The sequence below is a fragment of the Aythya marila genome (assembly GCF_965140915.1).
Source record: "Aythya marila genome assembly, chromosome: 10".
Lineage (NCBI taxonomy): Eukaryota > Metazoa > Chordata > Aves > Anseriformes > Anatidae > Aythya > Aythya marila.
In genome coordinates, this window is record NC_139051.1 from 19,745,018 (window position 1) to 19,878,836 (window position 133,819).

At 43.1% G+C, this 133,819-nt stretch overlaps 1 protein-coding gene across 3 annotated transcripts; it reads right to left on the bottom strand.

Moving 5' to 3' along the window:
• Positions 1-7,040: 7,040 nt before the first annotated feature.
• FGD3 (FYVE, RhoGEF and PH domain containing 3) lies at positions 7,041-117,037 on the bottom strand. 3 transcript variants are annotated; one of them, XM_082768213.1, is made up of 19 exons: positions 116,633-117,011; positions 59,797-59,967; positions 55,001-55,169; positions 53,284-53,881; positions 44,178-44,267; positions 42,858-42,994; positions 40,870-41,026; positions 36,713-36,851; positions 35,808-35,866; positions 32,378-32,524; positions 31,731-31,823; positions 31,185-31,264; positions 30,771-30,801; positions 30,138-30,239; positions 25,574-25,636; positions 19,025-19,147; positions 16,984-17,136; positions 13,902-14,042; positions 7,041-8,458 (listed from the first exon to the last, which is right to left on the bottom strand). In XM_082768213.1, the coding sequence occupies exons 1-19, from the start codon at positions 116,766-116,768 to the stop codon at positions 8,234-8,236; spliced, it is 2,814 nt and encodes a 937-aa protein (XP_082624339.1). In that variant the 5' UTR covers positions 116,769-117,011; the 3' UTR covers positions 7,041-8,233. The 3 variants fall into 3 exon arrangements, with proteins under 3 accessions (XP_082624339.1, XP_082624341.1, XP_082624340.1); XM_082768215.1 differs by lacking the exons at positions 59,797-59,967; positions 116,633-117,011 and adding an exon at positions 55,436-55,755; XM_082768214.1 differs by lacking the exons at positions 7,041-8,458; positions 13,902-14,042 and adding an exon at positions 15,554-16,265 and having other exon boundaries at positions 116,633-117,037.
• Between the last annotated feature and the right edge of the window lie 16,782 nt (positions 117,038-133,819).

Consider the following 133,819-nt stretch of genomic DNA (forward strand, 5'->3'; position numbering starts at 1 on the left):
CTCAAGGTATGAAAGAAACAGATCCCAGGATCAGCTGCAAAGCACACTTGAGACACCAGCACTGGATGTAAGCATGTGATTAAACCTATGCTGAGCTCCCTGCTTCACCAGCAGGGAGGTTGCATCTCCCTGCTCTGCAGTCACAGTCTCGACACATTTTAATGTGGATTTGTGTACCCACTGCACTTCAAATGCCCGTCAAAACAGTGCTACTTAGTGAGAAAATTGTGTTTTAATGAGGTATGCTTCTAAAGATTTAAATTCAGCCCTAGTTCAAAAGAAACGTGTCCTCCTCCCATTTCCAGCTGGTATTTTTCCCCTCAACCATGCACACAAATAAGGCTACGATAGAATTTCAAGGTAGCAAAAGTGATCAACAAACCTAGGGAAAAGGATGAACTTGAAAAACACCAAAGCTGTTAGGTTTATCCAAAGCACAGGACAAGAAAGGAAGTGGCTGTGAAAGAGAAATTCTTCAGAAACTGCCATGTTTCTGACTGGTTCTGCACGTCTAATTAACCTTTAACGGCATTAATTGGTGTCTACTACCTCAGTACTCCCACATGAAAACGGCTCATAAAAGGCACTGCCTTCTAAGGATGCTGTGGGAGTTACAGCCTGCTCGCGGCTGACTGGTAAGAAGGCCCAAGGCTCAACCACCTTCCCCAGGACACTGCCGCTCAAGTGGCTCTTCTCCTCCTGACTTTGCAAAGCCTGGAACAAAGGGGAACAGCTTCTTCACAGCACAAATGCACATTTCTCACTAACCATTTGTCCTCAGGGTCTTGTTTTCATTTCACTTAACTCAGTTCTGCCCTAACAGATTCTCTCTGTGTGTACTGTTTATTTACCTTGCTCTCATAGCTCTTGGGGATTTGTACTTTAAAAATCATGCAAGCTGCTGGTAAACGTGGATGATCACCAGACTATAGGAAACAACAGCTATGTAAGGTTCCTTAGCTTACAATATATTCCTTAACACAATGCTGGAACATACACCTGGGGACTTGGGCCATGGGTTATCACCTCTGCCCCTGTCATGTTGGAGACTGACTTAAGTCCTGCCTGTGAAGACAAAGGCTCCCTGAGGGCTCTTTCCTTGTGGTTATCTATTTAAAGTGTGCCCATCTATTTGCTGCAATGGCTCTAGATGCAGTGTGACAACTGGAAAATGTAAACCCTGCTCCTGCTCGTGCCCCATCAAGTGTAGCTGAAGTCCTGCCCAGGCGTGAACTTCCTGCTCACCAAGCAGAAGCTGTCTCCAACAGGGCTGCATGCTGTGTGCAAGCATCAGTTCAGGCACCCAGACAATACAACGGCAAATAAATGGTGTGTTGTGTGCACTCCTCGTGCCACAGGACATATGTTAGATCACTACAAAAGGTTTGCTTCTGCACACACACTTCGTGTAACCTGAGGGCTCCATGGCTACTGTTCTGTAAGTGGCCCCTGCAGTGCGCACTCCTGCTGCCTTGGCCCGGGCAGCCCTGGGGGCTCAGCCCCCCCTCCCTGCCACAGAAAGTAATAGAAAATCCAGGCAGTGATACACCACCCAGCTGGCTTCACAGGGCTACTGGCTGCTGGGGCAGTAACACTGCAACCTCCTGTTTTGGCCTGGTGATTCAAAAGCCACAAACAACGCACACGAGACCGAGGCTAGAAACTTCCACTAACCGAGACAGTATAGGCTGATTCCTTTTGCCTAAAGCTGTCAGAAATCCCACTGCCTCAATCGCTTGTAGTCAAGGACCAACCACTCACCTGCAAGTTCTTGAGTCCTTCCCATTGATGTACAACAGCACACATGGACACAACACTGTCATACACTGCTGGCAAACCTGAACAGACACGTCTGTTATGGTTGATTAAATCAATCCAATTTCACCCTATCATTTAACATGACTTCAAGGAGACCTTTTGTCATCCAACTCCAAGAATTTGATGCTTCTTGACGCTGGCTAACAGAGGGATTCAGAGCTTCATTATGAAAAGGGATTTTCTCACTGAATTGATAAACGTGTGGTCCATACCCTCCCTCTGGACACTCAGGTTTGGGAAATGCACCGAACTCCTTCCAAGTGCAGTAGACGTTGACAGGACTAGTTGTTATTTGAGCTCTCCGTGTCTCTGGCACAGCCTAAGGAACAGGCTTCACATTTTCTTGCATTTTCTCTGAAGTTATGCAAGTTTTACTAACAGAACCTGTATGTTATGGCTCTCCCCAGCTGTTGGTGTACCACCCCTGAAGTCCTACCTAGTTCTAAGCTTTGTACAAGACAGCGAGTTTATTTCCATAACGTGTTATTTTCAGTGCAAAGGTTTTCCTGTTTTAATTCAGTTCCTGAGTTATTCCTGTTTTCCACAATGTGGCTTCAACAGCATTTATTGTAATAAAAATAATAATAAAAAAAAAAGCTTATCAAACCCCAATATGCAATTATTCTTGTTGAAAAATTAAATTGGCCAATTGACCTATAAATAGCACGAAGGCAGTGGAATTCCTAGGACACCTCCCTATCCATAGCTGCCTGTGGAAACATCCCAATGCTTTCAGATTTGCTCAAAGTACCCAGACCACTGTAACAACACCACAGGCAACTTCAAAGAGTTGAAAACTAAAATTTCTTGAGATCTCCTTACAGCTTCAGTATGATCTGAATCAATACTGGGCCTTTTATCAAAGCAAAAATGTGCTGCCCAATGCAAAGTGTGAAATTAATAATGCATGCACAAGGCCAATGCACAATGTTTAATTATTCTTACCTGATTCAGAAGTCTGCTGGTATTCGTTGTCACCAGTTGCACAGGACCACCATCTGCAGCTTGGAATCTGAAAGCTGCTTCTTCAGCACTGGAAGTGGGACGACATTTTATTTTCCAGTTTAATGTCTTCTAGCAAGTTACAGAGTACTCTGGCACAAGGTCTCACAAGAGCACATGGGTACTTGTAACACAGAGGAAGAGTCTTGACAGAGCCTTGCCTATTCCGAGATGCTGAGATAACTGATTATTCCTTTTCAGACTTGCGTACACTAGCTACAGACCTTATGAAATCCCTTTGACTTGAATAGGGAACTGAAAAACTCCCATGTCTGCAGAGCATATTGCTGAAATATAGGAAAATTGCTTGACGTTTTGCAAGGAAAACAGGTCCACCTGACAGAAACAATAGAGGGACTTGGAAATTGGAAATTAGAGCTTTCCAACACAGCTTTCCTGTGTGGTCTAGCCATGGGAACACTGAGTCTTTTTAAATTGTAAGGACTTTCATTCATTTCCTTATCAAGCTGAACATGACTCATCACTGATCAGTGTACACTAAGTGCACATGCTGTGTTGAAATTAGCTTTTAAATAAGATTTATGCAGGGCAGGACAGTGTAGACAGTGAAAGTGGAAAATACGGAGAAGATGGAAGGTTTTTTGAGTTAGTCAAAGGTTTTTTTGATCAGTCAAAACCAAATCAGTGTTGCTGACCAGATCCAAGGTTCATTTAAAAGCATTGTTTAAGTTAGCATCATTTCTTCCAGGTGAGGATTTGCTGCCTGAGTTTCGAGACACGTTGGTAAGACACATTTAGGTAACAGCCTTTTACATTGTGCATGCTAGCAGAAGGCCAAGTTTGTTGTGCTGTATTTGAGCTACATAAGCTGGTTTTATCTTCCTGAAACCCTATTTTAGAGATTCCAAACAGAATTCCTCCTCTAGCCTAATCTCTTGTGATCATAGATCACACTATATCTGTGAGGACAGCCAGCAACTGCTTTCTGAAAAGCCTTTTTTATCACTATTTCATTTTGCAACAAAATGTAATCACTCAGCTCCGTCAAGCTTCCCTGGGCCTGCAGAGCGCCCAGCCAAGTGAAAACACAAAGTGCAAGCCAAATGAAAAACCTTGCCGTGCTCCGCATGGATTGAAGAACAGAAAAAGAGAAATGGAAGGTGTATAAAAAGGGAAGGTGCTTGTTTACAGGATATGCAGGCGCTTATATTTAGCGGCTAATGTTCCATGCTACTAGTGAAAGACAATGAGGGAAGTAAAGCGGGTGTCAGATAGGTTAACCACAACCTTTAACCTACAGTTTCGGTATTTCTGGGCAGCTGTTTCTGGGAAAGTATGCTAGGATGCAAAATAGGCAAGAAAACCCCAAATTGTTTGTTACCTCATCATAAAGAATAGGAAACAAATATTTTGTCATTTTGCAGGCACAAGGTATACAAAAGGGTAATAATTCACTCTTCATGGCTTGGAGCTCACTTTGTGCACTGCCAGGCGCCTGTTAAATTGATGACTTGATTGTCTTTTTTTGTACAAAACAAATAAATGAAGAAAGATACTCTATTCATTTCAGAGCAGCATGGAAAACAAACAATCCTACTTCTCTCAGAATAAAATAATACTTTTAGCTTTATCATTTGACACGTTCTTTTCCACTAACAGTCACAATCCAGTTTTCTGGATGAAAAGTAACCTCCTTTCCCTTTCTTTAACTACAAATGTTGACAATTATACTGTTTTCCTCCAAGATATTCACTTGCATATGCCCATACCATTCATGTAATTGAGTTTCTGGAAGGACAACTGGAGCAACAAAGTGTCTTAGATCTAAGAAGCATTTCTTCCTATTTCATGTGGTTCTCAGAGACAAATAACGTCACACACAAGGCTGGTCTTCACTGAAGTGTTATTTTCAAAAACGATGTAATTTCAACATTAAAAAAAAAAAAAGCATGCAATGATCAGAGAAAGTGATGGGAAGTTTTGTACTATATCCATCTGTCCTTTATAGATACATATACCTAAACCAGAAAGCTTTCCCTCTTTTGCATACGCAATTAATTCTGGGAGATAGTACATGTTGCAGATCCACAAAATATTAGTTACAGACAGAAATGATAGTACAAAAATCAAAGGTTAAAACTAAGAAATAAGCTCTTTACAGCTGAATGCCTGTAAAGCTTGTTGGAATTGTTGCTTATAGTAGTCCCAGTAATACACCAGGTTTTACATGTGCTGCTCCTTGTTCTATAGAAAGCAAATGGAGACTATTTCATTAAGTTAAGCATATGCATCATTGTTCGCAGGATCTTTTGCCTTCTACCACTAAAGGCTGGTTGCCATCTCCCCATCCTCACTGACCAGCAGTACCATGAGTATTTCTCAGTTGCAACTCTTCATCCAACAGAACATGTAACAAAAATATTCTGGTCTCATTAAGAGGAAAGAAGAATGACCAAAATGAGTCAGACTACGGATTCATATAACTAACACCGTGAGACTCTGACAGTAGCCAAACCCAAGTACAGAGGAAAGAGTATTGGATCAGAGGAAACATTTACTGATGCTTTCCCAGAGCCCCCATCAATTTGCAAGCCAGGGGCCAACAGATTTAGAATTTAAGGGCACAATTATAAAACTAATTATGGGGAAAAACTGTTTTTGGAAGCTCGGGGACCCCTGGCTTGGTTTATCTGACTGTCATTTTGGCATGCCTGCTTATTTTCACATGAACTAAATTGCCATCTTCCCTTTTTTGTTTGTTTGTATTAATGTGTGTGGGGAAATAAAAACAAGACAGTCCATTTCCTTGATGTGGCAGGATGCATGAACTAACCAGGACTCAAGGAAGTCTGAAGTGATTGCTCCCTCCATTCCTACAACACATGCACTCATGCTTTGAAGGATTCATCTCCCAGTATCATGTTCTCAACCTTCATAGCACCAAATTCACTTGTGTAAATGACTCATAATTGTCCCAGGAAATGAAAGAATAACCCAAAGTCTGAACAATGCCTCAAAACGAATGAGGGTTAGCTCATCCAGATACAATAAAACTCCAACTTGGTCAAAGGAGACCATTCCAATGACTTCATTAGGAGCGCTCTGAAAAAAGATAACACTGTCTGTTGGAGAAGTTCCACAGGTTTGGACAAGGGTCACATTCTTTGACCATGACTGAGGGAATGAAATTCCAATCTGTAACACCACCGGCTGATGCATTTTGGTCTCCAGGCTGAGCATTATCATGCTGTATCAAACAGGAGCACAGCTCTGAGATCTTAAATGGACTCATACCACTTTTCCTGACATAGTTGAAGTTGCTGGCCTTATACCATAAAAGCTCTCACAGAGTCTGGGGTTTATTTAAAAACCAGAGATTCCCCAGGCAGGTTCCTTGCCATTTCCCCTGGAAATGGAACAATGTGCTGGAAGTGAAGTTACTGCATGAGAACCATGACTCAAGTGCCTACTGGGGTCCTCATGTAGTATCATTCCAGGCAGACTATAAACATGTAATTTTATTTCTATTTTTTAAGAAAGAATATCTTTGGCAGAAGGTAAACTGAGGAACAGGTAATGATTAGATGTGTATTTTGACATACTTAAAGTTATTTATTAAAAAAAGGACTGATCCAGGGTGGGGGGAAATGTGAGCTAAAGATCTTTTTTCCTTGGATAATAAAACTAGATTATACCATTCTTCCTTCTTACTTCTCTCTTGGTAACAAAGAGAAAGAACAAAGCAAGGGGAAGAATAAAGGAAAAACTGGAAAAAGAACAGTAATATTACAATATCAGTAAATTTTCACGGCAAGCATTTTCAATCATCACATCTTGAAGGAAACTCAGGGGAAGAAATAACAGGCTGGAACAAATTCCTTCTGATAACCTCTATCATAAAAATTACTTTGCAGGAAACTTTTTTCATGCTAACACTGATTGGAGTGGATAGAGGTTGGGAGTACAGGCAAGATGTAAACCATATGATATCTTACCAGTAGCTAATTAAATACATGGCTTCTAACTTTTTAGCATCAAGGACTTTACGTATGTAACTTATTATGTCTATGTCTTAAAATCAAAACAAACAAACAAAAAACCAAACAAATCCTTTTCTGTAGGTAAGAAACATACTCACTGATGCAGATCACTAATTTTCAACAATCCTAACAATTCTGGCTTTATGGAGCAGCTCTTTCTTTCTACCAATATCACAAAATGTAGAAAGCTGAAGAGGAAACAAAAGTTAAACCAAACCATTTAAAAATCATAGCACTGTGACAGATTTTATTTCATTTTTATCAGAACTACATGCTTGCTACCACTAGGAACAGACATTCCTTTTTTTTTTTTTTTTTTTTTCTTTTTCTATTTTTTTAAACCTGTATTAAATGTTGACCTAGAGCTTGCTGTGCCTTGGAGATCTGGCTCAGGAGTTAACTGCATGATTTTTTATTTAAATAGATAAGCACTTAAGTTTGAAAATTAGACAAATACAGGTGAACAGGAAAATTAAATTACAAATTCAGTTCATACAAATATCTCATTCTATGCACTAAATCCTGTTAATTAGCTCAGATCTTTTAAAAATTCTTAAAATACTTATGAAACATTATTTACAAATTATATAAATAAATCCTAGGTCTCTTTTAAATTAACCAGTACAACAACAAAAAAGTCACCTTTTTGTACTGTGTGTACTAAAAATGTTCTTGTTTATTGATCATTTCCCAGTTGGCAGTATAAAACATTTGTTCACTTACATTAAAATGGGTTCAAATAGAAGTAAGGAAGGTATTGGTTTCAAAAGAAAACAAAACAATATTATAAATGCTTAAAATCAATGAGGCTTCTTAATGTTCTTTCCTGCACAGTTTGCAGTCATTTTTAGAAGTCCCATCTACAGTATTTGTCTTGTGAACAGGTCATCTCAAAATAGCAGAGACAAAGTTTTAGCCAAAGAAAATATTCAGTACATTGCTCACACTTCACAAAGACCTTTTTACCAGGAGGAAAAGGACAGAGAACGGAATGTCAGTGGCCAGCACAAGCCTTTACAACATTTAACTTAAAAGGCAGCATTTATAGAACTAATCACAGACTATACACATCCTGCACTGAACAGCAATCAAAAAGACTGGAAAATATACATTTAGGAAAACAAGAGACCAATGGTTTTCCATTGCCTTTGATAAAATTAATGCTTTTCTCCTTGTCTTTTGTTTCAAAACCAGCATCAACATCACCAACAACTACAACTACCTTTTCCTTTAACATAATATATGCCAGATAACTACTGTACGTGAGAAATGTACAATAAAAGGAGAGAAACCACTGAATTTCCTATGCAGACACATGAAAATATAAAGCCATACAGATTCCAAAGTGCCATGAATACCAAATTCAAGTGATGGTTTATAGCATGTATGAAAGAAACTAAATGGAACTTGCTCTATGGGTTGCTGAGCCCTTCAGCTGTATCTTCAGTTTCCCCTTTGGCTGCTTTGGAGAGAATTTCCATCCATTTCAGCTGCAGTTCTTCATCTTCTGCACTGAAATATATAGTTTGCTGGGACTGGCAAAGCTTAAAGACGTGCTTCACTTCAAACTTCTCACCAGAACCTGGAAAACTGACTTCGTATCCAGGCAGAGGAATGGGACGTGGACCCCGTCCATCCTAAAAGAAGAAGAAAGAGCAAATGTAAACACCCAGCACCAAATCATATTAAAAATGGGAGGACCAGGGGCACACTGCCCTACCCCCACGGCGTGGTTACCAGGCACATGCTTGACATTATCAGCCTCAGGGCAGGCAGCTGCACCACAGCTCCCCGGGAAGCAGTGCCTCCCTGCGTGCCACTCACTGGTACCTACCCTGTGCTACACTCCAAGTCTGACATCCCTGCTCACGCAGCTACCCCCACCAGGTTTCAGCAGTTGGGGTACGACAGTTTACACGTCTCACCATGACTGATAACTGTGTACCTCTACCAATTCTGAGACAAGTGCTGTTACAAACTCCAGCACAGATCAGTCCTCTGGGGCCTTTGGGGCATGCACAAGTGCACACTTGTGCAGACACACTTAAGTGAGCACATGAACGCATGCACATTCTGTTTCTGGTTCAATTCTGCAGCTTAGAAAACAGATAAGAGGAGGTACTGACTGCTTAACCTAAAGCAATAAAAGGAAATGACTTAGCAGGTTTTTATTCTTATTTAATGGATTCTCTTCTGCAGCAAGAATACAGGTCCAGCAGTGACATGACTGGGGGTTTTCACAGAACTTTGTATTTTTTACATGTTTGCTTCTTCTAAAAACCTTTGTATTAGGGTACAGGCAATCAGGTCCAGGTGAGAACAGCTCAATGCAGCCCCTCTGGGCTTTTTGGTTAAATATCTTTTAACTGTCTTTTAACTGATAGGTTTGGTTAAAAGAATACAAATAAGCAGAGCTGGACACTGAGAGCCGCAAAGAAAACTACCAGGAAAGAGACTTGGAAATAAAAGAGAATTTCAGATCTTAAATCAATTGGTGAGACTTCTCAGAAGGTCTTGGGTTATTTATGATCCCTTTCAGTGCTGTCAAGGGAAGTCAAAGCTCAGATTTTCTGACATCCTTTAAAGGCCAGATTAACTCACAGATGTAGGGAGCGATACAGCTCTCTAACAGTCACATCCTGAGCATAAAAGCTCTCCTCTTCTAAGCTCCAAAGAGAGGTGTACTTTGACAGTCTGTGTCATGACCAAGGAGGTGGAGAGCAAGCAACTTGTTTCAAATGATGCCAGCATTTTTAAAGGTGGGTCCCCAAGCTGAAGTCCACACCAGACAGATAGCAAACATCTGTAATGAAAGCTTCGGAATGGCTCACATCAATGTGAACAGACTGTGCAACTAAAGGGGCAAAAAAGCAGACAGTCTAAAATGTATGTATGTGATCTATTAAATTAATATAGGTTTCCTGATTATTAATTGATTGATTGTTAATGTTGCACAAAAATGCTAGGCCCATCTGCTTGAAGACCAAGTGTTATTCGAGGAGATTTATGGCAGCTTTGCATCAAACACTGAAGAATTCAGTTTGTCTTAAGTGCAGTTTGTTGTGTAAAAACATCATAAAGTTTCTAGATCCTGACAGCACAGCCACATCCATACAAACAGGGAGGTCTTGCACATGCAGCAGTTAAGACCTGGCACATACAGAATAGCTCCAGGCCTGGATGCACGGCAGCACTAAAGCAAGACAGTATGGGACTGGTGGGCACAAAATGCAAAGAGCACATGCAAGCTCTGTCACGCCTGCTCTGCTGATCCCGTATTTAGGTTGTAGGATATAGACAATAAGACTTGTCGCATGGAAAATTAGAGACTGCCCATGACAGTGAAAAATGGTATCATTTGTAGCCAAGAAGTGCAGCATAAGAGCAAGCTGCTGTTTGAATGGTATATGTCACACCTACTCAGTATGTGCAGATGCACAAATTAAACAGACTGCCTTTGGTCTTGCTTCCTCCCTTTCCTTAACACGATGCGTTTGTGACTTTCTATATACCTGTCTGATCCAAAAGGAAGGGACTGAAATAATTTCTGGCAAGGTGCACTGTCAGATAAAGACGCACATAACGATGTGCAAGTTAGTCAGTGCTCTGGAGCCAGCTGGACATTTTACAGGGGCAGAATGAGAAGCTCCAGGAGGATTTGGGGAAAGACAGAGTGATTTCCATAAAACCAGCCAGTCCTAAGCTTGAGGTAGTCTTTGCTTATAAGCACACTCGTATAATCCTACTCAGATAAACATGACAAACTGCTGCACAAATGAGTTTCAGTCTCATTTTATCTGTCTGAGGATTGGTATGATTTCCATACCTAAATAAGCTGTGAATTTCATCCTCATGCATAAAGCCTTGTACACAACTTAAACTGTGAACACTCAGGAAATGAATTCATTCTCCTGGAACAAGCATCTAAAGCAAAAGAGCAGTTTTCTTGCTCTTGCTATTTTAAAGCCTGAGAGGCATACTGCTATTTGCACTGGAATCCCTTCCCCAGCCTACAGGATGACTGCTGTCAGGGCCATTACTGCATCAGGAGTTCCGGATTTGGCTCAGTTTATTCCTCCTTCCCAAAAGGTTGCTATTAAAGACAATCCCACAACCTTCAAAGGCAAAACTCCTGGGGTCATCCTTCACTTGATCTGTGTTTCAAGACCTTTAATGCCATTGTTGGCAGCATTACTCCCAAAAGAAACTTTTTTTTTTTTTTAAGGCAAGGAAATGCTCCCTCTTCCCCCCCCTTTTTTAAAACCTTTTCAGAAGGAAAACTTTTGCAGCAGATATTCTGTTTGTTCAGCAATGACAAGCCCTGTATTTAGATGCTCCATATGCTGGGAACAATTTGCTACCGCCAACTCCTAAGAAGGATAACAGTTTTGCTTTCCCAGGAAATGGCCTGTGCTTCTCTCGGGTGGGCTGTGTATGCTATTCAGCAACTAGAACTAACAAATCTGTGAAAAAATTAGTATTTCACATACCTCAAAAAACCCTTCAGAAGATAAGTTCTGTATCACAGTAATAAATTATCTCATGCTTTTCATTTCTGTTGTGCTCTCAGCCACCATGCCTCTTTGCAGGCTCAAGGTTTGCTAGATGCCACGAGGCTGCTGTATAAAACAGAACACCTGGGAAAATACGGCTCAAATATGCAGATGGTTCCCAACTGACGGCAGACACTCAGCCATGAGGAGGGAAGCTCTGGGAGAGCTTTTTCTAAGAAATCTAGTGTATTCCATGTAAATTGGAACTAACAGGAACATTAGGTTAATATAAAAGAACCGAGTTTGCTTCATACTTTTTTTCTTTCAGTTGGATGATAACTGAAGAAAGCATGGGAATGGCAGACCCCAAAGAAGGGACTCATTTTTGTTGTTTATGGTCTCAGCCTGCAACTGTTGATTCCTGGTAGTAAATCCAGGCTTGGTTATTGAATGTAAGACAGATTAACCTTGTCCTTTATGCTTTCTTGCTGCTTTATTGGGTGATTTATCTCACATCTGAAATAGCTGAAGACAGTAACCACTAAATTTAACTGTCATAAAATTGACAATTGGTGTCAAAGACACCCCTTCCCCTAAAATATGGCATCTTACTGATAATACCAAAAGAAGCTCAAGATCAAATTTGGCTGGACATGAAGCAAAGCACAGAGCAGCTGAAGCACAGAAGTTCCTCCAGCTTTCAACCCTGGCTTTGCATGACTGGCAGGAGGGGGCCTGGACGATTCAGCATAATTCTGCTTGCACTAAAAATAACCGTTTCATGTCCCATGGGTTATTACTTATGCTGTCTTGAGACAGTCATCTGAGCACTAGGAGAAATTCTCTTTCTAGGTCATACCATCATAAGAGATGTTGCTTTCCTGTGACTTCTAGTTCCAGCCATCTCTGCTCCTGAGGGAGGAAGGCCCAAGAATTTACACCTCTCTCCCTCTGTTCTTGCCCTCCTTCCCCAAGCTTGCCTGTGGATAGGATAACTGAATGTATTCAAGAAACACGTGAGAGGTCTGAGAACGGATTTACCTTAATACCTGCTGCAGCCAGGACGCCGTTCAATTCCGGCCCTGCCATTAGGCCTCACATCACTATATGATACTCTCCAAGATCCCACAAGACATTCTGGCTCGGTTTACATGGGACATGGGGCTTGCACTGGCGCTTTGCTGAGGCATAATTTTCACATCAATTGCAAAGTTTCGCAGTGAAGCCATTCTCTCTGCTTTACTTTTTAAAGCTTTTTTGTTTCCCTAGACTGACTCCACAGAGATCTGAAAATTGGTCTTGTTGCATTAGTTTTAGTGTTTTGTCTGAGGCAGCTTGCCTTTTCAACTTGTAATTTCAGTCATGCATCTCCTGGTGACTAGAAGGGAAGCCAGGCAGCTCACTGCCCATGGGATAAGTTGGAAGCTTACCCAGCGAGGGCTTTGAATACCAGATGAAGCCAAGTGGGCTGCGTCTGGAGCTCTAAATTCTAGCTTTCAGCTTCCTGAGTACTATGCTTAAAACATTACACATACTTGTTCAAAACCAGAGGTGTTCTTTCTGACAAGAAGCAAAACACAGTTCTGAGGACAACATGTACTTCTTGCAGAATAATTGCTATAGGGTAAATTTTAATTTTGAATAGCTTTATAAAATCATGGGAAGTATTTATTTCCCAGACTGTTCCCAGCTACAGCCATACAAAATGACATTAGTAAGAAGAAAACCTTTCATATCATTACAGTTACAGCAGGGGAGGCTGAATTTGGCCCTCATTATCTCTTCGACCCCATCCAGGGGATGAAACAAAGCTGCATATAAACATTTCAAAAGTCAAGTATAAAATTGGAGGTGGGGGATCTCATGTAAGTGTTGTCATTCTACATCTTCAGGACTAAGGAAGCACGATTTGAATCTCGGTCTTGGACTTTACTTAACTTTAATCACACGCAAATGCTAGTTAGCTGCAACTGTGCACTTAATTTTTTAACTAAAAAAATAAAAAAAACCTTTCTACAGTAATTGTTTCAAGTAAAGATGAAACCACAATGGTATGACAAGAAGCTTTAGCCAAACTCAACCCCCTTTTTCAGGATGAAAGAACATCTACATTTCCACAAATTCCTCTGCCCTCAACCCAGAACTAGAATAGTCTTAATTAAAAATAAATAAATAAATAAGCTTGAACCAGCAATTGTGACATTTAGGGTTACTTCACAGCTCTGTAGATTTTACAGGTAAGTGCTTTCCCTAAAGGAAAGGTAATAAAACCTTTTTGAACACACTTGTCTGAAACCTCTGGAAAACAAAACATTACCAAAATTAATGATCCTTGCTTTGTTCTTCATTGTTAATAAATAAAAAATAAAATAATTTAAAAAAAGCTGTGAGTTTGAACATTTGCTCAGAACTGTATCAGCAGCAACTATAGGTAAGAAGGAAATCTGAAATCTCTGAGGCTTTGTGCTAAACTCAGAATACCAAGTTGATTTTTTGTTGTTGAGACCAAGTGAAATCCTTTGACCTATTTCTCAGCTAAATTTACATGTTTTTTGCTGTCTGATAACCCCCGTGAACGTCACTGTACCTGGGTAATTCCTTGAAGATACAGAACAAGAGGTTCGGTCTTGGGGATGGTCACCCACATTTTGTACCAGGTCTTCCCTTTTTCAAGGAACTGGAGGTAGCTACTGAAGACGCTATTTTCAGCTGCTAATAAGCTTTGCTTCTGGATGAAGAAAAAAAAAAGGAGAGCTGTTCCCATTCATGTTTACATGGACAGAATACTTAGAATCAAATACAAAACAGAGCTCAGCTAAGTTGTCTAGAGTTAAAAGATACTGAAGGACAAATGCCGGATAGCTTATGACTGAACAAAAGTTTAATCATCACTATATACCATCAAGAAACAGCAGAATTCCACGTAACAGAGACAGATGCTGAATGACTGTTCCCAGTGGACAGAAAGTTAAATTCTACCTCCACAAAGTACATTGAGAATGGCAATTAAGATGACACTGCTAGTTTCTTGCTTAGCGAAGTAGGCTGGGAGATGATTTGAAATTAACGAAAAAGGTGCCTCAGAATGAGAGAGCCTCATGTATGTACGGGGATGCTACTGCTGCAAGTCTGGGTGGAACACAGCTCTACCAGCAGTGGGAAAGGAACATGAGCCTGGAAACAGAGAAACAGTTATTGCCCAGAACCCGCTCCACAGAGTGCCGGTCTTCCACAAGCCCACTTCTGGAACCCACTGCTCAGCCAGCAGCAGTCACTTGGCATGCCTGAAGCAAGAATTTGGGGAAAGGAGAGAGCAAACGGTGCCTCTCTACATTTTAGCCTTACTTTGTTGTCAATGTATTTAATTCATTCTTTCTGAAGCACTGTGCCAAGTGCTCTGTGCCTGCTTTAGTTTATTATTGCAGGATAGACAGGGGAAATATCTGGAATTTGGAATAAAAACTGAGCAGGCCAGACTGAAAAGTGAAGCAGTATGCAAATACTCGTGTTTCTGTCATTCACATCTTTGCAGTACTGGTATTAACAGACACTTGTGCATGGCTGCAGAGACATAAGCCAAATCAGAGAGCTCTATGGCAAAAAAAGATGGAATAAATTGTGGCTTTCGATAGAAAGCAAAGAAAAAGAAAATTCCTGTTCACATTAGACTTTACACAGAGGTCTCCTGGGGATTTCTGCTAATAACTTTTGAAAAGTGGCAGTCTCCTCAGCTGCTATTAAGCTTGTTATGAAAGTTTGATGTAAAGAGGAGGGAAAGAAGAAGACTGGCTCTGATCTTTTTCTTTTTTTTTTTTCTTTTTTTTTTTTATATACCTACTTTCTTGCATTTTACCTGATCCTCTGAAGATTTAGCACAAGGCTAGAAGCCTGAGAATACAAGGGAAAAAAATACTCTTTTTCCTTTGTTTTTTACAGCTTTCTGCTGTAATCTGCTTTCTGAAGTAGAGCCATAGGTCACGTTTCACTGGTTTGCTTTTTGGCTTTTCAGATTAACAGAGCTCTCTGCTGGGTAGGTGTAGGTTTTCACTTTACTGGCAAACAGCACCACTGAAACAATGCTAGAAAGTTTATAGTGAGATACCACAGACTATCCTGAAGCACATTAAAGTGCTCTTCACCTACAAGCATAGCTGTATTGTATACACAAAGTTTTTGATGGTACAAAGCTCTGGATCCAGAATCTTCTCCATGCTTTGTGGACACATTATTTTATGGAAGAGCAATGCACGCTTGTAGCTCTATTCCAGTTTGTATTTCTGAGATTCTTGATGTTTTGTGGGGTACAAAGCTGACAAAGCACTTGAGCAGCAGAATTCACTTTGGCACAGTGCTGGTGTAGTTTTTACCACTGTGGTAACTTCCAGGACATTTAGTAGCCCGGAAATAAATACGACATTCTGGGAAGCCCAAGGAGAAGGGCCAAGAAAGCTTTATTTGGGGAAACATTTATTGCAGGAGTTCTGGACATGCACTGGCAGGTTTGTATTTCTTGCACAGAGTCTCGCTCTTTCCCATGTAGTTTGTTTCTCTTGAGGAAGTCGAACAAGGCTGGAAGGCAGTCTGGAGGCTATGCGGGGTTGCTTCCAGAAAGAGGTTTTTCAGAGTTAGGTGTTTTTCAGTAAAGGTTGCAATAGTTCACTGATTTTCTATGCAGCGTTCAAAGCAGGACAGTACGTGTCGGCATATCAGGGAGAAGGATGGTTCACGATGATGTTAAGTTCTCTTAGCATTTCAGTGGCTCCTTCCAGAATCTGATACGGCTCAAGAAGATAAAACTCTGTGGGTCCACTTTCAACTGAAATCAATGGCCTCTTTTACGCATGCAGTGATTTCTGGCTGTATTTCACAGGTGAAATAAATAAAAGGCTTTTCCTCAAGATGGCCCACGAAAAGCATGTCATGTAATGGTACTCAGAGCTCTGCCTGTAGTCTAAAAAAAGCATTGGTAAGAGAAGGTTCAGTTGTTGTGGGTGAGGATAAAACGAATGAATTTGCCAATAAGTTCCTTGTTCTTGTAAAAAAAGGGTAAGTTATGTTGCTATCATGGTATAAAGCTTGGTGACATCTGCAGCACTTGTGAAGCAGTAGCTTACACAGCATAATTTATAGAAGTTGCATCTTGGAGAAAACAGTCTGCATTATAGCAGGGTTGAGGGTGTTTTGGTGAATCCTGATAGTCTTTCAGAAGGATCCCATGTTTTTGCACAACCAGGTAAGAAAGACTAGTTCCAATGATATTTTGGCAGGAATGTAAAACTATCTTCTATATGGAGTTAAAACCAAAATCTTATTTTGCCAACAGTTCATGTGAACAATTCAAGGTTGGAAATACACCATAATGAAAAGTATCCAGAAGTTCTTCCTATTTTTCATTACTTTGAAATTTGAAGCTTAGCTGCAAAGCCCACATGAATCTGTGCATAATAAACATCCTACGATGAACGCTCCCAGTCACAAACAGAATTCAGTTTACATGCACACTCAATACAAGTTACAAGCTAGAGGATCAGATATCATCATGGAAAAAAAAAAGATAACCAGACAGTTTATTGTAAAAACATTTAAATAATAATATTATTAATAGTAGTAATGGTAATAGACTTGCAAGGGCAGCTAGCACACCAAAAGTTTCTAAGTAAATACCATACCTCTGCAGCTTGTCTTTTCTTTTGTTCTCCTACTGTTTCCACTCCAGGGCTGCATGGGCTTGCTGGTAGCTGCAGAAAACACTCTTTACACACTCGATTATGACGGCTATTATCTGCAAGTGGTTTAAACTCTGAGCATTTTGCGCAGATCACCTGCATCAGAAAGATGATGCATTATTAAAACATAGTATTTCTTATTCATACTCCAAATAAAAGTGAGTTGCAGAATGGATGTTATTGAAATAAAATCCTGAAAACTATTGTAAACATAAGATAAAGTGACCAATCTAATATTTACTTTATTTACCTCCATTAAGAATTAACCTCGTAAGTGATCTTGTGCTGTGTACCAATTTCTTAATAAAGAAAGCAAATGCCTAATGGGAAGTACTTTATAATTAACTTTATGAGTCATAAAGGGTTTGGTTTACAAAGTAGTGTTTTTCAATGTCAGACTATAAGATGGTCTAGAAGGGACTGTTTTTTGGAGTAAAGGCGGCTTACACTTCTTCATTAGTCAGGTAGTTCAACCTGAAAGAACTGAGGCATCCAAAATCTACTATTTTAAGAATGTAGTCCAATATACTATCCATTAAAAATTGTCTGATGCTAAATTAACAGCTTTAGATTCCAACAGCATCCAAGGAAACATCAGTCCCATGACACCAGTGCCTGTGAAGAGTGATGGATCTGCAGCTCTGGAATCTGCTTCCACACTTAAAATCTGACTCCGGCACTTGCTGTTGCACAGCTGCTCCAAGGACAGAAACTGTCCCCTAGGGTGCAATACAGGGGCACTCGGATGGATTCAGCATCTATTCAGAATTTGCTGTATAATAACACACCACAAATGCCCTTTGGTTACAAGTATATGTTACTATATGCTTCACTGCAAGACATTAATTACTGTATGAAGGTAATTGCCTTAATTTGGCAAGTGTTAAGCAAAGTACTGCTCTGCCAAGTTATATAAACAAAAGCAAGCTGACATTTTAGAAACATAAATTGCCTCAAGAAAAGACTATCAACTTCTTTCATTTGTATGCTATTGCCATGTCAGAAAATATTGCATAACCAACAACTGTTTAAAAATAAATTATTAATAATGTAATTATTATCCCTCTGTCCATAGGGGAAAATAGTTATTTCATTTCTGTAATTATATTCAGCTTTACAGTGGAACATTTTTAAACATTCAGAAACATAGCATGATTTTAGCAATTATTTTTAAGAAAAAATTACTCCAGGGTAATTTTATTTCGATTGCTGAGACTGAGTTTTTTGAACATCTTAGCAGCACATTTAGATCTCCTTTCAGTGAGATTGGAAAATTTATCTCCACTTCCCAAATAAATGATGGCATTTAAATAACATTATTCTGTACTAGTTACATGGGAAACACCGAACCATGAAACTCAAGTCACAGAAGGAAGGTTTTAAGTTGTATTACAGAAATCAATCTCATCTTGGCTGTGGCTGCCATTTTCAGACAAATCTGAGAATTAAACTGTCAGTCAATGGCACCGAGAAAAGGTGGCTAAATGCCTTTTGTAAGCTGGCCCTGATTCTCCAGGACTAATTTTTTCAAGCACAAGGATACCTCTTTGGAAGAAACAACGCTTATTAGTTCTGCTTTAGGGAAAGAAGAGACCATCCATCTTTAATATTGTATGTTCAGCTATTCATCCTAGGAAGAACTCGTATGAAGCAGGGCCATTGGAAGGTCATTTTGTTTCTGTAAAGAGAATATGGTGGACAACCCCACTCCAAATACATGCACATCCCCAGGGAATGCACCACCTATCCTTTTAACCACTGATGCAGTATATGTCCATAAAACAGCACAGACTAGGCCACTTGAAAACAGCACCAGACATTTGCCTTTTTTTACTTGGTACCCCAGGGATAAAGTAACTGGAAAGATCTGCTCTGTCAACAGTCTGCCACAAACATGTTTTAAGTCCTGCACTGAAAAAATAAAAATTCTCTTCAATGCTCTCTGCAGAAGAAACTAAAATCCTCAATGCATTCTGAAACTTACCGCCCCGCACTGCTTGCAGTGGTGCCGTCGTTTAGTGATGGAGTTGAAGCTTTCACTGCAGCTCTTGCAAGCCTGCTTCTCCTTGTCTCGCTTGGATTTGGAAGATTTCCTACAGGAATCACTCTGAAATGAAAAGTACATACATGTGATTAAAAAGAAAAAATCTCAGAACAATTCCTAGAGCTCTCATTGACAAAGCAAAGACCACCTTTGGGTTTCACACCATTCCAATCATTTTAGAAAAGAATTTGTGTTAACTCTGCTAGTGTCCTACCTAAGGTTAGAATGGAAGTGCAGTTTCAGCCATCGGGTGTTTCTGGTGTGGCATTATGTGGTTTCTGATCGTTAGAATTAATTCTCCAGGTCCCTCTCTGCTCGTGTGTGTCCTTATAGCCACTGAGCTACTCCATCTCACACTCCACTGATCAGGAGCACCGGGACATGGCAACATGGGCTTTCCAAAAAGAGCTTTCCTTCTGGAACTCTCTTCCTCCCTGGTGCAATGTGATTTGGTTAAGGTAAATGCTGCTGACCTTGTGCACACACTGAAAGCTTCTGCTCCCATGTAGAAAGATTTGGGAAAAGCAGTTTGACTGCGGAAATGAACAGTGCTGGTAGAAGACCTTTTGCACCACCCCATTTCAAATGCTTACTTAATTTAGGAGTTTTCCAGCCCGCAAAGAAATAAATCTGTTAAGGAAAAAAGGGACACCTGCACCAGGGGCCTGCTATCAACTGCTCTCTGCAAGGACTCTCAGCTGCCTGGATAGCCAAGCAAGACTTGCCGCTTTAGCTCTGCACCTAAGCCAGTACATAAAGTCACTAGGTATGAGTAAATAAATCCAAATGTATAATTTTCTGATAAACTGAAGATTATCCACGTGCCAATGTACAGGTCATAAAAATACAGCTTCCTCTGTACCTTAAAGCGAACCCCTGTTGCTGTTTTGTTTAATAGATAAATGCCATTTCTCCTTCCTAGCCAGGACAGCTACACGGAAGGGCGCAGCAGTTCCCCGAAGCAAGCCTTTGGAACCCGCAGCCTGACAGCACCTGCAGGGAGATCCAAGCCCACCAGAGGTGCTGCACCATGCTCTGGTACAGCTCTTGCACGAGAACAAGTCTGAAAACTCCCTCCATTTTCATGTGCTTGACACAAGCTACTGGAATGGAAACATTTCCTCTAATTTGAAAAAAAATAAATCTGAAAGTCAGGTGAAGATTAAGCCCATTACATACCTCTATGGACTCGCTGACAACCATCCCTTCCCTTCGAGGCACGCACACTAAGTGACAAAGTCCACTTGAGAGAGAAAATTGGTTCAACAAATTTCCCTTCCTCCAAGTCTTTATTTAACACAAGGGTGCAGGCACATGGGGTGGGAGGAAAGGCAGCCGCAATTACAATTAGCAGAGGCTGCTCATGGATCTCCAGGCAAGTGCTACCAGAAATCCTGTCATTTTCCCTAAGATCTCACCTTAGGGGTTACAATTCACCTGCAGAAGTCACTAATACATATTTCAAGGACAATTCAAACGCCAGATTTTATAAGCTGTACCAGTCACTGCACAGTGCAGCGGTGTAGCTGGACCAAAGCCACCAGCACTGCAAGCCCAGAGAATTCAGTTCCACCAAAGCAGAAAGGTGAGGGCAGGAGCTTCATTTCGTGTCTCAGGGGCACTTCAGCAGGGAGAAAGTAGGCTGTGATCTTGAAAATAAGGGGTGGTTGAGAAAGTGCAGCCACATCCCAGAGAAAAGTCTTGCAAGCCAGAAGCGTGATGACAAAACCAAGTTGCAGGGGCCTACGAGCTGACTGCTGCACAGCCTTCCTTCAGTGCCCCATACTCCACCCGCAGGCTCTCAGTCACCTTCCCTCCTTTTCCCAGATGACTGCTGTAAAGCTTCCAGCCAGGAGAAAACTGAGTCGCCTTTCGCTTCCTTCAGACCAACCCCTCTCTTTCTTTCATTCTTCTTCACCTTTGCCTTTCCCTCATCCCCAAGTATCCCCCAAGCATCGCATTCTCCATTCTGCAAATCACCGATTTCCCTTCTCTTGAATTTAAATTATTATTTCTGAAGGATGGGGAGATGGAGACAGGTCTGGAGGCACCACTCCTACACCTTCCAGCCCCTTGGCCTCTCTGCCCTGACATTCCCCGGGTCCAGAGGACAGCACAGTATCTTTCTGCAGAGCGATTGAAACCACCCTGGCTTGTAATAGCATTACGCAATGAAACCACAACTAATCACTTCTAATTGCATTGGATGTTTTCATTTTTACTATCTTTTCTACAGCTGCAATAGCAACCTCTAGAACTTTTATGCAGCTATGTAGGATGTTTTGCATTCGGCTCGGTGAAGCACAGCCACACAGCACTGTTCATTCAGGACAATCACACGGCCCCCACATTCAGACATACATATTAATTCATAGAATCATAGAATCGTTCAGCAGAACAAAATGCCTGCAAATCCAAGTCCTCCCCCACACACAAGCAAAGGGAAGTATTTCACTTTTCTTGTAAAAGAACCAGATGCAACCAGTACAACATTGAATTACGACAACTGAACAATGCCTTGGATGAATCACTGGCAAAAACGTTCCCTTCAGACTTTATTCGATGTCTCCAAGTAAGGGAAACAATTAGGGCAACTTCATCTACTTTTACTGATCGGCAGCAACCTACAAAGTAACGCTTTCTGCTTGCATCACATCTGTTAATTACTAATCCATGTCTTATTCTGATTTTGATGATAAAACTATTAAATTTTTCAACCAAACTTTATTTCCTCCCACTGACCAGGGGTGGATTCCCCTTCAGTTGTCAGATGAGAGCACTGCATCACTGGCCAACCTTATTTTTTGCCTTTTCTTACAAGAGGAATTTGAATATAGAATAAGAAGTCTTTCAATTCGCATGTTAACAACAATTTCATTCCTGTTATTGGAACTGCAAGAGCATAGATGAAGGCACCATTTGAGCTTGTAAGCTGGTATTAGAAGATAATCATTAAGAACGATAAACAAAAATCTGTTTTTGGCTTTTGATGGATACCTTCACATGCCTGCAAAGTAAAAATGCTGAAGCTCCTCTAGTATGAACTGAAGGCTGCTTTACATGTAAATCGGTTCATTTTATTCAGCAGGAATACCCATCAGCACACCCACGCATGTGTCTCTAACACAGATAAGACTCAAGTTGAATACTTCCTCTCAGGGACCTTGTATTTGACTGCCCCATTACTGTGGAGCAGTCTGGACAGTGTTCACTTGCATGGGTTCATACGTGACCCATGTATCTGAAAAAGGAAAGAAAGCTGAGAAGCTATTATATTAGGCTTGATTTACGTTATGACAGTTACACAATGAGCTTTTATTTTAGACAGATATATTTTGACTCATGCTATGACACACAGCAATTTTTTAATATTAATTTCACTAATCAAAAAAAAATAAAAATGCCCCATATGAAGAGCTCTCTAAGCGTTTGATAAATACCACAATGTTTCCTAACATTTCTCAACATTATGACAATGCAGTAAGAATAAAAGAGTTTGAACCACTGCTATTGCAGCTGCAGGAAAGATAATAAAAATGAAAACATATTTTCTTTACAACTTGGCAAATTGTAATAAGCAATTCTAGAAGAAAGAAAGAAAAGTCGAATAACATATTATGTTATTCAACTGCTGACACTGGGAAAGAAGAAAGATTCCTGTGAAATGCATGGGCTTTGCTGAACAGGCAGTCCAGCCATCCCACCCAGTGATGGCTCAGGAAGTTTACACTGCCACGTCCTGTCACTATATTCCTTCTGAACAGAAAAGTTTTTGTAGAAAAGAAGGAAATGCATTGTAATTCACAAACCCTGTTCAACAATAGACAGTCACTTCGCAACCGTGTCTGTCCTTTATTACTCAAGCCACATTATCTACTGCTGATGTGTGTTGAGAGGGAAGCTCATACAAAACTGCCCTAGCCTCAAATGGCGTATCTTGATATTAATGTACTTGAGTAATTGTCACACTCCTCATCTTTCTTGTGTTACCCAGTCCTGGTTTGAAGTTAAAAAAATAAAAATAAAAAATAAAAAATACATGTATGAAATCTATTCGGAGCCAGAATCTAAAACAGCCTCTTTCAGACTGGGCTGTTCTGAGCACTAATTTGCTTTTACTCTACAGCTGCATCAAGCTCTAAATCTTAATAAATGTTTTCCTCAAACTTCAGAATTCTGGTGAGAACACAACATATACCCCAGTGCCATGAACAACTCATGCCTAGGGCTAAATGCTTGCAAGGTCAAGGCCTGTGGCTGGAGTGCTTAGGAAAACAGACAGCACTTCATGAGCGTGATGTGGGCAAGTAGGGAAGAAACACCAAAGAGCTCATACGAACAGCAAGAAACACAGCAGGCTCAGCAGACTCTGTTATTTATTCCTCGCTATGTATTCAAATTTGTTTGGGCCAACAGCTAGCCTCAAAGCTGTACACACAATATATACACAGGCAGATACACGAACACCAATGCTGTTTCAGACCTTATTATTTTTATATATGCTCATGCAGCTGAGTACTTTCTAGTTAAAAGTTACTTATTTTCAGACACCCACGGTGGGGCAGACCATAAACAGGTTCTTCTGGAAATGCTGAACATATCTATGAGAAATTCAGTTATATTACATACTGTATTTCAGACTTTGCAATGCAACAGAAGTGTTTAGTGTTTCCCTACATACCAACGTCACTACATGCAAGGCACCCTTCCAATGGGTTGTACTTTTCTCATTTAGTTCCATAGGAGCCATATGAGCCGTGCTAGCAGTGCACCACAGCAAACAGTTACCACAATATTGTGCAACAAGCAGATTATACTTCCTGCATTGTTTTTATTGTCTTGTTAATGTTAACGGGCCACACTAAGAGCAAATCCCAGCAGATTGTTCGGTACACTCAGCAGAACCACAGGAAGGAGACAGCAGTTTGCTGACCACCACTACCACCAAGTGGTTTGCAAGTGGAAGCTGTTAAGTACAGAGTGTACTTGCTCGTGCTTTCACCGAGATATTATTAAAAGGACACCATCATTAAAAATTAATATTTTTCTAAAGCTGCAACTAACATCCGAACTCATTGCTCATGCTGATGTTACCCGTTTGCTACAAGAAAATAGCAGAATTAGATCCCCAAACCAACACTACTCAATTCTATATATATATATATATATATATATATTATTTTTTTTTAACTTTGGAATTTTTGTTTAACTCAATTTTTATCTTTATTTCAGTAATTATTTTTTCTGTAAATGCACAACAAAAAAATACTTAATGATGTGCTATGCAAATCATTGACACAAATACCTATAATTAGCTAGAAGGATCTAAATATATGTTGTCTAGCTACAACTAAAACTTGTTTACTGTAAGAAACTTAAGAGCAACAGAAATTTTTATGTGCTTGTTTTTAAATACTTTTTAAACCATTTTTTCCCACTAAGTAGCTACCTCACTATAGCATCTGCAACTCAAGGAACAGGGCCACTAAGCATGAAACTGACTATAAATAAAAATAAATTGCTTAGGGAAAACAGAAGTGTGAACAAACAATAAATAGCAATGAATACACTAATTATAAACACTGATTTTTAATAAACTCTTGTTAGTACAGGTCAGGTTGCTGGCTTGTTTAACAGAGTTTCATTGATACTTTGTAAATTCTGCCAGTAGGTCACAGTCTTGGAGAGAGATTTGGTAGAGCTCCTAAGTGACTCCAAGCTAATACATAACATCCTGCAGTTCTCATATCTCATCAGTTGTTTTTTTAATTTGTTTGCTTTTTGTAAACTCAGCTGAACCTAAGACATTTCCTGAAAATCTGTTTTTCTCAGATGATATTTCACAAGGAAGAAATAAGAATATTAAAAAAAAAAAAAAAAAAGACCTTATTAAGGATGTAGATCCTTTTTTGAGGCAGTGCTGGTTTGACTCAGCAGCAATCACAGATGTTGTGAGAGCAAAATGAAATTTTTTTTTCACAGTATATTTTGCCTCTGCAGCAGCAAATCACTGGAAGGCCAGAGACATATGAAAGCACTAACTCCTTCTCTCTACTGGCAGAAACACAAAAAAATCACACTATAATTTGGTTCTGGAGTATAAATTCTGAGTTACATAATAGGACAATACTAACCAGTCAGGTTTTCTTGTCTCCCTTTGCTCTCCTCCACACAAGCCTTCAGTACAGCTCCTTATCAGAAATTGAAAAACACACCAGAACCCTGCAAAGGTAGCAATCAACTTCCCTTGATCTAGGTTCACCATTGGTGCTGCACATCCCTGGAGAAGGAGGATTTATGGACACTGGTGATGCAAACTCTGCAAGCAGCTGGGGCTCTAACCCAGACAAGAAGTTCAGGACAGCAGAGCTGCAGCAACAGACAGTGGAACATAAACTGAGGTAACTGAAGTACCTCTGATTCTTTCCTGCTACAAAAGGAACATAACCCTGCCTGCTCTACCACAAGTATTAGCTTCGAGTTACTTACCCCTCCAAATGCACCACTGCCATCTGCTCCTGGCATTGATTCCACCGAGCTAGTGCTTGCTATCTGAGGGAAACACAATGACAGAGCAAGTTCAACAGGGACATTCTTCCTAAAATATACAAAATGTCAAAAAAAAAAAAAAAAAGGAAAAGACATCATTTGCTTTTAGCCCCTCAGCTATTCACTCATGAACATCCATTAATTGCACATACACTCAGCCACTCTCAGATACTCAGCTGACCACGAAGTGGTGACTTCACAGTCAGCACGGAATTACCAAACCTGCCTCTCACTGAACTGTGTGCGGGTCCCACAGAAACACCACATAAAGCAAGCTGGCAGGTTTTGAACTTCACCACTTGTCTTCACCACAGCCAAGAGAGCAAGCACTAAGCGTAGTCAGTGGATTCTATGTAGGAAGAATATTTACTTCATTCAGATAGTACTCACGTAAGTTTTTCTTAACGTCTTACATGAAATATAAATGCTAATTGGCATCTCTATGTATTCAATACATAAACCCAAGGGCAAATAAACAAGCTTGTGTACACAAAAATGGCTACATCCTCAAACAAAACCCCTTTCATCTGCCACTAATTTACAGGGATCTTGTTAGTTTACAGGAGGTTCTCAAAATTACTCTTTACTCTCTCACTATACCCATAGATTGTTCTTCCTTTGCCAATCAAATATCTCTATTTTGAGCTTATCCAAATCTCCAGTACATTTTTGCACCCTATGGACAACAGCTTCCAGTTCCATGTCAGAGCAAAAAGATTTCTCCTCTGTTGCTAGAAATAACCTGAGCTGTAGCTTTGAGCAAGTAGCCAAGTTGAAGAGCTGTTCATTCTGTTATCTAGCTATATCTGTTTATAAACTAACACAATCAAGCGACTCTAGAGAATAAACAGGGAAAGCAAAAAGGCAGTGAGCACAAATGCAGCCTGGTCAAGGCAGGCAGCCCTGGGCAGGGCTGTAGCAGCCCATGAGCACTCCCGTGGGGAACACAGCACGCCCTCACTCCAGGTAATTGTACCTGCCTTGGTGAGAACCCAGAAACCCAAGGGTCTTGGGCATAATGCATTCACAAGTCCCATGGAAAGTGGTTTCTGTCAACTGGAATCCTGATCACCCCAGGTATTTAGATCACTGCCTAGTAGAAGTATGTGCTAACACATGGGGTTCAAGAAAGGTACTGAGCAGTGGGGAGAGCAAAGGGGGTCTGAAGGACCTGGAGAAAATCACTAGCAAGTTCAGAGAAAAGGGTGAATTTCTCTAGTTGCCTGTCCGGATCCCCATAGCCTCTTAGCCTTTATTTGGAAAGATATGCTAAAACAAAAGTACCCTCTGGTCTTAACCTGAAAAAGATTTCATAAGAGCTTCTCCAGCAGCACTGTACTAAGCTTCTGCATTCTCTCCCCAGGCACTCATCTGCTTTCAGTCTTACTCAGTTGGAATACTGCTGTTTGCTAACTACTGGGGTTTTCACCTCTATTTAAGTAAGCATTCTACTATATTTAACTAAGTATACTCATACATGAAAACTTATCTGACCGCAGCACACAAACACATTTTCTCAGAGCATTGACTGCTCTGGAAAGAAGCATATTCTCATAGAGGATGTGTTTTTATCTCCCTCCCTAGCAGAAAATGCAGACTTAGCCCTACCAATGAGAAACCCCCTTATATTCAACCCCCCCAACCACTCAACGTATTTAGGATTTGGTATGGAGGAAGATAGCTATTCTCATGTTTGTCAGAACTACCCCAAGGTGGTCAGAACTAGGGGTTACAGGGAGGAACAGGAAAAGGGCTGTGGACCTAACAGTGATTTAACAGCATTAAAAATCATGATTTAATCATGTTCATATCTCAGGGATGTCACTTCCACAGAGCTTGGCTCTCTGTAGAAAAGGTATTTTCCTAAATGCCAGCCTTCCCTATATCACAAGTCTCCACTCTTACGAGATCAAGCAGTGGTAAAACCAGTCCTGGAATATTTTTATATGGCTTTAAAAAAAAAAAAAAAAAGTTTAAAAAATCTTTCCCATAACCTTGAACTGCTGCAGTTGAAAATGGAGAGCAGAGAAATGAGTGTCCTCTTTCTGAAGGAATTAAGCCACAAAGGAACCCTGAAGCTTTCTGTAAAGGATTCCTTAAAAGATCACTGCTACAGTAACCCTGCAGGGGACTGACTGGCGCTGACACTGAATTATTCACCTCTTGACAGGTGGGAGTTTATTGCTATTCCTCTGACTTGCACTGTAGCAGTGTCCAAGCTGACAGTCTCACTGAGTTACACTTAGGCAAACCGAGGACGAGATGAACAGTAATCGTGAAATAAACAGAAAACGCACAGGGAAGAGAGAGAGCAAGGGGGTGACAGAGACATATTCCTTTCAGGGGCTTTAGGATTATTATTTTTAAGGGAAGTATTAATGAAAATAATATTAACAGAAACAACAATTGCTGTGTACTATTGTACAGAGATAATCTTAAGAATCAGGTCAAAATGTCAACCTCATTGTCAAATCCCTGCACCTACAAGAAACTGTAACTCTTCTGTTTGTGAATCACAAGTGAAGTATCAGCCCTTAATAACTGTATGAGATTATGTAAGTCAGCAGGGAAAACAAGAGCATGCTAAGAATCGCGTGCAAAGGCATGCAGCGAACGTACAACTGAAATTAATCATAAGCACTGAAACATACCAAATGTATGGCCAAGGACGGGAGAAAAGCAATTTGGCTATTTTTCTATAAGCTTATTAGAACCAGAGTCCCATTTCTAGTAGCTGTTACAGATCTAACTTGGAATCCATGAGAATAAATCCATTTCTTGACTCATGAGAGCAAAAAAAAAAAAAGGAAGATTGTCATTTTTTCCTCTGAAGCATACTGCCCAGATGATGAGATAAGTACAGTATATGCTGCTCACAGAAGCATATTGCTACTAAGTATGCTCTCAGTACTTGTCCAGTTTTCCTTACAGAATTACATTCATTTCTTTTTAACTGACAGTAATTTCTGGCACATTTAAGCCTTGACATCAGTTTTCAAAGCTGATTATCCAGATTATATTATGTCCTAAAAATACAGGTTAGCATTCTGACATAGAAGAAATTAACATACATACTGCATTCATATCACAGCCAGGAGATAAGCCAGACTTCTGTTCTGCCTCAGTTTTATGAACCAGTAGAGTATAACATGTGGCTACGCCACTGACACACAAGAAAAACAAAATGGAATTTATAAAGCAAGATAATAATCATGAAGTTGAACAGACACCATCTTAATTAGATAGAGAGAAGTACGCTTATTCATTCGCTTATTAGCAAAAGATTTTTTTTTCCTAATAGAGCACCCCAGTTCTGAAGGCAGCCATGAATCAGCTTAAGAATATAGAAACAACCTGATTGTTATCCCATTTTTTTTCAGAGTATTTTTAGCTGATGAATAGCTCATGATCAGTAAGAGATATAGCATGCTCTGAAAATGGATCATCCCTAGCCACTGTAAGTGACAGGATCATGGACTCTGGAGGTTGGTGAAGATCTCTGCTGTCAGTCTGTGACTAATGCTGGGATGAAAGGAATACCTAACAATATCTAACACCTCTCCTGAGCCCCCTGGGAAATCAGACAGATAAAAATCCAGCATTATATCACTGAGGCAGATGTGGGAAAGTAGAGGTTCCTATGGTTATTAGGTACAAAATAGAAGTTGGGGAGAGGAGTGGAAAGAACATAAAAAGATCTCCAAGTTTGATCTCTGCAGATAGACCCTCTCTCCCTGTGCCCCAAGATCTACAATGGTTGACCACAGATGACATCAACACAGGCAGCCCTGCAATGAATTCCCAACAATTTCCCTCTCCCAGGCCCTCTTCTCTTTAGCTTTTAAGCAAGTGACTGTGGCTTAGGTTATTACAACTTTCAAGTTGAATGAAGAGATATCATCATTATCCTCATGTGACAACTTCCAAAACAAAATTCGTAGCAGATACATGGAGTAATTCACTCCAGTATGACAGAAACAGAATAAACTTTCAAGAGTATTCTGCATATTTAGTTGAAGAGTGGAACCCTTCTGAAACAGGTTTATTATCCATAAGACAGTATTGTTATGATCCCTATAAAATGCATCAATTTCCTTTCAACTCCTTAGAACTTTTTCAATAATAATAAGAAAAAAAATTCAAAATCACATCTCTGAGGAGATGGGGAAAGGTAATGAAAAAGTCTCCCAGGCACACAAACATCATTCCAGACATCCAACCACTCATAACACTGAAGAACTACACCTGTTATGCTAAACGAGCCACTCATCTGGAAAACATGACTGATAGGTCTCTTGCACTGAACTACCCTGAGTAATTTATTCCATACCTGCATGGTTGAATAACTATGACTGATATGCATTTGAGAGCCAGAGAAATGGAGCTGGCTGTAATGTAAAAAATAAAATAAGGCTACTGTATTTTAAAGTCAGTTGTGTGAGTCTAGTTTAACTGTCGCTAAAACTGTTATAGCACAGAAAGGGAATGAAGCACTCAAACTTACTGATGAATCAGGAACATGGTCCTCATCTTGAGAAAAAGAGCTATTGAAAGCTCTAAATGTTTCACTGTTCTGTTTGTGCTTTTCAATTGTTGCTTGAATAACCTGAAACAAAAAATTCCAGCGAAGATGAGAAGTTTCACCAACGTCTTGGAAAAATTCATACTCAAAAACATTCAAAAATTCTCATAGGAAAATCCTTATGGTCATCATTTTAGTGAAAAACTTACATTTGTAGAGAAGAAATCAGAATTTTCAAACCTTAACTAAGAATGGTATTGTTATTTCAATACCATTAACTTAAAAACTAGGAATATTCTTAGTGTTTCTTACAAGTCAGACTTCAAGAATACACAAGGTAATCTCTAACTTTTCACTCTCTTCTTTCACTGCATTTGAGGACTGCAGGAAATGGGAAGCCATTCAAAGCCTCTTTTTGACCCACTCAAAGCGTGGTGGGTCAGTGGGACCCTGGCTGGAGCACTAGATTCTCCACAAACATCTTTTCCACATTGGACTACTCAGCTTCCTCACACAGCATCATCGATACAGAAACCCCTGAAAGATCATTTCAAAAACAGAAGGTGCTGACTGCATGGTGATTTCCACCCCCTATCATAATGTTTTTGTATTAACCTGAATCCATTCCCTCTTCTCCTCTTCTGTCCTGTTAAAACAAAAGAAAAATACAGAAAACATCAACATTACATTCTCAGTATTTTCATTAAATCCAATTGTTGACATCCTCATAGCTTAATATCCGTATAGATTTTAGCTTTGCTATCTATTTTATAATCACCATTAATTATTATTGACCTTAATTATTACCAAGTAACTGCCAAAAAAGTTTGAATTATTACTGCAGTGGAATCTGCAAGTACTATTGCAAACATCAACACACTGACATAGGACCAATGAACCGTCTTGCACATGTAAATGAACCATCTCAGTTTCTCAGCTTCTGTTTTAAAGCTACGTCATACTACCATAGCCATATATCCTAGATTTTAAATTTGTACATAATGTTCACCAACCTGAAAAGCACCATACCTGGCTTGCAATTCCAGTGATCTCTTTTTTCCTGTTATTGAAAATGTGTGAGCTACATTTTGCTTGGCAATTTCTTGGACCTGCAAAAAGATGTCAGCTTCTTACTAGTCTCCATCTTCTTTCAACCATTTTAATAACTTACAAATATAGTCATTCTTTGAAATGCTTAGTTGAAAGGATCACTCAGAATACAATACAAAGGTAGAAAAACCAAAGGAATTGTTTCCACAATTGCTCATCTCGCTACGAAAACCCTAAATCTGTATCTTTCCCCCTACAGCAGTATGGGAAAAAGGTGGCTCAGCTAGGTGACAAGGGAAGGTTTTCAATCAAAGAATGTACATCGTCACTAGTTTCTTACTCAACTTTGGATGATTATCTGATAATAATAAATCTAAAAAAAGACATCCAATGCTGTACTTTATAATTTTATTTTATTTCTATGTAAACATACAGTTCTATATTTTGGATTCAGAGGGGGTCTGACACTGTCTACTGTAGAAGCATATGTAAATATTAAGAATGGCAAAAAGAAGAGATACAAACCTGCAATCCTGCAATGTCCATCTTCTCTCGAACACTGAATTTCTGGCCTATCAGCCTCAGTTTTGGCACACAGTAAAGCACCATGCTGTTAAACTGTAACAAGGAAAGAATTTAAGTTTAGGGGTTACATATAGGACACAGCCTGTATTTTGACAGTTTAGGACTCTGGCGTGTCTCACTCTACGATGCAATTCTCAAAGAAATTTAATGAGTAGGTTGGACTTGCACATCATTGCTTGAAAGAAGTGGACAGATAGAAATATGTCAGCCTGCCACTTCCCCTTTCTCCACATCTCTCCCTTGGTACCAATTCAACTGCCTTCAGAGCAAGCGAGAGCTACTCTCTTGGTGCTGAAGAAACTGGCCATCTCATTCAGCAACGTGGGACTGCTGGAAATGCCCCTTTGGGGGCACTTCACAAAAATGCAGCCTCTGAAGAGGGAGATGGAAGGAGACCCCTTTAAGCCTGACAAGCCATTGGCAAAGGCACAAGCATGGAAGGAGGAAGTAAACCCTCAAGGGAAGAGCATCAAATGAAAACTGCTGCTCAGAGGAAGGAGTAGCATAGTTGGTGAAAGCTTTGGAAATGTATCACTTGTATGTATCACAGCACAACTCTGAAAATAAGAGAGCAACAAAAAACTCACCAGGAATAAATATCTATCCTGTGCTGTGCCGTTCTTCGCTGACAGTTTCTGAATGTGTCCTTCTTTAATGAGCTCATTAGCTGGGTTAACAATATCCTCTTCACCACCGAGTCGCTCATAGACTTCCAGAAGCTTGTGCATCTTTTCCTGCAAGTACAGAACCCCAGAAATTTAAATAAAAGATATTCCACTCGACCTATCACTCACAGTATCATTTTTTTGATGTGTAAATATCTAAAGAAAAAATAAGGAAAGAAAGCAGTCTTTCACTTCTGATACAGCTTTGCACTTTCAAAAAATAATGAGTACCTTTTCCATACTCTTCCCTCTCTTAGCCACTCATGATTCATATTTGGATTGTATCATTTTGATAGTATTTTGATATCAACATATTAGTATCAATCCATTTGATATTTTTAGATTTTCTTGTTCAATAACAACTACGTACCATTGGAAGAAATGTCATCAGGTCCACTACCAGGACTGGAAACCAGTATGTTAAACTCATTCCAAGGTTGCAGTTATTCATTCAGCTTCCAGTTAACACCTCAGACTAAGGTTTGTGCTACAGTAGGAACATTTCTCAGCTTCTGAGAAGTTTCACATTGTGCATTGTTGCTGACACAATGGCAGGTAGGTCTCATTCAGGAAGCACAGTCACATTCTGCATTTATAAGCAGAGTCTAGAACCTCAGCTCTTTGGGGAATGCTGCAGTCCTACCCAGGTGCCTCTGTGGCAAAAAGCAGCTAATGAAATAGGCTTAAATCAACTTAAAAACACAGTTCTAATATCATTCAAGTATCCTTATGTCTTTCTCAAAATTCTTTATAAAATGTTTACTCTTCCCCTTTCAGCAAAACAATGTTTACACTTAATATTAAGTCAACTAAATATTAAAGTCCCCCCTGTCCGTCCTGTGCAGCATTCAGATGGATAAAGGCAACCCACTTGCAGCTGCTATAATAAGTACTGCAGCAGCTTTAACAAGTCAAAATAAGAAAGGTGCATAAATCTTGCTACTGAGTTAGAGCATTTAGAAAGGTTTGGCTTTTAACCAATATGCTGGACTGATATGTTCCAAACAGCACTGCAAGCAAATAGTCAGAAAGTGAGGACAGAGATCTATGCAATTACATTTGGAAAATATGACCAAACACATCCGTAAATAACACCTCAATTCATCTTCAGATTAGGCTGCAATTTCAGGTCTTCATATACCTTACTTACCTTAAATTGATTTATTTCACCATAAACGTACATCATGCTAGCTTCTATGGTTGTCAATTAATCTGACCAAAACAAACAAAACCCTTAAAATAAACGAACTGCCAAACAAAATGGAAGTGGGGTGGAGGTAGACACAAAACAAACAAGGAAGTCATCTCAATCCCTAGAGCTAATACAATTTTTCCAACAAACTGGAAGATGATCCAAAGACTCCACTAATTCAAAGAAAATTTGAACTTATCAAACTACCTACTGGGGGGAGAAACTAGGATACTAGGGGCAGGTCCAAAACCTGAGGGATACCTGCACATCTAGGAAAAGCTATTTTGAAAAGTCACTTTTGGAAACGTGGCTTACTACTCACACTGACACAAAACGAGGAAGCAGCCAACATTAATTCAAACCTCTGCTAGCTTTCCGAGATTTTGCTACAGCGTTTGCTTTTCTTTCAGTTTGGCTCTGACCTCACGCAGCTGTTCCCACTGTCCCATGGGGCTCTGCAGAGGTGCGTGTGCAGGATGCACTCTGCAGCTGGGGCTGCTCTCACCCTGCATTGCTCCCAGCAGCCCACCGTCCTCCCCAGCCTCCCAGCACACCCGGGCACCTTCTACTGGGGATGGCAAACAAAGTGGGATGTGTGTGCTGGAGCTGGGAAACCATGAGGTCAAACCTGAAATTCTTACTTGAATAATTTTCTTTGGAGCTTCTGCTCAGGCAAAACCTACTAATTACTGGAGAATCAACACAACAAGACTCTAGGTTCTCATTGTCAGTAAGCAGGGCACAGAAAATTATTACAGCAGCTTTACCTAATAGTTGTTTGTTTGTTTGTTTGTTGCATATTACTAGAAGAGCATCCAACACAAAGCAACTGCCTGGTGACTTCGTCTACCTGCTGCCTGTGAAGCTGCTGCACAAAGGTCCCAGCAAAATAGCTGCTACTTGTGGAGCTGTCGTTCAAGGCCCCAAACCAGAAAAGTTTCCACTGACATTTATCTTCATCAAGAGAACATGCTAGACTCAAATAGAAATAGATGGTTTCGAAACTGGCTTTCACTGAGACGCAGCAAAAACAGACAGACGTCAGCTGGTTACTTCCCAGCAGCAGCCACAGGAAAGACGGGCTGCTGGTGGCTCAGGGAACGCCAGCCCCAGACGGGCACCCAGCAACTTCCTCTCGTCTGGGCAGAGCTGTGCCCTGTTGCCTCCACAGCCCTGACATCTAGCATGACTCAAAACACCAGGCAGAAAAAATAAGGCTTAAAGAGAAAAAATCAGCTGAATGGGAAGATGGGGGAAAGAAGCAGCAGTATATGCAAGCAAACTGAAGACAAAAATATAGGAAAGAACCGCTGTAAGAAAGAAAAAAAAAAAAAGAAACAGATTCTTGATAAAAAAACAATGTTTTCAAAGGACAGAACAAGAAAGGGTCTGATATGGAATGGGATGTAAAGCTTGTAATCCATGCGTGATCAGTGAGTGTTAAGCCTGAGAAGTGGTGTTTTAGAACTATCAGATACACAAGCTCCCGAGCCGTTTGTGTCTACAAAAGGGATAACATCCGTAACTATGGAGTCCTTTTACTTTGATGGTAGTGCACTTCCAGTCCTGTAAGTAAAACATCCCTAACATTCAGCATTAAAGGCCTCAATAAAACAGGGGAAACAGGGGAAAAAAAGTTCAGACCTTGTGTTTTAAAGTGAAGCATCAAGATCTCCGCTACCTTAGGCTGCCCAACTTTAGAAGTAAAGCTTACCAAGGCTACTGACACACACTAGTCTCTCTGTGCATTTAAAACAAGGCAAAATTCAACCAAAACAACCTCCACTCTGGAAAGGACTTGAATTAAAAATAGCATGAAAATCTGCAAGCTTGAAAATCTATCCTTATGAATAGATGGAATTGAAACATTTTTTATTGAAAAACAAGTCATGATTTTACGAAGGTCTCCTTTTTTAGTGGAGGATGGATGCTCCCTTATGAAGGAGGAAGGCGAAATTTGGGATGAACAAACCATGGTAGCCACAACAGGATCATTTACGATAAAGAGAACTCAGATATTCAACTATTGTTTAAACCCTGTCACATCGTATTTGAAAATTCTCTCCAGTCATAGTTTACTATGCCTGTGGCAATGCAGAATGATCAGTTCGAGTAAATATTTCCATCAGATTATGCTTCCATTACTCGATTTCTACTCACCATCTTTCTGATTGCTGCATTCGAATGGTTTGCTGCTGTAGATATGAGCTCCAGTGATTCTGGGAGTAAAAAAGAAAAGTAGCAAGTTATACCTTCTCTAGACTGCATCTGTTAATAGCACTTTTTTTTTTCCATCTTCCTGTTTATCATTTTTCCTGCAAAATTGCTGTTGCAAAAGGACTACATTTTGTCCTTCCATAAATTAAAAGGAAGGCTTATAAGTAGATATATACATAATCACTTTGGCATTTTAGCTGGTCCACGTGCATCTAATTATTTGAGCTTTCTTTCTGGAAGCACATGTGTAACAAAACATTTACCTTCTAGGAATCCGTCTAGCTCTTAAAGTTAATGGTAGTCACACTAAAGTCTTCTTAAGCATATTTTAAGAATGTTTTCCTAAAATGGGGCCTGGGTGCTTATGGTAACGTGAACTCTGCTTCAGACATTTCCTGACAGGATCAAGAACTCCTAGATGCCAAAAGAAATCCATTTCTCTTATTATTCTGGGTTAACAGAGCCTAACCTGCCTTCCTAGGAAGCACATACATTTAAAGACCATTCCTATTTTCCTCCTCCAGCTATTCCATGGACGTCCTCCTGTATTTGTCTTTGGGCATACAATGGATTAAATAAAAATTCCAGATGTTCTACCATTAGTAGCTTCAATGCCTTGTCAGTGTTTACTTGACAAAGCTGTCTTCATTCCCAGAGCTCACCTATCAGCTCTTTTCTTCTCTACTCCACGAGCATCCCGAACCCCTTTGTACTAAGCTGGTCAATCATTTGATTAATTCAATTCTCCATTACCACCATAGCCCTAGTTGAAAGTATCTGAACATGTTAAAGAAAAAATTCTCCAAGATTTTACTGTGTTCATTAGACAGAGAGGAGTTTACATGTACTTTCAGCATCTTTCCTGTCAGGAGATTCTTCTGGAAGTTTCTTTAAATAGTCCTTCAGGAGAAGTTCATAACGCGGAATCCTTTGCACAGGTTCAAGCATGTGATGCTGCAACGTAAGGTTTCCACACACCTCCTGTTTCTGTAACGGAGAGAAAACAACCATAGAAGGCCTTGGTTTTGGTCCCATCCTTGCTGTTAAACAGCAAGGAAAAATGGCTGTTTATGTATAGTTACAGGAGCACAAGAAAATTTCCCAAGCTATCAGAGCTGACAAGTGTGAACCTTTGCTCCTTATCTCTGACATTTTCTGCAGATATACAACAGTATCTTGCATTTTGTGTTTCTTCACATGATCAAAAAAGCTCTAGGTAGCACTCCCTCTGCCCCCCCCAGATTAAACAAAATCAGAAACCCCACAGGGATACACTGCTTGCTGAACTTACTGTACAAGCAGCAGATATACTGCTCACCTTTGAAGTAACTACCTCAAATTCTCTCATTTTACTTGACCAAGAAAGGGGGTTGGTTTGAGGCTGATTACTTTAAGTGTTACCCAATAATTACCCAATATTACTCTGCTTGAAATGGTACTGAGTATTGCAGTGTGCTTATTGTCACAGAAGCCCTAGGAAGTAAAGCAATGTTTCTATTTATAAGGATGGGGAGGAGAAATGAGAAACACAGCAAAAATAACTAACTTGTTTTAAAGCAGACAGGAAGTTTGTGAGTGATACAATCTCATTCCTGAATCCCTCATCAGCATCTTAACCCCAAATACATACACACGCAATCATCTCCATTGCATTATTTTAAGTCAGCTCACTGAAGCCACATCTTGGTCTGTTCCAGTGTAAGCAACCCCTCATCTACCACGCTAATCTCAGTATTCTTTTCTCGGAGGAAGGTGCTTGTTTCAGGTATTTGTAGTCTTCCACATAACTATCACAGCCCAAGACACGCTGCTGACTTGCCTGATTCTTGAAGCAAAGCCTGGAGATAACAAGATGACTGTCTGATAGAAAAATATTAACCATCCTTCCAGAAAGATGTAAACGGGTTTTAAAAACACATCTTGTCACTGTGTAGCAGAGTGAACAGCATTTCTGTTTAGAGGAGATCAAGTGAATTTATCTCTCAGAGTTTTACAGCACAATGTTTCCCAGAAAATACAACTGGGATGGAAAGAATCAGATATTCCAGGAAGCACTGAGACACGGAACTGCACTACTGCATATTAGCCCTTGGTTTATATTCCTAAATCCAGTTACGGTAATAATCTCCTTTGTCTTTTCATTAGTCTAATATGATGAACCCTAACACTGAACAATAATAGGGAAGAAAAGGAAGAAGTCCATCCCAGGCTCATGTCAGTTGGACTAATACATCAAGCGGATCTTCTGTAAAAAGTCAACAATCACAAAATAAACCAATCCAAACAGGAGAACTTTCACGTTACATGATTTCCAAAAACTTTACAGAGTTCACATTACAATTCGGATGACTTTACTAGAGGAAAGATAAATGTTTTTCTGTGTTTAATTAATTCATGTGAGAATCTGAAACATAAATATATATTAAAACAGCACTTTGATGGTGTAACTAGAGAACTTATAAAAGAAAACTCATAATAAACTTACCAGCTATCAAGTTTTTGCACTGGTAGGTGGATGAGAAGTAAACAGAAAGTAAGTTTATCTTCAAGGGCAGCTAAAGTAAACTTGACAAGTCACAGTCATTCACTTCCAAGTCCTATGGGATTTCTGGTTTTGTTTTCTCTAAGTTAGCATAATTAATAAGTTTTAATGCCTTAGCCTGTATAACTACTCCATTAACAGCTTGTGTAGACAGTGTATTCCTGCAGGATCACAACAGGCTGCCACTGGTATTTTGAAAAGTAAAGCTGAAGGTCAGGAGAGGAGCCACATGAATGTAATCCTGGATAACCTGCCAGCAGTCAGGGCTGTACGAACCCTGCAGTAGTGGTCCTGTGCCAGGGACAGACAGAAAAACCTATAGCAGCTCCACTGAAATCTAAATGCAATTGTTTAATTATTTGTGTATAAGAATAATACACGCGGAAAACCAGGATAAAGTTTAGTTTATGCCCACCCACACCTTCTGATAGACTGCAAACGTCTGCTCTGGTTCTACAAACACAGGCTACAGAAGTTCCCAGAGTAGTGGGGACAAAGGGGAGAAAAAGGACTTTTGCCTGTAAAAGTACCTGGAGTTTTTGATAGCACAGAGATAGGTTGGATGAGCAGACTGAGTGCTTTGGGTCAAGTCTTTGCTGGATGCAGCGTGGTCATGACAGAAGCAGAAGGTGCTGTGATGCTGCTGCTAGAATAATCTACAGTGAAGTCCTGTCATCAGTAGGCTTCAGAACTGCAGCCCCTACAAGCCCTGCCTGTGCTAACACTACCTGCCACAGCTCTGCTCGAGAAATACGCGTGGGCTTGGCCAGCCGCCGATGCGTTTCACAGCCTGACAGCTAACACGAATCAGTTGTGTTGGCAGTCTGGTGGCGAGCGGTGTAGAGACAGAAGAATTTTGGGGAGGGCAGATCTCTGTGCTGCAGGAAGAATGGTTTCAAACTGAATTACACTTCAGAAAGGCACGGCAGCAGTTTGATGGGGAACTGCGGACAGCGAAATGCCCATGTGCACAGGAAGCAGGAATTCCTACAGAGCTTGCTCCAAAAGAGGCCCAATTCCCTGTGGGGCCCAGCTGTGCCTGTGCCCCTTCTTGGCATGGGTCAGGGCACGCTGGGTGTGCTGGGAACCCAGCTGAGTCCTCACAGGCAGGCAACACAGCTGAGCAGGGGCAGCAGGGAGGCGAGCAGGGGCTGGGAGCCCCTTGCAGGAGCCCCCAGGGGCCCAGCGCTGCCGGGTCTTGAATTCCAGCCAGCAGACACACTTAGCCGCGCAGAGCCTCTGCGAGAGCAGGCTGGATTTAGACAGAAAAAGGTTAAGAAAAGGCCACGTACAGTGAGAGTCTGGTAGAAGAAGAACTTTCCCAGTTCCTGCTGCCTTCCCTCTGCTCCTCCAAGACAGAGCTTCTGTCTGAGCCAGCCGGCAGCTCTGACCCTCCGCACAGGGCCTCTCCTCTCCCAGCTTGCCGGGGGGATTACTTGATTCCTGACAGCTGGCCAGCCAACAAGCTCCCATTTAGGGCACAGCTGCGCTCCCGGCTCAGCTTAACCCTCTCCCTGCTGCCTTTGCCTCCCCCAGAGGCCAGTGTGCACTCTCCCAGCACCTGCGGAGGGATGCCTGCAGCCTGCTGCATCCTCCTGCAGCTGGCCCAGAGTCCAAAGGGGACGGAGGTTTTACAGACACACCGGCATAAGCAGAGCTCTTCCCCCTCCCCACAAAGCTTCTATATAATGAGAAAGAACATGTGAAAGTCCATGCTAAGCATCCCCCAGCAGAGCTGCGGTCCTCCAGCGCTGCAAGCCCCTTCACAAGCCCCAGAAACAGCAGAGCAAGAGCTGATGGAAACCCAAACAGCTTCCTCTGCCAGGTGCTGCTGGTGAGGTGCCCAAAGTCAAACAGCAGGCTCAGAAAGGAAATGAACTTGCTAAAAAGTGACACTTCAACTTAGTTAGAAGGAAACAAAATGAAGAGTTTAACAAATGGATACGTCGAGTATCAGAGCAAGAGGGTGCCCTACACAAAGGAGCACACAAGGTAAGGAGGCTCACTGGGGAAAGGCAGCAGTGCCCCAGAAGAACTGTGCCATAAGCATCGATATTTCTTCCTTCTGCTATATAAATATCAACAGAAAATACAACGTACAACAAAGCTATCCACATCTCTCCGCCAAGAAGAGAACTCATCCCATTCTCCTAATTCCAAAACATAAAAAGTGAACACATTAAGGATTTATAAGTAAGCTGAACGTAGTCAGGATTGCCATGCAAACAGCTCCGTTTCATCCTGTAGCTTCCAATTCTCCTCTCAAATACATGAATGGGAGCAAAGCTACCTACATGAAAAACCTGTGTTTCACAGCAAAAACAGAAAGGACTGCCAATAAAACTGTATTTCTTCCCTAATTCTAGAGCAATATTATCTTGTACCAAAACAAACATGTATGCTGGAAATAAAATACATTTAAATGAGGATCTCAAGGCCATATTAAGCCAATTAACAACATACCTGTATATTTTGAACAACATCTTTGAAAGGAGATGACCTCTGCATACAAGTGTTCACCATGTCCATTGCCCTGTCAAAGTTCTTTACATACTCTCCATACATCTTCAGAAAAGGAGCCAGCTTCTGTAGGATATCTCCTAGCCGTGGGTTCACATTCCTGATGGAAAGAGAAGGGTAAGTACAGAAATCTGTGGAGATCAATACTATTTTAAGAGAGTAAACACAATTATCACACTTTCACAGTTGTCTCCCACAATTACGCACACATGCAATTGAGATCCTTTAGGTTAAGTTTAAAACAGTCTGTTTGGTACCCTAGATGAAAACTTAAAACATTAATCTAGATGTGCTAAGGATGATGTTTCTGTTTCCACTGTCACTTTTATGTGAAGCTCAGATCCAAACTGACTACACATTATTGAAGAAACATCCAACTCTGTCCAGAAAAAAACGTTGTGAGATACACTCTACTTCTAGCAGAGGTAGCTGTACATCTTTGTCTCTTCCAAATTCAGAGGCAGGCACAGCCAGCTAGGCTGTGGGCAATGCCAGAGTTGCCCCATGGCTCTTCACCCAGCAGGGGCATCTCTCCCATGGCACCGGGCCCGAGAGGCTCTCCTGGGAGACCCCAGCTGGGTTTGTTCCCTCTGGGCCACTGAGCAGCAGCACTGCTACAGGAGCTAGATGTGTAAATGACAAGAGCTGCACGTCTAATTTTCTCATGTCTCAGTCCCCTTGACAGCGTCAGTCTAAGATTTCTTTCCATTTTCCCCAGGTTTTCTCTTACACTGAACTCCTGCCTTGCAGTCTGTTTACATGAGATCCCTTCAGCCATGCAAAAAGTTCATGCCCTCGTCTGACTTCCAGTCTCTCCAGTTTTCCTTCCCTTTTATTACAGCTGTTCCTGTAGACATATGTCAGGTGCAAAGGTGCTGGGTCGTTTTTTATTGCTTCTGGACATTGTTGACCTGTGTGAAGAAGATTGGACCCTCCCAAGGGAAATGTGAGCTCTGATCTCGCCTTCATCACTCAGGGCAGTTGGAAAGGTTAACTCTGTTGACGTTAACATGAAATAAGGTGCAGCATCAGCACCACCAGCACTTTACACTGCAGGACACTCTTTTCAGCCAGTGCATCCTCCCAAGTGGGTTCCTACATCTGCCCTACAATCAACCTTTCTGCCTAGTGCTGCATTTCAGCCTCATTTACAACTTAGCACAGTTTCCAAATTTTAATCGGTATATGACCATTAGTACTCATTGAAATAAAAATACAATTTTCTTGAAGAACTTCATAAATATTATTGGTTACACTGTACATATATCTCATAGAACAGAAGACCAACAAATGCTTGGGTAAAATCTTGTTCAGTGTTGTGGTGCAAAACAGCAACAGAAACGAGTGCACTACAGACAAAGTGATTTATAGACAGAAAGTCATCTATCTTATCTGTCTAGATTTTCCTTTGATTGGCTGCTATAATGCTAATTTTGTAACATTAAATTTTATAGAACCATAACAAAGTGAATTTAAATATGAAATTGATGTGTCTCGTGAAATCTCCAACACTGTAAAGTCTAGACTGTGACACGATGATGCATTTTCCTTCTTTGGAAAGAAAACTTTTTTTTTAAATACTTCATCCACGGGGCCAAAATAAGCAGCTTGTTTCTTTCCTAGTACTTCAGTTTCATAGTACTGTGAAACTAGAATAGTGGAAGTGCACTAAGAAAAACAGCTGCAGTCGTACTTTGGACAAAAAAAAAATCTCACAGAGTACTCTAGAAATGTTGAGTACTCAGGTCTACTCCTATACTCAGGAAGATTACAGGACAGAGAAAGGCTTAAGAGACTCCATGGCAACGTATTAAATGACATCTGAACTACTGCATTAAACCATTAAAAACTCTGGAATATGATTAGGCTTTAGGGTCACTATAGTTTCTTGAAAACATACTTTAAAAACAACTGGAATGACAGTTACCCACCATTCTTGTGTAATTCTTGTTTTGAGCTCAGGAAGAAGAAATTGTCCGTGGAAACAATAGATAGAAGAAATATTTGAAAAGATGCCTGTTATCACTTCAGATGAAATACCTGCTTCTGACAACTTAGTGCAAAAAACCTGTGTGAGACAAGAGAGTACCAACATTAGTTAAAAAAATCCTACACACCCCAGCATACAGTTGCAGCATTACAAAGCTGACTGCCTCAGAACAGACCTACAGTTTTTGACTCCTGGTACTCAGTCCTTGGGGATCACAGCACCGAGTATTTTCAGGAGGTTTACAAACATAAACCCATTGTCAAATGGGGTTAGAGCTATGGTTATGGGCTTACTCCTCCATTAGAAAAGTCTGAGGGATTTGTAAGTCAAAACAGATTAAAACTACCGAGAAGATGAGAGCTGGTGTACTTGGGAGCTAAGTGGCAAAGAACAACCAGTCCCCAAGGAGCTCTTACTGCTTTTTACATCAAGCAAAATAAAACATGTTTGTTTTGTTTCTCTGCAGGAAAAACTACACTGAACAAGAGTGAAAGACACTCCCTAGTTTTTTTAGGGTCTTGAAACAGCCTTTGCTCATCCGAAGCAAACATCGGAAAGTTTTCAGCAGAGGTCCTAGTGCTGGAGGGCAGAGGGCTCTTCGGACGTTACAACTTCTAACAAGATTTCTACCAAGGTGTCGATTTCCTTTCCTTCTTTCTTAACAATGTTAATCATCCTCATTTTTACTTCTTTCATGAATGTTTTTCTTTATACAATACATAACAGAGACATTATAGAGATAAACAGAGAAATGCCTGAACCGTGTAGACTCACCAAAACATTATACGTGGGAAGAAGTTTGGATTCATCATCCTAGTTTTACTTTATCCTCGTGTGTAAACATGACAGAAAACAATTACAAATCACAATGGGGAAAAACAAAAATCACTCTGAGCATGGGGCTGACCCTTGTTGCCTGATTTTAGTACAAATCCAGTCTATTGTCCTCTGCAGAGCAGTCATAGATTTCATCATTTTTGGTGCCTTGAGTGTCCCTATGTTTTCCTCTCCACATATGCTCAGAGAGGAACCAAATGCTTATAATGTCTGTACCATGGGCTGCTGCTTTCCCATTCCTCTTTTCCTAACCCTCGGGCTCCAGCTCAGAGAACCAGGGCCAAAAGCTCCCCTTTGGGCCCCACAGCATGCACCCTGGCAAGCCAGCTCCATCTCCCACCACCAAGTCATGTTTTCACACTATCCAGCTTTAGGTCAGAGGCTGAACTGAAGACAAGGCACAGTTCATTCAAAATCGAGTTACCTGGTCCAACAGATGGAGTCTTTTCACATATGCTTCTTCTGTATGGAGCAGTTCATTTGCAATGTTGAATAGCTTTTGGGGCTCTGTACACTGAAAAAAAAAAGTTACAAATAAGACAATCCATCTCCTCCTACAAACCTAACTTTCACCAACTGTTCCCCTTTCCATTTTCTCAGCGGGCTAAATTCCCTGCCAGTACAGAAGCCTGAAGTGAATGGGGTTAATACATTTCAGAATCCGCTCTGCATTTCTCACTGAAGGATCAGTTTGCTCTAGAGACATTTTTAAAACAGTTTTCTGAAAGTGCAATTAGTAATGTATTTAACAGCTGCTCAGGATATCATTTTAATTCTTTATGGTTTTCTACAAAGAACCAGAAGTACCATCCGGATTTGGAGATATAGCTTATCTATTTGATAACTAAGGCACTATATTGTAAATCAGCAGGTCTCCCTTTTTAATTCAGGTTCTGTGACTAAAAAAACATAGAAATTAGAAGAGACCTGTTTGGCCAGAGATTTCACTCCCCGGTCAGTGCAGCATTACTCTCTGTGGAATATCTCTAACAGCTTTGTGCAGCTTTAAACACCCACCAATTTCCTGGAAAGAATTCCAGCAACATAACCCAAATCACCTAGCGAAGTCTTTCATTATGCCCGTTATAAAAATAAAATAAGAAAGGACTAGTTCAAAAGCTTGGAGTTCTGAACCAGTAACGCAGCATCACCTTTATTCACAGGTTAGCCAAAAGCTACTCAGGCTCCATAGATTCTCAGCTTTCTGGGGGCTTAAAAGTACCTGAATTGGTATGACACAGACTGCAGCTTTCTGACAAACTCTAGATACCTTTAAGGGTCTAGACTTCAAACTCTGTGCTTATATTATAATCAAAGTGAAACTAGGTTTCAAAACTCAGGGCTGGTTGGTTTGTGTTCAGGAATGCAAGCATTGGAAAGTAGCAGCAAGGTCAAGCAAGTGTAGGGGAATTTTAATGGGCTGGAGCTGGAAAAAAAGAGAAAAAAAAAGAAAAAAAAAAAAAGACTGATGGAGGCTAGAGAGACATATAAACAGTTAATGCAACAGAGAGCATCAGCTTGCTGCCATTATTCACCACTTCTTCCACAGGAAAACTAATGTGCATCAAAGAGAATGACCGAGGTGTTGCTTCGGACCAAGAGCCGCCTCCCCGAGCAGCGCAGCAGGAGCCCGTCAGCACACGACACAGCAGCCGGTAAAGGTCCACCCAGGCTCGTGCAAGGACGGCAGGACACATCCAGGGAGTAAGAGCCCAGCTGAAGGCAATCAAGAACAAAGCACTGCTTCCGCCTCAGGAAGCACCTGGGCCCCCGGGCAGCGGCAGGGATTTCTATCCCAGACACCTATCTGCGGGTGCGCGCCAGCACGTTGCACACACGCCACTGGCCACCACCAAGCTGTTAGAAAACGTCAGTGAAATGCCCTCCTTAAGCTGCTTCGTTGCCAGCTTGTTTTAATTATAAACAAAGTTGAAAAGAAAAGAAAAAAACAAAAAAAAAAGGAAAAAACCCACACGCATTTAGGCAAACTGCAGTGCAAGGGGAAGGCCTTGAAGCCTTTTTCAAAGCTCGCCATAAATCCCAGCAAACCAGACCCTACCTAAAACAAGGCACCACTGAGCATTAAGCATCCTCCGTTGGTGCAAGTATTAAGTGAAGGAAAGCAAAGAGCTTCGCTGGATTTGAACCAGTGTCAGGCTCCTGCAAGGCACTCCTCCTCTTCCCACGCACAGACCTGGGGCCCTGCACGTGCCCCACAAAGGAGCCCGGACGCGTGCTCGGCCTGCCTGGCTACTCTAATTATTTCAAGCAAACTTAAATATTCTTCTAAGCTATTCTAACGTGCTACGCGACATCCTGCTCCACTCGCTCATGTGCTATATATTAATATTTGGGGAGGAAAAAAAATCACAGCACAACAATGCTTTGAAGCTGTTATGGGGAAACACGCCGTATGACGGTTTATAATGAAATACACTGCTGGCCATTGGGATTCCACTAACTACAAGGATCTCTCGCTGAGAAGGAATTTATCTGCCAGTTTTGCTGCGAGCAGAACGGGGCGCCTGAATGGAAGGCACTGATGTCAGCAGGCTGGCACGCCAGCCACCGAGAACATCCTCTGATTTGTTTGAATACAGAATTGGGAAAATAATTATTTTCAACCAAATACATTTGTTTTCAAAAGTAAATCTTTACATAGCACAGTACTTTTTAACCTCCTGACCTTCACCATCTGCAACTCGGTTTATACTTCCAAAAAACTTGCTGACCTCTGCTGAAATACCAAACAGCGGCTGAACACAACACGAGCTTGAGCTGAGCAGAACGTTTTAAAGAGAGACCATCTTCAGCTGCTGCTTCTGCCAGGCACAGAGACAGGCGTGTTTTTCAGACTAATCTGCACCTTATTCACCTTCCAGTGGACATAATGCTTTCCGCAAAATAGTTGATGCAGTGAATGATGCCAGACAGCCTGGTCCTCTGACCCTTCTGCGTTGTGTGCCGTGGAAGGGCAGCTCTAGCACAGCCTGAGCTGTATGTCAGGGTACCATGGACAAGATATTTCACAGTCCATGCTTCTAAATGAAAATTAAAACAAACGTGCCAATTCAAACACAGATTATATTCCTTAGGTAACAGCCTTATTTAAGTCTCCGTTCACAGCCACTCACACAGCTGCACAGTCTGAGGGAAGGCAAAGGAACCCTACTTGGGGGAAGGAAGCAGGCTTCAGCCGGGTGATGTTGGCAACAACGGTACACAGGAGAATAAAATCATCAGGAAGAAGACAGGTAACCAAAACTGGCAGAGCCACGGCAGAGCCCACCTCAAAGAAGCTTGGGACAGGGGAATTACCTAAGCAGGGAGCCCTACTAATGCTGAAGCAAACTGAGAGCAGTGAGACCTCACTGCATTTTTGATTTTGCATCAGTTCAAAACCTGTGAGTATCTGAGGCCATCACCATCTTTAGCCTGCTCAGAGCAGACCCCAGCAGTGAGAACACTGCCCAAGCAGATTTACATCAAAACTGAACACATTTAGCTTAAAGCACAAACTGCACAGGAACCAAATGGCTGCTGCTGGGGACCAGTGAGGCAGACGTAACTTTACTGAGAGAGTCCTGTAGAGAAAAAAAAAAAAAGTATATATCTGTATATATAGATATATCTATGTATTTGCCATGTGTAAGGCGGAAACAAAATATTCAGTCTCCCACCTTATATGGATTTTAAGCTGTTTTATTCTTTATAAATGTGTCTCACTCCTGCTTTGTCCACCATGACGGGTGGGCACAGCCACAGCCTGTTACAACTCTTCTCCACACCGCACCCGACAGCCGTGGAGGTACTGCAGAACCTTTTTAAAGCAGTTTAGCCAGCGGGGTGAAAAGCAAGATGAGAAAAGGGAAGCAGTCGGTGTTTATTTTGTGACACAGGAAGCTTACTCCAGTGCTTGAAGCAGCAGCTGCGTGATGCTCTTTCACTTCTGTATGAAGGTCCAGCAGCTCGTTTTCAGCTGTGTCTGTCCATAAAACATTGTAAGGAGAAAGGAAATGCCAGCCTGGGAACAACCAGCACCACGAAGGGCAGATTCTCACCTGGGTGGGAGTACATTTACACCTACAAATAGGCAAACGCCACGACCTCAGACACAAACTGGGTGACAGCAGACACCGAGCCGACTTGTGCAAGAGAGCGGCCAGGAGCACATCAAGCACAGCGCCACGTCCTGGCCCTGCCCAGCCCAGCAGGGCACTGCTGGCCCCCACACAGCTCGGCTGCCTGGGGCAGGAGCCGTGGCATTGGGCTCACCCGGCCATGCCAGCGGAGGCAGGAGGACACAGGAGGACGCAGGAGGACGCAGGACAACCCGCGATGGCTCGGCCACGTCGGTTCCTCCCTCGTGCTTCACGCACAGCAGGCAGGGCCTCGCCTGGGTGGGGACTTGGCACCCAGGCATGAAGGCTGACCTGGCTACCGTGACAAACAAATCTGAGGTGAAAATTTAAAGGAAAAATAAAACTGAAAAAGAAACCTCAGAGGCTTAATGAGAGAAAATTTGGGCAGTAGCCTGCAGCAACTGTTTCTCTCACTGTTGTACATAGCTGAACTGTGTTCAGTTCACATCTCTGCTGTAAGAGGCTTTCGGCAAATCGTGCAGGAAAGCTGGGATAAGGTAGGGTAAAATCAGAATATAGCTGAGCTTCAAAAACACCCCCCCTGCCAACAGCCACTGCTGCAAAGAACACAGGAGGTCCCCAAAGGTTACAAACAACTTCCTACTTGAAAGTGCTGAAAACAACCTGGAAAAGTTACCCTGTGCTAGGAGATCTTATTTTGCTTAGCGTATTCCAGAAAAAATGGTGATGAGAACAAACCTGATTCTTCTTAACCAGCATTATGACTAAACCACCGCCCCACACAGCTCTGCGTACCGCGTAACTCGTGTGGATTTATCTACGGGCTTCAGAAGTACCACTGAATTAGCAAACAAATATAAGCCCCCAAATACAAAGCCCCCTTTCACTAACTTGCTCTAAACCCACTGACAGAACAAGTCAGGAGGCAGACAATAATAAAACACCATTATTTTGGCCACGCTCCCCAGCGTCACATCAGGAAGTAGAGATAATAACTTCACATCCTCTTCAAGGCCAAGCAAAAATCTTTTTTTCAGAACGTACATGGAGATAATCTTACCCAAAGGCCTGACTTGCAGGACTGCAAGTCAAATTTTCCAACACAATCTGTACTATGAAATCAGAAGCGAAACTCCAGTGAAACACAGGCAGAAGGAGAACACGTCAGCGGCTGCACAAGGCCACGGGGGAGCTGATGATTACTATTATTCTACACAGCAGGTTCTCAGGAAGCAGGACAGATGGAGCAAGGCATTTGGGAGGGATTATTAATGAGCATTTATTACTCTTAGTGAAAAATATCTGAATAAGAAGATACGAAGGAGCATTCGCCATCTCAGAAGCACTGCTCCACTGCTCCCAGGCAGTCGACTGCTCAGCGGAAGCCTCGGGTAGCGGGCTGCAGAGCGTGACAGCCCCTAGGTCCCACTTCTGTCATTTCTTTTTTTGTAACCATCAAGGCTAACATGCCTCAGCTCTCGCAGCTCCTGACATTTTCTGAGATGCTATCAAAATTAATAAGCTCCCCTCGTTCATTTTCATTTTGATAACAGATCCCTAGCAATCCCAGTAAGGCACTCCTGCGACTTTAAACCACCCAATAATTGTGCGCTAATAAGTGAGATCTGTTAGACTCCGCGGCAGACTCCCAAAGGAAGCCACATCACACTCCAGAGCTAAAGCTAGACTAAATAAAACAGTACAAGTCATGCATCAGGCAGCGTTACTTCACCAGCAATGGGATGTGTGAAAGCCTGGGTGCTGGATGGAGAGAGATCTGAAGTAGAAAATTAGAGGAGAAAAAAGCAAAACATTTTTTTTTCTCTACTTATGTTTATTCATGAATTTCACTTAACTTGATATCCCAGGAATTACTGAGCCATCATTAAATCATTCTGCAGCTGTACTTCTTATGCATCCTCCTCCAACTATAACAAAGCTTTCTGGAAAACCTGAATGTTTAATTAGAGTGCTGGTTACCTCCGCGTGCAGCTGCAAAGCCTGCTACTAGAGGCAGAAAGGAGGAAGCAGGAACAAAGCTGCTGGCTCCTGACACACAGCTCTCCCCCAGGACAACCTCCTGGAAGATTAAGGGCTCTCTGCTGCTCTCACACCACAGTTGGTGCTGATTGAGCTCTCCTCTCTTTCTCTCCCAGGGCCAGGTACATTATTTTGTGGAAGATCACCAGGTTTCTCAAGGGTGAAGCAAACTTCCAGCCTCAGAGTAACCACAGAACACTTCAGCTTCAAATCATCAAGCTGGCTCTCCTCATGGGATGCCACTGCCCTTTACCTGTACTGACTCACCCCACAGTGCCCCCGTCTGCAACAGAAGACCGGGAGGGGAGGACGCTGTGAGCACGTAACACACGAGCTGGCTTTGTAGGACCTCAGCTGGTACACGCTGCATCCCCAGAAGAGGGCACAATCCTTACGTACACTACAGCAGAGGCAGCAAAGCTAGGCCTTCCCCTTCCCACGTGGCTGCAAAAACAAATTAACTTAGCGAAGCATGGTCATTCTCAAAACTGCCTTCTGAAACTGAAATCACGTCAAAGGGCAAGGAAGAACCTGAAGTGCATCACACTGATGTCACACCTGCCCTCCTGTACTAACTCACCAAGATTAAAACGCTTTGACTTGTCAGATTGAAAAGCATTTCCTCCTCTAGAGATCTCTCCCCTTTATAAATTCACCAAGCCCACTACAGAAAGGTATGACTTCCTCAGTGTTTTATCAGCGTTACTTCATTCTCTATGGACATTTAGCCTAAGGAACAAAATTTTAAAACAGCCACCAAAACGCTGCTCCTACAAAAGTGTTTCTGGTGCTTGTCAGTAAAGCACTTCTTAATGATATGGTACAGTCTTCCACTTGGGTTTGCTACAGCTGGTTTGATACTGCGTGCCTAGCCCAAACTTAAACGTAAATTTAACGACTAGATTAAAGATTTTCTAACGTAATGCATTATTTTCTTGCTGGCATGTTGCAACTAATAATTTAAAAAAATATTTCAGTTGCATGCCCATACATATCTATTGAGAATATGAAGTAAGTGAAGTATTTCACAGAATGCTTATTTATGTGTACGCATGTACAGAAGGGAAAGTGAAGAGCAGCAGACAGAAGCCCTGGCCTGTGGTGGTGATGCCCAGCGGAGAGGCAAACAAGCTTCCACCCGCAGGCTGCTGCAGAGGCACCAAACAGTGAACAGAACGGACGCGAAGTCTTAACAGAAGCGAGTGGGAATCTCTCATTAAGCACTTTCTGGAGGACCCCACAGTAACCTCTCACACACAAGGTAAAACACACGTCTTCGGCAGCTTAGACCCTGCAGTCCTGCTGGATCCTGTCTCACACTGTCACAATTCACTCCTGCACAAGCCCAAGGCCCTGTGCACCGCAGCCTGCCAAGCCCAGCTGACGGCGGTCAGGGCTGAATTAGGGGAGCTCTCGCCTGCTCCCGGGGAGGGGAGATGGCCTGATGGGCTCCTCCTCCGGAGTCTGCCCCAGCTGCCAGGTGAGACTACAGACCTGCGGACAGGCGGAGGAGATCACATCCTGTCCATCTACAGAAAGCAGTCAGGTCTGGCCAAGCAGAGCTAGTTCGTGCAGCCCTTACTGCCTGCTAGATGTTTCATCGCCCATTCCAGTCCATGCCCGTCACCAAACTGCAGCACTGCGGGGTGATGGGCACAGCATTCAGGCTCCCTTCTGGCCAGGATAATGGTGGGAGTCAAGGGATTTTGGAGACTGTGAAACCCAAGTCAAGGCTCTGGTGTGCTTTGGTCCCTCTAGGATAAAAACCACTAGCTACATCAATCGAAGATACTGCAATTATGCAGGAAAATTGTGTCGCCTTGCATGGTGGGGCTGGGTATGGGGTCATTGCAGGGCTTGGGATACAACCAACTTTCACTTTGACAAGCAGTATTTACCAGAACAAACTCCAAAGTGTTGCTTTCAAGTCAGGTATTACCCTGACAGCGATGGTGTCACTGACACCAAAACTGGGGTTTCTGCCTGATGGGTCTGTGGGACTCAGGCAGAGCTTCTGGAGCTTGGATCTGTCAACACACAGTACGTGCTGGGCCCTCTGCAGCGAGGCTCAGGTGGGCAGCAACACCTGCCTCCAGCACACTGAGACAGTACCTAGAGCTCCTGGACAACAGGGCTCCTCTTACTCAAGCTGCTGTAGCGATGGGATTTCCCTTCTTTCAGAAAGTCGATTCTTTAGTTACCCTGAGAATATGAAGTCTTGCATTTTTCAGTTGTGTAACACAGCAACTTTCATGTAAAGGACAGGGTGATAAAAAGTCAGATTAATTTGACTTTGACATCACTGAATTTGCAAAAGGAGCGGTACAGCAGTTAAGTATTGGAGGGGCAACACCAGTCCCAGACAACAATGCTGGCATTTGAATCACACGAAGGGAAAGCAAGTCATATCACACAAGCCTGGGCTTGAAATAAAGAGGAAGAACTGCAGCATAAAGCAGTGCATTCACTAGAAAAAGTATGGTTTTTTTTTCATACCTTCCTGTAGGTATGTTTGTCTCATCACACTGTCTTCTGTTCTTGGAAAAAGGCAACACCCCAGAGCATTAATTGTACTCTGAAACTATTCACCAAACAAGATGAGGAATATTTTGCAGACGTTTTGCTCTAAGCATCTTGTGTTTTATTTTTCTGAAAAATCTAACCTATCTTATTTCTAAAAAAATAACTGTCTTGATAGCAGATAATCGAATGAATCTGTCATTAACATTATACAGCTGCAGCAAATGCACAACAGCACGGACTCCATTATTCTGCATTCAAGGAAAATTGCTTCTAGCTAGGGTTTCCTGAAGAGTAATTTGATAGAGTAACTACCTTGAAAACAACTTTTTGCACTCAAGTAGTAGTAGTCACACCAAAAGAAACACAGGCTTCTTAAGAAATAAAAATAAAAAAACCTGCTAGAAGAGATTTTCAACATGCAAGTCCCTCCAGCACGCAAGGCCCTATTCCTGCAATATTTAGTATCCGATTAGCCCCCTGCTTACCATGGAGCCCTACTGAAAGCAACATAATCTAGTGATCTAATAAGGAGGAGCTAAACCTGCATAAATTCAAACAAAAAACACAAGGTGCAAGTCTTTACCTACAAAAGCCCTTCAATTTTAATATCTCATCTCTGTCTGTGATGGTCTCTCTTACATTAAACCTTACATTAAATCAAGACTGGAAACCTTTCTGCGAGTTACACTCTACACTGGGAGCAAGTTATGACCTGCATCAAACAGGAAATCAATGACTGTCGCAATCCTCTGACATAAAAACAATCAAACAATAAGACCCAAACAACAGACCAGAGTGATGCAAGGCATCTCTGGCCAGTCAGGAACTGGCTCCAGAGAACACAGAAGTAACACGCTAGCTTACCTTGTTTACATCCAAATACTCTAACTTTGGCACTTCTGCTGTCTCTTGTTCCTCACTACTTCCTTCATCAATGTCACTGTCTTCATCCTGCGTGGAGTCTCTCTTCTGCTCTGCAGAGGAAGATTTGGGGCCCTTTTTGTCTGGTTCCATCTCCCCTGGATTCCCAGCCACGCTGGGCTTCTTTTGTTCCGCACCTTCTTCGTTGGGGAAAGTTTCTCCTGCCACGCTACAAGAAGGGCTGTCAATGCCACTGTCTCTGTTAGGAATTTTACCATTACTGCTCAGTTCTGCAGTTGAGTCTTTATTGCTAAGCTCTCTAGAGGGTTCTTTGCTCGCATTCACAGCAGTACAGTCTTCATGGCTTTTGTTATCGCCTATGCTTAGCTCTTTAATTTTCATTATGTCTGTGTTAGATAGATCCGCACTGCACGGTACGTCTGGCTCATTTTCATCTGGCTCACTTTTTTCATTTGTCGAACAGCTGCTGGAAGCTACCATGTCACAGTCACACGAGCTCGGTTGTTTGGATGAGTCCAGGCCAGGCTCCATCTTAAGAGCTAAATTTAGCTGGTTCCTTTGAAGAATATGTACAGGTTGCCTGCAGGTGAAGAGAAAGCACCCCAGTCATTCCTAATAACACTCAGAGACTTCAAAAGTGCCTCAAAAGAGACAGGGCCTGACTGTCATCTGATTCAAGCTGTATTTCTTACAGCCCCCTCATAATCCTAGGAGGCGTGCAAACGCATCACTGTAACAACATTCACCCAACAATTTCAGGTAAAAGCATACCACTCCTAGACATAAGTTTAACTGAAAAAGTACCATTAGAATCCCAGCTCTTTAATACTCCCCACGTGGCCCTGAAGAACAGTTTAGTCTGAAGGTTTGTGGCAAGGAGAACAATCTTTTAAAAGAACCATTTGTTTACGGGCTTGTTTAAACAACAGCTCAGCCTCTTCAACAGAGCAAAGCCTTTCGGGCAAGTTATTTTCTGCCAGAGAGGGGACATTTCTGAAGCACAAGAATGCATTAGTTTCTATCTGAAGAGGCCTTACTAGATTCACCCAGGATATAGTACATTCTAAGACACAGTACAGTGTCTCTGTCCCTATCCCCCTCTTTCTGAAATGAATCACATAGCTCCATCAGGCAGATTTGGTCTTTGGAGAGGATTTTTATGTGTTTGTTAAAAAAGAGGATTTTTATGTGTTTGTTTGTATGTGTTTGTATACATATACACACACACACACAACCCTATTTAATATCTTTTGTATATAAAGTTTCAAGAAACAATTATATATTATGTCATTTCACAATATATTGACACTGAACTATCCCCTGCCTCCAAGAAGCAACATAACAGTAAGTCTGACATTTATTGAATCTTAGACAGAAAACTCAATTATTTTATAGCACAATTTCCTATAATGTGAAATCAATTTGATACCAAGACAACTTACCCAAAGCAGACTCTGGACTACTTACTTGTGGTAGAACACTTAAATTCATTGGACCTTCAGCTCCAAATTACAAACTAATAATCACTGAAATACATGCTTTTATAAAACACTTCTGTAGTCAGTCAAGTTTTGCACTTTCAGAAGAAAACATCCTGAGAGGAGTTTCTAACATGACAATTATAATCAACGTTTTCTCTTGTTATATTTTAAGTTAAAATCGTAAAAGAGATTAGAGAAGATCTCAAAGACATATTTACCTAATACTTTCAAATTTCTCAATGAGAGTGTTGACTCCTGCTGATATTGGTATTTCTTCCTCTCCAGGCACTAAGCTCCTTGATGCCTTGGGATCAGCTGGTAAAGGCCGAGAAGGTGCAGGTGGAATTCTTTCCTGCCCAGGTTTGAGATGTATAGGCTTAGGAGGTACTAATAAAACAGAGGGAAAAAGCACAAGGATAAATCTCCCATCTTCTTTATCCTAAACCGAGAAAAAAAATCCAAGCACGCAATGCAGAATGAAGAATATCCATTCTTTCAATTGAACGTTCTTTGTAAGTTATGCTGGTGCAGTTCCAAACTATTTCTTACACAAAAGCAGACTGCTGTACACTAAAGAAAAACGACAGTCTTCTATTTTGCATTTCTACAGTTGTATCAGATGAGCTAACGAACAGAGCGGCTCAGAAATTTACCGCTTCCTTGTTACCAAACAGGATGCACAGCTCACACTTGGTTTTTGCAAATGGGTTCACCATCTCAATCGCACGAGTTTCCCCTCCCATAACTTTTCAAGACTCTAGCACTCTGCTGAATCTCTTATACTGGGAAAAAAAAAAAAAAAAAAAAAAGCAAAAACAAAACAAACCACCAAAAAACAATCCCACCATGGATTTCAGTGCCTGGTATTTGCTTGGCCAAAAAACCCACAAGCAGAACATAATAGCTTTTCTTCCTCTCATTCTCCCTCCCCCATCTCTTCCGTGGTGTAGTCTTCATAAATTTCCTTCCTCTTTTAGTTCTACATTGAGTTATATACTATATAAATAAAACGCATTGTAAGAGTATATACATTCTGCTTAAGAATTCATTGGGAGGCAAATGTGCAAAGTCTAATACTGTATTAAAAAGGAAAAAAAAAGTAATTAAAAAAATGTATTCAGACCTTATATTGTTGCAGGGTAAATGGGTTTGGAAATACGCAAGCAGTAACCCATGGCAACAGGTTCACGTGCTGTTACAGTTTCTTACAGTGAAAGCAGCTTCACATAAGCAGACGAGGAGGTAGGAAAACCACCAGTGCAATCACTCCCATACACATGCTACTTGGAGCAGTTACTTGGAGCAAATAGCCCTTCTGATCTAGACTATCCAAAGAGTTAATAAACAAATGAGGAAACTCTACATATGAACTTTATTAAACAATGCTTTCAAGAACAATTTACTTCAAGCATTTCCAATTTTTAAATGGTCCATATGGCACATCAGCATAATGTGATTAACATTGTAATGGAGCTCTAATTAGCAACTGTTCTGAATGCAATTTCAGGGTTACTTGCTTTAGGAAGATAACTGAGGCATATGCACCCCAAAAAAGTCAACTCCTGTTGTCCCTACCCTGCAGAAAGCTGACTGTTTTAAGCTCCAGGTCAGCCTCGGCATCCTCCCTCCTCTAGCTATAGGTGGTCACTGCCTGAGGTCAGTGATGAAGAACTGCTAGAGTTTTCCAGCTCTGAGTATAGGCAGATTTAAAACTATCTACATTACTGAGGTCATGTCAGCACCAAAGAATAAAATCACATTTCCTAAGGATTTGAGCTCTAATGGGACACTTCCTATAAAATGCATGGCTTGCCCAGTGTCCAAAACCATTTGGAATTCCTGTCTTAAATTAAAGGTGTTATAATTCAATTTTGAGAACACCACCACAAAACCTGTCTTACACACAACTAACAGTTAAGCAGGAAAATTATTTACGCTCTTTAAAAAACAGTATCGTGCAGCAGACAGAGGCAATAACCTACCCTACATCTTCTATTAGGCTTTTAAGAGCTGGTAATTGGCCTGCAACTCTCAAAGGGTGAACTTCATTTTCTCTGCTGAAGTATTTACATTAACAATAATGCACGTCATTTCTATCCATGTAAACACTTGAAAACATTTTAAACCTTTCCTTTAAATCTTTCCTGTTAGTGAACTCCACCTGAATCACTTGAGAAATTACACTCTACAGTATATGATATGCTGTACTAAGAAGGAAGAAAAAGCGTTCCCTTCTGTTCTGAATTTTGTTGTTTGCCAATGTAATTTTGAGAAACAGACACATCAGCATAGAGTCAAAATCGCTGGCTTTCTTAAATGCTACTTACAAAGCAAAATTTAAACCACAAAAGATATGTGCTGAAGAGCTGACACACAGAACCTACATTCAGAATTTTCAAGGAAACAGGCTTTAATATCACAACAGCCAGGCAGCTCTGCCTTACCTATAAACACACAGACATCTATTTATAACTCCTGGGAGAAGACAAGATAGGCTTTTCAGAAGCCACATTACATCGTTCTGTGAAAACCATTCAAACAGCATAACCAGTTTGCCCATTCCCACTCGTGAGCACATGACAAAATCCATTAAATGACAGGGCACACATTCGTTACCTCTCTGTCAATTTAACAGACTTCTAAACTCAGAATCAATTTAGGCTTCTATAAAAGAAGTGAATGATAGATTTGCATGCTAAAAAGGAACAATAGTAGATGAGCTCAATCTGTACCTGTATCACCACAAGGACTAAATGAACAGTCACTCCTGAAAAAACAATAGATGCTGCTTTCAGCTGTGGACACAGGACCCAACGTGGGAGCTCAGCCACAACCCCCACCCTGCTCTGAAGCCGCCTTCCACGATCCCAGCCCTTGCAGGAAGCAGTGCTGCTCTGTCGTCACTCCACTTTGAACTCCCCTTCTGCCTCTCACCCTCACACTGGGGCCCGAGCACAGCAGCACGACTTGGAGGCAGCTTCCAGGGCCCTCCCTGCGCGCAGACAGGTAAACTGGTGGAGAATGGGAAGAAAGGAAGCCGCAAAGAAGAGATTAGTGTTGTGGGACGTGTTCAGGTGGCACCTGAAAGCTGAAGCCACGCACTGGAATGGCACTTCCCCAATCCTCCGCCCCTCTGAGGATTTGACGCAGCAGCCCAGTGCTATTTGGAGCAGGCAGAAACCAAGACACACAGCCCTCGTTGCAGAAGAAACAAGTGAAATAATGAGAAGCAGCGTGACGGAAATAGAAAAGGGGAAGGCAAGGTTAAATATCTGGGAGAAGTTATAGCCCAGGCTTGGCCCTGGCTTTGTAAGGCCAGGTGTCCCTCAGGGGTCCGTCCTGGGACTGGGACTGTTTCATGTCTTTATCAACGACACAATCAGTGGGACTGAGTGTGTCCTCAGCAAGTTTGAAGCTGACACCAAGATGAGTGGTGTGGTTGATACACCAGAAGGAAGGGATGCCATCCAAAGGGACCTGGACAGGCTGCAGAAGCAGGCCCACGTGAACATGATGAGGTTGAACATGGCCATGACAGGCGGTGCACCTGGGCTGGGCTGCAACACCAGAGGGGTGGGCAACAGGGGAGGGAGGGGACTGTCCCCCTCTGCTCTGCCCTTGTGAGGCACCACAGGGACGCCTGGACCCAGGCCTGAGACCCCAGGTCAGGAGGGATATGAGGCTGTTGGAACAGGTCCACAGGAGGGCCACAAAGATGATCAAGAGGGTGGAGCACCTCTACTATGGAGAAAGGCTGAGAGAGCTGGGGCAGGTCAGCCTACAGAAGGGTCCAGAGAAATCTCATTGCAGCTCTTTTATACTTAAAGGGGACTTATAAAAAAGATGGAGAGCAACTTTTTGCTCAGGCAGATAACGATAGGACAAGGAGGAATGGTTTTAAACAAAAGACGGGAAATTTAGATTAGAGGTGAGGAGGAAATCACTCAGAGGGTGGTGAGGCACTGGCACAGGCTGCCCAGAGAAGCTGTGGATGCCCCAGTCCCTGGAAGTGCTCAAGGCCAGGTTGGATGAGGCCCTGGACAACCTGACGTAGTGGGTGACAACTCCCACTTGTCAGGAAAAGAAGCCATTTCTAATTTACAAAGTTAATAATGGCAAAGGAAAAAAAGAAAAGCCATCTCCCAATCTTCTCTACTGTTACATGTATGCTAATTGCAGGTAATTTTAAAAACTATTTTTATTATAAAGAAATGCAATGAAATAATAAAATTGTTATTTAAATTTTATGTGAAGTGTCTTTAAGGAAGATGACTGGCACATTCACAACCAAGTCTTATAGTGATGATTTGTAGCTTTGTCTACGTTGGCTCAGTCTGAGGTAACACGTCTGATTTTCCAGTACTGCGTAACAGGTGACAGCGTCCCATCGGAATTTTGACTGGGACCTGTCAAAAAAGGGTCTGGGGAGACCAGAAAACTTGCTAGATCATGGTTCTTCCTGACTTCTCTTCTACCACAGATTGGGGTTGTCACCTATTTCACTCTGGGTCTGGCGGGACTGTGGAATTACCACAGCCCATACACTACCCATGAATGTGACTGCCTTAGCTCGTATTTCTCATTTTTCAAATACATTCATTCCATTTCGGCATTTCCTGTTGCTACACATCGTTCTTACTATAAATGGAAAACAGATCCAGGTTTAAACAATAAGCTATTCTAATACTTAAAAAAAAAAAAAAAAATGAGAGAGAATGAAAACAATATTTCTAAATTAAACTTTGATTTCACAGCTGCATGACGTTTAATAGCAGTAAAGGAAATATAAATCAACAAGTTAATCTGTTATTCCTGAACCATTTCTTCTTCAGGGCTTCCCCAAAATGCTATGTAACAAAGGAAAAATTAAAATAATAAAACCCTACTAGTTGTATTTGAACCTTGGAACATAAAATTACTACTTTGCCATGACTTAAAAAAGAAAGAATTAAAAGTATTACACATCATGTGTGATAGAAGCTTGCACAGTTGCTAGGAGGTCAAAGCCACTTGCCTTGGGGTTTCTGCAGAGGATGCATTTTGGCCAGTGGAGCTTTGGTCTTGGGCTTCCTTCCAGTTTGATGGATACATTGCGCTGGGCTGATATGCTGCAGCTCCCCACATGCTTCCAATGCCGGATTTGAGTCAATGTGACATTTGATTTGAAAAGGAGAACAAGGGCAACCTGAAAGGAAAAATAAAGGCAATGTTTACTTCCTTTTATTAATCCTAGCAAAAAATTTAGCTACTTCTAGAAGCATATCATTCATATTACATCCTGAGGGAAGGAGGGTAGAAAAGGAGCAAGGTACTCACTCAGAAGTTATTACAAGAAATATATCCAGTCTTAATAGTCATGTCATGCTGACTGGTAAATCAGCATGCGTTTTAGAATGTAATTAATGACTTATTTCTTTACCACTGACACACAAAATAAAGGAATAAATACACAAGATAAAAGCCATTTCAAAAGGATTCCTCCAAACAGAGATATATATATGCCCCAGCATACAACATCACGTTGTTTGGTAAAACAAACAAAACCAAAACAAACAAAAAACACCACCTAAGTTATGGTAAATATGTCCCGTGGGAGGACAGACTGGTACATGCTCCATTCCTTCAGAGATTTAATCATCCAAGCTGCATTTTACTGCTATTTATTATTCCTTATTACATAAAATATTAACATTCCCTCTAAAGGCTCCAATCTAAAAGATCCCACTGAGATATGATCCAGTGGGAAAATAGAGAAATGCATAATTAATATGTTTGTTTGTCTTTTAATTTAGCATTCTTGATTCATTCCTGTGTGTACTGTGGAAAACCGATATATTCACTTTCACATAGTTTTTTTTGACTTGGGGTTGTTTGGTTTTATTTTATTTTATTTTTTAATTTTTTTTGGACATGTGGCAAGTCTACAGCTACATGAAATCCTCTAACCAGCTTTACTAGCGTGTCATAAGAAGGCATATAAAGGTTTGAAAAAGAGTGTGATTTAGGACTGCTGCATATGAACACGAGTATATATGCTACTGGCTTTCAGAAAGTCCTAAAAATGGAAGACGTATCAAATCTAGAAACATGAATGATAATCCACAAAATAATTGCAAAAAAAGCTTGACAAACATTCTTTCCACATCCCTGTTTTCAAGTGGACTAGCTGAAATGCCCAGAGCCTTCCTGGAGAGAGGTGAGCTGCACCACGTCAGGAGGATGCCCTCAGTGTAAGAACAAACCGTAGCCTTCCTGTGATGTGCTGAGGAACACGGCATTAGCTTCACAAATGCAACCTACTCGTAGCTAGATTTATATTAGGATCAAAAAAATGAAATGACAAGCACCTCCATCCACAGCAGCTAAATTATCCTGGGTTTACGCTAATGGTATTAAATCTGGATGTGACCTTTTGGGTAACGACTTTGAAATCTGAGCCTCACAGACTGCTTGGGAAGATTAGCTGATGCAGAAACTTTCACAGCAGTACACGTTAAAAAAAAAAAAAAAAAAAAAAAAAGGCATAAAATAGTAATTTTGCTGACAAAAATAGATTCAGATGGCACAAAACTATTTCCTGACCTCCGCCACCCAAATATACAACCCTAAATTCCTCAGAATGGCTGCCAGTTGTTGCTGTTGAAGCTTCATTAACATTTCTACCATGAAATCTGCTTTTAAGCAGATCTGAGACCAGCTATTAAAACATACCTCTGTCTGAAACCAGGAATTTATAAGCACCGGGTTTTATTCAAACAGAATTTTGCTTATCAGGAAAGTGCAGTGAAAGTAGAGTAGATTATTAGAGCATATTAATAGATTATTGCAAACAAATCAGCACGGCAGGAGCTTATGCAGATGCCTCTGGTCTGGATGCTGAGAGCCCCGTAACAGTGACGGCAGTGCCACGACGTGGCAGCTTTTAAGAGAAAGGGCAGAAACGTCTTCCCTATTAACAGCAGCTCAGCACTGCAAGAAATTAAAAAAACATGCGCAAGAAAAATGCTATAATTTAAAAAAAATTAAAAGGGCAGCACACAGGAGAGGGAATAGTTTCAGCGTGTATTGACTGGTGGCTATGACTGGATGGCAATCCAGCAATCTGCTATTTTGCACACCTGCATTTTGCTCCAAGAATTACTTGCAGCAAAACCTGGAGTTGGGTAACAACCCAAGTCTTGGGGACAAGCCTTGGCACCCACAGCAGCTTGCCCCAGGCCGCCTCTATCCATGCCTGGCTGTTTGAGTTCGTAAGCACAGCACTGGCCTCATCCCTAGGGAGTGAGGCAGCTCCAGCTCTGGCCTGAAGGACTTTGGGTTCCTGTCCGACCACTGCCACAGAAGGGAACCGTCTTCATTGGTGGCATTTTTTTTAAAGTTTCAAAAGAAACTAAAAAAAACCTTCTTTTCTGGTTCCTACTGAGATTCATCATTGTGGTAGCACAACAACACGACACCTTTCTTTCTTACAGAAATCAGGGCTACTGACTACTTGCTCCCTTTCAAGTGCAGGACTCCAGCAGACCCTATTTCGTGTCTACACTGACATCTGTTGCAACCTATTTTGGTTACTGAGAAGTGCCTTGACCCTTATTTTATAAATCCAGGTACAAGTTTTTCTCTCCTACCACACAAACCACTCAAGCACTCCTGGCACAAGATCCCCTGCAGTAAGAACTCACACAGCGGCAGATGCTTTCGTCTTGCCTGAAACGAGCTCCAAACTCGGCTCCAGCTGCTCCAGGACTTGTGCTCAGAAGCATCCACAGAGCAAATAATTAGCAAAGCCTGATCCTACTTCCTGTTAAAAAAGACCCATGAAGGAAAAAAAAAAAGAAAATCTACTGTCTTCGAAAAATCCAGTATTGTATATCATCTTGTATGTTGCATCTACACATTACTAATGAAAATAACACTGCTGGCCACCTCCTGCCTTAGCCGTGTGTGTGCTGACGGTACCTCTGAAGAGCAAGTGGGCACAAAGCAGACAAAAAAACTGATAAGCAGTTGGAAAGCTGAGAAACCTGGAAAGCCGCAAGTGCCCTGAACACGAAACATAGTGCTGAGCCTAAATCAAAAAAAGTATGCATGGGTGAAACCACAGAAATGGGTTTCATTCTTTTTTCTTTAATTTAAGCCAAGTTGGTTCCCTCTGTTCATCTCTGACGTGGCCCCTAAGGGCTGCTTTTTGCACACCAGACAAAAATCCACTTTCCTTACATATTTTTTCAAGCACTATAAAACGATCTGTGAAAACAAGATTTACTGGGTTGTTTCCCGTGGAGTTCTCTGAAAGCACAGCCCACGGGCTGCTGGGGTGCTCCTAGGGATGAAAGGGACAGCAGCCCGACGCAGGAGCAATGCGGGTAGCCCCCGGCTGTGTGGCTGTCTGCCGCCAGACGCTCCAGTGGGGGGAGAGGGCGAAGAGACCCCTTGCTTGTCCTGCTGTCCCCAAAACGCTGCCGATGGCAAACCACCACTCCCCCAGTGTCCAGCTGCCCCCTGCCACGAGATGCCCGGGGACCTGTGACAGCCCCAAGCGCAGGGCGCAAGAAACCTGACCGTGCGCTTCCAAACAACCCAAATTTGGCCCCAAAGCCTCAGCCATGCTGTGCCCAGTCCTGGCGTCTCTAACGTGTTTGTGTGCAAGTACTTGGTGGCTTATTTGTAATTTTACTTGCATGAACAACGCTGCTGACAATTTCCCACTTCAAAACCAATCCAAGCAGAAAATGACACAGGCTGTGCTTCCCAGAGATAACGCCTTGATTCTCAAGAAAAAAATAATAATTGACAGCGTATTTTAATTCTCCTTCTCCAAAAAAAGTTTTGTAGGATGAAAAGATACTCCTGGGTGAAAATGATCGGTTTCCTGGAGTGCTGTGACGCCAGCAGCAAGAGCCAGGAAGGGCAGGGCAGCGGCTGCTTGCAGCTCCTGCAGCGGGCAGGGCAGCGGGCAGGGGGCTGGCACCACGCGTCCCAGCGTGCTGCTGCTGCTCGGGGGCTTCTCGCCCAGTCCTCGTGCCGCCCCGGAGAGCTCGGTGGCGTCCAGCTGAAAGCAGGGGAGCTGCGACCTCAGCCAGCAGCCCCCAGCTCTCCCAGGCGAGGCACGGGGAAGGAGCAAGTGTTAGAAGGGATGTCAGGCGCTGGACTTATGGAGGAAGGCTCTGCAGACTGAACACACCAGAAAGGCACTGATAACCAACACCCTACTTTAAAAGTTCGCCTTCACTGAGAATTAATACCATGGGGGGGGGGGGGGTCCAGACATCCAGAAAGACAAATGTGCCTTGGTTCCAGACTCCAATGCCATTCTGTAAAACAAAGCCTGCTCCAGCCCCTGCCGTGCCCACAGCACCCAAGCACAGTGACCAGAGCTGCTCCTGGGCACACCCCGAGGCAAACCAAACCCTGCTGCTGCCACAGCCCGGCGGTGGGCCCAGCTTAGGCAGTGGGCACAGCTCCCTGGGAAGGGCTGGCAGGAAGGCAGAGCTGCTCTGGGGGTCCCAGAGGGGACCCTGCAGTGCCCTGGCTGCCCCACAGCCCCAGCCATTGCTCCCGAAGCACCTCCCTGACAGGTCGACGGAAGAGAAAATGGTCTTGGCAGTGACTGCAAGGGCTTCCTGGGGCTGCTGTGGTCATCCACTGAGATCGCCCACTGAGATCCGACTGAAAACTGACTGCAGGAAAAAACACGAAGACAAAGCAGAACAAATGTGATGGCAACAGGGGGCTCTGCAGCTAACGGGGGTCTGGACAACTGTGTGCCCAGCACCGAGCAGATTTAATAACAGTAATAATAATGATAAATAATAATAATGGTAATGATAACACAACAGCTCTCAGTTGTTAACCTTGAGAGTTATTTTGAAAACTGCTCTCCTTATCTAGGCGTCTTACTCTTGGCCCTTCCCAAAGCCTGGCTACAAACCAAGCCCAGGGGATGTACCTCTAACCTCCTCTAGCAGTTGTCATTGTTCCCAGTTCAAGCATCTCTGTTTTCAACTGAGCCACCCACTCGGGCATTCCCTGGCGCTGTCTCCAACAGTGAACCTCTCTCTCTCTCTCTTTCTTTGTCCCTTCCTCCTTCAGCAAAAGCCTTTCAAGGAGAAGAGGCTGGTGTTGTTCTTAAGGCAGAAACCCACCGCTAGGAAGCAAAGTGCTTCAAGGGCAGAGCTAATGCGTGCCTCTGAATGAGAAAACCCCGCTAAGAGGAACTCTGCCACAAATTAAAAGGTGCTGATTATGCCTTCCCTGTGTCAGCAGGAACCTGTCGAGTGGGCTAACACTTTGTCCTTTGTGCCCAGGCAGCGTTACAGACACAGCTGTGTAAGGACTTGCTCAAAGCACTCGCCGCACTGTATGGAAACCCAGCCTTTTGAGCCTTCGGTACAACACACTGTAAAGAAACTGGTCCTGCAAACCAAAAAAAAAAAAGACGTCCTCTCTAGCAAGGGCAGAGCACTACCCTGCCTCTTACAGCCAGTTCCAAAATGCCCAACACCGTCCCCAAAGTGCTCCCAGCCCCAAAGCCTGCCCCTACGAAGCTTTTCCTCCTCTCTCCAACTTCATGCGGTGCCCTGCCCCAGACCAGCTCCTGCTGAGCCTTTCCCCACGCTGCCATCCGGCATGCCCTTCCTTTCCCTGGTGCTAAACTCCAGCATCCTCCTCAAACCCACCCAAAGCCCCCTCTCTCTCCCCCTGCCCAGGACCCATGCACCAGGCCAGCAGAGCCTCGCAGTGCCGAAGCACGGCTGGCAGCCACGCCGCAGGGCCACGTGTGCCCTTCTGGCAAGCTCGGTGACTCCATCACGGCTATTTCTTTTGCCACCTATTCGTCTGGCATGCCAGAAAGTAAAAAGAGTGACAGCAAAGCTCTCACTGAAAGCTTGCAGAAACAGAAACAAACAAGACGACACCGTGTTTGAAAGCAGGCAAGAATTTGGCATGGATTGCAGTTTTCTATCAAGATAGAGACAGATCACTTACTTGTATTTGAGCAGAGACACCCACATTCTTCTTACTTGCTCAGCCTATGGGACAACCAAAAAAAGGGAGAAGGGTTCCTTCTGCAGCTCTCATTTCACGGCTTCCCATGCCATGCTCACAGGAACTGGCTTCCCCATCCCACGGCCTCCGACCACTGTGGTGAGGTGACTCAAAGCACACAGACGTGGCAGGCGCGGGCCGAGGAGCTTTACTGGGCACGAGTTAAAGGAGATTGCGGCCAGCCTGCAGGAACGGGCTCCTTGGTTTTAGGTTTCATACGTGTCTGAAACACAACACGCAGGATGCAGATGTCGTGGAATCCTCAATCTTTCTAAGTAGAAAACAAGACAAAGCCACGTCTCCTTCAAAGGCTTTCTGTTTAGGTACAGTTCAGTACCAAGGCAAGCGTGGCTGAGCGCAGTAACATGCCACGGAAACCCAGAAATCCCGGTTCTCAGCCCTGAAACTCTGAGGCGGCTTCTCTGCTTGGATGGCACGGCGGCACTGCCCCAGGAGCACTCACACATAACTTCCCCAGAAGGGTTGAATGAGGTGTCTGAAGAGCTTTCTGACCACAAAGGCATTACATCTGCTGGGAAACTGCCCGCAGAAATGACAGGGAATGTAAGGCAGCAGGGACAGAGATGGTTCAAAGACTTTCCCAAGTCCTGAAAATTTTCAGCCCTCTCTCTCCCCCTTTCTGTGGTCCCAGCTCCTCCAGCAGAGCCCTATCTTGGGAAATGATACGCTGTGTCCTTATGGGGGAAGCACGGAGTTTGTAAACCACACCAAATTGTTCAGTGTCTGAGGAGGGCTGTGAGAAATCTGGTAGATTCGGTTCAACTTACAACCACACAGCAATATAGCCAGAAGAAAGTCGATCTTCTCCCAGAAGGAACAAACCAGCTAAAATAAACAAATTTGTGCATATAAAGCACAGGAAGGACCAATAATCCCCAGACCTGTATTGCCACAGCATTTCTGCTCTGGGATTTGGCAGACTTCTCTTGCTCTGACAACTTTTAAATGCCTTAGGTGAGGACAGTTCCTTGAGCAGACATTTCTGTAGCATCCTGAGGGTCACAACTGAACATCACTGTCACACGTCACAAATTTACACGGAGATTTCCCACCTTCAACATAATCAGATTGTTTTAAAGCAAATTACTGCATGCTAACCCAAATAATTCAAGGCTGTGCTTCACTGGCACTGGCATGCAGTTTATGCTCCTTGCCTTTCATCATCTGAATCCAAATAGACATTTCTGAGGAATCAGTTTTTAGCTCTGACTTTTTGTTGTTCTCTAAAGCACTTCCAAAGGCCAACTGTTGTAGGAGTATCAGTCCTAAAACTAACTCACCAATAAGAGCTACAGTACATGCTCATCCTGAAGATCCACAAATGCAGGTAGGTATGAAATTCATTGAAATTGATGGTACTTGTCTGGCCACTGAGTATTTTATTATTCTCTTCAGGAAAGGATAAGATTTCAGTGTTGATTTCTAACCTTTTCCAGTGCTTCTCTGTTTCTACAAGCTCATTTCAGTACCGTCACCCTATCTCTCATTACAGTGCTGTTTTTATTTCCAACAGTGAATCCAGGTGCCCGTGCAATGCCACTTTGAGACCTCTTCCTCGGGGACATTTCACACCTGATGACACAGCCAGGGATTCCTCCACAACTGCTTTAAAGAAACCACCAGAATTAGCTTTTCAACAGACTTTATCACTCATCACATCAAAATACTTCTCATCCCACTCTCCCCTGGCCTGACAGGGCACTACAGCACCGCGCTCATTTTGCTTTCTGTACGTAAGTTAAGAAAACCTCACTGCCCAGACCCAAATTTGACCAGCAAGAACGAGCACTCACGGTGAGTGCAGCACAGCTGGGCACAGCGTCTCCTCCCACAGACACCTATCAGGTACTGACTATAGACATGATTCTCACAGGTAAGTGTTTGCTCTGCTTTTATATTTACATTTCATAAATTATATTTCTATACGTCAGGAGAAAATTTTCAAATGACAGAAATAAGGAGCTGCATATATAATTCTTTATTACGGCACTTCTCCAGGTAGGGGCGTACAACAAATCCCTGCTGCTATCTTCACTCTCACTATGTGACAAGGAAAAGAAGAGGCAGAAGCACAAGCATATCTCAGACATACAGCTGCTGGGAAGTCCTTACACACAGCCCCACAGTGGGGAAAGGAAAAGAGGAGACAACAGAACCCACCAGGCACTCATTGATAGTTTGGGGCTTTTTCTGTCGCTCTGAATACAACTGGCCGTCATCCCGTCTGCAGCCAGCTCAACGCCAGGGCTCTTCAAGGACTGTCTGGGTATTTCACATGCACACCACAGCAGAAGGACAATATCTGCCGGGGTGTAACAGAATCGAGTCGACTCACAGCAGACAGAAACTTTAAACTACTTTCCAGGACAAATAAGCTGAATCTATCATTAACCACGTGGAAGGCCGTTTTTCACTAGCAGAAAAGCAGTAGTTTTATAGCGGCTGCCAAGCCAACCCTCCCCGAAGAGGAGACCAAGGGAGAAAACCAGCAGGGAAAAGGGAGCAGGACTGGTTCCTGACACCGGCGATTAAAAAAGGCTGCAGGAATGGAAGTAGTGACCAGAGAAACCATGCTGAGAACAGCCATAAACAGAACAAAAATATGCTTGCTTAAAAGGAAAATAAGAAAGAAACCAAAGCAAGGCACCACAGAGTACATTCCCCTGTCAGAACTAACAATAGGCATGATAAAACCCAAACACAAAAATATTTTCTTTTCCTGTATGAAACAGGATGCGGTATCGCAGTTTGCAGTTGCTTACCTTGGTCTTCTGAAGTTACCAGCAACACGAAAACCACGTTGCTGTCCTTTTAATCCCAGCCCCGTCCCGTTGCATAAGTGGGGGCAGCGAGGAAGCTGCAGGACCCTGCCCGGTGCCGACCTCCCCTCCTGCAGGGGCCCAGCCAAACCTCCCCGCAGGACGGCACCGGCCTCAGCCTCCAGCCCCGCAGCTCCTAACCACGCAGCGGCGTTATCCAAGCACTGCCCATGGGCAACAAACTCCAAATGCAATCAGATCTCGGCTAGCACACTGCTGGGTGAATTGAACTTGGATGCTGCTGGAGTTCAGGTGGAGGCTGGTGGGTTCTTTGGTTTGTGTGGGGGGCTTTTCTAGGCAGTCGTGTTCTCTGGTGTGGCTTATTTCAAGTACCTTAGCTTCTAGCTCTGATTTCTGTTCCTGCATCTGTAACCCTGCCACCTGGGCTATTACAACCATAGCACACCGAATGACCTGACTGATGCAACAGGAAAATGGGTGCTTCTCAGCCTTAGCTAAGCAGTGACCATTAAGCTCTTTGCCACTCTTTTGGGACAAATGTGTCCTCAGATAATTCTTTACAATTTTACTTACATTGTATGCCTCCAGGGAGTATCACTCACCCTTGCTTTTGTCTCCATAGCTGGTGACAAAGGAGGCTGCCCGTAACTTCTGCAGTGTGACAGCATTTCCACCGCATTTCAGAATCTGTACGCATCTTACCAGGTCTGATTTCCAACTTTTGGCCATGCAATTTTAAAGTTAAATTCCTGTAAGGAATACAGGAAACAGCTTTTCCATTTTAAAAATGTTTAATTTCTAACACAAGTGTTGGAGACTACTCAGTCATTTCTCAAGCCTGGCCACAGTTTTGCAAAATCTACACTCAGGCATATAGAAAGTAACATGGCAGGATAAATCTCCACGGCTGGAAGGCAGTATTATGAACTTCTTGTGATTTATCAAAGCAAAAAGGAAAGGCTAATACAAACTCTCTCTTCTCAAGGAAGTGTTTGCCTGACTTTTCCCTCTGAATGGCTTAATTGAATTACTCTAGGCCAAAAGGATAGGCACAGTAACTTTCTGTGACACCAACATCAAAGGAAAAAGAAGAAAAAAACCTGACTCTTCCATCTAGTGAAGCAAGTAGGTTAACTGATGTAAAGTTTGCAGCATAAAGAGTGACAAAGGCAAGGAGAGGCAACCCGGGGCAGATGTCAGCTAGAGTGACACTGCATGGGACAAAAGCCCTACCAGGGACAGCAAACGCCGGGGACTTCAGGCAGGCAGCAGGGATGGCAAGCAACATCCCTCCACAACACAGAAGGAGGCAAGAAGTGAAGAGCAGCCAGGCTCATCTCTTCAGTGCGCACAAGTCTTGTTTTTCTCTCCTGAACCATGACACAAGGTGTGTAAATTCAGTACTAGATTTCAGACTTAATTCCTGTAGCAGGTGAGGTCCAGATGGCCCAGTTCAGCTCAAGGCATTGCAGGGGCCCACTTCAGACGGGGAAGGGACAACTGGATTTTTGTTCATGTATTTCATTGCAAGTATAATGAAACACATAAGTCATTAATTCATAACGCCTCATTCCACTTCTTCTCTTCTGCAAGAAGATGGAAGATAATGCTCTCCTCTCCCCAGTTTATTCCCAATCCCATACTACAATACTATTCCCTCACACCACCACCGCGATCTGCAGCAGCATTTCAGCTTACCTTTCCCTGCCCCTTCCTCTTTCACAGTCCCAAACACACTTCTCATCCCACCTTTTTCTGGCTGTTAGCTCATTCTAGCTCCAGTCTCCAGCGTTAGCCTGGCTGTTTTTTATACAGCCCTGGGATGGTTGCCCTGGGACCCCCAGTCCCTCGGAGGTACTGCCCCACACACCACTGCCTTTGGCTCCCGTCCGCAGCGCCAGGTGTTGGCTGGAAGGTCACCAAGGGTGAAGCACAGGACGTAGCTGCAATTCCAAGTTCATTTTCACCACGGATTTCCTAAGCTAAAGCTACCGTTTCATCATTCTGCCCATCTCCGAGCCCGCACTGATCCCAGGTGCCTAGAGCACGGCCCCTCTCCTGGCAGGAGGTGCTGACCCCTGACAGAGGAAGGCGGGCAGAGCAACCCAGCGCTCCCGAGACCTTACCAGATGAACACAGAGCATGCTTCTCCTTGACAGCTAACAGGTTTTTCGTTATGATGAAAGGGTCCTGATTTACAATTACACTGATCATGCAAATCAAAGAGCAGATTTCAAGTTAATAACACTCCCAGGACTTCACACCTGTCCTGCCTGAACACAGGAGCCGCAACGCCAGAGCAATCCATCACTGTACAAATCTGAAGAGATTTTACACAGGTTAGACACAAACAAATTATCCCAGCCAAAGCATTTCGGTTTGTTCCTCTCAGATTACCTGCATCTGTGTGATTTACTGTCTCGGGGATTCTCTTCCTAGAACAAAGAGAAAGATGGCAGATCTGCAGCTCCCAGCACTATTTATACAGTGGGAAGGAAAAACAGAGGGAGAAGTGTTACACTGCCCACCCTCCAGTGATTTACAAGACTAATACAGAAGCTCAAGAACAGCCAGACACTACTCACTACCATCAAGACTCCAGCCTTCTTTTAACACTGTGCCACCGAAAAGGGCTTCACGTATTTCTTCAGAGACTATAATCTTACTACATTTTTTACTAATGACAAAAGCACCATGCAGGACTCTTTCACATGCTCTGCTGATGTGCTTGTGAATCTTTTTAATGGCACACACTACAATGAGCAAACTCTCATTTAGCCAATAAGGAGAGTAAAAATTATCCTTTGCTTAAGATTTAATGACAGTGTAATGCATCTCCAACAGTGTCCCAATTAACTGGCTTTTTTTTTTTTAATCCTGAAATGTTTTATTGGTTTTAGTAAACCAACAATTATCTTCTGCTCATTCAGAAGCCTATTTAGGTACTAAATAAAAGTTGGTAAAACAGAGCTCAGGTTTTTGCTAGAGAACTATGCTTTACCAGGCAGGGCTAGCTCTTCTCCATTAGCATAAGGTGTGGCCACTTTGTGCTAAAGAATTTAAGAAATGTCAGCCTCATTACTGAAAAGCGTAAAGAGCATTCTTAAACTGATATGCTATTTTGGTAGCAGATCTGCTCACTGCAAAATACAGAACAATTTCACAGTAATGTATGTCCAGTAGTTCATGAGAGTCATTAAAGGAGAACATTTTTCAGCTCTTACTGCTGCTTGGTAACTCTATTTGAAATATACTACCTTTACAGAAAACGACAGGGTCATGGAGTCTTTGAGGTACCTCAAACAAAGTCATCATACTTGGCTGCTACACATTTGGCAGCTAAAACACTTAGGTAGCCTTAGGTAGGATTGAGTACTAAATAAGAGCATTGCCCTCACAGGTACTACTGGAGCAAATGTATCTGAGCCAGACTTTACCTAACCCTTAAGAAGCAGTGCAGCCACCACTGTGGAAGCCTCGGAGAGGTCCAGCCACCGGGGTCTGGGATGTCACCTTTTGGAGACTCTGGGCAGCCCTCAATGGTGACCAAAGGTCCAGGCTCCACTGCCTCGATTTCTCAGCCAGTGGGATCAGCAAACCCCTAGCCATGTCTGCAAATGCTGCAGCTCCCTCCCCTGTTTGCGGGAAGACAACTCTTGCACAGAAGACCTGTTGGTTGTGTGAACATTTTGTTCATTAGTATCTCATAAGAAATGTTTCATTGTGGCTGCTTTAGGCCTCCATGGGGACTTTAACCAGAATAAACATACTGATACACTGATCCATCAGCTGGCAAGCCCCCAGGAGCAGAGGTGTCTTTTCTTCTGGGCTCGCCACAGGCTGGCCTGCCCCCACTGCTGAACTGCTTGCTCATTTTGTACAGCAGAGCCTGATTTTTCTCAGTTCCTACCCAACGACACATGACTTAAGATAAACAACGTTAGGCGCGCCTATCTCACCTCAGGTACACTGAGAAACCCTCAATGTACACATGGAAGCAAAGTGGTTGATAAGGCACTGCTTCCCGCAACAAGGCTCATCCCAAACCCCCACTGAACTGACGCAGCGGCACTCCTGCAGCAAATACAAGAGATTAGAGAAAGCAGCCCTTACCACCACCACGCAGCCTCAGGCTCTGCACTCTGCTTCCACCAGAGGCCAGCCCCGCAGATACAGACTACTCCGAAGGCACGTTGCACCAGGCACTCCTGATGTCAACCTCAACACTGCTCCCCTTTCCAAGGAGGTACGCAAGCGGATCCTGCACTTTCCAAATGGAGCAACTGAGCGTAAAGTGTTACTTTGCTTGCACTTGCATCTTCTTGGCCTAAATAAGTGCTTTTTTACACCATGACCTACTGTCTCTAAGGATTCGAGCACAAGCAGGATTAAGAACCCAGAGAGGTTAAAGGTGTTCCACCAAAACAAGGCAGGGATAAATAAATTGGAAGAGAGTGAAAGCCACTGAACTGGCTCCAGTATTTTGGATCCCAGAGCAGACAGGATAGTATAAAGCACCCTTTATATTTATCTCACCCTGGCAAGCACCAAAGAAAGTTAACACCAACTCAAAGGCCTGTAACATGGACTACAGAAAAAAGCTACAGTAAAAAGATCTATTGTTGTTTTTCCCAACAAAACTCTAGTTAATTTACTGTATCTGTAGCAACCATTTCATTTCTCCTGTTATTTATAACCACATTTTCATCAAATCCATAGCTACAAGCCATAAGGACATGCTGTAAATCACAAACACTAAAATCATTGTGACTTACTGCTAAATCTTTGTTCTAAAGAAAAAGCACATCATAAATGATCTCAAATTGGATTACAGCTGTGCTAGTAATGATTTTAAAGAAATATACATGTATATACATGTTGCAATTTCAGAATCAGAGCATTACCACAAATGTGTATTCAAATTAATACCACAGAAACAATTTACATTTTCTCTTGCTTACTGCTAGTCTTCAATGCTGAAATAAACTAAGAAAGAGTCTGGTCTATCATTACAAGAAATGTAACTGGCAACTAGCATTTTCATATATAAGCGTATAGATGTTAAGGATAATTATAAACTATGTTAGTTGCTCAGGATATGTCTAAACAGTTGTGTTTAAAATTATATTGCATAAAGTAGCATTTATTGTATGGCAGTCATTGTTTCAATAATTAGTGGTTTTCATGAAATTTCTGCCTCATTATTCCATATTGTCCTTTTATTGATGGAGAACACTCAATGTGTGCAATGTATGCTTGCTGGCAAAGCTGCATTATTAAGGAGAGAGGATGCCTGGAAACAATGGACTGACTTGAGAATAAAATTGATTACAGAAACTCAGAAGCTGTTAAGAAAAATACAGAGTTTTTTGTTGTTGTTGTTGTTGTTGTTTGTTTTTTTCAAATTTTCTTCTACTATGAAAAAAGATTATTGCAAGTTTAGTTCAGGTAATGAATGACTTGCAATGAGTTTATAATTCTGATCTCTTATATTCCTCAACAGTCAAAGTATGATTTATTTATATCGTCACAGTTGTATCAATTCCTTAGGAGGGGTTATGGGTAAATGTCTTTTGTTGCTGTTGTGTTGTTTCTTAATCAGCTGTATTATCTTCTATAGGCTCCGGTTAGCCTAAACTGCTGCAAATATCACATCACAAGGAAAAACACCTTTGAATGAGCCACGTTTTAGAACCATAATTTCACACCTAAGGTGAACAAACAAGCCAGCATCAAGCAATAGACAGTAACATATACTGTACCCCTTCAAATGCCATACCTCTCCAAATTCCACACCTTCTGCTTCCTTAGAGGCACACTGCTCAGCATCAGCAAGACCTCAAAATCCCTTCACAGAACAGCAGTAATAATAAAAAAGAGGAAACAGCCCACAGGGAACTGCAATGACGCCCGATGATGGCCTGGCATTTGCTCCAGCGCAGCCTGCTCCCCCAGCCCCAGAAGCAGAGGAGGCCGGCCTGCGGCACGGCTGCTCACCCAGCACTGCCCAGTGCCACCAGAGGTCTGTGTGGAAAAAAAAAAAAAAACACATGAAAAACACGTTTCTTGTCACCAAAGCTTGTAAATAAACTGGGGCCAACTAGAGAAGCCCAGAGATCAGGCTTCACCCCCCGTCTCCAAATCCAGCCTCCATAAACTCACGCCCACTGCACTGCCGACGTCCTTCCACCTCCTGTGCTAGGCAGGGACAGTTCTCTCTGCAGAAAGCCAAGAAGGAAGGGGACAGCCACCAAGAAGAGTCCCACGGGTTAAATGGACATGGTTGGCTCTCCTGTCAGAGCTCCCTTACCCGAGCTGCCCGCAGTCCCGCAGCCACGGCAGACCTCATGGTGACGAACCACCAGTTCCACACTCGTTCAGCTGAAGCCATGCTCCAGGATGGAAAAGCTCTGGGAGGGTACTGGTATGGGCTGGGACAGAGGAAAGACCATCACCACCAAGCAAAATAATTGGTTTGAGGTGGTTTTTAATTTAAGAGCTCATTTGCACTAATGATCATGAAGAGCTTGAACCACCTATCCTGCATTTTGTTCATTGAAGGACGCATGGTCACTGACAAAGCAACTGGAAAAAAATAGAGACAAACGGAAAAAATCCCAGTTAATGTCTCTGATTTTCCAGTCACAGATGAGAGGGGATTTATGCCCATCCTCTAAACCACAGTGCTTCAGAAAGAAAACAAAGAGGACATCCAGGGCTCTGCCATATTCTTCAGGTCAGTGTGATCTGCGGAAGGCTCCTTACCAAGGGTCACTGAGGGCGATTTCCCAACTGACTGTTCAGAGATGCTGTAGCCATATTTTCTCCTCACCACAAACAGCCACCTGTGGCTCTCCTGATGCACAAAAGGGCACGGTGACTTTGCTTTTCTCCTAACTTACAGGCTCTTCTTCCCTACAGCGCAGGTCTGACAAACACAAAGGGCTTTCCTTCCTCCCCTCTCCTCTAACACCAGGGTTTTGCTTGTTTTCCAGGACAGAGCCTGAAGGCCCACCCTGACCCCACGGCATCAGCCTACACCACGAGCCAGCCCTGAGGCAGCTGCAGCCCCGCACTGCTCCTCACCCAGACAGCTGCTTCTGGGATCATCTCCTGATGTGGGCCCCAACCATCACGGCCTGCAGCTTCGGGACAGAGCTCTCCGTGGCAGTGCACAAATCCCAGGACAAATTCACTCTCTGGAGTTAACCCTTTTGGGCATCTCCGCCTCCAGGTATAAAACGGGAAAAGTAATACGGCTTCACCCAAGGTAAGCATTATGGAAATAAACACAACAGGCTTATCTTAAGAGAATGGCACGGAGCACAAGATCTACAATAGAGAAAAACTAAATTCATCTACCGTCTCCTGGAACAAGGATACGGATTGGAAAAGGAAAAGAGAAGTGTGACTGACTTAGGTGTGACACACACACACTGTTAGCGAACAGTTATATTCTCTACCCTAACAAGTGGTAATTAGTAGATTTCAATACGTGCTTTGGTAAACTTAGAATTCTTTAAATATCTAAAACCACTAAATAATATCAGAATTTTAGCATGCGTAGTACACACATGTACTTCTCAAAGTAAGTGACCCAGCCCCAGAGGTTCCCCAGGTACTTCAGTTCAGTGCCTTCATTTGGCGACAGAACTGCAGCGGCCAGAATCACAGAATCATTAAGGTTGGAAAGACCTCCAAGATCGTCTCGTTAGGTTACAGTTAAAACAAGAAATTCATTCTAACTGTGAAAACTACATAAAGGTGTGTTGTTTTGTGGTTTTTTTTGTTTGTTTGTTTTTTGTTTTAATATCAACTTTTCAATTCCATTTATCACATTCTAAAGTGCATTATAAGCTTGGGCTTCTCCTTCTTTAAGGATTACATACTTTTTATTTCATAACATTTCAGAATTACAAATATAAAAGCTATAGGCATAACACTAAGTTAGCTTCTGTGAATACAGAACTTAAATTGGAATTATATTTAAGGGCATAAAATCCCAATTAATTCAGTGATATGTTGGAGACAAATTATAACATTGAATTAAAATTACTGGGTTTTGGCTTTTGGAAAAAAATATAATTTTTAAACATTTAAAAAAAAAATCACCTGAAAGGCCAATTGCAGGACTCATAAACATCTGCATATGAAGTAACAAGGCTGCCAAATCAAGTAGCTTTGGTGTTCAAAGAGGATGCAAAGGAGTCGATTAATCCCCACCATCTGGCCTTCAAGGACAGGGAACAGTGGGGGCAGGAGCTCTGCTCTCCCCAGGGAGGCATCCTGCCTCGCGAGACCATCACCATTATCAGTTACACCACACCACAGGCGTTCCAGGACATTTCACAGATGGGTAAAAGGCTAGAAGCCCTGCCCTTGGGAATGAAAACCTACTAGGACAGGGAAAAGCCATACAAGAAGGACTGTCATAAGCCTTTTTCAGCATGCCCCAACACACTGCACACACATTGCAACCCAACCCCGTGGCCCATTTGCAGCAGTAAGCGCAGAGGCATGGTGAGGACACTTGTTCCTACCTTGGCTGACTCATTGTGCAATACTTAAAGAGCTTGTGCTGTGCTGGGAAGCGAGAAATGGATCCACACACAAGGACTTGACCCCGCAGTCCTCCTTGTGATCAGCAGTCAGCAGTGACAACAGGGAGAATGTGGAGCAAAGGGGTCGAGAAATTTATTCTAGCTTGGACTGAAGATCCATTTCTGTCCCCACTGTGACTGATTTTTCTCCCCTTTTTTGAGGGAGGAAGGAGACCACAGGGTTGGGAGCTCTGGAATAAGCAGACGATGCTTTGGAAACACTCAGTCCCGGTGTTAAGCAGTAATGGCTACAAGCTTTAACAGGATATCAGACTCAGAGGACTGTGAAGGAAGGTCAGCCTGTGACTAGCAGAATGGCAAAGTAGGTAAGAACCTATCTAATCTTAACCGATGACCTTTATTTTCCTTTGCAAGATGACTGTAAAAATTGAGTATTTCAATTTGCACTTCACACCATTTTACAGAGATGCAGGCAGTCACCCCAACGTGGTACCACCTACTGAGCAGTAAATGTTTTTTCTTCCATTCCATTTTCATTAGGTCCAAACCCATATCCTATCTAAATTTGCATCATACGATGGGTATTACCAATAAGAGCTCCAGAAGTCAGCAAGCGACAGGAAGAAACACAGGCAAAGATTTGCCACCAAGAAAAGCAACCAGCTTCCTCCCCCCTCGGATGCTGACTCCAAGCAGGACAGAGCACCAGCAAAACTTGGATTCATTCGAAAATTCACTCAGAGTATGGGTGCCTTCGTCACTGCAGCTTAACATATCACTGCCTCCTCGGAAAGCCTACCATCGCTGCCTGGGTGATCACAGAGAACAGGCAACCTCAAACTGACACGTTTTTATCTCAAAATTGGGGCAGGCTAGCAGCTCACCCGTTCACCACTGTGAAACTACAGAGAGGTGGTAACATACAGAGGCAGCATTAATCTATTTTCTCACTTGACTCCGAGGTTAAAATTGGAAAGAAAATTCATTCCTAGAGATTTCTGAAATGTTCTGTTTTCTAATAAAGATTAAACGTTTCTTCTATGAACTGAGCAGAGGCAAGTCTCACTAAGCAGAAGTAAAACTCTCTTATAAACAGCACTCATCCACAACCAAAAGACCTTGCGTATATCACATAACCATTTGCATCAATTTCTTAGATGAACAAACTTTCAAGGTTATTCTTATGTTAGGAAATATGCCTCAAACAAGAATGAGTTCATTATCTACACATGAGCGTAACATACCATTCATAAGGTCACAAATCTATTTTATATGGGCATTCACCTCCTTCCTCACAAGCTTTCTACAGCAGAATAAATTTGTGAGCTGGATCATTACTGTAGCTATCATTACTGTAGCTTAAATGTACATACATCCATACACATATGCACACATCCTCATTCCCCTCAGTCTGACTCCCAAACTTCTTCCAACATGCAGTTCACTTCAACACAGCTCTCAGGACTGGATCCCCACCTTGCAAACATTTATTGTATAGCATAAAACCACAAATCTGGAAATCTATGAAACTATGGAAAAGGACTGCCAAAGTTTGAATTAGCTTGCCTTTGTTTGTTTATTTTTACAGAGCACATAATGAATTTTTCTTTTGTCTTTTAACGCAGAGATAGAAATAGGTTAGTATTCACTATTGATAATTATCTCAAAAAGCTAAGCTTGTGTTTCTGCACAAGGCTTTCAGAGCCACACAGACAAATCACAGCAGCTAGCATCAGTGCCATTTCACAATGCCATATTTTGCAGAAGCTATTTATTCTTTGCTTTGTCCTTAACAATGCTTTAAACCAATTGCTGATTTGTCTGGATAATTAACATCCCAAATCCAATTCTTCACAGATGAATTGGAGCGAGTTTGAGTACCAGAGAATGCAGCTATTCATCAGCAGACAGTCCTCACTGGATGGACAATGGCTTAAATTTTACTGCACATTGAAGATGATGCAATTACCAAGCTTGAAAGCAATGTAATCTATACCACCAAAGAAAGTATTCATAGTGGAATGATCAGAGGAGGATAAACAAGAAAGCAATATTTTATCATTGCAAGAAACAAATACTGACTTGCAAAACCCAATTGCCTACATTGTGCATCACTGTGTTGAGGAACAGTAAGTAGTGAGGTAGAAAACTCAATATGAATGAAGCTCAATTGTCCAGGGATCAATGAAAACATGAAATCTGCTACCCTTAGGTTGCCATTGTTAGCCCATTCACTCATTCAATCTAATTTTTACTATTATTACAACTAAACCTGTGGCAAAGTTATGTTTAATTCAACTCTGCAAAAGATGCATCTGAACTTTTCCTCCATGATGACTTCCCTAGTCAAAATTTGGCCCAGAAGCTCTGCAGATCTGGCAGGGTAGAACTCATTTTGGGCTAACATTCTGCAATTTGCAGACAGCTGCCCTGTAATAACTTCTGGCTGCAATAGCACCTATTGCCCGCTGAGCACCCTGCGCCCTGACACACAGCCAAAGACCACACTTACCTTTCAGATCCCGAACATCATCCCAACCACAGTGTGCATTCCTGCCATTCCCTTTAAGTACTCCCAAATGGTGAGCAAGTCCAGAGTTTAACTGGTTTAACTGATAAGAGTCCAGCAAGCATGGACTGGAAAGTTAATCTCTAGCCAATCACACCCAGAGCACAATGCACAAACATCTTTCCAAGAAAATAATCTTCTGTGTCCATGGAACTTCTTTTTGTCCATGGAACTGTGAATTTTGATGCATAAACACTGCACAAGTTACACAAGGATGAAAACATTACCTGCTTTAAATGTAGGTTTTCACCATGAACAATACCATGGAGACAACAGGATGTAGTAAAAAAATAAAAAAAAAAAGAAAAAAAAGTTGCAGTGAATGAAATTGAGGTCAATGATAAAAGCACATTATACAATTTCCCTCTGTTTATTCCATTTGACAACTCAGCCAACAGGTAAATAAATGCCAGCCACCACTGTTTTCAGCAGAAAAAATCATCTGCAAAAAGCTCCCAACACACAGAGCTTCATTTTTTATTTTTTTTTAATGCTTTTCCTCTGACATTTTTTTTCCTTTAAAGTCAATAGACATCTTTCTCCCCACCTGACCGCATTTTTACCCAAACCACACAGTGTATGACATTGCCTTCTGACACCACAGACTTCACCCCTTCTCTCTGGGCATGGTTCAAACTGTCAGCAGACACACACAGTCTGAGACTTGCATGTCCCTCTAGATCTAAATAAGTGGCTTAGAGATAAGTCCATTTCACGTTAATTTAATAAACACATTCCCATACTATTTGAGAGAACTCTTTAGTTCATTCCTAACTGTAGAGGGATAAAGGATGAGGATTTACCCTACTTTGAAATATTCTCTTACTCTTCCCTCACCCTACCTCAAACATAAAAATGCACATTCATCCCAGCTGCTGGGCTTCGGGTACACAATACACACGAGTGCAAGAATACCTTAGGAAGTATTGGTTAGGTAATCTCACTGTCAGCTGACTACTTCAGGACTCCAGACTGCCAGACTGCATTTCTACATTTTAAAAACAATAACAAAAGAAAGGTAATGAAACATTTCCATCAGAAAACTCTGCTAAGAACAGGTACAAGAGACTGCTGCTCAGAAAATGCACAGGGCAGAAATTACTTATTCTCCCATAAAAGAGCAATCTTTCAAATCAAGGTTATAGATATGCTCTTAAAAATCTTTATTTCAAGAATACTCTAGATACGGCTACACTTGAATTTTGTGAACGTTTTGTCTTTCTCAGTTGCAAAGGTGACAGCATTTAATCTAACCAGTGATGCCCCTGCCTTGATCTATCCATTCTGGAAATGATTGCCAATGAGATTATTGTAAAAGCAGGAAGACGTGAAAGTTACAGCTTATACAGTGATGTACCTGGCATTAATTTTTACTTTAAAGTTAAAAAACACATATAACTCCACTTTCCTGGTTATATGAGAAATTGGGAGAAAACATTCCCACATTAATGGGAATATCTGCCTTTCTTCTCTTGACATTTTAAAGTTACCTTGCTAAGCATGAGTGCAGAGGGACTTGGGGACCACTCAGGGCTTACACCTATACGCTGTTTTTAATTTCTCATGAACACTGGTGATAATAGCATAGTTTGAGCAATTTTAAACAAAGTGAAAAAAAAATACACATTCCAAATATAGATAATCATCTCCTGAAGCAGAGAAGAAACTAATTAGAAACATGAAGTCCAGTGATGAGAAAAGAATTAATTACTGAGGATTACTTTCACCAAATGACAATCTACAAAATCCTAGCAGAATAGCCAAAGGCAAGAAATAAAGCTGCTTCCAAAACAAATCTCACCCTCCCAGAAACATGGGCACTTGTGGTGGCACTGCTAGAGGGGGAAGTGTTTGTGTCTCTTCCCCATTTGTGCCCTGCTTTTCCCAAGTGTGTAGAGACACCAACCATAAAGGCAGCCCTAATAACACCGCCCTGCCGCTAAGCATCACCCACGGAGATGTCCCTGAGCACCAAACCCTGCCTCTCTCAGGCTGGCTCAGCGGCCAAGCAGCCTAAAGGAGAGCGGTGCCCATCCAGGCGGTGCCCTGCGGCCTCGCGCCTCTCCCACCATGGTGCACCGCCGCGGCCCAGCCCCTCTCTCACCTTGCTACTGAGACCTCTGCGTCCTGCTCCGTGGTTTTACAGCCGTACTGCACGTCCGTGCTCAGGTGGAAGGCTTCCCTGAGAACTGTTAACACAGCCGCAGTCACCCTGAGCTTCTGTGGTGGATCTGGCCAGGGCAGAGGGCAGACGCGGCAGGCCGCACCTGAGTCCTGCAGACCTCGCCCTGGGTCCAAGTGAAAGCTTTCAAGGCTGAGCGCGGAAATGGCGAGACACGGAGCCATCCCTGGGACTGCTCACAGGACGACAATTACAGCATGGGCCATGCTAACACCCCGCCCGCAGTTTTCAAAGCGGTGACTACAAACATGGTTGAGAAATAAACCAGGGGCCAGAGCCCCACAGAAAGTAAGCTGTGGACTTTTGCAAGCATTGCCCCAAAAAGACAACAAAATACTCATACTTAATCTTCAAAACTTCCGCTATTCTTAGGAACCCAGCTCCGAGGAGGGCTGCAGGCTGTGACGAAAGACACAAATACTGATTCCTGAAAGTCCACTCAGAGCCCTTCCACACCTCACCTGCTGCAAAGCACAGCTAACGCAAACGCAGCAGCAAGCATAGTTAGAAACTCAAGCTGCAGTGTTAACACCAGGCAGAAAACACTCTCCAGTACTCTCTTACCCAACTAAAACCCACCAGCTGTCAGAAATGTTCAGTCTTTCTCCATGTCGCAGTCCTCCATGACCTAAATATTCACTGATTAGTACTTCTGTGTGTTTAACTCTTTAAGGGCCCAATCCTACCAAGAACTGAACCTCCTGCTTGGCATCTCTCAATCCAGACTGCTTAAAATAACCAGAAGACCACTATGCTACTCCTTTTTTTAGGGAAACAACACCTTGCGGGATCAGGTTGTAAACTCCCTTAAGTCTTCTGTGTCTTGCATCTCTTTCCACGTTAGTGGCAATTGCCGTTCGCCCTGCTTCTCATGACATTTCCAGAAACGTACATTGCCACAAACAACACCCAACATGCAACAGCAGAAAGAAATAGAAAGTCCCGTGTTAGAGGGCAGAATTTAACACAGGTGCAAGATGCTGACAGTGGCTCTAAAGATGGAATTTTCTACTACACGTAACCTCATCTCGCTGTCCTGCCAAAACGAGGAGTCCTCCTGTCCTGCCCCCTCCACCACAAGCACTGCATTATTCTCAGGTATAAAGTTATTTCAGGTCAATAAAATGACCCAGCTGCGGATTAATTCAGCTCAAGTGGAACTGGGCCCTGAGCCTTTTCCTACCTCGCCACAGCACAGTGCGGCTGCTCGGGCAGAGCCCCAGCTCGCAGCACCACCACCGGCCAGCATGCAGAAACCCTGCATGTCAATGACTGTTGTCTAATGGCATGGAAAAATATTGAGAATTTTGTTGTTGTTGTTCAATGACATACTTTCAGTGAGAACCGTAAGTATTGAAAAACATTTTAAAATTAGTTTTGTTCCTTGTATTTGCTTTTTAAGTTACATCTACAAACAAAATAACCGGTTTCATCTTTCTGCCTTTTCAGACCATGGCATTTTGGCCATCTGTTTGTAGAATTTAACCCATGTTAAAACCGACTAGTTGTTGCTAAACCAAAGAGGTTGAGACGTACAGTTCCTTCAGTGGACCATTTATTCCAAACTTATCACTTTGTGGGTGGCTTTTATTTGTTTTAATGCCACATCTGTATTTTTAGTAGGAACAAAACAAACCAATTCCATGTTTAAGTGAAGATACTCCATCTGGGTTTCCCATTGGAACATACAGATGTAGAAACTTTTTTTTTTTTTTTTCTAAACAAAAGATCAACAGTTCTGTAAAAACAGGATTGAATTTTAACAATGAATTCACCCACTATGTTGGGTTTGCTGATTTTGGTGTAGGGTGTGAGATGCATCCTATAACTTGGAAAGAATTTTTGGACCTTGGACAAGTTTCTTTGTGGCAGTCCATGCACCAGCACTGCCTATGTGTTAGGGAAAGACCAAGGAGAAGGATTACATTGCAAGCTAGCACACAGGGCAAACATAGGTTGTTCCTAGAAAGATACCAAAAAACACATGATCCTATTCTGTACCTGAGAAGCCCGAAAGCAAGCCTTTGCTTACTCCACTTAAAATGGGCAAAAATAATAGAAAACAATCATACAAATACGTTGGTTTGAGGTGAGTGTTAATGGGCTCTTAAACCAATACTGGTAACTTGACATGGAGTAAAAAGCATCATTTCAATCTCCAGGAGCCTGAAATACCAGGAATGCTGCAATGACACATAGGCTGTCAATCTGCCCTACCCCACTGGACCTTCAGATATCCACAGGGATTTCTTTTGGTTTGGATTTCCTTACAGAACCACGCTTGGCTCAAACCCTGGGCATACAAGAGAGTAACTTATTCCTAAAACCCAGACAATGATCCTCCTGGTTCACTCAGATAATAATTAAATTGACACAATTGCCAGGTCTAACTCCAGTATTTCTAGGTACACAAAGCAGAGAAGATGCAAAGGGAGTGATGGGAGCAGCTGAGATCTGTTAGATGTTTCTGGTCTATTTTTTTTTTTTTTTTTTTTTTAATGCTATTCCCAAATTCATGACTTTCAAGTTTTTGCCTCTAGCACTTACGGTATGTTTACTAACTTTAAGGCTCTTGAAAGCAAGTTATGTAACCACAAAAGTCTCTATAACCCAACTCCATGAGACTCTTGCTCTTACTTGTTCTCCTCACTGATTTATCTCATTGTTTTGAGCCTCTGGCTCAAATGAAATCTTTTCTCAAATACTCAAGATGAATTTCCAAAGGACTGGATTTGCTGCACAGTTGCTATATGCAAAGTGATACCATCAGGTAACATGAACAAGAAGGGGAAATAGGCAGCGTCACGTAGACATGCGGCTCTTCAAAGGGCACCATTCTCCCTCCCCAGCTCCAGATAATTCCTGTTAAACATTACTTGAAACTTCAGCCCCAGCGTTAGACAGGACTCAACACTCTTTCAAATAATAATAATAAAAAGCCATTATATCATTCATCTGGCAGCAAATAAAACTTCAGATTGATGGGAGTGGAGGGGAAAACCTGCAGAACTTCATTTTCTCGTGTCAGGAAGGTACAGTAATATGACAAGGACAAAAGTCTCTGTCACGTTGCATTTGCTTTTCGTTGACATAATACTGAAACACTCACAACTCTGCCACAAGAGCAACTAAACCCATATGTTCGAGGAAGATGTCAAAGGCAGTATGCTTCTTGAGATTTACATATGATAAGGCACAAGAGACCATTACAATGATTTTTAAATTACGGCGTGTTTTATTGTTTTCCCTCAAGAAGTATGAAGGTATCTTAAAAGCGTTTAATTACCCTTCTCTGCTGACAAGGAAACATCACCTTCATCATCTCCACAGAACATCTACTACTACGCGTTATTTCACCAAACTCCCTACAAATTACACAGGTTTCTGTTACAAATATGAAGCAAACACCACCACTCCCATCCTACAAACCTTGCTGAGAGGAGGCAGATGGCACCACTAGGGAAAGACCTCCTGATAAGGTGTCTGATCCCCGAGGTATGGGAGCTGGGTCACCCCAAACACTAACTACAGTGTACGCAGCTGTCTCAGTCCATGCACAAGTCAACGGCTGTGGGACTGGAGACAGCAATCCAGAGGCTCTCCCACCACCACTCCCAAAAGAGCCTCTGAACCCCTATGCCACAGTTGCTGCCTTTCCTGTGCACCCTCTAAGCTGGTCTTTCATTCCTTTCTGCAGGGTGCCGGCACTTCAGAAGAGCTTGAAGCCTCCTGTACAGTCCAGCCCTTGCACAAGGTGAGGACAGAAAGAGGAACTGCATGCAGATTTCACTTTACCCTGGAGAAGATATCTTTAGTAAGTCCCAGCAAGTGGGAAGAACAGCCCGCACCATGTCTCGCAAAAAGCTCCTCTCATCTGGGAGGTGCATTCAGCACCCTCAGCAAAGGGTGAAAGAGCCGTTCATCTCTTCAGTATGACCTGGCTTTTTCTTCCCATCCCGTAGCTCAAGTCAGACTCCATCCTTGTCTGAACGGAGATGCCCTTACACATATGCGCACACAGCTTTCAGAAGTCCCCAGGCACGTGGTGATGCTGCTACAACACAGGGAGCCCCAGGACCATCAGCCTGTTCTCAGGGCTGCAACACTGGCACCACAGGAGATGCAGACACCCAGCTCCTGCTGCAGGTGCTCCTGTCCTTTTTTAGCTCCCACCTTAGCTGCACAGTGAATTACAGCTATTGGATAGCACTTAACCAGAAAGCCCTACAAACATAGTATACCCTAAAAGCTGGATAACAGCAGAAGTACTGAACCTGCAGGAGCTGTGAGATCCTGTTCCCTCAAAGATCTCAGGAAATGCATTAATACTTAGAAAGCAACCAAATGGAGAAGGGGTGGAGGGAGAATCTGATCCTGGTCCCCATGTTGTCATGGTGACTTCACAGCCATTATGTACTTCAGACATATTTAGAAGAAAGCTACATTTTTACCCTTCCCCAACCAAATAATGCAGGGAAAAACAAAAATCCTGCCAGCTTGCCACAAGCCAATGAAATGACAACACAATTCTTTGATCAGACAGTATCCCTCAAATATTTTAATAAACACTATTACTGCATTATGATTCATGCACTCAGATAACATGAAAACAGATATAAGCAGAAAATTAAGAATAATAATCTGCCAAATTGATTTCATCAAACAAGATCAGGATATGTTTGAAATGTTTCTGGCAATGCTTACATCAGACAAGTTTCTGCTTTGAGAATATTTAAAAAATCATTACTTACAACATCATTTCTTTCTTCTCGATTTGCAGAGACTGTTTGCAAGCAATTGGTTTTCTTTTACAAAGTACTACCAGTTCCACATGCCACTCTTATCACACACAGCAATCAAATAGCCTTAGCCTGCTCAAATATAATCAAATCCTCTCAGCATCTCCACGCAAATGCTGCATAAATACGGATTTTAGAAAGCACGCAAAGAGATCATAAAATCAATCCAGCTCATTACAGCAGGGAACACAGCAAACGCTTTACTACCAGCTTCTACATTGCTCACACCGACCACGCATTGCTAAATGCCGCTAAATATACCCACTTCTATACCAATAAAAGGCAAATGCATTATACAGTCAAAGAGCAGGCATTTGTAAAGACACCATTTTCTAAACGGTACCTGAAAAGACATTAAAGAACCCACGAGAAAGCACAGTTTGCAACAGATCACAGCATGCAAGCTTACCAGCAGCTCACCAGCAAAGCCTGGCCAGCCATCTGCCCGTTTTCCCCCCTACCTTGAAGCTGTTTCAGGAAATTGCCACATTCACTTCACAGAATGATAATTCTGATAACCACCACCCTCCAAGTTAATCAATTAATGAAGCAAGACTGTTTTTCCTTACTAAGCCACGTACAGACACTAGGTCACTTGAAGGTTGCCTGTTCTTTCCTGCCGTAGGGCCTCCCAAATAACAACTGCCCATCCAAATTCAGCCTTTTTTTTTTTTTTTTTTTTTTTTTATATTCATTCAGAGCTGTAGGAATACACTCAGCCCTTGACAATGCCAGCTTGCATGATGAAAGAGCAAAAGTAGTTTTGAGGCTGCAGAATGCCTTCCACGGGTTACCATGGAAATAAATGTGGGAAGGGGAGGGGGCTTCTCTGCTGACAAACGCTGCTGCTAAACGCGAGCTAAAGCGAGGCTGAGCGGGTGCTCTGCAACAGGAGGAAATTTTACTACTGCCACGATAACCATAGCCGTGCTTACTTTCAGCGTTACAAAATTTCATACAAACTAACGTGAGACTCATTAAAAAACACAAAGCTTGCGAGAGGCAGCGGGGCATGGTGGATGAAGCATGTACTGTGTCCGAGCCCTCCAAAGAGGAGCTGAAGAATTGGGAAAGAACTTTGTTTACATACTGGCATTTGCACAGATGGCAATTAATGTTCAATTGCAATCAAAATTTCATTGACAAGGACGAACCTGTTGCAGAGCAGACTGTAGCAAGGCTGACTAATTTCAGGACGACTTGATAAGGAGCATCAGCTTATTGTTAAAATGTGGGGTAGCACTTGTGTTGCTACAATCACCAGGAATATTTTGAAGCACACCACCCCGATGACATTTGCAGAATCCAGAAGCAGCCCCAAGTCAATGCAGAGCAGGCAGAGGCAGCGCTGAGGCACACCACAACCCTGGCTGCTCCCCCAGCGAGCCCCCGACTGCCCTGCTCGGCCCCGGGGGTCTTGTGAGAGCGCCCACCCACGGGCGGCCCCAACAGGCCACAGCAGGCTGAAGCCTGGCACTAAAATCCCAGCAAGGATGGCTAATATAATTCAATTAATACGGTTTTATGGCATTGTTTAATGTCCTAAAAAGAAGTCAGAGACATCATTTTGGGTTGATTATACTGGCGTGTATACAGGGCCAAAGTTGGGCCCATCTTCACTACACAGAACTTACAAGGGCCCACGTACATATCACCTGCACTACACACAACTGATAACACTGCTGTTATCGTGAGGACCAGGTCAGGAAAGGTCCAGAAGGCAAAAAGACAAAGACCTGCCAGCCACCCACAGCGACAGCAGCGTGATGCCTGGGGCTGGCACGCTGCACTCGCTGCCCACGTCTGCAACCAGCCCACAACAGCCATCAGCTCCCCATTCACCACTGCTAATGTAACGTCCTCAAACCTCGCATGCTAAGAAGTTCCCAGGCACCGTCTCTGAACACGCAGGAATTGCTGCAGGTCCATTAATACTAGTTACTGCCTCGAGAGCCCCACCTCAGCCCCCCACCAGCCCTTCCCTCCCCCCAGCCTCTGCTGAGGCCCCCACGAACCCTGTGCTAGCCCTGACCGTGTGGGATTGCAGGCACAGTAACAGCAGCAGCTATGGGAACCACTCGACATGCCAGGATGTGTTTACTTATCATTTCCAGGAGGCTAATTTAACGAGGGGGAAGTTAAGCAAGGAGACAAGGGAACAGAGGCCAGCTGTAGATTCGCGCTGAGGTGAAGACACCGTGAGAAAAACGAGGAGCCAGCTGGGCACGAGGATGGAAAGCCCAGTCTGGCTGCAGAGGCTTTCTGTAAGGAAAACCCAGGCTGGGGCTGCTCCCGCAGCTGCTCCAGCCAGCCCAGCAGCAGCTGCCTTCCCTCTGGAGCTCACTCCTCCTCCCCTCGGTCCTATGTGGAGGAAAAGGCGATGCCATAGCGGGCTCAGTGCCCCTGGGGCTGGTGCCTCCCACCCCTGTGGGGCCACGGGAGAGGTGCTGGGAGAAATACCCTAACCTGGTCCCCTTCCAACCGCCCTCACTGCGCTGACCTCTGCCGTAGGTTGAGGTGACAACAAACTACAGCTATGCAGCGTGTACAAAACCATCGTTTCTTCAAGGAAAAAATGAAGTATTAAAATGTGAAAGTTTCACATTTCAGTGTGAAAGGATTTCACAGCAGGAAGATGAAGTAACCTTGTATTTATACACACACCATTCCTGAAAGACAGACTGCTGGAACAGGAATGGGGAAAGCCCAGAGGAAAGGCAGTCAGTCCATCTTCCTGCGAAGCTGAGCAAGCCGCCTAATCCGTGTACTTGTACGTATGTTCCTCCCCAGCCAAATATGATTTTAGCGTTTCTGTACTATGCCACAAATCAAAACAACTAATACAAATAAAATGCAAGTCATACTTATTCTGTGACATCACCATAGGAATGGTTGCTGATTACAGGGTGCCCAGATGGCACAGAGCTGCTCTGAGCTCTGCTGTGCTCCCACCGCTGCCCTGCCGCTGTCTCTGTAACTGCTAACAGCAAAGTTTTACTCACAGCACAGTCCCAATCTCTGAGCAAACCTGAGGAAGAGCAGAACTAAATCTGCCAACAAAAACACAGCAAAACATCATAAAGTAACAACTGTTACAAGAAATGACACGGAAGAGCTAAAAAGGCTTCAACGCCCAGCGAGACAGAAGCCCACAAAGCACCGGAGCAGCTCGTGGGCCGATGCCTTGCAGAACAACTTGGTGACACAGCAAGCCAGGCGGCTCACATGGCCTGGGCTGGCACGTTTCTGGCTTCATCCTGTAACGCTGAAGCCAGGTTTCCACTGTGCCCCTCTCCTGCCACCAGCAAGCAGGGGCCACCACAGGATGGGGCCAGGCTGGAGCTGCTCGTGCACTCGCTGCCCAGCTGGCTGCTGCCAACCCAATGGCTTCGCCCGCCTTTCTCCTCCTCCTGAGGGAGCTGGCTGCTTGGCTAGCAGATTTATGAAAGGCTGAAAGGGAAGAAAAAAAATGTATTCTGGAACGCTTCACTCCTACATCAACCTGGTTTGAGATGAGCTTGCAGTCTGAGAGCGGTGAGGGACTGACGGCACGGCTGCACGAACCTCACTTCCTCAGGAAACCAGATTAAAAGGCTGCGCTGTCGGCTACCAAGGAAGCTCAGTCGGCCCAGGGGAATTCAGATGGGAGTAGCTCAGATGTGTTTTATTCTTTTTGGTAAAAGGTAGGCTGGCATGGGGTGACAAAGGGAACAACTGAGGCACGGCTGGAGTAGCATGTGTTCTGATTATCATAAGTCAAAGAATATATATTTTTATATATGCATATAAAAATCACATATTTCCAGGTATGTCTGGAAACGATAGCTGGGAGGTTTCTTCAAAGACTCCCTGAGCAAATAAAAAAGCATTCCTGCTCCAGCCCCTGTAACAGCCAAATAGCGACGGACTGCCCCCAGCCCACATTCCTGCGATGAAGTGGCTCACACCTCCCTGCTTCGGGCAGGGAACACCCGCATCACACCGCGTCTCCTAGTAACGGGGCACGGTATCAGATGTGCAAAGCTGAGGGGAAAAAAAAACAACAGACTTCAGTCTTTTATTGAGAAGGAATAAATGGAACAAAAATGACAAGCGAATGGCTATTTATTAGTCTGTAATCTGCTTGAAGCTTTTTATTAGAATTGCTCACTCTCAAATGAAGAATTAATCTCTCGTCTGTTAGCTTGTAGATTATTGATAACCTCTTGCTGGCAGAAGAAAATAGAGATATAATTAAAAAAAAAAAAAAGAGGCCATCGTTAAGGATAAACTAATGCCTCATATCATGTACGCAGCAAAAGAGAACAAGGAGATCCCTGATATTTGTGTGCCACTTACTTAACACTCTGACAACTGCATTCACCTGTGAATGAAACAAAAGCGAGCACGGCTGGTTTGCCCAGCCCCAAGCCTATCTATCAGACACAGACACACGAGTTGTTATGCATTCACACCATCAGCAGCTGTGTGCAGAAAAATCACTAAAAAAAAAAAAAAAACAACCAAACCAGACTCACTCAAGCTACACAGTAATGCTGCTAAAGGATATTAATAACTTTTAAATAACCACAAAAAATTACCATCTTTTCTGAGAGCTACACAAGCGCACTGTGTGAACGCATCGCGGCTTCCCGAGAAAGGTACCTAAAGGCCAAGCGGTACGCCAGCGCCTGGAGATGGCGGCTCACAGAGGTGTCCCTTACATTCAGGGAGAGCTGGCAGTTTGCAACGTGTGTTATAATTTTACACTGTCAGCTTTGATCAGGACGAGCAGACGGACGATTCAGCGTGCTTTCCATGAGCCACACAGTTTTTCCACATGGAACACGTAGAACCCCATTCGAGGCACTAGAAAGGACAGTAAAGTGATTTATTTTTTTTTAAAGGTGACTTTTCAAAATCCTCCTTCAGTTTTCAGCATTTAGAAGCCTGTCCCTGCTAATGGCCAGCACTTCCTTTTTGTACACTAGCAGAAAAAAATCCTCATACGAACTAGTAAGGCTTCTAGATGCTACACTAGAAACTATGGCTGGATTAAAACGTTAACCAAAATAATCTTTATGAAACAATGTTTTGCCTTTTTTTTTTTCTTGAATCTGCAGTTACTAGAGGAGCATTTGCAACTCTAAAGCATGAGTATTCCAACCTGAAGTTTCTTTTGTGGCATTAAGCCATTGCTCTGTTGCAAGATAAATTTTTGAGGAAAAAAAAAAAAAAATCGTGAAAATGTAACTAGTGTTGCTGTCAGTCATCTCTGCTGCCAAAACAGGTTCCTGGGAGAACTTGGCAACTCGGCAGGTTATGTTTCTGCATACAATACGCATTTCTCACTTTAAACCTCTTGGAACCGGAGGGGGGTGACCGTTCGGGGAGCGCTGCACACCGCAGGGCGCAGGCCCAGGACAGCGGGGCTCCCTGCCTGGAGCCGCCGTGCTGCCTCCTGCCCCCTGCACGCCGAGCACAGCCAGCTGGGGAGTTCAGGAGGCAGCAGCCAAGCCTTAACAGCAGCCAGGAAGCTTCTTCCTCAGGATCTGCTTTCCCTTTCTGAAGGACACATCACGGGCTTGAAGGTTGAAACCAAGCATACCGCACTTGCCACGTTGCATTTTTTATAGAGGGAAATTAAACTATTGACTGCTGACCATAAAGAGGCTCAGGTAATCGCTAGTGAACGCACATACAACTCAATTGCCCAAGTGACCTCCCTGAGCCAAATCTGTGCTTTCCTAGGCAATAACAAACTAAACTGAAAAGTATGGCCCTGGTCAAATGGATCTCTGCAGCTTATTTTAGTCACTTCCCCTTCAGATCCTGCAGGAAAAAAAAATAAAAAATAAATAAAAAGAAGAAAAAGAAAAGTTAAAACACTTGCAGGGTGTAACTGGTGTCAAGAGGAGGTTAAACACCCAAGTAACTTCAGACACTGAAGTTTGCTAGTTTTTCTTCTAAAACTATATATATTTGTATTCTGCTATTCAGCTTGATGAATGGGTCTGTATAAAGATCTTTGACGCATCCATTTTATATCACATATCTGGTAACTCAGATTTCATTGCACAAACAGCTAGCCCCAGGCTGTACTTCAAGGCAGCGCTGATGACTACCTGAAGCAGGACACCCTTACAGAGCTCACACCTAGGGCTGCACGGCCTCTGAAGGCTCTGCTCTACAAACACCACCTCGGTGTGTCAGCAGAGCCAACAGCAGACCCACGAGAAGTGGGGAAAGGGTAGGAGCATGGCGGGGTCCCTGCAAGTTCAATTAAATGAAACGTATCAGAAAAATAGGAAAGGTGTGAAGTGCCTTGTCCACTCTCCTTTCATTCACTTGACCAGCACGTACTTTAACAGTCAGTAGCACTTTCACAAACTCCCAAACTTGTATGAAGTCACTAATGTGAACTTCATAGCTACTTCTAAAGCATTTAAAAAAATGTTTCTAAAGCATTTATAAGCATTTAAAAAAGAAAAGAGGAACAAAACTGGAAAGAAGAAACAATCAAGCATGACACACATATTTATCCACTGTTGACTTTGCAATTTCCAATTTGGGTTTATCAGGACAAAAACCCATGGACTCATTTCCTCCAGTTTCCAGTGAAACTCGTTATTAAAACACAGAGTTTTAAATAGACCGTGACTTCATACAAAAAACAAAGATAGCCTTTGTACAAAGGGAAATGCAGTTGTGTACTTTGAATGGTGCCTAACGCTGAATGGCTTTAGCAAGAGCATGAGCCAGGCCAGGTCTTTGTTAATTTTAATATATATATATATATATATTAATTTATAGGGACACACACCCATGTGAGAGAATTGTCTAGGTACCTTGACAATCATTCCCTTTAATAACTAGGAACCTACAAAGAGATATTTTGCTGCTGTTACAGTAATTTTTTGCAATTAATTTTGTACATCATCTTTTTTAGGACCAACAGGAACGAGCAGCTATTCACAACCAACAAGTCAGCAAACAATTTTCTTCCAAAACCACACACTGCTTCCATAGCAGGCAGTGCAGGAGAGCAGCATGCTGTCATTGCTCAGGCGTGGAGCTCCGACATCCTTCTGAAATTACAAAGAAAGTCGAGCAGTGAAGGCTCAACACTTCCACTTGTTTTGCCAAGTAAGCAGTGGGGCACTTAGTCCATGGATCATTCCCAAAACAGCTCACGGAGCAAACTGCAAGGGAACACCTCCATGAGAGGTCGTGTGCTCTAAAGCTCCTTTGCTCCTGCCAAGGAGTGCTGCAGGATCTCACTTCATCCTCCCTGCACAAAAATAAAAGCAAAAGCCCAACGACGACAAGCAGGGAGAAGGTGTCCCCGACCTCCATCTGAGCTGGATGCAGCTGGGACTCACCTCTGAGAGGTGACACATAGGGGAAGGGTGCCTGAGCTCTGGGGAGGGCACGGAAGGGAAGGGGAGCAGAGAGAAATATCTCTGCCTCTAGGTGCAGATGCACATACGCATGGTGTAGGTAAGCCATCTCCAGCACTAATGCAGAGCCCCTAGGTTCTTCAGAAGCCAGGACTACCTCCAGCTTTGCACGGACCCGGGATGTGGAGCACCAGCCCTTGCTCTCGGCGTGAGCACTTTGATAGCAGCTTGTTTGACCAGCGTCCAGTTTTAATTTTATTATTCCTACAAAAGCACCTAACAATCCCGAAGGAAAGCAGAGCCCAGCGAGCTAGGCGCTGTACAAATACTTACTAAAAACAGCCTTTGTTCACAGTCCAAACAGAGAATGCTTGAAAATGAAAGGGAAAAAAAAAAAAAAGAGAGAGACCGACCAGCGTTGCCAAGGTTTCACAGCAGGCACAGTGCTTGAGCAGGGGCTCCTGGCCAGCCACAGGCCACCCGGCCCCGCGGCAGGGCTGCTTCCCCTCCGGCAGTGGCTATGGGCTGGCGGCGGCGTCCAGAAGCATCGGGAGCGGGGGCTGCCATCCGCCCACCCCTGGAGAAAATGAATGAAGCGCACGCATCTCCAAGGCTCCTCGCTGGCACACAGGAGGCAGGGAAATTCTTGTGGGAATCCCCTGCTAAAGCACTGGCAGAACATCACTAGCGCTGCGGAAATCAACCCCGTGCATTAGGCACGCTCCAATGGAAACAGAATATGCAGTCCTGCAGGAAAAAACGCCAAGGAGCACAGGGAGAGCAGACACCATGCAAGGCACTTAGTGCCAGAATGGCATGACATGCAAGAAGTAAGGAGACCACAGTATTCTGCCACACAGATCCATTTGTGCTGAAGAATAAGTGTATTTGCAAAGAAATCGCTCCTTAGAAGACCTAAATGACAGCTTCCAAGCGAAACTCGATGTCTTTCAAAGCACTTGCTTCCCCTTCATGCTACACCGCAGCAGTGAGTCCCAGCTGCCCCTGAAAGTCGTGATGTTTCAAGGGTCTTGTCCTTCACAAGTAGGAGTGTTGGCTTTACCATCACAACTCTATTTCAAATTGATTTTAAAGGTACCCACAGACACCTGGAAAGAGGCAGCCAGGCTCAGACAAAGACTTCTATCAAAGTAACATTAGGTAGAACAGAAACATTTATGTACTTTTATAAGAAGGCCTCCGTAAACGTGATGCTCCGAAGAGAGACCAATGCTCATGCTCGAGCAGCAGCCAAGAACCCCACAGCCCTGGCCAAAGCAGTGGGAGCGCCGGGCAGCCCTGCGGAGCTGGCAAAGCGGAGGCGAGCGAGCCCCGCAGCAGCAGTGTTCCCCTGGGTGTCAGACGTTTTTCACACCTCCTGCTGGGGCAGCCCGAAGGTGACGCTGCTTCCTTCTGCGAAACACCCAGCTGGAGCCGCACGCCTCCCACCTTCACTCACTCAGCCTCCATATCGATTGTGGGACTGCAGAGCTGGTGTTAGGCAAACTGCACTGCGGAAAGGTGCACAGCAACAAAGGGACTGATTATATTAACAATTTCAGCCTGGACTACTGCTCCTGATTCATGCCAGAAGCTCCCACATTCAGAGCTTTTAGCAAGTATCTGTACGTGTGTACGCTTCCACAGAAAACAAAGCAGAAGTCTTTTTTTGTTTTCCTCCTTCACTTTTTCCTTCACTGTACAGAGAAAGGCTACAATTCACTCAATTGCTCATTTCTCTACAAGGCTTAAGAGGTACAAATGACCCAGTTTCCCTGCCAGGAACAGGCAGTAGCACACTTGCCTGGCATGGCAAACCAGCACATCTTGCTAAACCAAGGCAGAAGTTAAAGCTGTATTGATACAAAGGAAGAAACAAAACCAAAGAACCTGGGCATTCCCATTGGTTTCTGTGCTATATCAGCCAAAAATCACTGCTCACACAAAGATCTCTAAAATTGTGATCAGCACAAGTCTGCAGTTTCTAGAGCCTTCATCCTGGATTCTGGAATGTGTTCAATCATAATTAATCAGGCTTAATGACAAGCTTTATACAAAGGACTTTTCCCCAAAAAATCCCAGAGCACTTTATGAAGCAACACTCCTATTGACATGGAATAATGTATCAATTACAGAAATTCAATCACCTCCCAGCTGAGATTTAGCAGGTTTTTACTTAGGAGAACCAGACAAAGGAAACACAAACCAACAGACTGAGTTGGCTGATTTTTGCCAGCTGCTGCTTTGCAGCCGCCTCACAGGAGGCCAAGCTGTTTGGAGGGGCACTGCTGCACCACCAGAGACCAGCCTGAGACACCTTGGACTCAGAACAGCCCAGTACTTGCAGGAGGATTTGCTTTTGTTCTCGTACTTTTTTCAAATAGCCATGAAACTACATCCTGGCTCGAGGAATAAAGTTACCAGGCCCTCCTGTCTTGCAGCAACTTGCCTATTTTATGGCACCCAGGGCTTCTATTTTCAATGTTGTTCTTCTAAGCACGGGCTCTTGCCTGGGTTTAAATGTCTGGCACAAGAGAGTCAAAAGAGTTCTTTGTTCCAGCTTGCTGCCAAGAGGTTTGGATTTGGGCTGGTTATCATTTGTTTCGTCCATACTAATGACATGCTTTAGACAAACGTTTGGCAATGCATTCTTGGCTGGAAAAAACTATTTTCTCGAGGAAATATCTTTCCATACTGCTAAGTGGATGTGAAAAAGAGGATCCCTGTGTGGAAAAGGTGGAAAACTACTGTACCAGCTGCAAAACAAAACACAAAGCAACTTGGACCTATTGGACTGAAAAAAAGTAGGGCACAAGTGAAGCAGAGAGAGGCAGAACACCTATTCAAGAAATACCCAGGTTTCCCACAGTGAGAAAACGTGTACGCCGAGGAGTCTAACAAATTACCCATGCCCAGGGGTTATTTGCAACAGTTATAATGCGGAGTTTCACTGAACCACTTTGTGACTGCTGTCCTGCTGCACTCTCCTCCAACCTGTAAAACACGATTTTCTGCACAAGCTCGCTCAAGTTCATCTAAGCTGTTTTGTTGCCCCAGGAAATTTACAGCCTTCTGGCTACCTTCAGGATCGGTTGAGATTCTCTTTAATCAAAAAGAAAAAAGTTTTATGCCTTCAGTAGTACACCTTGAAAAGATTCTGGATCACTTTAAAGTAAAAATCTGGCTTGATTTTTAAAAGGGACAAAGGACTTTCTTTGCTCTTGCAGTTGGCCTTGTGCAGAGGACTGCTGTTGCTGCTCCCACAAAGGCAGGGCAATGCCACCCCTCCAGAGCTCCAGAAGCCCCTAGTATCTGCATCTCAGGCAGCAATAATCTGCTGTAATTTACTAAGTTGAGCTTCAACAGATGTTTAATCAGGGCTGAGGTTTATCATCAATGTATTTGTTATGCTCGCTTAGCTTTGCTTCTAATTAGGGATGCATAAACTCCCACCACCTAATTTCAAACCTCATTTGAGCACAGTTTAAAAGTTAGGCTTAAGTCTTAGAATTAGTGCTTTATGTTTTCTGTACAATTGTTTTATGTTCTTTTGAGACAAAACTGATGAAAAGCGTAACAAAGGGTTGACCATAAGCAGTACAAGAGAATAAAAAAAGAGCAAAAGTGAAAAACAAAGGATTGGCTAACAGATGGAGAGGGAAGGGGGAGGGCAGCGGGGAATACTGCAAATGTCCTGTAAACTATTTCATGCCAGTTGAGCTTTGTATAGCTTAGACACAGAATTCCTCTATTTTAATATACAGCCCAGGTATTGGGGTGAAGGAAGTGAAAGGGGCAGAGATGCGAGATGCGTTTTTGATCTGTGCGTAGGATAAAAGACAAAGGGAAACTGAAATTTAAATTACAAAGGGTAACAATTATTAAATTCAGCTTTGCCAGTGTTCCAAACACAAGCCTTAAAGTTCATCCTTCCTGGCATTTAGGAGCTTTCCAAGCTGTGTTTAGGCCTGCCTGCCCCTCATCTGAACAGGGAGACCCTGGCAGTCCGGCTGACTACCCCTTGGACCAAACAAGGCAACATAGGAACTTCTGCTCGGGCTAAAGCCAACCTGTATCACCTGGAAAAAGGAGAATTGTAGCCTTGGTTACAATTGTTACCTTGAATCCTGCAGCCATAAACAAACCATTGCTCATTTTCTCCATAGTGGAAGGAGCCTCCAGCTCCATGTGTAACTGCGCTGCTTCACATCCTACCTGCAGGATTTTAGCATGAGCATTTAGCCAGATTGTTTGGCTAGCATTCACTACAACCTTCTATTTTTGTCTAGTCTTCTCTCCCTCCTTTTTTTTTTTTTCTTCTTCTTCTTTTCCTACAATAGATGAAGAAGAAACCTATCACAGTGCTAGGTCAATATCCAAGGGCATTTTACCAAGTTTTTTCTGCATTCTCTACTACTTAGGGAAAAAAAAAAAAAAAAAAAAAAGCAGTGGAAACCTACAGGGTGGGCCACGTAGCATCAATCTGCAGCTCCTTAAAATTAGCAGTAGTGAACAGACAAGCAACACGATCTTTCCAGCTGTGCAGATTGAACTGAATTCCTGAGCAAGAGTCCCCCTAATGAAAACGACCCATCGATTTTCCCAAGATTAATGCTGAGACAGATTTCAAACACAGGTGGACTTGCCAACATATATACTGCTATGCCACTAACTGGTCGTGGCTTTTTTCAGAGGAACTCAATCATTACATCAAGAATGTACATAAATCCATGAGCTACGCTCACACACATTTATAAGCAGAATTTATGCAAGGTTTACTTTAAACATCTGCTAAGCAGATGATTCCCAGATCTTCAGCAAAAAAGTATCATTCCCCTTTGCTTCTCATGTACTGCAGCTTTTTTGCCCTCTGCTAGTTGTCCAGAGTAATAAGTTACATGAAATTAAAATTGACGAGGTAGGCAAGGTTTATCACATACTTTTTTAATAAAAACTAAGAAAACAAAACAAAACAAAACAACCACTGAATTTTAGGCTTCAACATTTCCCCAGGAAACCCTATGTTCTTCAGACTTTACAACCATGTGTTGGAAATGGCAATTTCAAGGAGCAGAACAAAGCACTGATTGCTGAGGGCCACAAGCACTCCCTGCTGCCTGCAGTCTCACTGTCCCTGCAGGGACACCCACACCAGGTGCTGCCCTGGTGCCCACTCTGCTGGGTGCCTCTGCGCAGGGGCTGCCAGCACAGTCCTGCTCAGCTGCACCTTGGATTCCCAGTGTTTATCTCCTAAGGGTTTCAAAGGAATTGCATCAGCTATCATCAATTGGTATTTTCTAACTAAAAAAAAAAAAAAAAAGCATCAGGAAATGGCTAATTTCTCGCAATGATCCAGTACAATTACTGAATACTGGCATCAGCACGAGTAGTGTACTTAAACACACCCCCACGTGTCAAAGAAAATGTTCCTGTTACATGTTTATGCACACAAGGGGCCACTGGGGCTCCTTCAATCAGCACAAATGGCAGTAAAAGAAGAGGAACAAGAATGTCAAGTGTCTTGGAGAAAAAAGTCCCTTGAACCACCGCACCAGGTCACGGTCACGTGAAGCCAATTGCTTCCCGAAACAGAGGGCCTCAGAGCAGACACCTTGCTGAGAAATCACAAACAGGTGGTTAGCAAATAAAAAAGGAAACACAAATAAGTTATCTTGGAAAACAGGTAAGGCACAACCATAGATTAATGTTTTCCATTAGGAAAAGAAACATAGTTCATGTGCTAAATGTTATTATTTGAAAGATAGTATCAACAAAACATTGAAACATTGATTGTCAACACTTGGAGATTGTCAACACCAGTGAGAATTTCAAAACCATGGTGTAATTGATCCTATTGATTAGGCACAACATTTGAGTAGTGTTCACCAGAGGGTAAACAAAAATACATGAAGGGAGCAAAAATCTACAACAAAACAAGTTCTTTGGCAGAAGGGGGATTGCTTCTTATAAAATCATGCATTTACAAAAACCATCACCAAAAACTCTTTACACCACATTGTTTTATTTACTTAGAAACCAAATATTGCTACAGCCAAGTGTTCTGGCTCATTAGCCTACTGTCTTCTATACACACAAAAAGAGCATGCAGGAGATGTATGTGGACTTTGGCCCTCAGGTTTATCATGCGACTGCTGAGCAATGAGCTCACCTCCACACAGGCATAAAACAGAACAACCCGTCCTTGGTTTCCCAGCACAGCACGGACTTGTATGCTTTCAGGAAGGTGTCGCACTGACAGTGCTGTGCTGCACCTTTTATATACTTGTAATTACCGTGGTAAAACCTACACACAGACCAAGACCACAAAAGCATCCCTCTTCTGATGAGCTGAACAGCATAAGATTGCAACCTGCAGTGTCTGTCTTTGCTCCTATCAACCACACATTCAACAAGTACTGCTCATATCAGTTCATCAGTAGGTGATCATGATTTTTTTTTATCTTCTGCACTTAATTTTATTCAAAGCCTTCATTAAAAAAAAAAAAATCTCCCCTCAATCTCCTTTTCTTACAGCCACCAGGAAAAGCACAACTATATCATATAAGCATTTTTGATACTCACACTGAAGATTTTACAAGTTCCAAGAAAATATTCTGGAAATAAAATGCCTGGATTCTTTTTCTTAAATCAATTAAGGACTAGAGCACTCTTAATACAAGACTGTCCATCTTCTTTTCATCTTTAAGCACCAAGTGTCATCTGGTGGATTGACACAGAACTGCACTAAAAGTAACCTTAATTTAAAGCATATTTTAGAGGGATTAAATATAAACTAATGAAGAGGAGATAACACTTACCTACAGCCTCAGGGATGCAAATAATAGAAGTACAAACCTCTACCATGTGCAGGTGTTTACAACCAGAACAGCCCCAAGACTCTCACAACATGTCTAGGTACTTCACTGACTTACCCAGATGAAATTCAGAAAACACCAGTTACCTACAACTTAGAAACCTACTGAAAAGCATTCATCCATCAGGAATAAGGTTAAAGTAACCTCACACACTATTTAAAACAAAAACATCAGATGTATAAATAAATTGTATATAAAAAAAAAAGTTCTTTTTCCTGAGCCTGTGAGGTGCTGGCTGTCTCTAGCAAAAAGAGAAAAAAAAATAGTCAAATTCCTTTTATTTTTTTCTTTTTTTTTTTTTTTAAGTGTAATCTGAGATGTGTAAGTAAGTAGGTGAGGCTGGAGCTTTAAAGGTGAAGTGGCCATCAGTGATACCCCAAAACTGTTTCCCCTCATGGGGGAGGGGGTAAAGAATTCAGATGCTGTAATCAAGACCACGCGGACTGCAATGCTCTAATAAAGGAGCAAATACTTAACTCGAAGCAAAACTTCCTATTTCTTTTTGTGGCTTTTCAACACATTTTGGTATCTTCTCTCTAAATCAGCGTTAACTCCCTTTGACATCAGGATTAAAATATACACATACACATCTCCTTTCTTAGCAGCAAAGGGAAGTATGGGCAAGAGAGTGAAAAAGAGAAGAGAGACTACAACAAACTGCTAATGAAGCTAAAGGGAAAACAAACAAACAAAACAATAGCCTTTGCCAGGATCACCACCAAAAGATTAACTTTGGTCACACGGTTAACACTTCAGCTCTAACAGCAACTTCCCCTCTCCTGCCCCAGTACGAATGCAATAAGGACATGGATTTTGAAACACTGTCGTTGTATAAGCCGCAAACTTGATAAGCAAACCCTGGGCAGACACCTTTACAAAACATTCCAGTTTTTAGGAAAATGAAAAGTGTTTATCAAGTCACAAAGTAAAAAAATCAGCAGCATTTCCACGGGGCCTTTCAAACAACATCATTCGCTGTGGGAGCTCCTGGGGCTACTGACAGCACTAGAGCTGCCGTGAGAGACCACTGTGGTATCAGGACCGGCCAAACAGCCTCCTCAACAGGGGCTCGCTTGGCAAGGGCTGCCGGAGCTTGACTCAGTCAAGTTCACATATCAACAAAAGATCAATGTGGTGAGCACTGACAAGAGCATCTTGCATGAGAGACTAAAACCAGCCCACACCACTCTGCCGATGGCAGTCTGCCTCACACCCCTATGCCTAATGGTGAAGAAGGCGCGCTACTTCATTTTGTCCCCACAGGTACATACACTTTGGATACCGAATCTACCCACCCTCTGCCACTCTTTTCACAGAGCTGGGCAGACAGCCCCAGCTAAGGCTCCGTTTGAGCCTCGCCACTTGGCCCAACCCTCGCCCTGCCACACGGGGCTGACAGGGAGGCGCCGCCATCTGCACCGCACCCCTGGCCCAGAGCTCCTGCGAGGCCTGCCGCCCAGATGGGCTCACCCTATGCACCTTGGCTTGTGGCTCCGTCAGGCTCAGGGCACGCAAGCTGAGCTCCTCCTGAGCAGATGAAACCTGAAGAGGTGTCTGAGGAGAGATCTGAGCATACAACAGTGGCTGACAGGCACCGGGTCCGCCAGGCCTACCTGACACTGACCGAACGTGAAAGCCCTTCAGGCACTCGCAGTGCAGGTGCAGCGTCCTCCACACCTGTGTGGTTCCACAGACACACCTCTGTCAGGCTGCATTACACTAAAAACATTCAAAACTAAGAATGCATATAGTGACACTGATGACAAGGACATGACCAGCTGGAACTGCTCCCTGCTCCTAACAACGGGAACAAAAATACCCCACAGACTCTGTGGGATTTATACTCAGTGCCTCCCCAGTCTTCCCCCAGCGCTGCCCCGCAGGGAACCCAAGCACAACAACACTTATGAACATGACCCAGGCTATGGGAAGGAAAGCAAACTTCTACACCAAGTTAAAACCTTAAAGGTTATCCAGAACATTAACAGACCCTGTTCTTCATGCAAAGAGCTGTCTTACCTGTAACAAGCTGACCTAGATCCAGCCTCAGCTGCTGGGCAGCCTTAAAACAGAGCCCCCCAAGTCCAGCAGTGTTTTCCAGTTGGTTCAAATCTTCCCCACCGACACCAAATAAAGTCCTCAACTGCCACAGATGAGGTAAGAGACAAAAAGCTCCAACAGATCAGAAGAAACGAAGCCAACCCTCTTCTCCAGCTTTCTCAATAACTGTCAGAAGTCCAACTGAGCTGACAAAGACCAAAAAGCATTACCTCAAGGTTCAATTCAAAGGTGGCTGATTCACAGTCAGATTAAAGTGCAAGTCCTGTATACTAACATCTAAAGCTTCACTTGTTTAAATTATACGGTGTAAGTCAGTACTTAAGACAAGGCAAGCTTCTAGCTCTCCTGATTAAAAACTGTAAAGTGTTTAAATGCAAAATGTAGGTTGCCTAATGGCAGAAAAAGATGAAACAATAGTCACATGAGCAGCATCTTACCCCTCAGTAACCTCATCAACCCAAACCCAACTGTTTTGGGTGGAACCCATAAATATTTAGGTAACTACAAAGGATTAAATGCTTCCTTTCAAAAAAAGAAAAAAGAAAAAAGGGCAGGTAATACTTTGTGTGCTGCCCCATGCATATGTGCCATTGCTGCTCTGAGGTGAAGATATGGTGTTGCTATTAGTCCTAGCAGGATAAAAAGCTCCTAACTCCACTTATATGATAAGAGGAGCCCTCTGCCAAGAACTGCAGTGCAGTGATGGTGCCAGAACCAAGTTGTGTTACAGCTCAAGGCCCCAGAATGTCTTAATCCACTGCCAAGTAAAGCCACTTCAATGCGGTGTCTTCATACCCCATTAGGGATTGCAAACCCTATGTTTAGGGGCATGGAAAGAAGCTGAGAGATTTACGAGAATTAGCATGGCTATATCTAGAGTTTCCTACAACACCCACTTTTTCCAGCAGAAGAGATCTGTGGTCTTCTGAGGACTCAAACACCAGTTTATTCTGTACAAACAGACAGAACTCCACCAAGCACCAGCTCCCAGCTAAAGAAACCTTCTTCTGACATACATCTTCCAGATTCCTTGAATACAAATCTTTCTAGTGTTGCCTTTATTGTCAGTGCCAAGTATGCTATCTGCCAGCACAGTAGTAACTCAGGCTCGCAATGTAAGACGGAGGGGAGGGAAGAAGAAGAAAAGCATTCCTAACAACATTAACAATTAGGAGCTTCCTGCAACACCAGCAAAGCACTAGTGATCTGCAGCAGAAATGCAGCAGAAAACGCTTTTCTTCTGCTAGCACTAATTAGCAGTCACACGATGCCAAGACAACCTCTGCTACCACTTGGACTCCCAGTGAGACCCCGAGAACTGGAGCAGCACTTGGGAGCATTTCCCATTTAATACAGTCATTGTAAAGCTCCTTTCCTTTACAGAACCCAAATCTTCCTATTCTTCAGGATCCAGCAAGTTACTTTTCCCACTACCCTTATATACGTATCCCCCTAAGCCACTGATTATATACCATTGTACATTCACCAGAATGACAGATAGCTTTGACTGCTGCAGTTTTCCCCATCTCCTACAGTTTCATATAAAACAACATCTCCCAAGTTCAAAGAAATCTAGTTTTTCTAGATCTATTAATGTCCTTCACAGGGAGAACCCTAAGCGGAGCCTCTTGGACTGATTTCCATTGCAATGAACTCTCACCCATCTCACAAAGAGGGGGAGGGGAAAAAAAAAAAAGTGAAAGAGAAAAGGGTTTGTTCCTACATTTATTTTCACAGTGGAACAGAGGGTGTAACACAGAGTGAGAGCTTGTCCCTGTCATTTCCTGCTGTTATTGACCAAAGTCCATCATGCCACCTAGATGATAAAATCCATATCAAACCTTAATTAGAGTGGAAAAGATAGCAGAAAAACAGCTTAGAATAGCACAGCTTTCATCTAATAATAATGGTATGTTAAAGAAAGTGATTAACCGTTGGGCACCCTAGATGTTAAATTATGACATTAGTTTACTAGCTATATCCTCAAACAATTTTAAAATGATTTAAGGATTAAGCAACATTTGGACACAGAGAAAACTTGCAACATGACTTGCAAGGATCTCTGAGCTTGGTTCTTCATGCAGCTGTTACAGATCTCTGTGCACACTTACGACCCAGACTTCAGCAACATAAATACCAATATCCTTGCAAAACTGGACGTAATCACAAGGGAATATACTGAATCCCCATGAACTCCGAAGAATCTTTTTTTCCTGACAAGACACTGATAAACAACCCTTCAAACCCAGTACTCATAACAAAGACACTGCTTCACAGGCAGCAGACCTTCATGCGGCCCTGAGCAGCCAGCTCCTGACCATCTAACAAGCTCACTTTGCAGAAGAGAGCTTTAGGAGGAGCTCCTAAATTTGGAGACAAGCAAAATGAAACAGTTGTTCAAATTTAAACACAAATAGTTATTTTTACATCAGCAGTGTGACAGAAGTTGAAGGAAGGAAGAAACTAAAAGTGTTTGCATTAACATTCTGGACAAGTTACCGTCCCTCGAATGGATTTGGAAACAGGTTTGCCTGATGGAGCATGAATCTGCTGGGTTGCACCAAATATTTAGAGCACAGTTGTCAGTACTGAAAGAAACATCCTCAGTGGGAAGGAAATCACACTCATGACAGTTCTCAAGAAGGGATCGTGCTGCAAGTAAGTACATTCATAGAAATACATGAGATTTACATGTATTTCAGTAGTCAACAAAACCTGGAGTAGTATTTACCTTGATTTTAGCCCTTACATTTGGGCTACACGGGGAACAGATTTAACGGGTGCACCTGAAAGGCGAGCAGCACTGCTGTCCCGTTTAGTCCAGCCCCAAGTAGGAGAGCAGCTATCTCAGCATCTTTACTTCATGCGCTGCATATTTCAGCCAGGGCACAGCACCAAATACCACCATTATCTAACTCCTACAAACACTTCTAAGCCCTCTAAAATTCTGCTTGTAGAAATCCACTGCAAAGTCTATGCTACAAACCCTACATAAATCATACTTTATCATGACTGCCATTAAATAAACGTAAAAACAACAACACAGAAAAATTGCAGACTTCCAGTTTTTGTTGTTTTTTTGTTTAAACAATCTAACTCAAATCCTGCAATTGTGAGATCCAGCATGGAGCTCTTAAAACTACATTTACCAGGTTTTAAAAGGAGAAAAAAAAAAAAATTAGACGCTGCAGTTTAATCCCAGCATCAACACCAGCAAATTCAAATGAAGAATCAAGTCCTATGTACCAGTTTGAAGAGCCCAGCTGGGTGCAGGGGATGGGGGCGAATTCAGAGTCAATTTAAGTGCTGGCTAAAGACATGGCAAGCACTTTTTCATCACTGAAAACTCAAACTAAAAAAAAACAAAAACAAAAAACAGAGCCAAAACAAGAAAACATAATCTAACATTACAATCTACACCCAGTTTCTGCACATTCTTAACACAGAAAACCAAACCTACTTGCTACATACAATCTTAACGAAGAAAAATCTTATTACATTTTTTATTCCAGACATAATAAGCAGCAGAAAGTACTTTCACTCGCTATGCACATTTCTGTGAGTCTATCACCCAACCGTAGCACCAGCCAAACACATATAAAGCAGCAGCAGCATTTTAAGCACAACTCCGCATATAAACCTAACAGTATATTGGGCAGCACCACCAATATTTCCAGTGAAGGTTCCCTTTTCTGTAAGTGTCTGTCAGACATTCTCTTTTTTGAAAGGCATGCAATAGGGCTGATCAGCCCTAGACCTGTGCTACTTATCCACTGCCATTAAAAGACATCCCAGAAGAATCAATACCCATGAAAAGTACCGCCTGCTCAGACAAGGCTTTATCTTGCTCTGTCCTCTGTTAATCCCTTCACATGTGACCTCCCCTCAATATCTGGCAGCAAAGCATCAAGGGCAAAAATGTAAAATTCCTCCAGGCACAGTCTTTTAACACCAAAGTTGCTGAAAAACAGAGAAATAGAGCACTCGGCATACCGCACTTCCAAGTGAAGTAAATGACAATCTTCTCTTTCATATTATTATGCCAGACTGAAAAATGATTTTGATTTTAAGGCCTGCCCTATGCCTTTTCAGAAAGGGGACACCACTGCAGTCAGGATCACCAGCTTTAAAATAAAAAATAAAAAGCTAAAAGAAGAAAAAAAAAAAAAAAAAACCCTTTTACAAAAAGTATTTTAAGGCTTTCAGTACAAATGATGACTTTGCAGTAGTTTTACAAGTAAGACACATGATGGTTAGAAATCTTTAATGCATTTCAAAAGTCAGATCAATATGAAACATCTGTTTACTAATTACATGTGTATTAGATGAGGCTTCATCGTTTTTCCCCCCCTTCTTGGTGAAGTCAAAATCCGTTTCCAGTGTGAGCGCCTCCTCAGCAAGGCCCCAAGGGACCCCACATATGATGTGCAGTTCTATGGAATGGCAGGGATGATCAGCTTCGCTGCTTATCGTGTCACCACACCCAGAACTCTGCATGCTACACCCAGAGCCTACACGCTCACAAGTCTGATTTAATACATAAGGTTGTTTTTTCCATTGCAAGACAGAGGAACTTAAATTCTGGGAAGAAAAAAGAAAAAAAAAAAGAATGGAAACAGCAGCACGATTAGGCAGCTAACAAGACTGCGTGCACATGATCCACCTTAGCTGGACCCAAGCCCAAAATCTCCGAAGGCTGCAGGCACAGATGTGCACGTGTGCTATCTGGCCGCCGGAAGGCTCCGAAGCTCAATGCTAGGTTAGCCCATAGCCGTAACAGCTCGGTTTTGATTAATTTTTAACATACGTTGTTAGCCAAGAAGATGGTGTGACATAAACACATCTTGGAAAGAGATTTCAGGAGGAATATCCTGAAGGCTTAAGGCATCACAGAAGCATGAGATGACAGGAAAGGTGCGAGAGCAACAACAGCGGGAAATGGAAAAAGCAAGTGGGAGGCTGACACTTCTCCGCATCAGAGGCGTACTGGGCTTCCTCGGTCATCCTGGAGTGGGACAAAGAGGCGACTGGGAAAGCTCAGAGAAAAACTGTGGGGTTTGAGTTTCATCCACGGAAGGAGGTGATTTACCTACACATTTCTTACTGCGCTGGGAGAGTCAGTTTGGATTCAAAAGGCAGGACTTTGCCTGGACACACACCAGCACGGCTGTGCATTCCCCACCTCCCTGTATCCTGACAGTAGATGCAATGCCTGCACCACTCTGTCTATGCTTGCTTTACAAGTAGAATCAGAATACCTAACAAATCAGAGCTAAACCAGAAATCGCAGCAGAGTTGTTTTTTTGTTTCTATGTCCTGAAAAGACCAACAGTGGAACCCATTCCCCAAGGGTGAAGGTGTCAGCCTGCAGTACTCACCAGCTAGAAATGCATTTCCGTGGGTATTACCGGAGGTACCTTTTTTCCTCTTTTTGTTGTTGTTTATTTGTTTATTAACTACATATTAGCAATCCTAAATCTATTAACAACTATAAAAGGTTTCCTATTTCAGTGGAGGCCAATAATTTGGGGAGTTGATGAACCCTCCTGCTTTAAGACACAGTCCAATCTTTAAATAATTAGGAGTGCAGACTAGACAGGAGAAGAAAAAAGCAAAACCATCTCTTGGTGCCTGCTACAGCCCCAGCTGTTAGCTGCAGGTTTTCTTGTGTCCGATACGGTGGCTGCAGCCACTGGCAGAGCTCACACCCCGGACTAAACCAACAACCAGCAACACATCAGTTCCTTTACCCTCAATATCCACTTGCATGGTTTCTTCGTCCTAACAAGAAGATTGGACTTGCATGGTTTGAGAAACAAATGCAAAAAAAAAAAAAAAAGTGTCTTGGTGTCTCGTCTTTCAAGTGAGCGGGAATAGCATCTGTTCCACATCCTAAGTGAAGCAACTTTTCTGACTGCACAACCATCAAAATCAAGCAGCCATAACTAAGACCAACTACCCAATTCCAGCAATTCCAGAAAGTATGGATGAGGCAGGCTTTATTTTTTATTTTTTTTTTTATTTTGAGGAAACCTTACTCTCCCCTGGCTGGTCACCTGTGTACACTTGCAGCTTCATTAATACACTAGGAATGGCAAAGCAAGACACATATTTGGCCAAGCTGAGAATACATTTAAGAAATTAATTTCTGCCCTGCCTAATAATGGGGAGCTGTTGTTCCCCCCCACCTTCCGTATTTGGCTCTGTATTTTTACAAGTCAGAAGCTGGCTGTAAGAATTTCAATAGCGATTAGTAAAACAGATACAGAAGGGCTCAGCAGGCAGCACTGTTTGTTTCTCCATGGGAAACCTCAGCCCAAGCGAACAACTCCCGCAGCCGGTGCGAGCAGTGCACGGAGGTGGCACACCTGGCTCCAACAGGAAATTGGAAAGCTGAGATTTTCCTCTGGGCAAATTCATCCACCCCCAACCCAGGGCTTTGCAGATATTCAACAAACAGGAAAAAGGGGGAAAAATTTAAATAGCAAAACCATACATGCTACTTCAATGCAAAGAGTAACCGTTCCAACATGTAGCTATGTGCTGCTGCAGCCCAGGGGCTAGACCTTTAATCACTGCGAGTTACTGTGCATTCAGCCACGGCTCCGGGAGATCTGGGCAGAGCCGGGTCAACCACCAGCACAAACCTGACTGCAGGGGCACAATCCCACTTCTGTCAAATTCACCAGGGAACACAATGCGTGGTTTGTGCTGCCTTCGTGCTTTCACGCCCGGTGGAGGACGACAGGTAAGAGCTGGCCAGCACCAAGCGAGGTTGAAGAGTTTTGAATGAATTTGTACTCTGAGTGAGTCTGTAGCAAATCAGCACTCAGCACCCCGTGCCTAAAACCTGAAAGAGCTGGACGTGGTGTGCTGGCTGCACAGGTCCTGCCCGGCCGCCACCTCGCTGTCCAAGAAGCATCATCCCCATGCTCCTCGGCACAGGGCGCGCTGAGGGGCACCAACAGCGGCCAGAAAACAAACATATGGGAGGCAGACGTCTGGCGGCACTTCCATCATCGTTTTAGGAGGATGTAACAACGGACAAAATCCATAAATAACTCCTCATTTGGCCTGTTCATCCAGTTCTTATTGTTCTGTACCCTGGACCATCTTTCTTTTACCTCTGAAACATCCATAGGTTAATTTCAAAGACACTTCCCTCAAACTTTCAGTGTCTGCCCAGGTTTTTTGCATTTTACTTACCACCTTTTCCTTCCTTTCCACTTCAGTCTTCCCTTCCCCTCCGTTCACTTCAGTTTAACTCAATCTTTTTTCTTCGTCATTGTGAAGATGTGGGTGAAATTCACATCATGAGCACCCTTCAGATACGCACAGGGACAGCGGCAGGTAACATCATAACTCTGCAGAGCTTACCTGGGAGCGCAGCAGTGTTTGTGGAGTGACAACTGAGGCACATTGAACAGGTGATTCTTCCCACACATGGTAAATCCACATCTGGCAACCCCTCCAGGCCTCCCTTCCCAGCCCCGGTGTTTGGTACAGTAACTTTCACCCTGTTCCAACCTCAAGGTCCAAAACGATTGCTGAAGTAGCAAGAATCTCATGAATGTAAATATTTGCTCAGGGTTACGTTACCAAGAGAGAATTTCTGCTCAGAGCCTGCAAGCTCAAAAAGAAAGAATAAGGAGGGGCCAAGAGTTTAGAAAAACTAGGGCCCAGTGTTAAATTCCTTCATTATAGTTAGACACCTGCCTGCTTTTCAGAAGTCTAAAATAAACAGGAGAAACCTCTGACATCCAAGGGATATTTAGATGTCTCCCTGCCTTCCAAAAAAATACTGGGACTACCAGGCTCTTTGGACTTTTGGAAATCAGATTTTTTTTAATATGAATGCAGGTAGCCTCCAAAACTCCCCGTACAGATTGGCAGTGCAATCTGTAAAGATGTGCACGCTACACGTATGAACTGAACCCAAATGCTCCGTCCGAAGGATGTAGGTTGGGTTTCCAGTAATAGGCTGACGTCTTACCAGAGTCCAAAGTCTCCGGGTTTTAGCCTTACACATTAATTAACCAGATCAATAAGTACCATAAAGCAGCAGCAAAGGCAGCTACGCTGAAAGCTGTGTCTCTGTGTACTTCAGCCACAGAATACTCAAAGTGCTTCAAGAGAGAAAACCAACAAATATAATGCAAGATTAATTCAGTCAGTCTAGCACAAAAATATTCTCTACCTGAATCTTCATTAAGCCAAAGACTTTCTAAAACGGATTAAATCAATCTCCAAAGAAATTCAAGAACTGGAAGAATTACATTTCAAAAAGCAAAGCTGCAGCACTTTAACACATCATTTCAATCATATAACTATTTTTGTCCGCACTGAAATCCACGAAGGCCTGAAATGTTTAACAGTTCCCTGCCTCTCGCAGCCGTTTCCTGTGGTCTGCTCCATCCCTCTCTGTTAACGCCTTCAGGATTCTGTCATCCAAGGAAATGCCTTTTCCTACTACTAATAACAGATTTGAAGACCATGAATCGTACATTATTCCATTCACTGCCTGATGACAGCTTCTTACTCAACGTCAAGAGCTCGCTTCAGAGCAGCAATCAATACTGCTAGCATTGAAGTGCGCTGTGCGAGCCTGTGCAATTTGAAAACTTAGAAATGGCTGTTCTTGCTTTTAACAACTCTGAGCACTCAAGAAAGTCACCAGCGTCTTTAAAAGACACAAAAGCTGTCTCAGTGCTCAACAGATTTCTTCAAGGCACAAAAAGCTCCTTCCCTAGGCTATTACTGCCCAGCAAAACTGCGGAGTGGGAGCCAGGAAGGGCTGCCCAGCCAGCCGGGGATGCCATGTGACGACAAACCGCGACTTCCCAGCGTGTGTCATGGCAAGCAAAACACGAGGGAAAAGCAATCTGCTCTGAACATACAGAGAGATATTCATGAAAGAGACCCTGAAGGGGTACGCGGGCAGTCTGGCCCCAATGCAGGTACCTGGACTCTGTTAACGGAGCTTCTGGGGGTGTCGAGTTCATGAAACCACCTCTTGGAGCACCCTAAAGGCCACAAAGGGAATCCTGGACAAGACGACTGAGGTTTTCCTTTGTAAATTCCCCCTCTCCCAGCCTTCCTGCCCAGTTGCCCAGCCCACTCGCTCCATCACCAGCTCGCTGTCCCATACCAGGGTCTGCAGCCTGGCAAAATAACCAAGCGCAGCCCCGAGAACAAGGAAGTGGGTAACACCAATAAACTCTTGCGTTTTGCACAAAGACCAAAATAGCAGCACAAGTCAGTGACACGAGAAGAAAAAGCAGGAAGAAAAGTGCTTGGAGAGGTAGTGGTCAGGGACCACAGAGGCAACGTGCTGTAAATAATGCCATTACTGAGAAGCCGGGTCCCAGCAGCACTCCCTGGGTATTTCTCATAGAAGCGCACAGTGACTGCTGCCAGGAAAAGCAACGTCTGTGCCAGTGCAGGAACGGAGATGAGCATCAGGCTGAATCTCCATCTAGTGCTGCAGGAGAGGACAGTCATTACCACTTCTCCTCTGTGCTGCTGGTACAGCGTCCCCGGCACCGCGATACAGCAAACACGCAGAACCTCAGCACCAGAAACTCGTAGTGATACTGAGTACACACAAAGCGCAGAGCTGCTTACTGAGAAAGAAGACACAAAGCCTCGTAAAGTTTTAAGACACTGCAAGGAGCAAAATGCAGATACGGTGATACTAAACCTCTCTTTTAGGCGATGGCTACGGAACAGGACGGGGAACAGGAGGGAGGGGGAAAAAGTTCCCCTGCAAGCACTTCCCCGTGTACCTCCACGATTGTTACACCAACAAAGGCCTTCTCAAATTTCACTACTCATAACCTCCAAACCAGCCGGAGTCTCTTGCCAGGACTGCCTCCCCATTACTGTACACTCCAGAGAACGCAACGCCGATCTGCAGACATCCACCCCCAATTTCATGGTGGATTTTCACAGTGGGGGTCGGGGGTGCCGTGCCTGGAGGCTGGGGGCAGCCAGGCGCAGTGCCTACTGCCGGGACGGGCAGGGGGCACGAAAATCTGAGTTTTCTTCTGAGAGCTAGTGGCGAGCAGGCAGCGTGGCTCGACAGCTGCCCCCACAGAAGGAACCAGCTGAGGAGCTCAAACACCCCCCTCACAGCCTCCCTCCTCCCTCACTTGTTCCTTAGCCTGAGATGAAATGAACTATCTCAAGTTCTCTGTCTTTGTTCCCACATCTGAAAAATACACGACGTTGATTTTTTACTTCAGGGGAGCTTTCAGCTAGTTCGGAGGGTTTGGAAGAGGAGAGATATTTGCAAATGGTATCAATATTCATCATGATGCGATGATTGTAAACCAGGGTCTCTCAAGTGAAACATTCATTTTCACATTAAAATTTGATAACGCCAACAAAAACAAATACCACAGTAGTTATTACTGCTTTTAATCTGCAACACTACTTATTCCACCCCAACAAGTTAACATGCAGGTAGCCAACAGCCCAAAGCCCCAGTACAGTTTCTGTATTCAGCCCCAGGAACTGGAAGTATTTGTTACTTTTTACCTGCCACCCCTTTTAAATAGTTTTAAATTGAGTTTTGAGTATTTAATGAAAGAAAAATATTGAAATTGTTTACCAAACAGCTTGAAGAAGCAAATGAATCTTATTCAAATGCATTCTAAAAGTTTACAGCTGCTTTAGTAGGAGCCAGCATACAGAGAGGAAACAAAACATTAATCACATCATGGTTACATCAACACTCGCTGTCCTCTCAGATCTCACACAGGCTACTCGGGCACACTAACCAGAGGAGGACTACTTGCATCAATGTGACTGGAGTCTGATAAACTTAACAAGACACCTAAAACAAAAGTAGGTACAAACACTTTGAAAGCAATATATCAATTATCATTGAGTAAGGGCTGTAGAAGCAGATCAACCTCAGTCAGGAACAAGAGCATTCACCCAGTGCCCATCAAACCCACTCAATGGTTCATGCAGGACAAAGCCGCTCCTAAAGACTGCCTTAAGGATGTTAGGCGCTGAAAATGAGTGGAAAACGCACAAATTTTAGGTAGGCTTTCAGAAGGCAGCAGTCCCCAAACCACACCACCCCATGCAGGTTGCTTGAGAGCAAGGCTTCCTCCAAAACAAACGCCTAACAACTTAATCACTGAGCTTGCAGCATAAAAATCTCACGTTGCTTATGGGGGGAAAAGGTCACAGAGCCCATCTTGAAAATATCACAATGCAAAGAATGCACAAGGGAAAAATCATCACCTTGGACTCTGACTTCCCATGCCTTTCCTCCTGGAGCCCCAGTGCCTCAGCAACCTGCTCCCACTGCTACTGGCCTCAGACACTCTTCCTCCTTTCTGAGCATGCTACAGAAGCTCATCCCACACAAGAAGCCACAAGGATTTTCAGTGCTCTCTGTTGATTTCATCATTTTCACTGGTATGAACATCCTTTCCTCCATCTCTGAGTCACTTCAAGACCAAATAAGCTTTCAAGTCCCAAACTCTTTGCACATTATTGCCTCAAGTGATGTGGTACAGGGGGCATCCACAAGAGTTTTCCAGGTCAGTAGTTCCTGTGGCACTGCTAGACCACGCTAGATTTCCTTAAGGAAAGGGTAGCCTACTACCATCCCCCATCTTTCTTTATCATCTCTGTGGAAGATGCCTTAAGGATCTCCTATCTTATGTATCCATAAAGAGACAGAGTTCCTCAGGAAGACAGGGTCCTAGATTCATTTTCAGCAAGTGTTCTAGACATACATTTAAATGCCAGGAGCCGCACTGAAGGGTACTCCACTTCCAGCCCCCTTCAGGAATGATGTGAGCAGGACACATTTGATCAGGAGCAAGGTTAGCATCTACAGATGTGAGTTAGATCACCACACTGTAGGTGCTGTAACTTGGCAAACAGAAATAACTCTCTCTTACTCCCTGAAGACAACCACAGCCAACAAAGCTACACATTCGTGCATACGGTGGGGTAGTTAGAGCACCTACTACCTTGGCTAACTTGGGAGCCTTCTGTAACTCACAGAGAGGCTGCTAACACAGCCTCTAACACAGGTATCCCTGGTCACCTCCTGCAGGCTCAAATCCACACAGGAAGACCGTCTCCAAGCTTAACATACTGCAGTACCAGAGTAGCCCAGGAGATACCGGGAGTCAGATTGTCTGAATAGCCCTGAAGCCAGGGCAGACGGTAAATCTCAGCAGGTCTGCAACTCACTGTGATCTTTCTTGGGTTGATCCAGGCTTTACCTGCCCAAGAAGTAGGGCAGAAGAGAAACTGCATTTGTACAACACAAGGATTTATTTCTTCAAAAGAAGGAACTAATTTAAATTCAATTTTATTTTTATCATTTTTCTCTAGCTTTATTAAGCTAAGGAGATATACGAACAAACCCAGTTCGCTTATTATGACTTTATAAACACGGTTCTGCTAGCTTGAATATCATCTGTATAAGTAACGCATTCTAATTTCTAATGGTGTGAAAGCTGGCTTACTAGTACAAATGTACATCTTAAAGAATGTAAAAAAATATTTTTTATCAGTGTGTTCGTCACCAGATGTATTCCGTTTACATTCTGTACGCCTCTCCGCATGGACAACAAACCCAATTCTGGCCATTAACAATTGCCAATAGTCCCTTTCACTCCTCGGTGCTGCTGTGTTTCAGGCACTGCGAGAAGCGCTAGCCCACAGTTCTGCTACATTGTAGAGCCATTTTCCTTTGTGCTAAAATTCCCCAAAGCTCGCACAGGAACCAAGGTAGAGCTATCCCTTTAACACAGTTTAACCACTCTCAATGCTTGGAATGGAAAATGTGACTTAGGTACTGAGGTTTAAAAAACAGCTACGATGTATGTATGCAGCCAATTTTTAAAACATGAATCTCGTAAGTTTTTTTAGGCTTTTTTTTTTTTTTTTTTTTGCATGAGAATGTAGAGCTTACAAGAGCCAGCCAGCTAAATGCAACAGACCATTATGGCTCAGAGGTTTCCAATTTGCAACTAGAAATGGTTTACATTATAACTACTAACAGCTCCAAAAGGTATTTAAAAAGGAGAGAGCGGAGAAAAAACTTGGCATTTCACGAGTGCCTAAATATGGATTGGCAGGAAACAAATTTGATCTGTGCCGTTAATAATAGCCTTACCAAAATAAGTGTTTAACAGGACGGGTTTTATGTGGTTTTAGGAGACCTAAAAATACATTCGCGCGGCTCAGGACCGCATCCACGCAGAGCCGCGGTCCCCGGGCATTGTCAGCCGCCGCGGGACGGGCTCGGGGCCCTGCCGCCAGCCCCCGGGGCGCCCCAAAACGCGGCCGGAGCCCGGGCTGCAGCCGGGGGCCTCCCGCCAGGGTCTCGCCCCGCGGAGAAGGGCTCGGAGCTGGGCACGGGCGCGCTGCCGGAGGAGGAGGAGGGAGAAGCAGAGAGGCAGGAGGGGAGAGAAAGAAGTTCCCCGCCGGCCCGGGCAGCCCGAGCCCCGCCGAGGACTCAGCGGGCGCGGCGCGGAGCCCGCCCGGAGCAGCCCCGCGGGGGCCCGGCCCGGCCCGGCCCGGGGTCGCAGCCTTACCCTCCGGCTCCATCTGCTCCCGCCGCCGCGCTCCGGCGCTCGCCGAGCCGCTGCGAGTCGGGCCGGGCTGCGCGGTTACAAAGGCGGCCGCCGGGCGAGGGGGGTGGGTTTCCTCTCCCTCCCACTGCAGCTGCATCGCGCCGTGAGGCGCCGCCAGCGGGACGAGGCGCCCCTGAAGGCGGCGGAGGCGGGAGGGGCTCCTGCCGCCCGCCTCGGCACGGCGCGGCCCGGGCGGGGAGGGGAGCGGAGGGCAGGGGATGGGATGGGATCGCCCCGCCGGCCTGGCGCTCCGTGCCCGCAGGCCGCGGCGGGGCGGCGAAGCCCCCTCACGCCTCCCCGCCCCGTCCCGTGGCCCGGCCGGCGACGGCGGAGGGGAAGGGAGCGCCCCGGGGCCGGGGGACGGCGCTGCCGGGCTCCGGGCTCCTCAGAGCAGCGCCGTGGCCGCCTCCCGGAGGCGCGGCTGCCGCCCGGGACCGCGGGCTGCCCCGCCTGACGGGTTTGATCCATCCTGAGGCGGCCCAGGGCGAAGCCCTGCCGCCCTGTTGTTTGGATGGCGGAACCATTGAGTTGGAAAAGCCCTCCAAGATCATCTGTTCCAACCACCCCCCTACCACCAGTGTCACCCACTGAACCATGTCCCCAAGTGCCACGTCCAACCTTTCCTTGAACACCCCCAGGGACGGGGACGCCACCACCTCCCTGGGCAACCCGTCCCAGTGCCTGACTGCTCTTTCTGAGCAGAAACGTCTCCTCATTTCCAACCTGAACCTCCCCTGGCGCAACTTGAGGCCGTTCCCCCTTGTTCTATCACTAGTTATCTGTGAGAAGAGGCCAACCCCCAGCTCCCCACACCTTCCTTTCAGGCAGGTGTAGAGAGCAATAAGGTCTCCCTGAGCCTCCTCCAGACTAAACAACGCCAACTCTCTCAGCTGCTCCTCAGCTTCACAAGGCTCCCAGCTCCCACACCAGCTGTTGCCATCAGTGCCAAAAGCTCTTCGTGCAGCTGCTGAGGGTGGCTATTGGGCATGTGGCAGGGCCAAGCTGAAAGCATCTGTCCCAGGGCTGAGGATGGCTCCCCAAACTGCTGCCCTTTCCCTTACATCTTCAGTGGAAAGCAAAGAGAATATGAGCCCTGTTGTGCAGTCCCCTCAGACAACCAAACGCTGCTCACCTCCCAGAAAGCCACACCAAACCATATGTCGTTTCAGAGCTTCTTGAAAAGGCAGACCAGGACTGACTCACTGCTCTGTGTCTTTGTCAGGGAGAAGAATGTGCCAGGAACTGAAGGGTGATGCTGTCCTTCACAGGCAACGGGGCATTAATGCTGTGCTGATGAAGCATCACTCATGTGGTCAGAGTGGCCCTTCTGCAGAGGGTGTGCTATAGCCACGCTAAAACCCTGTCTTCAGATGAAGTACATGTTTAAAGGACAGCTTTCTGAGAGGTAAGATCGTCAACCACTCATTGCAAGGACTGAATAATACCAAGCAAAACAACCAAATTAAGCTTAAAAACGCATATCAAACAGTTTATCTGCAAAGAACAAAAATGAGAAAACTGTCTTCCCAAAGGCATTTCCCCTTAGGAAAAAATGCAAAACAGTAAATTCAGAAATTAACTATATTAGGCTTTAGTCTATTTTTCATTACCCAATAATCAATCTTTGCTCCTTATCTTTTCCCTGAAACAACTAACTAGCCATGATGTAGGCCCCATCATGGAAATACGGTTTTGAGTAACTTTAATATTGTGGTGGAGCAGAAGAACGTTATTGTAATGAAATTCATAAAATGGATTTCTTTGGACTAATTATTCCCAAATAAAAAGACTAGCTGTTCTAGAGTAAATCCATGAATAAGGTCCAGTTAAACCAGACTAAGGAGGCCTGAAGGAAATTCATCAGTAAGGAGCCAGCCTGGATTTCTTGATGTTTCTTTTGAAATCACATCTGTAAGATGTATTTCAAGACCAGCCTCAAAGCATTAATATAGGAATTTAACATACAATCAACCCTTCCAGAGATTAAACTCCTTCCTGTATATGAAATTAGTCCTGTCCTTTAGAATAATGAGACAGCTCCTCTCTGAAGTACTTTCATCAGAGCAGATCACAGCTTACCAGTTATTGTTACATGCTTATCATATAGGACTGATGCTCAGCAACAAAAACAGGCTTAAAAATTGTTGGAAATTATCCAGGTTCTTTGCTCTAAACAAAATGAAGTCCTTACCATAATGCATAAAGCTAAGACAAATAAGTGTTTATTTTAGGCATATATTTAGGTATAGCACCATTACAAATAACCATCGTTCTTCAATAAAATGATTGATTTATTTCCATCTGCTTCTTGCGCCATCCTACCCAACATTTTGGTCTCATTGTTTCTTTCAGTCAATTAGAGCATTTTTTATTGTAGGTACTCTCAACTTTTATGGTCTGGGCACGGGCAGTATTTAATTTGCATCTCTGACCAGAACCTGTTGAATTCAATGAGTAATTCTGGAGGGAGTTTACAATTTAAGTAAACATTAATTTGTGGCCATTACTTTTGGCCAACCAGGATTGTAACAAAGGGCCAGTGTAAGTTTCTTTAAATCTAAGAATAAGCTATGTCTTCAACCAAGGTAAGTAATTTGGAGTCAGAGAGCAATATCAGTAGATAAGCAACAAATAAAAGAAGTACTCTTTTTTGCAACTCTGCTAAGGAGTTGAAGGAATAAAAGCTACTGGGAAGATAGGCTGAAGAAGCAAAACTGCTACGGAATTGGTTTTGTAACAGGAAGGGACACTTCCTCTGAATATTGTGTAGTTGCTTTATTTTTCCCCCTGAATTGAGAGGAATTCAGTCATTTAAATGTATGGGGAACAAAATCTGGGATTGTGCTTTGGGGCACGGTTTGAGTAAAAGCACAGCACTCAACCTTTTGCTGAGTTGCAAGCTGTAGATCCATATCCAGCTATGCTAAGCCCTTTCCTCCTAGCATGACTATCTGAGGCACCCTAGCTATTTCCCTTCAGTCTCTCATGAAGGAAGTCATAATGGGAACAAGTCCCTCTTGTCAACATTTCTGCCATTTCTGCTGTTCTCAGGCTTAATCTCAAAGAAGTCAAAGCCTCTATTAAATAGAACAGAAACTGGTTAGCAATCTTCTGTATTGAACTGGATCTTGCTGAGCACCATAAGGTCTTAGTTTTATTAAATCTTATTTGCAAATGCAAATTGCACTTTGTACCCAGTACAATATACTTCTTCCTCTTAGCTTTGAAGCACTGGGCAATAACTCTTGAATATTGCCTTTATCATGGGATACTTTCTATTGTTTTCAAACCCTTAATGTCTCGTGCAAAAGGGTCAATAAATGCAACACAAGCAGTTAGTAAAGTTCAAGCAAATACTCATTTTTTCCTCCCTTCAAAAAGTAAAAAGCTGACTATCATAATGAATTAAAATTATTTTACAAGAGGAATGCTTTCAACACAAATTAATTCTCACTGATGGAAGGCTTTGGTGTTAAATACGGATTACCATTCCATGTCCAGGAAAGATAAATGTTGAGGGTAAAAATAACCTCTCATACATGTAATAAGACATTGGACATGAAGAAGCTAAGGCGTTGCAAATAGATGGTTTTATCTGACATGCTTTTCATATAAGAGATTCATGTTGTGTTCTCTTCCGGCTGATGTAATCCTTAGGGTGACCCTCATGTGCTTTTGCCATCATATGACACTACTGGATATACAAAGTTCCTTTGTTTAGAGTCCTTATTTATAACTCCTAGAATTTTGATCAGAGCTTTTTTTTTTTTTTTCCTTTTTTTTTTTTTTTTGAAGAGACTACTTTTTATTTGAAGATGAAGATTTGGAGATTGCATAAATACTCAAAAGACACGTTACATTACTCTCCTCCTCATGAATCTGAAACTGAGCCCTTTCAATTACAGAGAAAGATGTACTGCTTTATTTCTCATTCACAATAAGATAAAACCAGCAATTGCAATAAGAATGTAAAATTTATGGCAGCAATGAAAACAATCCTGCTGCTTTCACTTTAAATCTACAAAAAAGCAAGAAAAAAAAAAAAAAGATTCGTCAAAGGTAGCTTTCAAGGGAAAATATTTTTCAGATGAAACACCACTGAGGTAGGGTGGTTTTTTGTGTTTTTTTTTTTTCTTTCTTAATGATACCTTAGGCATAAACAAGTTTATTCCATATCCACCAACACCAGTTACCAGAGCAATTAGGAATCCAGAGGGAGGGGAAAACAAACAAACAAACAAACAAACAAACAAACAAAACCAAAAACAGAGCAATAGAGAGAAAAAATATGGAACTGAATATAAGAGTAAAGTAGTCCTCCGCTCAGGACACAAGTCTTGTGGCAGCTTCTATGCTCCGGCATGAAATTACTATCACAGAGAGGAATACTCAGTACTAACTCCCTCCTTCATAAAGGACTTGAACATAGATATGTACTGGGGGCTGTATTTCTTAGCACAGAGGCATTTCAAATCCTGAACTTCATAATCTCAGCGGTATTCTTTACATTACCAGTCTGACAGTTTTTTCATATAAATCGTTTCAGATCGTCTTAAGGTAACATGCATCAAAGTTATTTGGATGCTTTAAAAGCAAAACTACAGTCATATCACAGATAAGCAATCATCACAGTGTGTCATCTTCTCTTTCCAGAGCCTGATTTTCACAACAAAAAAAATGTTGTTCTTGGATTCCCCAAGGAAGCCAACAGAGCTATTCATATCTTAAATGCTGGGCTGGGAAAAACAAGAATCCTGCTGCCCTTACTTGTCATTGACCTGCAAGAGTGCTGGATCCACTTGCTTTGCTCCTCTCATTTCTTCAGTGTCTGTGGTATAAAACAAGGGTAGTACACTAGATCATAAGTGGACTCCTAATGTCCTGGCCAGAAAAGTTACACTTAGTCTGCAACTATCCCCACTCACAGGTGATGATGATGAGAATAAGGAGGGTTTTACTGACCTCGTTAGCTACAAGTCAATGTGTGGCAGGCAGCAGACTCTTGGTCTCTTAGAGAGTGTGTCTCTGTTTGCTAGCCACAACCAGAATACCGAAGGTAAACTTAAGACAGAACACTGTAGTGTTGCAGAAACCTCTGTGCATATATTAGGTTCTGTTTACTGAGGTTTTGCATTTATATTTTTAGACTACTGAAAGCAGTAGACTTGTCAGACATGTATATTCATCTGCAGAATTAGGGATGAACTCAGTGACCCAGAGGGTCCTTTCAGTCCCACGTTTGTAATTTATTTTGTATCACGTTATAAAGTAAATGAGGAGTTAAAGCTTGTCACCATTTGATTAAACATTTTGAAACAACACTGACTTTTATACTACCTTCAAGAACAAGATATGCTTTATGAGTTGAGTCATCTGACATGGCACAGATACATTGAGGGTGATATTTTTCAAAAGCAATGTCTTTCAGGAACATAAACTCCATTACTCAAAAGAAAAAGGACAGAGGTACATACCTAAATGCTCTTAACTTTGAGCAGGATTTAGATTAAGTATTTTTAGAAATTATGATTTAGGTACTAAATAACCTAAAGGGCACTGTAGATTTTTACCCTGGAGTCTTCAGTAACCTAAAGTTAGCCAAACTGAGACTGCCAGTTTGTTGTACTGATTAGTTGGTACTAAAACTGGAATCTGTGTAACAGAGAGGGAAATACAGAAATACTGTTTTCTGGACATTAAATTAGAAATTTACTCCAGCTTTGGCTGGAAAGAGGCTAGGATTGTTGGCTTTTAAGATATGCCAAAATGGTCCATCAGACAATAAGGCTTAGCTTTTATATAGGAAGAGAGAATCATAGCACTTGATTCTTGTTATCCTGGTCACTGTTAATTTGGGTTCAGAAACAAGCACTGATTTATTCTGAGTTTTGGTAAAGACATTCTCATAATGTTACTCTAAGTACGCCAAATCAATTGCGCAAGTATTTTTCTGACTTATGGGTGACCCTGCAAATAAGTTGAAGCCAAAATATTTAGAACTTCTTTACTCTGAAAAAAAAAAAAAAAAAAAAAAAAAAAAAAAAAAAAACAGAATGGTTCATATAATATTTATGGAATCCATTACTAAATAATTCAGAATAGAAACATAATTAATTTAAAAATAGATTGTCTTTGACCCGTGATGTAACTAATAAAAAGTCCTCATACAATAAGTATGAGTCCTCAGTCGTCATTTGTAAAAGTTTCAAACCAGCCATTGTCAATTGCTCTTCTCATAGTCCATGTGTTATCATGATCTCGATGAATGCACATGTCTTATTCCTGCTGCCCTTACAGCTGCATCTTAATGTAGTGATTATTGCAGTTCTGCCCTGCTCCTAATTGGCCTTGGCTAAGTCATACAGCAGAGGGGAAGAAAAAGCTCTATGTATAGTTCATGCCCTACAATGATGCAAATATTTTCTGTTTCATAAGACCTTGTGCAGAATCTGTCCTGATTTATTAAACTTTCATCTCCCGTCTCTAAGAGGTCAGGTGGCCAGCCCTTTCAAAGAATTTATTGGGTAGACTGAGTCAGCATGATCATTTTATTTGACCTCTTCAAAAACACTTTGTAAAATCTCATGACTTATACAAAGCCCAAACTTTCTTGAAAGCTAGAATCTGCAAGCAGGTTTTAGTCAGAGGACTTTTATTTCTAGATCTTTGTCTACTGAATGGTATGGTAGATGTAATTTTTGTCTTGTGTATACATTGTGGATATACTTAACAGACAAGAAATATGAGGCTTTTCATGTTGCCTAGATGTTCATACATGTCATTGTAGTGAGAAAAGACAGGCTTTAAGTAGCGCGGTCTTAAGTAGGAATCCGTTTGTGGGGATTAAATACTGACTATTGTGTGACGTGACTTTACTCATGAGGGAAAAAAAATACAGAATTGAAAATATGAACTGCAGACCCAAGAATGGAGTTTCTGATGGAGTTTCATTAAATGTCTGAGAAAAGTCAAGTTTTTCCTGGAGAGCTATTAGCCCTTAACTGTTGATTAAATAATAAAATTGCTTACTACTTCTGCTGTAGTAAGCCCATCTCCTGTTGGGAAGTGACACCAATTTTAGCAGATATGCCACACAAGCTAACTACCACACTTTATACACAATACAACAATACTTCATAAGCCAATGAAACTAGCATTTTAATTCCAGTCCTTAGAGTTTTGTCACCTAGGTCTCAACTCACCTAACTTTTTTTGTCTTCCCGTTGTTATAATGCGAAGAGAAAAAACTGAGCAATGTGTCTCAAAATTACTTTTCTCCACCAGTGGAGAAAAAGGAACAGAAGACATGATGTGTGTGGATCCTTTGTGCAAAAGAGAGGACTCTTTCTCCACCTCTTTGAAGACTGAAAAGGTGGTAGAGTTAATGGAAATCATTAAATTTAGGTCCTTCTTATGTGTTTATCAAATTTCCTTGAAAAGTGCTCAGGGCCAATTTTTCCCTGTATCTGCATGGTCACCTGTATCCTATCGCAGTTCAGTAGCATTGATGCATCTTCTTTTTCTTGCTTTCATTCCTTAATACTCCCCACTGAAGTCTAGGTTTTCCTTCAGTTTTATCACAGAGATGGGCTGTTTAGCACCTGGGTGGTTATTCCCAGATGGTAAAAGCATCTTACAGATTTTTTCACTTATGTGAAGAATGACAGTAACCAGAAAGGTGCATCATGAATTCGGGTCCAGCGCAGACTAGTGATCAGCCAGCCCCACCTGTCTTCACAGCTTTTCAGATCAGTTGATCACATTGTGACCAGACACTGGAACTTCCTGAAGTCATTGAAAGAAGGGAAAAACGTATCTATAACTAGGGAAATTGCTACTGAAGACATACATGTAAGTAGGAGACAAAACGAAAGCACAATAACATAACACAAGGAAAGCTGTTGTATCTTTGGATGATGCAGTGCATGGGACGGCGCTGAGCTGACAGGTACATCTTTCCCGCAATATTGAAGCAAGCTAGAACAGAGGCAGCAACAAACGGCCAATGAGGAGATCAAAGGTGCAGGAATCCTCCATTGCTTTTTAATAGAAAGTAGCTTGGGAGTGGCAGGGAGCCCAGAGTGTTTCTCCCATCAGCTTTAAACCTTTTCCTGATCAATTGCAAAGCAGGAGCAGATTCCTTGTTGGGAAGCACATTGGTTGAACATTGACTCAAAAATAGTGTGAGAACCCAAACAGCGATGGCATGACAGGGAAGAGAGCCAAAGCACGACAGCTTCTATAAACTCGCACGTTTAATTTTCTTCTGTCTGCCATGCATGTGTGGCCATGCTATCCATTAGGTAACGAGATTTATGACTTCAATAGTTCTAGCTTTGTTTCTTTCTGAACAATGGGACTCAATATTTGCTGGAAGAGTCTCTGCAGCGCTTGCCCAGCCGCCTACCTTTCACAAAGACCCTGCACAGACTGGTAATGCTGGGAAGTGGCAAGCTGAAATGCATCAAAGTGTTCACTTATTTGCAGCTGCCTCCCTGAAACTGGCCACAGTCAGCTGTACTCACCCGCGATGAGATCCTGGCTGTGCTGTTTTGACACCAGTGCTATCAAGTGCTTGATTAAGGACAGGCAAAGTGGGAAACCCACACTGAGCTTTTGCCGGCTGACAACCTCTGCATCGTGCCTGTTGACCTGTCATGCAGCTGGAAACAGCTTGGGCTGGCCCACGACCCATTCCTACTGGGCACCTAAATTAGCAGGCAGGGCAGGTTCCTGGCCACAGCAGGTCCAGCACAAGCCCCAGATAGTTGATACATGGCATCGTGACAAATGGCAAGCACTCAAGAACCAAGCTGAGATACCAGAGGGATTAAAAAGTAGAAAAAAGCTCTTAGAACTTGTGGTTCCATTTATTGTCTCTCATGTGATTCTTAGGGTAATCGGTTGCAGCAATGGTAACCATTCATAAAGCTTTATGGTCCAAACCTGCCAAACTTGTCAGAGGAGCGAGAAATACGTTCAAGATGAGCTGTGAAAAGCCATGGGGAACACTGGCAAAGCTAAAGAGAGGAAGGAAGGGAAGGGGCGGGAGGAGGGAGAATTCCTGAGCCCAGAGTGAGAGCTTCCAGCCTGGAACAGCCGTGACAAGCTGTGCTTTGCCATCAGCTCGCAGCCTCTGCACGAGGAGCGCGTGTGCGGGCGGCGCTGGGGGCCGCCCTGTATCGCACTGCCACCTAGTGCTGCCTCTGCGGGCCTGCTCCAAAACTAAAAGAGAGGCAAGCGATAGCCGTGCATGCTCAAGCATACCGAGCGTATCAATTCTACATTTTTACCACTTAGTTACGAATGGAATTGTGTCACATGGAACTGCCAGCCAGACACAAAACGTTTTAACGGGTTTTAAAATGCTCGTTGCAGGAACATGCCCTTACCCTGGAATTTAAGAGTTAATTAGAATGAAACAACTCTTTACAAGACTGTAGAAAACCCAAGAGAAGGAAAAACTATTAGGACATCCTGTCTTTTCCCTGCAAGCTTCATTGAGCTCACTCACGGTTTTCCTGTTAAAATATTGCAGTGTTCTATAGCCAAGACCTCAAAACCAGCCACTGGCACTAAATTTAAACACTGACATTTGGACTTTATTTTCATTGTTGTTGTTGTTATTGTTTTTGCTCTGTATGGGTGCATGGAAGAGAATTCTTGGAAAGATGGAACAAGATTTATCTCCCATACTAGGGCCCTCCACCCCCGTTCTCTTAGAGCACAGCTAATGGTATTTTACAGAGCTGAGATTACAAAGAGACATTCCAAACATTTAGCAATTATTTAATGAACAGAGCACAAGGGTCTGAACTGGAAATTTGGCACTTACAGCATAAATGGCACATACATAGAAGACAAACAGAGCAGATCTTCACTGGTGGCAAGACTTGATAGAGTATATGACTGAACAGGCACCTTCACCTTGGCCAGATCCTCCAGCCAGCCTGCATAAAATTTGTACCAGCAGACTGGTTTAAAACATCTGCCCAAATGTATGCTTTGATATGCTGTGCACTGAGAATAAAAAACAGCCATAAAAGGTCAAAGAACAAGCAATCCTGCCAAGTTTTCAACAGACAGGTGTCCTAGCTAGTGAGTCTCACACTCTTACTTTTCCTCTACTCTCTTCAAGCTCACTTCTTCATGCTACTTACACCAGTATTAGACTGTCCAGTGTATTCTGCTACATGTCGTTTTGTTTTGGGTCAGGAGCCCTAGCAGTCCATAACCACAACAACACCGATTTTTTTTTTTGTTCTTTGTTTTTAAGTAAACGTAGTGCTGCTGTAAGGTACCACTACAGCAGACTTACAACAGCATCTGCATTTACATTTTAGCTGTGTGCATTGAGTGTAGCCTGAAGGAAGGACAAAAGTTGCAGAGCTGCTGCAGAGATGGCAGGCTCTGAATGAAAAAGGTAGAGCTGGGCACTCTGTTGTTATCGCAGTACTACCATGGGTGTGAATATTAAATTCTAAAATGCTCCAGGACTGACCAACACATCCCCTGTACCCATCTTGTAGCTCTCTGTGGCCCTGTCCAGCTTTCCTGCCTGTCTGCCTAATTGCCCTTCTTTCTGTAGTCTGACGTGCCTTTTCCTAGCCCAATGGCTAATACATGAGCTAGCTGCTCCCTTTAAGATGGAGAAGGGCACACTGTGCAGTCTCTACTACCAGACTGCAATCATTTGCCAGCTGCTTTTTTGGAATTGAGTTGTTCCTAGGCTTTATGCCAAAAAATGCGTGCCCACAACAGCTTCAGCTGCTCCAAGTTGCTCCAACAGTCCATCCTCATCCATTGTTGCCATTTTTTCCTTGCTGCATCCTTCGTATTCTTGAATCCCTCGCTCTCTTCTGTCACGTTTTATCTGCCTCATGCTTACACTTTTCCCCACTTCCTCATTTCTCCTCCTGCCACTTTTCCTTATCCCCACAGAAACCCCACAGTCTGTCTGCAGGTAGGTATTTGGGACAGAAACAGTGGCTGCTTTTGCCTCTATGAAAGCAACATGCCCTCTGAAACAGCACTGCTGGGAACTGGCCTTCAGCAGAATGGGAGTGGCAGCAGTGGCAATTTTGCCACCTACAAATGACACAGAGACAGAATAAGAAATATTCATTGCCCCTTTGCTAGGGGATGCTATGTCAGGTTTCTCAGAAGAGTCCTGAGCTCCACAGACAGGATGAAGCAGCAAAAGTGAGTGTCTCACCTGGCTCCTCTGGAAAGAGCCGTTCAGATGAAAATGAAGAGTCTAACCCACCTCAGAAAGGGAATCAGGAAAGATCACGGTGATGATGAAGGTAATAAGAAACAAAGGTGAGAAGAGAAAGGCATGGATCAGAACATGAACATCATCTCTAGATCTCAGCCCTTGCCTGGGCTGTAATTCTAGTTCTATTATTGACAGTGCACAGCAGAAGGGGGTTGTAAACATCGCCAAGATCCTAACTCTGTATTTTACTGAGTTGATGAAAGACACTTTAGCTGCTGCATAATGGAGCTCCTAGAAGAAATATTCTCAGCTATTCCACACCCTCATTGTTCCAATTAAAGGCTGAACAAGCTTTAAGCAAATGGTATTTGCAGAAAATAAACATTCCAATTGGAAACATATATATATATATATGTATATGTATGTATATGCCTTCATTATTTAAAGGAAAGGAAATATACCTAGGCTTCATCCATGTAGCACCAAGGAGAAAAAGTAGAAAATCAAAAAATGCAAACTTCTCTCTTTCTGTACTTTCTAGAATTGTTCCTAAAAAGAGCAGTTTAAGAAAATCTCGAACCCTTAAGCCAACTCCCAGGGATGCAAATTCATGCATGTGGTACCATTGGCAGCCCCTAGGAAGAAGTAATTCACAGATGCCTAGGAGGTGCCACCTCACCTGGCAAAGTCAACTTCTATTCCACCACCTCTGGTGAGTCACCCAGCAGCATAACCAGGAGCCAGCGATGGTGAACTGCCCTGTGAAACAGCCAGTAGGTCTTATGTGGCAAGGTGGCTTTGTTCCTCCCACCTTACTGTGTCTGACAATTGCACTCCATCTTGAATCTGCCCGGTTACCCTGATCGGATCTGCAGCTTAAAGCATTGGGAGTCAGGAAAGAAAGAGTAACCCCCAACTTTTTGCCACCAGACCTGAAGCACGACAAACCTCAGGCATGTCAGGCTGCAGTGGAGGGCAGCTAGCAGTGCTAAACCAGCCAGCAGTAGCTGCAGCTGAGAGCATGCAGGTGACCTTCACTGCCTCCAGGTTCCTTGGCTCTGGCTGTTGTAGTCACGCTTGAGCTCTCTGCTGTTTGACTCAAGTATTTGCACGAATCAGCAAGCCTTGCCTCCCCTCCCTAAGCATGAAAAGCATGCATGGACTGGAGATAGCTGATGGCTAGGAATTCTGTCTCTGTGGAGAAAGACAAAACCACAAAGAATTTGCTTTCACAAAACCTAAATTTATTTTTGAGAGCCGTTACTAAATAACCACAAAACTTCCAGCTAAAATCAATTAATTCTTTCCTCATCTGAATAAGGCTATTCTTTAGATACTTAAAAACCTCGTCCCGAAGCTGTCAATAGGCTAGGCTCATAGGTCTTCTCCTTGAGAGATGTCTGTCCTCTAAACAGAGGGATACTAAGTCTTACCTCTAAGACTTCGATAATTGGCTGAATAAAGACTCATTGTTCATTTGGAGATAACAGGAAGCCAAAGTTCTGCTGCTGGATCAAATTCTTTACTCTTTATCCCTTAGTAAAGCCTTGAGCTACATTAATTTGAGTTCTAGGTTAGAGTTAATACAGGAAAATAAGACCAATAATGTTTGACATAAGTAGAAGCTGCCTGTTTACTTGATATAATTTAGAATAAGGATACAAACTGTCCTAGTTAGGAATAGTCTCATCACCACAAAGGGGAAAATATTTTTTATTATGAAATTGCCATATTGAGCGTTTAACTTTGCTTTCAGTTAGCATGTACCTGAATACTGGGTTACTGTTTTAATCTGAAGTTGCTGTTTTTAAAAAAATAAATAAGGAGCAATGTTTCAAGCAGAAGATAAAGGAAAAATTATCTTTTTAATGTCAATCAATAATGCAACAGCCAGCACTGAAATAAACTTTCCTTCTCTCCCTAAACTTAAATGTGGGGGTTTGGAACTCCTCATGTACATTACTGTTTGAAAAGCAGAAATAATCAGTTTGGAAAAATACAAGAAAATATTTATTTAGATTAATGGATTTTGCAAACACTGGCAAGAATTTATTTTAAAATAACCTGCTCCTTTAAAGTGTATAACCTCTTTAAAACTATACACTAAATCTTCCATTTTAAAGTTTCCCCTGCCTGTTGTGTATTTTAGCATAAAACATATAACTCAGATGTCCACCTGCTGATATTAAAAAAAATAAAATCAGTTGCTTTAAAAATAAATAAATTAAGTTGGTCAAAATTATTGGAATAAGAAGAGAACTGTGCAGGTACGTTTTTCACCTTCACAGCTTGTCCTTCTATGCAGACAATTGATCCAGTGAAAAGCCATAGCATTTGTGGGTTCTGCCCATAAAAACATTTTCAGCTTAGTTAACCAACTCTGGACTCTTACTTATTAAGCTGGTGGAAACCTGGGTGTGTATTTTTCACTTACTTAAGCCCAGCTTAAATTCACTTAAACTAAACGTAGCTAACTCAAGCCTACTCATGTATTTATCCTTAATCAGTAGGTAGTGCATTTATATAATGTATGCTAAAGCATTGCATATATATAATATATATAGTATATATATTTTTATATATATATAAATAATTCTAGTTAAATATCAGTATATGCATGCATATAATTAGGTTTTAATTACATTTATTTTTTTCCAGCATAATGTAGAAATTGGCTTTCAATACACTGCTCCAATCTCTCCAACTTGTATTTTATTAGACTATTTCTGAATTAAATATCTACAACCAGATCCAGCACCTTATTTTATTTTTTTTTTAACACTTAAAGGACCTAAGTCTTGTCATCTTAGAGGCACTTCACTTGACAGTTGTCAAATCTGCTGATTTAAGAACAGCATGTCCCAACATGCTTGGGGAGCAGGATGTGGCCCTCACTATCCATGAAGAACTGGTTGGTGACCTGGTACAGCACTTGGATGTGCACAAGTCGATGGGGCCGGATGGGATCCACCCGAGGGTACTGAGAGAACTGGCAGAGGAGCTGGCCAAGCCACTTACCATCATTTATTGGCAGTCCTGGTGATCGGGGGAGGTCCCAGTTGACTGGCGGCTAGCAAACGTGACGCCCATATACAAGAAGGGCCGGAGGGCAGACCTGGGAAACTACAGGCCTGTCAGTTTGACCTCAGTGCCAGGGAAACTCATGGAGCAGATCCTCTTGAGAGTCATCACGCAGCACTTGCAGGGCAAGCAGGCGATCAGGCCCAGTCAGCATGGGTTTATGAAAGGCAGGTCCTGCTTGACGAACCTGATCTCCTTCTATGACAAAGTGACGCTCTGGGTGGATGAGGGAAAGGCTGTGGATGTGGTCTACCTTGACTTCAGCAAGGCTTTTGACACCGTCTCCCACAGCATTCTCCTCAAGAAACTGGCTGCTCTTGGCTTGGACTGGCGCACGCTTCATTGGGTTAGAAACTGGCTGGATAGCCGGGCCCAAAGAGTCGTGGTGAATGGAGCCAAGTCCAGTTGGAGGCCAGTCACTAGTGGCGTCCCCCAGGGCTCGGTGCTGGGGCCGGTCCTCTTTAATATCTTCATCGATGATCTGGACGAGGGCATCGAGTGCACCCTCAGTAAGTTCGCAGATGACACCAAGTTAGGTGCGTGTGTCAATCTGCTCAAGGGTAGGAAAGCTCTGCAGGAGGATCTGGATAGGCTGCACTGATGGGCTGAGGTCAACTGTATGAAGTTCAACAAGGCCAAGTGCCGGGTCCTGCACCTGGGGCGCAATAACCCCAAGCAGAGCTACAGGCTGGGAGATGAGTGGTTGGAGAGCTGCCAGGCAGAGAAGGACCTGGGAGTGATGGTGGATAGTCGGCTGAATATGAGCCAGCAGTGTGCTCAGGTGGCCAAGAAGGCCAACAGCATCCTGGCTTGCATAAGAAACAGTGTGGCCAGCAGGGCTAGGGAGGTGATCGTCCCCCTGATACTTGGCTCTGGTGAGGCCGCACCTCGAGTACTGTGTTCAGTTTTGGGCCCCTCGCTACAAGAAGGACATGCAGGTGCTTGAGCGGGTGCAGAGAAGGGCGACGAAGCTGGTGAGGGGCCTGGAGAACAAGTCCTACGAGGAGCGGCTGAGGGAGCTGGGCTTGTTCAGCCTGGAGAAGAGGAGGCTCAGGGGCGACCTTATCGCTCTCTATGGGTACCTCAAGGGAGGCTGTAGCGAGGTGGGGGTTGGTCTGTTCTCCCACGTGCCTGGTGACAGGACGAGGGGGAATGGGCTTAAGTTACGCCAGGGGAGTTTTAGGTTAGATGTTAGGAAGAACTTCTTCACTGAAAGGGTTGTGAGGCACTGGAACAGGCTGCCCAGGGAAGTGGTGGAGCCACCATCCCTGGAAGTCGACAAAAGACGTTAAGATGTAGAGCTTAGGGATATGGTTTAGTGGAGACTGCTAACGTTAGGTCAGAGGTTGGACTCGATGATCTCTTCCAACTCGATGATCTCTTCCAACCTAGAAATTCTGTGATTCTGTAACATCACAGGGCTGGATAAGGACAGGCTGACTGACACAGACTCGATGCACGAGATCAGGCCTCAGATTACCTTGGAGACCCCACGTGCAGCATCCAAGGGAAGAAAGCCCACCGCGCAGCTGTGGTAGCTCCTTCCTGTGGAAATTTGCCCTTGCAAAGAGAAGCAGCAATCCCTGTCCTTTACTGGGAAAGGCCAGCAAAGCTCTTGGAAAAAACACTAAGGAGTAAGATGAAGACATCCTGAGTAGCTTATATGAGAGTTTTTCCCAACAACCACCAATAAATGTTTGCTTGAAGCTTTTATATATAAATGCTAGCTGCTGTGCTAATTTTTTAGCTCACAGAACAGATCTGTATAATTCTTCATTGTTTTAATTAAGTCCTTGGGCTGCAAACATATTTTTACCTGGTGTTGTAGATCAATCTGCATCATCAGCCTTTGAAAACGACAAAAATGTTAATATTTTTATAAAATTGTAACCTTTGTAAACACTTGTAGCCGAATTTTACCATCCTATGTACCTGGGGACTTTCAGGCTTTCTTACCTTTTGGCATCTAAGTACTTCCAAAAATCTGCCCTGTTTCTCCTCTGAGAAGTTAGTTGCTTTTTTCAAGCCCTACTTGCAAGAAACAAGTGATTCTACTGAATTACTACTTCTGTGGCAAGCATGGGTGTCACATAAGCTGGTAGATTCCTTTCTCTACAACTAAATACAGCAACATCTGCAGCCTGGAACGCAGCCAGTGTCCCACCCTCCCAACTCAGCGTAACTGACATTCCCCTGCAGGCACTGTATTTCTTCTACACAGAAAACAAAGAAATTGATCTTTTTAACACACAGTCATTTGCTACGTGAGCTTTTAAGCTAAATATTCTCCTTCCCTTTTGCTGTTTTCCTACTAAAGCATTTTGAATCACACTGCTTTAGTATTTAACGATTCTACACAGGTCTCTTCTTGTTCTGTTGCTTTCATGCATGTGTATTAATGTTCATCCCTTACATCGAACTGCAGATAAAGCTCCCTTTATAGCTAATGTAAAGCTACATGATAAGGCCAAGTGTCGTAGCAAACACGCTCTGCTAGTTAAATGCACACAATTCAACAAGCCTTTTCAAGTTTTGAGTAGAAATTGTTAAGCCACTCACAAGTTATAAATGACTTGGATTAGCTGGTGTAATAAAACCAACTGCTGCCAGGTATATTAATGATCAGCAGAATGGTTCTAAGAATCCTACCTGGGGAAAGTGAGATTTGCACAGTAGCATAAAATCATATTTAATATGCCTGCAGGTCAGTATTGATTAATTGATACAGGAATATCCTTCCATAAATATGACAAACTTTAGCCTCACCCCTCAGACTTAAAAAAAAAGGGGGTTGTTTGTTAATTCTTACCATATTTTGAAGAACATATGAGCAATTAATATGTAATTTC

Coding starts and splice junctions, on each gene's coding strand:
- FGD3 (XM_082768213.1), bottom strand. CDS start 116,768: ATGCAGCTGCAGTGGGAGGGAGAGGAAACCCACCCCCCTCGCCCGGCG. Junction 53,882..55,000: donor GAGAAATTTGAAAGTATTAG/GTAAATATGTCT, acceptor CTTCACCTGCAG/GCAACCTGTACATATTCTTC. Junction 31,824..32,377: donor AGGATAGATATTTATTCCTG/GTGAGTTTTTTG, acceptor TCCTTGTTACAG/TTTAACAGCATGGTGCTTTA.